At 46.7% G+C, this 144179-nt stretch overlaps 2 protein-coding genes across 7 annotated transcripts; one reads left to right on the plus strand and one right to left on the minus strand.

Annotated features, from left to right (window-relative positions):
• Positions 1 to 4156: 4156 nt before the first annotated feature.
• On the minus strand, positions 4157 to 57587 carry LOC146177814 (glutaminyl-peptide cyclotransferase-like). Of its 4 annotated transcripts, none has more exons than XM_084580592.1 (8): positions 57327 to 57586; positions 43777 to 43805; positions 21089 to 21397; positions 19784 to 19894; positions 15081 to 15266; positions 12285 to 12384; positions 7191 to 7313; positions 4157 to 4368 (listed from the first exon to the last, which is right to left on the minus strand). In XM_084580592.1, the coding sequence occupies exons 1-8, from the start codon at positions 57412 to 57414 to the stop codon at positions 4223 to 4225; spliced, it is 1092 nt and encodes a 363-aa protein (XP_084436718.1). In that variant the 5' UTR covers positions 57415 to 57586; the 3' UTR covers positions 4157 to 4222. The 4 variants fall into 4 exon arrangements, with proteins under 4 accessions (XP_084436718.1, XP_084436719.1, XP_084436721.1 ...); XM_084580593.1 differs by having other exon boundaries at positions 43777 to 43791; positions 57328 to 57585; XM_084580595.1 differs by lacking the exon at positions 15081 to 15266 and having other exon boundaries at positions 57327 to 57587.
• A 1743-nt stretch (positions 57588 to 59330) lies between these two features.
• Positions 59331 to 115723, plus strand: LOC146177815 (tubulin-specific chaperone C-like). Of its 3 annotated transcripts, none has more exons than XM_084580598.1 (4): positions 59331 to 59458; positions 90221 to 90467; positions 94710 to 94897; positions 115158 to 115723. In XM_084580598.1, exons 2-4 carry the CDS (start codon positions 90309 to 90311, stop codon positions 115696 to 115698), a joined length of 888 nt encoding a protein of 295 aa, XP_084436724.1. In that variant the 5' UTR covers positions 59331 to 59458; positions 90221 to 90308; the 3' UTR covers positions 115699 to 115723. The 3 variants fall into 3 exon arrangements, with proteins under 3 accessions (XP_084436724.1, XP_084436722.1, XP_084436725.1); XM_084580596.1 differs by lacking the exon at positions 59331 to 59458 and adding an exon at positions 83905 to 83952; XM_084580599.1 differs by lacking the exon at positions 59331 to 59458 and adding an exon at positions 83905 to 83952 and having other exon boundaries at positions 115176 to 115723.
• The last annotated feature ends 28456 nt before the right edge of the window (positions 115724 to 144179 follow it).

Consider the following 144179-nt stretch of genomic DNA (forward strand, 5'->3'; position numbering starts at 1 on the left):
GTTTATCTGTTCTTTCTCCTCTTATTCTGCATCTCGACTTTTCAAGGTGCCCATCAATTTGGCAGGTAACATGTAGAGACAGAGGACGATGAACTTGAAGCAACTGACAAAACAACTTTATAAACAGTAACGAGAAAACAGTAGAGAGACATATTTAAGACAGAGAGAGAGGTGAGTACATTTGTACAATAAAGACTTGCTCAACACTAAGCACAGCTCCACTAGCTGACACGCTACACAATGCTTAAGCTCACAGCTCTATTATCATGACTTCTGTAAGCCGGGCCTGCCTACATCCGCTGTTGGCACCTCATCCAGAATTGTCACTCATAGCGTGGCGTGCTCTCAAATAACCATGTCCAAACGGCTGCACTAGTGCATGAAGCTATGCTCCTATTCCTCGGTCTGCCAGTGGGTATTCGAACTTTCGAGAACTTGCACTCAGCGTGCACCAACTCGCTGTGTTCGCAACAAGAGAGGAGGCCATGGCGTGCTGACCGCAAGTTCTTGAAGGTTCGAGTACACACTGGCTGACCGAGGAATAGGAGCATAGCTTCACTAGTGCAGCCGTTTTTGCGCTCCCTCTCTGCACCCCTTTGCCCTTCAGCAAAATCGGACAAGGTTATTTTACAGCACAGCATGGTACGACAGGCGGTTCAAGATGAGGCTCCAACAGTAGATGCAGGCAGGCTTACAGAAGTCATGATAAAAGAGCTGTGAGCCCAAGCATTGTGTAGCATGCTTTGGTATTATGAAGTGGCAACTTTCCATCCTGCAGTCACTACACGGACGCAGTGTCCTTGCTCGCAACCCGTGGAAAGAACAAAAGGACAATGACTGCGGCGACAAGGTGTTAACAGCTAGATTATATTTACAGCACTAGCAAATGATAGTGTGTCGACTAGCTATACGCTATCAACAAGGTTTTCCTTGGAAGGAGAAGGCTAAGTAGGAAGGACTTCTCTTTCACGGGCTGGGGAATAAGGGTGTGACATTGGCGGTGGGAATGGAGGCTGGAATATGTGTGTGCTGCATTCTTCGGACAAAGCTATACCTCAATCTACCGTGGGAGGTGGCTAGAGTGTGCTGTAATTAATGGGTGCCTCGCAGCTTGGAACCAGAAGACGGGCGGCCATGCACAACGGGTCCTCTCATGTGCGCCGCATACTTAGGGCCAGCCTTCCCTCGGCCTGGAAGGTGGTGGCAAACAACTGCTTGCATTGCCGGCAGGATATAGAAAAGTCTTCATGTCTCCCCAGGAGAATTCACGTAGATGACTCGGTGGTGCGCCCATCTCTATTTCCGCTCCCGCCATTAACCCAATTACCTCCTCTTCCAGCCCGCACTATCTCTACGCTTAATGAAATGGTGGTTGTCGTCGGCCGCAGGGACAGAGGAGGAAACTGATTTTCCACAACGCCAGCTACTGGAGCTGCGCTAAAGTTAAGCCAGTCCTTTTTGTGCAAGTGCATTCGCCTCTCTCTCCTTTGTAAATGCGTCTCTGTACTGTTTTCTTGTAACTGTTTTCAAAGTTGTTTCTTCTGTTACTTCCAGTTTGTCACCCTTATTCTCACCGGGAGAACTATATGTTGCCCGCAATTTAGAAGAGCACCCCGAAAAGTCGAGGTGCAGAAGAAGAGAAGAAACAAGAAGAGATTGAACCTATTTTGCTGGCACAGCACAATTGGGCAACCACAGTAAGCTGCAAGCTAGCTTTTTACTCGAGCCGAACGTTATCGGCACTTGCACAGACCTGATCATTCAAGGTGGGAAAGGATCTATGAATATATGACCTTTTATTCTAAGAAAGGATCCATGCGTGCAAGGACCAAGGGACCACAAGGAGCGACAGTAAGAGGCAGTGAACAGCGGAAGTGTCCCACAACGAGGAGTGATGCGGTAAGAAAGGAGCAACTGTTGCTGAGCTGCCGAAATCTCCCAATGGTTCCAGGTGGAAGGAGACACACGCATGCAAAAACCTAGGGACCCTATAGAGGTGACGGTCAGAGGCAGTGATGAGCAGAAGTGCTCACAGCAAGGAGTGATGCGGTGAGGAAGGTGCAACCGATGTTCAGGTAAGCACAATTTCTTGTGGCCTTTGGTGTGCATGGCTCAGGCATTAGGCGTGGGAGGCATGTGGTGTTAACATATTAATTGAATATCAGCTTGAGCAGTAAGAAGACAGTAGGTGCTGGTTGGACCAGCATGCCTGTAGTTACAAGGAGACAGAAAGGGCATGAATCGAAAATGAAAAGCGAGGACAAAGTCAACTATCAAAAGATAGAGGCAAAAGGAGAGGCTCGAACTTGAGAAACGGAAGAGCAAAAGAGAGAAACCAAGTTAAAAATTAGGGAGATCAAGGTGAAGCTAGAAGCCGAAAGACTCGAGGCTAAAAAAAGTGATAGTCGAAGAAGCTATAGAGACAAATCAGAAGTGAAGAACGAAAAGGAAGACAATGAACTTGCTGAGTCTTCATTCTTGGTGGTTAGGGCTGGGGAAAATACCGAGAGAAAAGGTGAGCACGGCCAAAGTGCAATAATTTAAAAAGGCTTCTGAGCAGACTGCAGCTCACTGCATACCCACAAGTGAGCTCATGCATGATTAACACTAGCCATCATTTTTTCCACGCAGTTCGAGGAATGTAACTACTTCTAAATGCACTGGGAGCCGAGTGAATGCATTGGCCATGCTTGTTGGTTTTTGAATGTTGTGGAAGATGATTTGCTTACACTTCTGATATCATATTATGTTGCTCAAGGTCATTGCATTTAAGATGTCACAGATCAAAATTGCAAGTGATGAACACATCGCAAGAAACAATGAAGAAGTGTGCTAGCCGCTTCCTTCAAGCATTTGGACAAGAGGCCTCTGTCGGAGGAACTGCTGCTGGGCGCTTGGCAGGACAAGGGGAAGGGTTTCCAGGCAGTTCGTGCTCTCTGCCGTTTTTTGTGTGCCAGCAGACTTGATTTGCGCTTGTAAAGCAAGCGACTGTGCCTGTAGATATGCATTTCATATGCCTTCTCCCACATCGCCACCCATCATGATATTCTTTTTTCTCTCCTTCCCCTTCCCCAGTGCAGAGTAGCAGGCCAGATTTGAATTATTCCAGCCAACCTCTCTGCCTTTTCCTTTCAATAAATCCATCTATCTATCTATCTGCCAGCCATGACTGGATGACTTTTTTCTATTTTGGTAGCAGGCCATGTATGGGACGCTACTAATGATACATAGCACTCTTCCCAAAGAAGTGCAACCTATCACCCTTCCACTTACCTTCACCACCTATGAGGCCTCCACCCACTTGTAGAGAAGCAGCAGTATGATAAAATAGGTACGCCGAAGTCAAACTTAAAGACGAAGTGGGAAAGCCAGTCGCCCTCCACAAGCATCACCCTCCTTCACCCACCTGATAAATTCTGTCGTTCATGTTAAGCAATGGCTTAAACAAGGAAACAAGGTCATTCATTACAGTAAAAGCACCTAAGTATTCATTGAAGGCAAATCAAACTGAGTTTACACAATTGTATTATATCATCATCATCTTCAGCCTGACTTTACCCACTGCAGGGCGAAGGCCTCTCCAATATTCCTCCAATTAACCCAGTCCTGTGCGAGCTGCATCCACTTGACCCCTGCAAACTTCTTAATCTCATCCGCCCACCTAATTTTCTGCTGCCACCTGCTACGCTTTCTTTCCTTTGGAATCCAGCTTGTTGCCCTAAGCGACCATTAGTTATCCTTTCTTCGCGCAACATGTCCTGCCAATGCCCATTTCTTCTTGATTTCAATTAGAATGTCAGTGACTTCAGTTATTTCTCTGACCCACTCTGCACGATTCCTATCTCTTAACGTTATTCCTAGCATTTTTCTTTCCATAGCCCTCCGCATTGTCTTCAACTTAAGTCGAACCCTCTTTGTTCGCTTCCATGTTTCAGCCCCACAGGTAAGTACAGGTAAGATGCAACTATTGTATACTTTCCTCTTGAGCGATACATTGTATTATATGCTTCATCATAAATTTAAAATATTCAGACCACTTGAACATATCTGGTGTGGTGTGCGATCAAAAATGGCAACATCATACTCTGTGTGTAGCTGCTTCCGCTGCAGTAAGAGAAAAGTGGTATCATCTGCAGGACAGCAGCAGAAAACGTGATTAAAACATAAAACACTCTTTAATAATAATAATAATGTACAAAATGAGCAGGTATACGAAAGAGCCTCAGAGCCTCAGGTACTCTGTAAGAAAGGCCTTGAATATCTTGTTGAGGTTGTTGATGGTCGGGTGGTCCAGGTTTTCTGCATTGTCATCCCGGGTGTGCCAGACGCTTGGGAACGGGTTGGGGATAACGTGCACGATGGGCACATCTGCACCACAGAAAGGAAAGGAGGAGGATTCCTTTGAGAACTGACTGTTATTGGCATGCACCTTGCCCAAACACCCCACTTTGGAAGCAATGCGCCGGAAGCCCATCTGTGCCGCTGTCTGCTACAGTGCGCATTTCCCTTGACATGGCACCTGAGAACTGCTTCTCAAGTGCAATGGTGTACAGGTTGTATAGTTAAAATGACAGTACTACAGTCGAACCCAGATAATTTGAATTTTGGTTATATCGAACTCACGGAATATCCCCTTGACAATCCTATGTAAATGTATAGGAAAGCTGCGTCGTATATCTAACTCCAATTTCACTTGGTCATTCGATATATTGAACTCCGCACCACATACTGGAAGGTGCGCCTTCCCCAAAGACTATCGCATCCCCTTCGGCTGTTTGCTGCACGATGTTTTCAAGCCACGTGCAGAAGGAATGAGAGAGAACAGCTGGTCTAGAGCAGCGCCACACCCTTTCCCCAAAGACGCGCGCACCTGCGGTGATCGTTTGTCATGCTGAACATGCGGCATAGTGTAAGCTATGGCGGTTGAGAACGTTAAGAAGTGGAAGATTTGTTTTTTTTTTTTTTTTCTTTTTGCGAGAGTCATCCACCCTTGTCGTGTTGACCGTGCGGCGCAGCTTAAGCTATGGCGGCTGCAAACGTTATAGAGCATCAAATTTGTTTATTTTTCTTTTTTTTCAGAGAATAGTCCATCCTTGTCATGCTGAACGTGCCGTAGCGTAAGCTATGGCAGCTGCAAACGTTATAAGAAGCGGCAGATTTGTTTTGTTTTTTTGTGTGAGTCGTTCATTCTTGTCATCGTGCTGAACGTGCAGCGCATAGTGTAAGCTATGGTGGCTGTATTAAGAAATGGCAATTTGTTTTTTTTTTTTTTTGCGAGACACTTCCATCCTTGTCATCGTGTTGAAAGTGCAGCGTAGCGCTGTGGACGTTATGAAGCGGCAGATTTCTTTTTTTTTCTTTTTTGCGAAAGTCATTCATCCTTGCATCTATGAATTGATGAAAGCATGTGGTGAGCTGCGATCATGACACCGGCTTTTAGCATTGTTCGCTTCAAACGGCATTTGAAGCTATCACACTTTCCAATCATTTTGTGGCAGTGGACTCCCTCGCCCCAGGTGCGGTGTGATAAATCAAACCAAGCTTGTGCAATCAAGCCATAACGGGCATTCTGCCAAGTTTGCTCCCCGCCACCACAGGAGCTAACATCAAAAGTATAGGTGAAAGATAAACACGCCATGACGTTATCGCTGCGCAGCATCTTGGCACGCTGCCAAAACGTGCTGACAGCCAAAACGAAGGGACGCACCACCAGCTAACGCTTTTTTTTTCACATTCTTGGTGGCAAAAGTGGAGGATGGGTTCATTATGCGAGTGGGTTGATTACGCAACATAAACGGTATCATTTTTCACAATCGTAAGCAGCATCTTGAGCCGATTTCTGTATATCGAACTATTTCGCGACCATCTTCAACTATAATCATTATTGATTCTTTAAATTTCGTAAATACAGAAAATTGATGCAATGATTCCGGCTGATTTGACATCGATGGGAAAACTTTTCTCGCAGTAAATGAATACGCGGAATCGCGGTTTTAGAGCTCCAGCTTTCAAAGCGAAGATAACCTGCCAACGCCTAGTAGTCATGGTTAAAGTGAAGCGTGTGTGATCATGTGAACACCTCCTGCACATTCGCCGTATCCCTGATAAAACGAACGCACACTTTTTAACCCACGCGTGCGTCGAAGCATGGCAAGACACATTCAAGAATTGAAAAAAAAAAATGCCGTACGACCTAACTAGTGCAGATTACCCGCAATACCTCGGGTTTACTTGCCAAAGAGTTTTTCAGGGCCAGCATTCATTGCTCCTGAGTAACCGACACACACTACAAGCTGAAAAGACTAGCTCCTCTACAAGCCCCAATTTTGATTTTTAGTGAAGGAGGCCAGGGATCCTAGCATAATCGCGACAAATGCAATCGAGAGACTGTAATTTTCCAGTTATCTCTGATAGCAAAACGCAGATTATAGTGCCCTATTTCTGACTGTACAGAAGTCGACAGCGTGTTAAAGGATGGAGCCTTGGAGCCTCGCAGAATATTCAACATGCTGCAGAGGACAACCTTATTTTTATACAATGAACATGTTGCCGACACAAAAATATTGAGGAGCAAGCAGGAATAAAAAAAGCAGCGTCAGGTGACGCGTTATTACGGGGAGTGAGAAAGGCACCTTACGTCGCAAACAACTCTGTTCTTTCTAGGAATAAACTTCTTTCGACTAAACTTGTGGATCCATTGACTCGTGCGCAAGCCGTCACGCTTGCCTTGAGGTATCATGAGTACCGCATAACCATCTTCAGGCCGCTTGCTGCAGTTGTACGCGCAACAGCACGGCATAGAGATTGCACGCTGCGATAAAAGCACAGCGCGCAATATTCGCTCGCCGAGACTAGGAGAAAAATGGCGCGAAGGAAAAAGAAAACACAAGAAAAACGCCAGACGCGCGTTGGTTTCCAAGGGCAACGGCAGGGAGACTAATCGTCGCTCAGGAAATCGGGCGGAGAACCGGCCTTCAGCGAAGGGGCGCGCAAGGGGCGAGGAGAAGGCGAGGAGGTAGCGCGGCGGCGGCAAAGTTCAATCGTTGGCGTAACTTTCAAAGTATCAAGGGGCTTTAGTTCTACCTACAGAATGGCACTGTCGGCAACAAAGCAAGTGTTTAGCTGCATAATTAATGTAATCCGCTTTCCGATTGTCATTTTCTTCTTCTCATGGACAGAAGCATACTTACTTTTCCTCAGGAATGGAATGTGGTCATCCTCAATGAGGGCCAGCTGAGAGGAGTTGACAAAGTAGTTGGTGCGGCACCGGCTGCAGCTGGTCTCCATGGCGCCCATATCGTTCAGCCGGCTCTCTGGGAGTAGCAATAGGTTCATTTATTTGCTGACACTGCTGCTATACTACTACTACTACTGCCTTCACAGGATTAGACACACGTGCTTAACTGTGCAAAGAAAAGGCAGACTTATTATTCGAGGAGAAGACAAAAGTACACTTCTCGCACAAATCACAAGACAAAACGAACTCATTCCATGCACTCCACCAGTTACACGTACCAAGACATCTATGATGAGAGCCTCTAAAAAGGCTGCAAAAGCGGATAAATTCATGACCACATCAGGCAATGTATCCTGTTCTTCATCTATCATACTATTTAAATGCCCTGTTGTGTGTCTCCATGTGGAATTCTGTATGCAGAGGTAAATGACACATTGACAATTTTAGGCATCAATTCTTTTTCTGTGGGCTACATGTAAATGAAACACTTTGAGCATGTATGCACTGTAAGTAGTTCGAAATTAAATGTATTTATTGCACTTGTTTTACTAACTACTTAGTTATTTTGTCATTGTCACTTTGTTCCCGACTTGACAGAGCACTTAGTAACATTTTTTGTCCATGCAAGTTGTATTTACATATTCCTCCTAGTTCTTATCAGATACTGCTGGTTTGGTTTGGTTTATGGTGCTTAATGTCCCAAAGAGACTCAGGCTATTAGAGATGCCATAGTGGAGGGTTTCGGAAATTTCTTCCACCTGGGATTCTTTAGTGCACACTGACAAAGCACAGCACACGAGCACCTTGCTTTCTGCCTCCATTGAAAAGTGACTCTCACGGCTGGAATATCTTTTATATTGCTAATGTATAAGCTCATGCAATGTAATAATGTGTACCTTAATCACTGTTCTTTGTCACGTTATGTATGTCATTGTACTTTTTAAATTCCATTTCCATTACAGTCATTGGTGGGATTGGCAGTGTGAAATTAGATACTCTCTCCCTTGGTCCCCCCGTCAATAACAAATAAAGCCCCTCAGCCAGTGATGATGCAGGTAATGATGCATTGTTGCTCACTGGAACCTTTACTTCAACTTTTTTATCACTGGTCTTTGTCACGTTATGTATGTCAATGTACTTTTTAAATTCCTTTTCCATTACAGTCACTGGTGGGATTGGCAGTGTGAAATTAGATACTCTCCCCCTTGGTCCCCCCGTCAATACCAAATAAAGCCCGTCAGCCAGTGATGATGCAGGTAATGATGCATTGTTGCTCACTGGAACCTTTCAGTTCAGTTCAGTTCAGTCGTGTCCGACTCTTCGTGACCCTATGGACCATATCACACCACACTTTCCGGTCTCTCACTATCTTCCTAACATCACATAACTTCATCTGCAGCGCCTCGAGGATGCCACCTAACCATCGCATTCGTTGCCTACCCCTTCTCCGGTGACCCTCAACCTTTCCCAACATCAAATCTTTCTCCAGTGACTCCTCTCTTCTCATCAGATGACCAAAGTAGCTGAGCTTTAACTTAAGAATTTGACCCTCCAATGAGCAGTCAGGGTTTATGGTCGACAATATCGACTGATTTGATCTTCTGGCCGTCCAAGGAACTCTCAAGATTCTCCGCCAACACCACAATTCAAACGCGTCAATTTTTCGGCGGTCAGCCTTCTTCACAGTCCAACTCTCGCATCCATACATCATAAGTGGAAAGACCATAGCACGAGTTATACGGATCTTGGTTGGCAGACTAATGTCTCTGCTCTTTACTAGGCAGTCAAGGCTAACCATGGCTCTCTTTCCCAGAAGCAGGCGTCTCCTAATTTCATGGCTGCAGTCTCCTTCCGGGGTAATCTTGGAGCCCAAGAAGAGAAAATCTGTCATAGCTTCCACTTCTTGTCCCTTGATGCTCCAGGACTTGATGGGGCAAGACGCCATGATCTTTGTCTTTTTAATGTTCAGTTTAAGCCCAAACTTCTCACTCTCTTCTTGTACGCGCATCGGAAGTCTCTTGAGTTCCACTTCACTTTCTGCCATTAAAGTGGTATCATCCACATATCTAAGGTTGTTGATACGTTTCCCGGCAATCTTCACTCCAGCTGAAGACTCGTCCAGACCGGCCTTCCTCGTGATGCAAATAGAACCTTTACTTCAACATTTTAATCATTGGTCTTTGTCTCGTCATGTATGTCATTGTACTTTATAAATTTCTTTTCTATTACAGTCACTGGTGGGATTGGCAGTGTGAAATTAGATACTCTTCCCCCCTTGGTCCCCCCGTCAATACTAAATAAAGCCCCTCAGCCAGTGATGATGCAGGTAATGATGCACTGTTGCTCACTGGAACCTTTACTTCAACATTTTAAGCACTGTTCTTTGTAACATTATGTATGTCATTGTACTTTTTAAATTCCTTTTCTATTACAGTCACTGGTGGTATTTGCAGTGTCAAATTAGATACTCTCCCCCCTTGGTCCCCTCGTCAATACCAAATAAAGCCCCTCAGCCAGTGATGATGCAGGTAATGATGCACTGTTGCTCACTGGAACCTTTATTTCAACATTTTAATCACTGGTCTTTGTAACATTATGTATGTCATTGTACTTTCTAAATTCCTTTTCTATTACAGTCACTGGTGGTATTTGCAGTGTGAAATTAGATACTCTCGCCCCTTGGTCCCCTCGTCAATACCAAATAAAGCCCCTCAGCCAGTGATGATGCAGGTAATGATGCATTGTTGCTCACTGGAACCTTTATTTCAACATTTTAATCACTGGTCCTTGTCATGTTATATATGTCATTGCACTTTTTAAATTTCTTTTCTATTATAGTCACTGGTGGTATTTGCAGTGTCAAATTATACTCTCCCCCCTTGGTCCCCTCGTCAATACCGAATAAAGCCCCGCAGGCAGTGATGATGCAGATAATGAGGCATTGTTGCTCACTGGAACCTTTATTTCAACATTTTAATCACTGGTCTTTGTAACATTATGTATGTCATTGTACTTTCTAAATTCCTTTTCTATTACAGTCACTGGTGGTATTTGCAGTGTGAAATTAGATACTCTCGCCCCTTGGTCCCCTCGTCAATACCAAATAAAGCCCCTCAGCCAGTGATGATGCAGGCAATGATGCATTGTTGCTCACTGAAACCTTTACTTCAACATTTTAATCACTGGTCCTTGTCATGTTATATATGTCATTGCACTTTTTAAATTCCTTTTCTATTACAGTCACTGGTGGTATTTGCAGTGTGAAATTAGATACTCTCGCCCTTTGGTCCCCTCGTCAATACCAAATAAAGCCCCTCAGCCAGTGATGATGCTGGTAATGATGCATTGTTGCTCACTGGAACCTTTACTTCAACATTTTAATCACTGGTCCTTGTCATGTTATATATGTCATTGCACTTTTTAAATTTCTTTTCTATTATAGTCACTGGTGGTATTTGCAGTGTCAAATTAGATACTCTCCCCCCTTGGTCCCCTCGTCAATACCAAATAAAGCCCCTCAGCCAGTGATGATGCAGGTAATGATGCATTGTTGCTCACTGGAACCTTTATTTCAACATTTTAATCACTGGTCTTTGTAACATTATGTATGTCATTGTACTTTCTAAATTCCTTTTCTATTACAGTCACTGGTGGTATTTGCAGTGTGAAATTAGATACTCTCCCCCCTTGGTTCCCTCGTCAATACCAAATAAAGCCCCTCAGCCAGTGATGATGCAGGTAATGATGCATTGTTGCTCACTGGAACCTTTATTTCAACATTTTAATCACTGGTCTTTGTAACATTATGTATGTCATTGTACTTTCTAAATTCCTTTTCTATTACAGTCACTGGTGGTATTTGCAGTGTGAAATTAGATACTCTCGCCCCTTGGTCCCCTCGTCAATACCAAATAAAGCCCCTCAGCCAGTGATGATGCAGGTAATGATGATGCATTGTTGCTCACTGGAACCTTTATTTCAACATTTTAATCACTGGTCCTTGTCATGTTATATATGTCATTGCACTTTTTAAATTCCTTTTCTATTATAGTCACTGCTGGTATTTGCAGTGTCAAATTAGATACTCTCCCCCCTTGGTCCCCTCGTCAATACCAAATAAACCCGCAGCCAGTGATGATGCAGGTAATGATGCATTGTTGCTCACTGGAACCTTTATTTCAACATTTTAATCACTGGTCTTTGTAACATTATGTATGTCATTGTACTTTCTAAATTCCTTTTCTATTACAGTCACTGGTGGTATTTGCAGTGTGAAATTAGATACTCTCGCCCCTTGGTCCCCTCGTCAATACCAAATAAAGCCCCTCAGCCAGTGATGATGCAGGTAATGATGCATTGTTGCTCACTGAAACCTTTACTTCAACATTTTAATCACTGGTCCTTGTCATGTTATATATGTCATTGCACTTTTTAAATTGCTTTTCTATTACAGTCACTGGTGGTATTTGCAGTGTGAAATTAGATACTCTCGCCCCTTGGTCCCCTCGTCAATACCAAATAAAGCCCCTCAGCCAGTGATGATGCTGGTAATGATGCATTGTTGCTCACTGGAACCTTTACTTCAACATTTTAATCACTGGTCCTTGTCATGTTATATATGTCATTGCACTTTTTAAATTTCTTTTCTATTATAGTCACTGGTGGTATTTGCAGTGTCAAATTAGATACTCTCCCCCCTTGGTCCCCTCGTCAATACCAAATAAAGCCCCTCAGCCAGTGATGATGCAGGTAATGATGCATTGTTGCTCACTGGAACCTTTATTTCAACATTTTAATCACTGGTCTTTGTAACATTATGTATGTCATTGTACTTTCTAAATTCCTTTTCTATTGCAGTCACTGGTGTTATTTGCAGTGTGAAATTAGATGCTCTCGCCCCTTGGTCCCCTCGTCAATACCAAATAAAGCCCCTCAGCCAGTGATGATGCAGGTAATGATGCATTGTTGCTCACTGAAACCTTTACTTCAACTTTCGAAGCAACAAACCGCATGGGGAATGAAATGTGCGGACGTACACAGCACTCACCAATCTCCACAAATCGATCGTAGACGAGCCTCGTGTCAACAAAGTAGCTGTAAAAGCGCGGGTTGGCCGCCCCCAGCAGATCCAGGAGCACCAGTACCTCCTGCACACACACAATCAGTCACCGCTGCGCTGCCATTTGTGCACCATTGCAGATGCAACAGCATTACTGTGATCCTCATCAGCCTCACAAAACTTCTTTCCCCATTTTATTTCTGCCACCACCTGCTGCTGCACTTGTCTTCCTGTGGAACCATTGGCGACCACCTTGCCTTCACATTACATGCCCTGCATGTGTCCGCTTCTTCCCGATTTCAGCCAGCACATCATTGAGTGAGGGAGCGAATCAACTTTATCAACTTTATTGTCCGACAGAAAAAGGCTCTTACCTACCCCAGGCCCTCCTCTCTAGAGGAGAGGCACCTTAGGGCAGATGGGAATCTGCTTCAGATGCTGGCCAAAATCCCTTGCATCTTGGCGGTCTCTTCAGCCAGTCAAACCGCTAGCAGCTGGTGTTCCGGGGCTGGGCTTTCCAGCAAAGCCTCCCAGGCTTCTCTACTATCAATGTTGTTTGCCCTACCTGGGGAATGCAAACACTCTCATATGTGGTTTAGGATACCCCTCTGGGAGTATATACAGAAGAATCTCGATAAATGGAAATCGGTTAAACGGAACTACCGCTTAAACGGAACAAACGCCTCGCGATTGGTTGGTTTTGTATTAAGCCAAGGTAAAAAAAATCTCGTTAATCGGAACTCAAATTTTGCGACCACCGCGTTAACGGAACCGAAAAACTCGAAACCGCAACTAGTTGGACAAGCGCAGTGCCATCGCGGTACGCATCAATGCTCCCCTCCTTCTCCTCCCCGCGTCACCACTCCGGTTTCCGTCTCCGGCGGTTTCCGGTTTGCTCGTTCACTGCCCTCCGCATCGCTTGCTCGCGTTCACGGCGGTTGTGTTCAGTTAGGCCTAAGCCCTAGAGCCCTAGAGCTTTTGTTCGGTCCGATGGCAGCGCAAAAACGACCGCACAATGCACTTGCGTTGGAAAGGAAGATGGAGATCATCAACGACTTCGAGAGTGGTGGCTTCACGAAAATGGCGCTAGTGACGAAGTACGCCGTCCCCAAAAGCAGCCTAACAAGAATTCTTCTGGACAAGGACAAGCTGCGGGAGGCGTTTCTTCCAACGAGAAGAAGGTTCGGAAGTGTTTCTGTACAGCCTGTCAAGTATGGGTGATGCCATTAACAAAAAACAGCTGCGAGAGCTCAAACAAGCAAATATAAAATCCTTTTTCACTAGCCAATAAGTGGTAATTCCCACTCTTTTGACATTTTTTTTTTAATTGCAGTACTAGTACTACTGGAACAAAAATTCACTGCTTATTTTTCTCTAATAAAGTTTGTTCTCATAGTGTACCGTTCTCCTTATTACCTAGATTTCGCAAATTGAGATCCGCTGAGACTGCCAACTGCGCGCGCGCGCGCCAGCCGCGTAGGGTTCACGCGGAAGCGGATTGCGCAATGCTGAACCTATTCTCTCTTTAAACGAAACTCCCGATAAACGGAACATATTTTCCCGGTCCCGTGAGGTTCCGTTTATCGAGATTCTACTGTATTTGTTTAAGACTGGATTTGGATAAACATCTGCTTGCAGACGCCTCCATGTCGTCATCTGTTTTCCATCTAGTCTTGTCTGGAGGGGCTAGTTCCAGACGCTGCCTTCTATAATATTGCGTCAAATCATAATGCAACAGCAGATGCCCTTTTCTGTTGTAGCCTTTCTCAGCTTGCTCATTCCAAACTGCTCGGCAGTAGAGATCTCAAGCCAGGTTGTGAGCAGCCTCGTTGCAATTAACAGATTCGTGCACCGGGGTCCAAATCAGATTAATTGTCCTATCCAATTCTTTTCGTCTTAAAATTCTGAGTGCCATGGGAGATATCCTCCCACTACCAAAATTTTGAATTGCAGTTTTATTGTCGCTCAATACATGCGTGGCCTTTGTGGTGACGCAAGCAAGAGCTATTGCAACCTCCTTTGCCGCATCAATATCATCGCTCTTAACCGACAGTGCCGAGATCGAGCCCCCTCCCCTATCCACCACTACTGCTAAGGTGCCTTCCCTCCTTATTTCGTCCGCCACATCTACAAATGCAACCTGCTCCCTCAGCTTCTTTGAATATATGCGTTCCAGAGCCTCAGCTCTTTACCGTCTTCTCTCTTTATTGCATTCTGGATGCATGTTTCTCGGCAATGGGGACACCATTCACTCACATTCTGCTATTTTCCTGTCATCACAGTGGGTGGGGAAGGACACTGCAAGTGACGCTCTGCGTGCATTTACAACAGGTCTCAGAGCAAGGTCATTCCCCCAATAAAAGATTTAACATACAACTTGGCAACCAACTGCAAAGAAAAAATGCTGAAAATAGGTAGGAAAGGGCAAGCAATAAAGCATTCGCCCTTCTCGCTATAAAATAACATTCTTCAAAAGCAGAAAGCAAAAACATCACTTTCATGTGGGTCAATAGAACTGCTCATATATATATATATATATATATATATATATATTGCAGCAACACTAAAAAAAGTTGCCATTTGCACTAGTGTTGGCAATATCTTGCAGAGACTGGCCTCATTCTTAATTTCCCCAGAGGAAAACCCCATTTCTCTCTGTTCTACAACTACTAATTTTTCTCACTGACATGCTCTCATTGTGAAGAAAAACATAATTAGGGGGAAGAAAACAGCAGCCACACAGCTGCTCGGGAATGAAAATTATGGGTAAACGAGGTGGCTGACCATGCGGTCAATCTGGGTGGCGATGTCCGAGCGGGGCAGGCATCCCTCGAGGAGCAGGCTTTGGGTGCTGTTGCGGTGCCACATGGAGGCCAGGTGGCGTGACCCGTACAGGGAGTCACTCGAGCTCCACCGTACAAATGCCTCCTCCCCGTCAAAAAAGATGAGCTGCAGGGTGATGCCATCGCCCTGCACGCCACAGGAGCAGTGCACAGCTGTCATGATGATGGCGATGTTAATGACAATACATGTGCTATAATGCATGGGTGTCTCCCTACAAGTGGTCTTTCTGTTAAAGGGACACTCAAATATGCTATCAAAATCTAATAAACAGCATTTGGTGACATTGTCGCGGCATATCCGGTAGCAAAAGATCAAATTATTGCCGAGATATTGTGATAAGAAGTTGAGGTTTTCTTTTTGTTCCCGCCGGTCAAATTCAAACTGGTTTTCTCCTACTACGTAATAGGGCAGATAGACGCACACTATGACGCAAGAGGGGACTCCGTGATTGCTGGCCCGCGGGGAGCGGAGAATACTTCGCAGGTGCGTGCCGAGCTAGCCGAGCATGGAGGAAGAAGGGAGCGCCGCGGCAAGCGGTAGACGGTAGATGGTTTCGATTGGGGTTTCGCACTCTCTACTCTGGAGGAATGCCTTCGCTACGCGACGCCTGAGCTAGAAATCTGAGGCGCGCGCTGAGCGCAAAAGATAGATGGAACTTCGGACCTTTAGACGGGCTGATGGCCTAGGAGCTGCCGCTGCCGCTGTACACACGTGCATTTCGTGAAGTGCGGGGCTCAGTGCACAAGGTCAAGAACAAGAAGGATCAGAACCACTTTGTCCAGTTATCCTGCGTGTTCTTGTGCTTCGCCTTTGCGCACTGAGTCTCGCAAGCATGAAATCAAACCAATTAGCCCAGCAACAAAAGCTGTCATATGAAATGCTGCGTGCCAGGATGCTAGACAGATATACCCCCCCGGGGGCTGTCGCTCCAACGGTGAGTATCCTGTTATGCGCACTCCTCGAGAAATGAGACGTTTGCTTGTTAGGGTATGTTTACGTATTGCTCGATACAAAAATCGTCTGCTTCACTTATGAAATGCAGACCTCAACTACGTGTACTGCTGCAGCCAGCATGCGAGTACAATTCAACATTTGTAAACAAAGTAACTTATGTGTTACAACGAGACGTGAAACTTTCGGTAGTACACTCCGGTAGGCTTTCCGCTGGGGCATCCACAGTCACTACAGAATACCATGTACCCAGCTGCTTTTGAGTCTGCCAACTATGTTGGCTAAATTCCCAAGAATCATTGTGGGCAGAAGAGAGAAGGGAGTGGCGTCAGAGGAGGTTGGCTTGAGGAGGCTGCATGCGCTCCCTCCTAGTTTTTTCTTCCTCCATGGTGCCGAGTCATGATCTTCTCTCGATAAGCACTTATGGTAGGCGCATCTGCTGCTTCGAGCTCGTATTTCAGGTGCCGCAGGTCCAAAACGAAACTATCCGAGCACGCACGAAGTGCCTGAGCCGGAAAATAACCGAAACTGAAGTGGGCGCCTGTGGCGCCGCCACGTATATTTTTATATTTGCCTTGAAGCATTTATGTTGTCATTTCGCCGTCGTTTACGTGTGATAAAAGCATATTATCATGTTCGAGACAAAACCTACTATACCGCATTCAAACGGGCAACGTAATTCGCATTTGTCAGCCTCCGGGATCCATTGTGCGTCACGTGATTTCTAGCTGTGAGTCTCGGCCGTTTCGGCTGTGGCGGCGATACCTGTATTTCTGTTCTTCCTCTTTACTACCTTATACAGCTCTGTTTTCAGTAAGAGTGGTTTTTTTGTAATTAGGAACTGGCACTCTATCGATGCAAGTCCTCTTCATTTTTCTCTTTAGTATCCCTGTAAGTTGGAATTTTTTGAAAAATGACACCAGCTTCGACTATCTCTCTGTGTGAAGAACATGTGTCAGAGAAACTGAGGAAAGACGAAGAAGAAGAACAAAACCACGTTTGGAGAAAAGAAGAAAGAAGAGGAGAACGTGGAGGGTGGCTCGAGGAGCGCGAGGCACGAGGGGTGGAGAACGGGCAAGCCGTGGAGCTGGTCAGTTGTCCACGGAGCTCGGGAGGTGCGTGTTCTACCAGGCCTGACCTGGGTATCCAGACCTGGGGCCTGCCTATCGCATCCCGTCCTGGTCCTCCTGCTGTCCCAGGTGATCGGACCAGGGAGTAATACAGCTTCAGCTCATCGCCGCTGCTGTAACGGCAGCTCTTCACTTGCACGAGCGTTCGGCGCCGTACTGAACCCAGAAACGTCGGGAAGACCTGACTCATTGGCTGTGGAATGGCAACCCGAGGCCTCGTGCCTCTATTGGGCCTACCGAGGCCTCTGTGACTACCCGGACTGTGACTTCCCGGAGCGTCTGCATCGGCTTCCCCTACCCAACGAACTGGTGACTCTTTGACAATTTTGTGTGTAGTCTGCGTCTTACTTGCTCGTCATACTCTCGTCCCGTCCATGTGTGCAGATAAAATTATTCGTCGCTAACTTGGTCGGTCTGGTCACATATTTCGATTAGTGTCCTTGAATAAGCCACGGAACAAGGTGGCCAGTAGATTTGAAGAGAACCTCACACTCTAACTGACTCCTTAACATACTTGTGAAGTTCTTCCCAGAAAGGACCATGTTTTTTACACTGTTTGCAGTCACGATAGTGTGTGCCGAGATGACGAGAGGCCCTGAGGATGTTGTGTTCCATGAGTCCCTCGTTTGGACACCTACCTGTTTACCCCAAGTGGGTTCTGTCACAGGGCCAAGGTATCGAGTAGACATTTTTTGTGCGCGCTACAAATGGTTGCTGGCGGTCTACTAAATGCCCATTGCAGGTGGTAAATTGTGAGACACCAGCACATGCACGTACACATGCAAAGGAAAGTGTGCAGTGCACGCGGCAAAAGGAGCGAGCAGAGCGGTCAGCACCCCAGTTCATACTTTTCTGTCAAAGACGTACAACAGGAGCTGCAGTGCCTTTCAGCGAAGCTTTGGGAACTCAGGTGGCACATAGCTCAATATTGGCTCAGCTCAGCCATTGGCTCAATATTGGTGCTGTGTTGGCAATGCACTGGTCTTATATTGGGCTCAACAATGCCACGACAGTACCTCATTGCCTGTGTTTATTAGTTGTGCAATCTTTCTGCTAGTTTGATTCTGATCTTTGTAGCCTAAATGTCAATTTGCTTACTATTTTCATTGCTTACACTCTTGTTGTAAATGTTTGCCCCTCCCCTCTGAAATTTATATCTATATAGGTATACCCCAAGGGTAAAATAAACAAATATTGGGCCAGTAGTCCGTGCTGTCTGGGAAAGTATAGAAAAGATCAAGCTGTTTCCATCACTAAGCGAGAAGCCAATCAGCGGTATAGCAAGGCTGAGGTACAGAGGGCGACAATGCGCAGAGGGTAGACCTTCAATTTTTGGAACTCTCTTGAACAAAATCCATGCCATCCGGAGGGCCAAGCTGGAGTGGGAGGGTAGGAAGCGTCAGCGCAAAGCAACCGTCAGCTCACATCTACTGTTTAATTAGGCCATTATATAATTTAGCTCTTTTTTTCCATTGCTCAATTTTATAAACAGCCAAGCAGGTTACTTAGGAAAGTGTACTGTTCAGTACAACACTCACTGAATGCTGGAGCATAACTTAAAATCCAAAGGGTGTTATATGACATCATATTCAGTTTGGTTTGGTTTGGTTTGTGGGGTTTAACGTCCCAAAGCGACTGAGGCTATGAGAGACGCAGTAGTAGAGGACTCCGGAAATTTCGACCTCCTGGGGATCTTTAACGTGTGCTGACATCGCACAGCACACGGACACCTCTTCGTTTCACCTCCATCAAAACGCAGCCGCCGAGGTCGGGTTCGAACCCGAGTATTCCGGACAGTAGTTGGGCGTCTTACCACTGCACCACCCCGGCTGGGCGACCTCATATTCATGTGCATCCATCAAGTGAAAGAGGAGGAGGTGGTGGAGGTTCCGCCTAAAGATATGATAGTAGTTTAACATAATGCATAAAGGAGTGCATTAATTTCTTGAGCACCCACCAAGCAATGTCCTCAGCTGGAATGTTCCTGCTAGCTTTTTGAAAATATTAAAATAAACCCAACAAACCAGATTTTCTGAAAACCGTACCAAAATTATAATTTTCTTTTTAATTTCAGGGAATAATATGCTGCACCTAAACCATGGAAAAGGAATATTTGTTTATGGTATTTATAGCAATTTTGCACAGAAAAATTCCTTCCCCAAAATTAAGAAGTAGCATTGGATCTGCCCTACTTGATTTAAACTGTACTCAATATAAAATGAGAATGACCACCAGCTTGTGATAAGTCTGGCTTGTTGAACTTGGTTAATAGTTTAAATGCCTCAGCACAGGCACAGTTCTGACTGGTGTTCTGAGGACTCTACACTGTCAGCAAAGGCCATGCAGGGACTCAGGTTAGGTTGGGTTAGTGCACACTGCCTGTTGGAACAAGGAAAGCGCGGCCCTTGAAAGAAATGGCATAAATGCTTCACCTCTTTCTTTTCGACAACTGACACAACGTGTAATTCGGTCCACTCTGCTGTCATTCCCACCGTGCCAAGTGTAGACAAGTGAGAAACCTCATCAGTAAAGATCTGTCAGCAGCAGGTGAGATGCACGCACCCGTCTCTTCTGCTCCTTGAGCTTGTCATTGAGCACTGATGCCAGGTAAATCAGCTGGGCACAGGGCACGGCCGAGTCGGTGGCACCCAGAAACTCCCCATACTTGGGGACCTGCAGCAGGAGAACAGGAGCATTTTCACATGCAAGTGCCTTACAGCTCAATGGGCTCCTCTTGTAAGAAACAAATTCAATGAATACCGATCATGCACATGACACCTTCAACAATATTCAGCTGTGTCACTGCATAGTGTGCCATGCATAAAAACAAGAAAAGATAAGAATGAAGAACCGGTGATAATAATAATGTGCAACCACATTCGTCACAGCCTCGTGGAAGGTAGGCTTTGGGGACTCATTTAGACAATGTACACTGACATCTTGAAGACAAGTGCAAAGCACAAGCAATCAGATAGACACAAAAATTTTCAAGGCAAACTGCATCACTAAGAACTGGGACACATTTCTGGCAAAACCGCCTGTTACTTTACCAGAGAATGAGACACCGTTGCCAGACATAATCGTTGTGATTCTGTATTTTGCTTTGTTTTTAAACAGTTTCGTGTGCTTTCACCTTGTATATTCACGTTTTTTCCAATAAACCTTCAGTTGTTAGTCAGCACTTGTGTTTGAACTTCTTTCCTGTCGTTTCCTGTCTATTCTCGATCTCAAGGTAAGTGCTAAAGGGCAATGGATGATTAAATGTCAAGCTTTGCCTCACAGCATCGATAAACTGTGGAGAAGCTTAGTAATCAAATCAAATCAAATCAAAATTTATTTTCCTTTACACAAAGTACAAAGTAAAGTTGTGGACGGTAATATTTCTTATTTCCGTCAATTTCGCCCACATCATACGGACCTTTTTTGATGCCGCCAAGCAACATCGTCAGCGCATTGATTTCAGTAGAATTGTTTTCACGTCCTCAAATAAACCATTTCTATGTAGAAAACGCACCGGCACTGTGAATGACGTCGTCACCCAACCCTTCCAAACCAGGCACTGTGCGGTGCAGAGAAGCCAGACAGCCGTCCCTGCTTTGATCCCCAATTGCGCCATTGTTTGAGATACTAGCACCAAAATATTTCACATGCCTAAACTACAAGCTTTTATCACTCGACCTTTGAAACCTCACAGGAAAAAAAAACAACAACTGGTGCAGCTTCCCTTTAACCAACCTGCCTAATGCAGCATACACTGACACGAGTATTTTCGCTCCTCCCCTGTGGTAATGTGGCTGGGATTCGTAGCTGAACTCTGAACCAGCCTGCTGTGAAGAGATCCCCCACCAAAGAGGGAGGAGGTAGTACCATGGAGTCATAGTGGCAGGCCAGCACGAGCCGATGGCAGGCCGATGTGTCCAGAGTGGCCACGACGTTGCTGAACCCCTTGGTGCCCAGGGGCGTGGAGGCCTGGAAGGCATCCTCTTCCACATGCCAACCCAGGTCCTCAAGGGAAGTGCGTATGAACTGACGCACCTGGGCGTGTCCTTCGCTCCCCACAGTGCGGGGCACCAGGATGTGGCGCAACACATCGTGGAAGGTCTCCTGCTCCTGCACGGGGAGCTCGGCAGCGTACAGGAGCTCATCTTGCACCAGGGGCCGCAAGTCACGCACCCACTGCACATCACCACCCCCCACCACTGCATCATCATTATCCAATGTAAAAAAATTGTTTCACCTAACACACCTCTCCCACCCCCATTCCACAAGAGAAATCCCAAAGCAAAGTGAGGGAAAGGGGGAGGGAGATTATCACTCTTCATGAGACTTTACCAACCAAGCCACAGTGCAGCTTAGCATGGAAAAGTATCCAAGAAATGGAAGTTATGTCAGAAGCAACTAAGACTGGAAAACTTGGTAGCTCTCCAAAACAGCGGCAGACGAATGATACACGTTCAAAGTGCGCATCGAAGCCTTCCTCAGAAGCCATGGTTCAAAAAGTTGCTGACTTGACTCCCCCTTGATGTAACTGGACATTCAGCAATACAATAAGTTTTCCACCTGACACCTTGATGCCTTTTTTAAGAAAAAGTGGGATGAAGCATGACGACAGTGCCAAACTGCAGCAATTAATATTGTATTTACTCGATTCTGACCTTCCTTCTGGAAAATCATCTGCAAATGAGATGCTTATTAGAACGCCTAAAGTTGGGCGAGTTGGTTAACATTCATGATGGAAAATAGCGCGAAAGTACACGAAGGACGGAAGGAAGTAAGACACGGACAAGCGCTTGTCCGTGTCTTACTTCCTTCCGTCCTTCGTGTACTTTCGTGCTATTTTCCATCATGCTTATTAGAACCAAGGACAAAAGTGAAATATCACTGACATAAAAATTGTAGATTGCCTACTGTAGTTCACCAAGCCTAGCAAGTCTTTGTGAACATCTGAAGTGCTCCATTAACACGGTTTCAACCTGAACTGAAACCATGTTGCTTGTTTCACTTAGATGTTGGCTTGAAAAAAAAAAAAAATGCACGGGACAATCAAGTAATGCACATTTCCTGTTCCAAAATGTGTGTGCAAGTGATTGGCAGAAGTAAGCACTTAGGTCTTTCCCCAGCAAGTCAACTCGGAAGGGATTCATTGGGCCAAAAGAGGCCGAGTTTTTTGAAATTCCGGCTCTATGCCACTACAGTCAGCAGACCATGGTATGCGACTATGAAAGTCTTAAAAGAGAGGTGTAGATCAGATCACTTCTATTGTCTATAAAGTAAATGAAAATGTGCAAACATCCATTCGGAAGGCAAAAAGGCTTTGTGAAAGGAAGGCTTAATTTAGGTGATGCTTACATTAAGTTCATCATGACATTAGAACACCTGCAATTAACAGGTGATTGTTCCAACTAAGAAGATTCATTTCTTAGCAAAGCAAGAGAGTCCGGTGCGCATTAAAGTTGGAGGCAGTGCCCTTTTTTCTGACAAAGAAAAATAAGTACTGTTACAATTTACAGTGCCGATATCATAATTAATACAGTACACTGTGATTCCCAGCCCTTTGAAACTCTCCACAAGAGATAGGACAGGCAAAAAAGTAATCTTTTAGGTGCAATGGTAGTGAAATTGCAATTATCTAAAGAAAGTTCGAAATTAAGAAAACACAGGCCAGTATTCTGTGGGTATGCAAAGAACACACAAAAGGCTTTTACGCATGAGCCTCCTGGGCGTAGATTGTTGCAAGCCGACAAATGTGTTCTGTGGTGGCCCTTTGCTCAGCATGCAAAAATGGCAGCTCACATTCGACGCTGGTGACAAGGGGGATTGCTTCTGCCTTGAAATGGCACTCAGAAAGGCACACCCTCACAAAATGCAGAACAGACTAGGCAATACCGACAGCAGCCGATTCCAGTTCCTTTGCCGTCCTTGCCTTCCTTTTGCACTATATTTTTCCACCATGAGATTGCCTCAGCTCGTGACAGCAGTGGCCGCAACAGAGAATGGCACCCTCAACGAGAGGTGCGACCTGTGCTGGTGGACCACATGGCTGTCAGTTACCACGATGCACTATCTGTTTTCCTCTGCGGCAAAAAAGAAAGAAAAGACACGGAAGAAAGAATCTAGGCCCGAAAAGTGCTCAAGAAGTGCTCTACGGAGCACATCTGGGATGCAGGCTCTTTTAAGTGCAAAATGAATGGTGTGTTAATCAGGGAACAAAGGAACACAAATTAAATGTACAACAAAATAAGGAAGGTGTAAATCTGCCAAAGTGCATGAAAAAATACCTCCCCCTACTCTCAAGTCCTGCTTCACTGATGTAGGCAAGGACCTGACAACCCTGGAGCTGATACAAGGGTATCTCTTTTCTCAAAAAGAAAAGTAGTCTGCGCACTGGTGAAAGCTCCATCATTTCCTTGTGTGCGGCCAAAAAAAAAAAATTCTCTGAGCGTGTTTTGCCTTGCAGTTCTTGAACTACATGACAATTAAAAGTATATATGTGTGTCGTGATAACAGCAGTATTCTGTGGACAAGGAATTCAGATCCCTTTCGCATGCACTTTTTTGGCTTTCTCATATGAAAGTGGTGCTTTGTCCTGCAACATTCTTTTGTGTTTCACTGTTTACCGGCTACTTTATAACCAAACATGAACCAAAACAGCACGAATTTCTCTTCATTACGATTAACTGCACCAAAATAGTCAACCTTCACATTCCAATTAAGAGAAGCACTGTGATCGTTTGGACCAACCTACAACATTGTGACAACTGAATTTTTGCATAATTGGGCAGAGTGGATGCGTTCCAGCATGTCATCAGTCAGAGTTGAGAACTGGCAGCACCTCTCAAGCTGTAATGCAGTGTCACTTGCATCACTGTCACAACATCCACAATGCACCCTGCAGCTCGCATCATGTTAAGAAGGAACAACAACTTTAATGGGTGTAACTATCCACGTACAATAAACCATGCTGAACAGCAGCCTAGGCATACTGCAAATATCTAGGAGGTGCAATACAGAGCTCAACAAGGAGGAAATGACTAATATTGCTGTACCAAAAAGAATTTTGAATCCCTTGCCAAGACATCTAAACCCTCATTTTTCACATCAATTTTGCCTAACATGTTGAATGCTAACCCTGGGCAGTTCTGGAAGACTGTTAGCCTGCAACCCTCCCAATACCACGGCCGGTCTCGAGGGAGAGCGCGCGCTCTTTCTTACGGCCTTCTCAATCACCGCGGGAGCAATGGGAATTTCTCTCCTTGAGTTATGCTCTCCGCCGCCGCAAGGGGCGCGACCTGCTCACTGTTCGCTCCGCATCTGCTTCAGCGGCAGCGGGTGGCTTTTGCATGGTTTCGCGCTGTTGCTCGCTTGTTTCATGGTGAGTGCACTCGAAATGAAAGAACACGGAAGGTAGATACTGCAGCGGCACGTCGTCAGCGTACTACACACGTGAATAGAGTCTTTATATAAAAACACTGTCGCTCAGCAAACGTTCGACAAGGATCTGATATGCATTGCGGCATGGTAGCTACTTTTGTCCATTTTAATCCGAAATTTTTCAAGCCTGCACAAGAATGGCAAAAAAAAAAAAAAAAAAAAAAAAACTGAATGAGCAGTGATCACATCAAAGCTTCTTCAAGGCTAACATTACAGCAACTCGTCCGCAACAGCAAAACTGCCTTTAAAAGCTATATGGTTGGTTTCGTTAGATGCGAAACCATCCATATATAGCACCGAAGATGAAAATAATTTCATAAAAATGTAATGTAAGTTGCATAATGCTTGCATGATATACAGTATTAGTATAACAGTCAAAGTAAAGACTGTAAGGTTGAGTTTTCAGTGTTATTATAATATATATATTAGCAAATGTGTTGTATTTAAACATTATTTTATTTTGTAAATAAATGCTGTCTTAATGAAATTTTACATGATATTATGCTTATTATGAAAACAATAAAGAAATGGTTTGATATTCATGACACCAATAAAGCTGAAAGCGGTAAAAAGAGGCTAATAAATGACGCAGCTGGTGATACTAGATTGCAGTGGCTGACAAACGAGTTCACTTGCTATATCGAAAGCATCCAAGAAACTTCTAAAGTGTTAAAGAAGGAAACCTTCACTTCAGCAAACGCTGTTCATCAGGAGTCTACTGTACAAGTGGTAGAATACCTCCTGGGGAAAGGTGTCGGCTCTGTCCTCACCAGGAAACTCAATATTGGCCCCATTGAGGCTCTCTTAGGGAAAGTAAGGCTAATGTGTGGAGAGAATGACATGCTAGAGCGAGGGCCGTAACAGCGGCACTTGATCACATTGTCAAGATGGACGTTTCGTCTTGGAGAAAAATCAAGGCAGTTTTGGTCGATGCCGAAGAAATCATTTCTGCTCGGTCGCAATCAGTAACCGAGGAAATGAAGGAATTGTGGTGGCATCTCCTGTCATCCCATTACTGTCACATTCCGGTTTAGCTTACGTCGATGGACACATTGATAAGTTAATCAGTGACCTCGGGTGTGACGCTGCGCTATCTTTCTTGAAACTAGCGAAAGAAGTAGCCCCACGTACACTCTTCTGTGAGGACAAGAATTCTAGTGGACTCCGAAACCAGAGTTTATTGTCCTATTGGACAAGGTTTTTTTTTTTAAAAAAAAAAAGAAAAAACTCGTGCATCTACCACACACAAATGCTCTCGAGTACTTCAAATCCTGATTCAAGCAGCGCAATTGAGAATTCGCGATTGCTGAGTTGCCCTGAAGGAATTAACAACAGCCTATAATGTCCGCTTCTTTGATATCTGAAAAACTGATCAGAATCCTTCTTGTCAGTTATGCCAAGATAGTGACAGACAGGAATTACAGGCCAGCTCCCTATATGAACAAATCGGCCACGGAGATACCGAGACTGAATTTTCTAGCCGCTGGTCACGTTTTGATGAATTTATCAATATGTACTACAATGTATAATTTGAAGGACAATTTGTTTTTATTGTTTCCCACTCTTTTTAATTAAGCATAACTGTTCATGCCCATTTTCTTTATTAAAAGTTGCTTATCTATGTATTCAACCGACTACGTCTGTTATACATGTATGTGCGTCAGTCGCGAGACTACATATACATATTCTGTCTCTCAACAGACTGATTTGTTTTGAATGAAGCTAGAGCAGCTCACTCCACTAGAGAACTGCAATTTTAACTACATGCATAAATTTTGCTCCTTACTCTGAATCTGAGATGCGAAATAAATTTTTGCCAGTGCCTCTTTTGCTCTAAACGAAAACAAGCGGTTGACAAAATCTCCAGCCAACAGTTTTCCATGCACTCACATCAAGTCGCACAGAACCTGCTTACAGCTTTCGAAAGAACACTGCATAGCCTGATAAATTTATTTCTGTACAAAATTTCGGGGCAAAAAAATGTTGAAGTAAGTGTACCAGCTTCATTCGACCGTGCTCAACAGCACTGACGAAGGCGCGCACGTGTATGAGCGATGTTGTGTATATTTTATTCCTCGTACACAATAAATCTTAGATGCTGATTACGGCGTCTTTGTATAAACCATAAGGGGTGAAATGTCAGGACCTGCTGGTTGCAACTCACGCGGGCGGAGCGAAGAGCGAGTGCGCGTTTCCCTTACGCGTGAACGGCGGTAGCAGAGGCAAAGCAGTGGTGCGGTGGTGACCCCACCGAGGCGCGGCGGGTGGTGGAAACAGACCCCATAGGTGAGGCAGTAAGAGATGAGAAGCGCGCTCTCCCTCGAGACCGGCCGTGCCGAAACTTATCATTACATGACGACCAAGTCATTCGCATCTCTGAAAAAAAGAAAAAAACCGCTGCTTTCTGTTCAGTATTTACATCACAACCCGGAACTGAGCTACCCCCTTGTTTTCTTCCTGCAATCATTCACCCATGCCTGAAATAACATTTAACGCTAGCGACATTGCTACACTAACCGATTCACCCAGAACTGCGGCGCAACGTACACAAACATGTGGATAGAAACACAACACAGATGCACATTACCAACTGTAATATGAAACGGAACACAAACTTCCTCTTTCACACCCAGCCACAACTTTCTCTTCTACTCCCAAGGACTTCACACTCTCCCACCTCTTCTTTCCCAGACAGATGTCTAGCCAACAATATATGTTAGCAGCACAAGCATCCCAGTCCATCACTCACATCGTCCAAGCATGACAGCCACAACTTTCACCACATAGACCCAAACTAGAAAAACCACCACAAGTCTACAGCTACCACGAATAATGTTCATGTTCACACCTACAACATCTGAACGAGTCCAGTTCGTGAGATTTCAACGGACAAACACATCAAGGCAATCCTTCATTCAAACACTCGAATCCTTGCCCAATCCGGCCAGCAGCAGATCATTACATACCACGATGGCTTTCTTCTTCACAGGCATAAAATCTTTCTTAAATGCCTTGGTAGACTTATCTTCGTATAGGCCAATCTTCCGAAATGTCCCCAGTAAGAAGTCCATACAAAAAGCACCCCTAATGAACACAAATCCCTCACATCACCTCAGGAGCATTCCTCAAGAAAGGAAATTTTCTTTTTGTGTAATGACAGAGAGGCTTCACTAACACATTTACTGTCTTTCTTTTGTATCCAAAACGCCTCTAAAGATTGCCGGGCAATCTTGTCCCGAATCTTACCTATAATCCTGAGCCTACTCAGCAATGGCTTACACTTGCACTTTTGACAATGAAGAGGCAACTTTGACCCCTCCCCATTCTTTAGAAATTTATCATGCTCTCTTGTTCTATCATTAATACACCTCCCAGTCTGGCCTATATATATTTTTCCAGACGTCCGTGGAATCTTATAAACCACTCCCACCACAGAGCCTACAAAACGCTTAACATTCCTCTTATCACATTGTGCTTTCTTACTCTTCCCTATTCTTGCACACAAACCACCCAGTTTCTATAGCGCAGAAAACACAACCGGAACATCATACCTGCTTGCCACCTTCTTCAGGCAATGCGTCACTCTATGAATGTAAAGAACTACTTGTGGGTGTTCATTTCCCAACTTAGCTGCCACCCTTCTTTTGCCTTTAATTTTTTGAAAGAAAGAGTCTCTGCCACCCCAAAAATAACCGTGTCTGGGATACGACCACCTGAAGCCTTTGTATTTGATTAATAAAGCTAGCCTCAGCCATATGACCACAGGATTTTAACAGTGCTCACTCCAGACAAAGAAAAGCAATTGCTCGTTTAACAGTTTTTTAATGGGCTGACCCATGTGGAAGTAGCTCTTTTTAGCCCAGTGAAAATACTTCCAACACACTTTGCCATCACAATTTTCGATGTTTAAATCTAGGAACTGCAGCCTGTTATCTACAAGTAGCTCATGGGTAAAAGCAAGCCCTTTTCCTTGTATCCTAAATATAGAAAGGACACTTTCCGCTCTTGCGTCATTGCAGAGCCCTTATCCATAATCACTAAGAAGTCATTAGCATACCTAAAAATTTTAATACCTGGACCATTAAGGGATTCAGAAATCACTCTGTCAATTGATGACAAAAATATGTTGCAAAGGACTGGGGCAACACACGAACCAATACAAATACCTCTTCTCTGCACATACATATCTGTCCCTAACGACACGACTGTAGACTTAAGGTAAAACTCAGGAAGGGAAAGAAAATTGTCAACATTAACTCTGGCAGAGTTTTGAAAAGCTACAATACCATTACAATCAAAACATCCCCGCACCGATTCAAACAATTCTAAATGTGACACGGAACAGAACAAATCCTCTACTTGTACAGGAAAAAAGTAAGGTACCCAAAATTAGCTTGACCTTTTAAAAAGGGATCATCAAGCTTCAAACCTTTCGAATGTTTAAGAACAAACTGGCTCATCTGCTGTTGCCACGAATCACGTTCACTCAATACATCTGAAAGGCGAAGTCTGGTTTATGAGTCTTAACTGTAAAAATTACATCAAGGTAACCCTTCTTGCATTTGCTGATCACCTTGGCCAAACTGGTAAGCTGCAGATCATTACATAATGATCAAGCTTTTGATCTGCTAGCTTTCTTCTTCACAATCACAAAATTCTTAATTGCCGGTGTCGCCTTCTCTTCGCATAGGCCAGCCGGAACCATTGCAAAGCCCTTTCCTTGTCCTGCATCCCTTAATGGTCCAGGTATTAAAATTTTTAGGTATGCTAATGACTTCTTAGTGATCATGGATAAGGGCTCTGCATGGATGCAAGAGTGGAAAGTGTCCTTTCTATATTTAGGATACAAGGAAAAGGGCTTGCTTTTACCCATGAGCTACTTGTAGATCACAGGCTGCAGTTGCTAGATTTAAACATAGAAATTTGTGATGGCAAAGCGTGTTGGAAGTATTTTCCCCGGGCTAAAAAAGAGCTACTTCTATATGGGTCAGCCCTTTAAAAAAACTGTTAAACGAGCGAAGATGAGAAGAGAGGAGTCTCTGGAGAAAGATTTGATGTTGGGAAAGGTTGAGGGTCGCCAGAGAAGGGGTAGGCAGCGAACGCGGTGGTTAGATGGCCTCCTCGAGGCACTGCAGATGAAGTTATGTGATGTTAGGAAGATAGTGAGAGACCGGAAAGCGTGGTGTGACATGGTCCATAGGGTCACGAAGAATCGGACACGACTGAACAAAACTAAACGAGCGAAAGGCTTCAGGTGGCTGGATTCCCAGATACGGTTATTTGTGGGGTGGCAGAGACTCTTCTTCAAAAAATGAAAGGCAAAAGAAGGGTGGCAGCTAAGTTGGGAAATAAACGCCCACAAGTAGTTCCTTACATTCATAGAGTGGCAATTTGCCTGAAAAAGGTGGCAGGCAGGTATGATGTTCCGGTTGTGTTTTCTGCGCTAAAGAAACCGGGTGGTCTGTGTGCAAGAATAGGGAAGAGTAAAAAAGCACAATGTGATAAGAGGCATGTTAAGCGTTTTGTAGGCTATGTGGTGGGAGTGCTTTATGAGATTCTACTGATGTGTGGAAAAATATGTATAGTTAGACTGGGAGGTGTATTAATGATAGAACAAGTGAGCATGAGAAATCTCTAGAGTATGGGAAGAAAACACAACCAGAACATCATACCTGCCTGTCACCTTCTTCACAAGATTGCCCAAGAAACTTTAGAGGTGTTTTGGATACAAAAGAAAGATAGCAAATGTGTTAGTGAAGATTTCGTGCTTGTGAAGAAGAAAGCCATCATGGTAAGTAATTATCTGCTGCTGGCCAGATTGGGCAAGGTTTCCAGTGTTTGAATGAAGGACTGCCTTGATCTGCTTTTAGTTAAAATCTCATGAACTGGACTAGTTGTTTAGATGTTCTAGGAGTGAATGTGAACATTATTTGTGGTAGATGTGACATGTGGTGGTTTTCCTAGTTTGGGTCTATGTGGTGGAAGTTGTGGCTGCCATGCTTGGAAGATGTGAGTGATGAACTGGGATGTTTGTGCTGCTAACATATAATGTTGGTTAGATATCTGTCTGGGAAAGAAGAGGTGTGAGAGTGTGAAGTCCTTGGGAGTAGAAGAGGAAGTTGTGGCTGAGTGTTGAAGAGGGAGTTCGTGCTCCGTTTCATATTACAGTTGGTAGAGTGCCTGCGTTGTGTTTCTTCTATCCACGTGTTTGTAATTTACACCGCAGTTCTGGGTACTATGCACCAACTCGCCCCTCAAGATGTTATTCTGTAATTATCTGGAGCTAACTTCATCAGCCGGCATCGATGGCATTAATTCCAATATATTAAAGAGTACTAAACATGCAAGTAGTGTCATCTTATAGCACATTTTTCAGCAGTCACTCTCATCTGGTGTGGTTCCACAAGACTGGAAAGTGGGGAAGGTCATTCGAGTTCCAAAGAAAGATAATCCATTTTCTCCCAACAACTACCATACCATATCTCTCACAAGTGTCTGTTTGAAATTAATGGAACACATAATTTACTGTCACATTGTAAAATTTCTTATAGATGCTAACTTTTTTCATCCTAAACAGCATGGTTTCTGCAGGGGGCTCTCTTGTGACACTCAGCTAGCCCTCTTTATAAATGATATAAGCTCTAACCTTTACACTAACACCCTGGTCATTGGCTTGTTTCTAGACCTTGAAAAAGCATTCTATAAAGTATCCCACAAACGTCTGTTTCTAAAGCTTTCATCTCTGTCCCTCAACGATATAGTTTTCAATTGGATACGAGACTTTTTAACCAAGCGCCATAAGTTCATGCTCATTAATAATGGCTCCTCACCTTTGTCCCCTGTTGTTTCCAGCACTGTTCTAGGTCCACTTCTATTCTTAATCTATATAAATGAACTTCCTAATAATATTTCCTCAAATATCCATTTATTTTCAGATGACTGCGTGATCTGTTGGGCTATTAACAATGTAACCAATTTTAATGCACTTCAGTCTGATCTTGATAACATTGTAACCTGGCGTGACAAATGGTTCATGTCCTTAAACACTTAAAAAATTATCTCCTCTTACCTTCCATTGAAGGCAGACTCCCACTATCTGAAAATACACTCTTCTTGGCTCTGACCTTCGCTCCGTAACTATCTACGATATTTAGGACTTAACTTATCCGCCGACCTTTTATGAATCGATCATATAGCTACACTAATAAATGAAGCTTACCACATCCTCGTCTACTTACGCCGCAACCTTCGATTAGCCTCTCCCTCTGTAAAATTATCAACATACTGCATCTTCGTTCAACCTAAGCTCGAATATGTATGTGCTATCTGGGACTCCTACCAAGATAACTACATTAACTTACTGGAATCTGTTCAGAACCGTGCGAATTATCTCTGACTACTTATACATGTCTAGTGCCACTCAACTCAAAAGAAAAGCTAACCTTCCCAACCTTATTCACCGTTGCGAAGTCGCCTCCCTCTTCCATAACTTCTATCATGAATCCCCTTGTAACCCTGCTATTCTGTCAGCACACTGTTGGTCCTCTCGCCTCAGTCATGACAAGACGGTATACCCAAATGCAGCCCGATAGTCAGCCCATCTTTTCTCATTTTTTGTATGTGCGCCCAAGGACTACAATGACCTTTCTGCTGCTGTTGTTAGCCATTGCAATCATGTCCACTTCAAGCACTTCATCGAAGGACTCATCTGTATTACCAAAGGTCCACCCTACATATAAAACCCCTTCACAGAAGCATTTGATGTATTGAAAAATAAATAAATAGGAATTTTGAACAATAGACACCCCTAGAGAGATCACAGATTAATATTCAGAGTCTAGGAATAGGATATTACCCAACATCAGAAAGCATGGGGGGAGCTTTAATACAGATTATGTTTTGGCGTCTCTAATAGCCTGAGTTGCTTTGAGATGTTAAACACCATAAACCAACTCTAAAGATTATTACAAAAGGCATTAAGTAAATGACAGGCCTACAAGCAAACTAGCCAAAGAAGCTGAAAAGTGTACTGTGAATGTGTATATATAGCTAGTGGGCAGAAGGGAATAAAATAGTGATCAGATGTACGAGAAACAGCGGCATTCATAAAAGAACAGAAGTGAAAAAAAAAAAGGACAGAGACATTCAATAGCTTCACGCAGGACATGCAGCACAATATGCTGCAATACGGGTTCTGTTCTGTACATCACATTTTGGAATGCAGAAAATTCTTGCAAATCATGGTAGCAATGAGTAGTCTAAATTCACACTGTCATAGATGGGTGATCAATTGAGGTGGCTGGCTCAATCAGTTGTGTCTCCAAACGGGAGCCATGATTGCCTTAATAGCGCACCTTTTCCACTTGCAATGAAATGAAACGATCACAAACAGAAATCAGAAGAAAACAGCCCTGGTGAGTGTCGCATCTAACACAAAACTTCACATTCAGTGGCAAGAAGACGCGCCTCTTTCAAGTGTCCTTCCTTTGCTTCCACTCGAGCTTCGAGTTTTTGAATTTTCAAATCACTTCAGCAGCATATTAAATATGGATGCTGCCCACGTGTGTCCAGTACTTAGCGCTTCACTACCTAACGTAAACCACTGTTCCTTCCCGAGGCTGCTGAACATTATCTTTGTGTTCTGCATATCGATTTTCAAGCCTACCTTTCTGCTTTTCCTGTCTAGGTCATCAATCATTCTTTGCAGTTCAGCCCCCAAGTTACTTAGCAAGAAAATGACATCAGCAAATCGCAGATTACTGACATATTCTCCATCAACCCTTATCTCTAACTGTTCCCATCCCAAGTCTCTGAATACTTCCTCTAAGCAAGCTGTGAATAGTACTGAGGAGATCATGTCTCCTTGCCTAGCACCTTTCTTTATGGGAATTTTGTCACTGTCCTTATGCAGAACTGTGGTTGTTGTGCAGCCACTACAGATATCTTCCAGTACTTCCACATATGGCTCGTCAACTCCCTGATGTTGCAATGCCTGTATAACTGCCGGGATTTCTACTGAGTCAAATGCTTTTTTGTAATCAATGAATGCTGTAAATAAGGGCTGCTTATATTCCGAGCATTTTTCTATCACCTGGTTGATGGTGTGGGCATGATCGATAGTGGAGTGCCCTTTCCAAAAACCTGCTTGATCTTTTGCTTGATTGAAGTCTAAGGTTGTCATGATTATATTAGCGATTACCTTAGTAAATACCTTATACGTAACAGACAGTAAGCTGATTTGTCTGTAATTTTCCAAGTCCTTAGCGTCCCCTTTCTTATGAATTAGGATAATGTTTGAATTCCTCTATGGTTCCGGGACCGTCGATGACACCAGGCATGGCATATACAGAGTGGCCAGTTTTCCTACCACGATATCCCCCCCCCCCCCCCCCCCCCCCTGTTTTTCAACAAATCTGCCGTTACCTGATCGTCTCCAGCTGCTTTCCCCATATTCATAGTTTCTAAAGCCTTCTTAACCTCGTCCTTCGTCACTGGTGCAACGTCTGACTGCTTTTCCCTAATGCTAATCTCATTACTGTCCTGACTAGATCAGTATACAACTCCTCGGCTATTTTGACTATCCTGTCCATATTTGTGATGATGTTGCTCGCCTTTGTCCCTTAGCGCATACATCTGATTTTTGCCTATGCCCAATTTCTGCTTCACCGCTTTAAGGCTTCCCCCGTTCTTTACAGCATGCTCAATTTTCTCTATGTTATACTTCCTGATATTGGCCACTTTACGCCTATTGATTAGCTTTGAGATCTCTACGAATTCTATCTGGCCTGTTGGGTTGGAAGCTTTCATACTTTGGCATTTCTTAATCAAATGTTTCATCTCCTTAGACAGCTTACCGGTATCTTAACTATCCCACCACCTACTTCTACAGCGTACTGAGTAATGATATCTCTGAAATTATTGTTTATTGTTTCTAGGCTAATGTCACCATCCTCGGTTAGTGGTGAATATCTATTCCGCAGAGAGATATTGAACTTTTCTGCCCTCCCCATCACCGCTAAATCGTTGATAGAGTTCTTTCTTACTGTTTCATTCCTTCTTCAGATTTTGACTAATTCGAGGCCTTACCATCCTGTGGTCACTGCATCGCACTATCCCGATTACTTCTACATCTTGCATATTGGTGGGGTTAAAACAGATTAAGAAGTCAATTTCACTTTTAGTTTCCTCGTTAAGACTTTTTCATATCCACCTCCGGTTCTTCCGTTTGCTGAAGAAAGTATTCTTAATCATTAAGTTATTGCGCTCTGCAAACTCAACTAAAGTATTCTTAATCATTATTAAGTTATTGCGCTCTGCAAACTCAACTAGTAAACTCCCCCCTGCTATTCCTAGAACCAATGCCACTGTCACCCACCGCCTGGTCTCCTGCCTGCTTTTTCCTTACCTTGGCATTGCAGTTGCCCATTAGTGCAGTATACTGCGTTTATCTTTTCTGCATTGCCAATTCTATATCTTCGTAAAAGCTTTCAACTGCCTGGTCATCATGACTACATGTAGGTGCGTAAGCTTGCACAACCTTCAGTTTATACCACTATATTAAGCTTAATTACGATGCCTGCCACCATCTCATTAATGCTATATAATTCCTTTATATTGACAGCTACATCCTTATTGACAAGGAAACCTACTCCTAGCTCTCGCCTCTCCGGTAAACCTCGATAACACAGAAAATGCCCGTCCTTCAGTATAGTATATGCGATCATTTGGCTTCGTAACCTTACTAAGCCCCAGGATATCTTATTTCACAACCTCTAGTTCCTCTAACAGCACTGCTAAACTTGCCTCACTAGCTAGGGTTCTAGCATTAAACGTTGCCAGGGTTAGTTTACAATGGCAGCCTGTCCGGAGCCAGAAATTCCTAGCACCTCTCGCTGCATCACAGGTCTGACCGCCGCCTGTATTCTTTGTTCACGCTCATTGTCGTGAGAGGCTACTTTATCAGTTTCTCTGTAGCACAAGATGCACCGAGTTGTATCTCGAAGGTTCCAGTCACTTGCGTGACTTTCTACAATGTTCCAGGCTATGCTAGTCACTGTTTGCGGCTCTATCTGGATGATTCCTCGCCGCCTGCCTTTAAATTGAGCGTTTGTCGGTGTGACAGAGTTAAAATTCGATGACGGAGTTAATAATTCGATGACCAGTGAGCACGTTTGCTGCTATCACCGTCACCGAATTGTTATGTTATTTTGAGCGTGCAAGTCAGCCCAATAAAGAGTTAATTTCAGTGCTGCTACGCCTCTGTGTTCTTTTGCGATCACGGCATTGTCACCACCACTTGACAGTATTGAAAACACGTACAGTCAAACCTCACTATGACGAACATGAATATAGCGAATTATTGGATAAAACAAACTAAAATCAAACTTTGGTTTGTCTATGGTTTATTTCTATGAGTTCTTTTTGTATAATGAAAGAAAAATTTCAAAATTTGACGCTAGATCGGTTATAACGAAGCAGTTTCTTTGCATTAAAATGGCAAAAAATGAGTAAAAGAACGGAAAAAAAGAACGCAATTTTTCAATCAATCGAATCACCCACCGCAGAAGTGTGTTTAAATCACCTGCGCATGCACGTGCTGCATCATTTAGCAGCGGCAATAAAAACTAGCACCGATGACCAATGGCCTCGAGACCACACGTGCGCGTGGTGATCTCGGAGGTCCTGAACGGCCATTGCCAGACTCGAGCGTCACCGCCGCCGCCGCTGCTCCAGTCCGGCAATGCAATGGCTGACATGCATGTGACTGGCATGCATGTGACTGGCATGCCATCCCCATTGCCTCGTCATGGCGTGAGCCCCTGCAGCGCCTCTGCCACTGGGACCGACCCGCGTGCGCGCGCTACACTCCCAGAGTCCTATAGGGGAGAAAACCTGGGCCAGGGGGCGCTGCGCCGCTCTGTGCGTCAGCGCCCTCCATGGAGATCCCGTCAAAATCTACGCGCAGCCCGGCCGCGTCGTCTGCTAGCCGCCGCATAGAAAAGCATGTTGTCGTCTGCTCCGCGCTGCTTTCTAGCACGTGTTTGCGCGCGCGCGCTCGGTTGTTTCTCTCCTCCTCCGACCGCATTGTGGCCACCGTCGCGCTCTAACAATGAGGGGGGAAGATGAAAGAAAAGAACTAGAATGAAAAAAATGACGGCGCACTTTTTTCGCGAAGCTTGTGTGGAAACGGTAACGGGATGTTTGTGGGCCTTTCTTTCTTTCTTTTTTTTTTTGGGGGGGGGGGGGAAGTGCCGAAGCAGCCATCGTGGAACCGAGTCGGCCTCAAGAAACAGATATTCGTCATTAATGCGATCACTTTACGTCAATCATCCTATCCTCATACGCGATCCTGCTTCGGGAGCTCAAAACTGCGCGTTCGCTATAGGAGATAACTGAACTAGGAATTGCGCAGGGTAACAGTGGAATTAAGAAGACAAAGGTTTCCGTGGAGAGATGTCCCGGTCTGCATGGAAAGTCGTCAGACATTTCCTCGCTGTTCGTCTCGTGGAGAGGAAACTACCGCAAAAATGGCATGCCTCGGCTTCTGGGGAATGACCCAAGTCGTTAGGAACCCCTCATCGTTAAATGTAGATAGGTCATTGATTTCGAACGGCAGCGCCGCAGCAGCGAACTTCCCCTGACCGGTGTCGGCAGGAACCAAAGGGTAAGGCGGCATGCTTTGTGCCTTTGTAGGGAACGCATCCTAAACGCGCCGAAAACAGGCCCCACGGCGCCGGCAGCACTGCCTAAAACGTTTGTCCCCAAAGAGCTGAATAGGCCCCTTTCAAGTGACCAGTTCCAAAGGGAAAGGAAGGAGCACTTGTCGCTGTGCACAAGCCTATCGGTTATTCTCAACCAGATGGCTGGACCCTTTATTCTGTGAACATGGTCAGAGGCATCAAGAGGTGCCGCCTCAAGTCCTTCAAAATACCTGTCGTTTGCCTCCCGCCTTCAAGAAGCAAATTCGCGTTCATTTTTTTTTTTATGTCTGAGCCTGCCAACAAGCGCTCTTTGAAAACTATGTCCGGCGATCAATTAATCATAATTTCTTGCTTTCGAAAGCACCGATAAAAAACATGCCTCCAGCCAGCCTCTATGTCAGCCGGGGCACAGAAAAAAGCAAAATTAAGAAATCCCACTGGCAAAGAGCGCCGGTTTTGCGCGCGAAGACGCGCCACCAACCCCGCTCGTCCTCACTCTCCTTCTCCCGCTCCGCGTGCACGCGCGGCTGAACGTAGCACGCGCTCCCGAGCGAGCAGGCTGCGCAGACTCCGCAGACAGCCACGCGCAGCGCGGGCGCGAATGCGCGTAGGTTTTGTAGTTCCTCTCCGCTCCGCTGGAAACCGAGCGCTGGCGTCGCGGAGCAAACTCCAGCTTTGGTTCCCTATGGCTCCATCGCACAAATTGTGCGTGGAGGCAACATTCCTTCTTAGTATTCATTTTTGCTCTCCAATACAGAACGAAAAGCGAGATTTCATGCTTTTACCTAATTTTTATAGAAAACGAATTGTGGGTTTCCGCACCTTAAGTTGTCGATATTAGTGAGCATTTTGTTTCGTTTTATTAGTAAATTTATTTACAGGAATTTAGGCGCGCACTTTTAAAACGAATATCAGATATACAGTTGAATCCCGCTATAACGAAATTCACGGTGCACGAAAAAAAATTCGTTCTCGCGGAACTTCGTTATCGCAAAAATTTGACGTGAAACGCAGAAAGAATTGCCCAAGCAGCAGCAAAGGCGTTTAATGCCAAAAATCTGTAAGCTTGGTTTGCTTACGCTTCACGGCGAGCAACGCCGTCACGCGATTTTCGCACTCGGTCAGCAAACCCATTGCAACATCGTCGTCTCGGACAGCAACGAAATTCCTGATGACATCAAAAGCGTCCATCACCTGTACGGCGGTTGCCGCAGCCGGCGCTTCCTGTACGTCGTCTTCTTCATCGGAAGAGTCCTTATCATTCCGGGCAGCTTTTATGATCTGCTCATCACTCACATCTTCGTGAACAACAACACAAGCGTCAGCGCCGATGTATTCGTCGAGCTCGAGATTAGGCGGCACGGTGCCTATTTCTCCCAGCGTTTTCCAGGCGGCCGCGATCCCCGGAGCCGGTGACGCCTCTTCGTCGTCGTCTGTAACGCCTGGTGTTAGGCCAGCAGAGTGTACGGGTCGACCTTCGGCAAATCCGGCGTGCCTGAAACAGTTCACAATTACTGAGCGCCCCAGTGTGCTCCAGGCAGCAGATATAATCTGCAGTGCCACGTACAAGTCCACCTTCGTGTCTCGGCCGGTTTCAGTGTTAAAAAGCAGCCGCTGAATTAACCTCCCGCGGTAAGCGCGCTTCAGGCTAAGAATCACGCCCTGATTGAGAGGCTGTAAGACAGACGTGCAATTGGGAGGGAAAAACCTCAGCTCCGTGTTATTGAGCTTGACTTCGTCGGAGTGATGCGCTGAACAATTGTCCAAAAGCAAGCAAACTTTACGGCCCTGCCGCTTCATGTCGCGGTCGAATGCCATCATCCACTCGGTGAAAATAGCGCGGGTCATCCATGACTTGTTGTTCGCCTTGTACTGCACAGGTAGGCTACGAGTTCCCTTAAAACAGCGCGGCTTGGCACTTTTGCCTATGACTAACGGCGGACGCTTGTCCGAGCCATCCATGTTTGTGCAAAGCAGCACTGTGATGCGTTTTTTGCTGTGTTTGCCGCCGTGACAGCGCTGCCCCTTGAAGTCGAGCGTCCTAGCCGGCAACATCTCGTAGAATAGCCCGGTCTCGTCGGCGTTGTAAATGTCTGCAGGCGCGAAGTTGCTTAAAATTCCGGCCATGTTACTCGCCTTCCAAGCAGCTGCTCCGTCCACGTCTGCTGACATTGACTCGCCGCACAACACTTTTCCAACGATGTTATGGCGGGCCTTGAAACGGTTTAGCCAGCCAATGCTGGCTTTAAAATCATCAATGCCAAGTAGGCATGCATAGTTCAAGGCTTTCTGCTGGACGATGCTTCCGGACAGGGGGACGTTGCTGGCTCGTGCTTCCACAAACCACGCATGCACTGCTTTGTCCAACTCTTCATGGAGGGGCCGCGTCACCTTTTTGTGCTTCGAGGATGTGCCTGAAGCAAGTGCCATTCTCACGCTGTCCTTATTGCCTAGAATCGTTGACAGCGAACTTGCAGGAATTCCGAAGTCTTCAGCAATTGCCGCTTTCTTCCTTCCGCTTTCTGCTTGGGCGATTATTTGAGCTTTTTGCTCAAGGGAAAGAGTTTTGCGTTTTTTCACTTGCGTTGCCATCGTGTCCTGCGGATGAAAACTCGTCGTTGTCGAAGAGAAAGCAGAGAAAGGCAGCGAGTGAACAACGCGACCACGACACAAAGCCAAAATGGCGGAACTGCAATCACGTGATTTCATGCTTAATGTGGCTTTGGATTTGACTTGGACTTCTCGCCAATAAAACTAGTTTCGGTTTCGATTTTGAACGCGAAAATTTCGTTGAAGCGGAAACGCTCTGCAAAAATGGTTCGTTGTGCAGAGAAATTTAGGCCATTAATTCTTATAGGATACTCGCGGGGAATAAAAAATTATTCGTTGTCGCGGAAATTTCGTTGTGGCGGTATTCGTTGTGGCGGGATTCAACTGTATAACAAACTATTTTCGCGCCACCATACTACTTCTTTATAACGAGGTTCGACTATACAATTATCTCCTTAGCCTTTGGATAATCAGGGAAAATAAGGCTGAATGCAATATTTTAACAATGTTAGCCAAATTAACCACGAAAGATCCATCACGTTACTCCACATGCAATCCCAAATTTTGGAAAGTGCATTCCTTGTGGACTAATTATGAATTCCAGACATTAAAATATTGAATTCCTGATATACTTAACACATACATAAAAGGTAATGCTGATATCCTTGATTTCAATCCGAATGAATTGAACATTTGTTCCTGTAGTTTACTGTTTTTCGCTAGCTTTTTGCGTCCTGAGCGCTGATAGTTGAAAGCTGCCTAATTTACTTTTTCTTTCGTACATACCTCTGTGAGATCTCTGTTACATCTGCTTTATCTAGCAATGTCACCTTCACTCACTGTAATACCCTTGTGTGCTCCTTTTTTCTTCACATTTGTTCATTGTAGTGCATTTACAGTCCTCAGTGTTTGCTTGTCTAATACTGCACAACCATTTTACCTTCAACTTGGAGACATGTATTCACTTTTTCTTTTTCACATGCAAGGAAATGAGTTCATTGTACATACCTTTATTATCATGAATCCACATAGGTGTATAATATTTTTGTACAAGGTGTACATTCTACTTTTTCTTTTTTTTTTCGAAGTAATGTCTGTCAGGTTGTGTGACGTGTACAGCTGCTGCTTTGTAGGGGACGAGGACTTGTCAAGCTGCTGCAGCTTTTTGCCTCGCCTTCCCTCTCGTTGATGGAAATAAATAACAACAACATACCTAGGCTTGGAAATTCAACATTAGCATTGGAGTTATTGGCCTCGAGATCGAGCAGAGTCCCCACCTTGCGGCTCAGCGGCGAAACCTACTCAGTGTGGATGCGTTTTCGCGTCGCGTGCCAGCCCGCAGTGATTTACGCGCGCGCATGCGGCGTGTACAGGAGTGTTTTTGTTTGTTTCGCAGTTCCTGTGAGCTTTTGCTTACCTATATGCCTCTTGCATAATAAAAAGTCTATAACCCCACGCTTCATTAAAAAATATATATACTTGCCCGTATCGACCATGTCATGCTTGGATTACGACATCATCCATCGCGGTCTTCGGCGCTTGAGGTCCTTTGACATGCAATGTCTCAAACGAAGTGGTACTGTCGTTACCGCCGTGTCAAAGCAAAACAGGTCGTTGCCGTCCATAAAAGTTAATGCAAACGCTCAGAAATCGCATATTCCCGTTTCTGTTTGGAATACCGCAGCTACTAAAATATATGCCACCCACCGCAGACTGCTTCATATAGCAGAATGCAGTTTGAACAGACCACTCTATGCCTGCTATGCCGTCTGTATGCACGATAGAGTTGTGTGAGTACTTTTTCTTTTTTTTTTTCTTTTTGCTTTTAAACCTCTGTCGCGGTGTCTCAATGGTAAGGGCGCTCGACTGCTGATTTCGAGAACGGGGGATTCAATTACAACCGTTTCAAAAGGCGTTCCTCTGCTGTGGGATTTGACTGCACAATAAACAATCCCACGTGGTAAATGTGGTGTTAATAATGAAAAATAGAAACGACACCAAAACCAGCCTCTGCAATCATCCGTCATAGCCGATGCCGCTTTCATGTGTAAAACCCGGGCCAATATGCATTTCTTTTCTTTTTTTTTGTTGTTGAAGGCTTCTGTGCATCCGTAAAAATTTTAGTGTGCACATTTTGCTTTAGAGAAATGCTCGAATGTTTGGGAAACATATTCCCTGCACCTAATTGTTACCCTAAATATTACATAATACACCTAGATCAATTTACTTTACTGGTAGCCTATTATAATCATTATAATCCCTTTTCGTCCAAGTGCTGTCTTCCAACAAAACTCGTCATTTCTAACAAGGGGAGTAAAACAGCTTCATGCGGGCTTAAAAATCAGTGTTTAGTTCGGGAATAAATACATTTTTATAGCCGCATGATAAGGTGACCTCCATTTCTCTCGGAATAGTTTTATATCCGGCATCTGTTTTGGAAGCAACCATAATATTTTACTTTGCATAAGATTTAGTCACTGCTAAAAAATTAGTGATAAATAAATTTTCAGCCTGTAAAATTGCTTCCCAGAACTTGACAGTGCCCATGCACAGTTTATAACGATGTCTTCGCAGCGAGTAATTCGTAGCTTGCACTTTAACGTTACTGAAAATTAATCGCTGATTATTGTAAATTCTGTCAAGTGTGTAAAAGTTCTCTCAAAGGGTAAAATTTATTCGCATTGCAAAACAAAATAATTACACTACTAATTTACCATTATATATTAACATCACACACATCAGAAATCCCTTGTACTTTCCTCGGTTTCAAGAAATCATTTACAGTTAGTGGCGCATGCATTAATACACTATCACATTCTATGACAGTGGCCGCAAAAAGCATCTCGGCAAATTCAATCCACTCAGCGCTGTACACATGAACAATCAGCTTTCCTGTGCGGCGAGGTTTCCTGTATAGTGTCAGCGTGATCTCATTTTTGGGGAATACTTGTGCGTGCTTGTCTGGGCCAGAGTTGTGCACTCAGTCTAAAGCAACTCACCATGCAGTGCGCTGCCAATGCTACATTTAACCTGCTTAATACTCGAGTCAAGTACGATATAGTGAACCAGGCTGCCTCGATTCAATCTAAATTACTGCAGATCAGAGCACGAACGTTGTATCTGCGTGGGTTTGATACTAAATTCGCCGGTCTCACTCGCATGAGACATGTGCAAACTGTTTAAAAGTCGATAAGAAAAACAAAGCTGTCATTAGGCAGGCCCAAGCATTAGGCACGTGAGCGCGGTACAGCGCAAGAAACATGCAAAGTAAATCTAGAAGACTGGTGGTTGCGTGCTTTGTTTTCCTAAAATCCGCTCTTCTTCTGCTGCATTGGTGAAATCCTTGGATGTTTTTCTGCAATATTGCAGAAATACTGCAGAAGACACGTTTTCATCGCCAACAAACCCACCGTAAACTCGGAAGCAGACCTACACAGCGTGCGTTTCTGCGAGCGCCGCCGGTTGCCGATCCACACTACCAGAGCGACGGTGGCGCCACCTCTAGGTCGATCTCGCGGCGAATAGGGGCACACGCTCGGAATTTTATGGTAAAGTTCGTGCAAACTAAACATGAAAAAGTGAAAAGCATGCAACGTTTTCTGCAAGAAGCTGACTCTGGTGGCACCCAAGATTGTCCCAAAGATCCCTCGGGGCTCAGCAATCAACAAGAAGACTACAGTGATGTCTCGATGCCACCACCACGAATGCGAATCAACAAGAAGCAAAGGTATGCTCCATATTTATAAACATTTCTCCCAGCATTTTTTGACCGAACATCAACCCACACAGTTCTTTTTTGCATATTTAGAACACAAAGTTGTATGCAGTTGCCCTCCTCCCCCTTAAGGAGAGGCTCACAATCTGGTGCTTTACCTGCAGGTGTGTCCGCTTGCCCAGGGCAGCCAGTTCGGGGAAGAACGCAGGGAGAGACAGAGACACACAGATCACACACATGGACAACAACAGACACCCACCAACAGATGAAGCCAGGTGATAGCTGCAGACAGCTATATTCTCAGCTTAGGCGAGTACAACCAGCCCATGCACTCAGCAAGCTATCCTCACAGCTTGGTGAGTGCACGTTCACTGCCTGAGCAGCATGTCTGCACCATTACCATGGGCGGCTCACATGTAAGAGGAAAAACTTAGGGAGGAGACTGGGCAGGTGTGTAAAGCGGTATTCACATGGGCAATGGAATCCCTCTCTATGTGAGGGCGACTGTGCTCACGTCATGTCACACCTTTGAGAGGCTGCATGACTTCCCAGGCTCCGGTTTTGCGCCGCCAGCTGCCATCTCTAGGCAGGGGGACATCTTGGCTGGCCAGCCCAAACAATCCCCAAGAGAGAAAAAACAAATGCGTGGCAAGGTTCGAGCAGATAACATCTACTCTACTCCGGTCTTTTGCACTCTATCTTTCTTCTGCAGATCCCTTCTTTTTTGATGAGTTTGTTTATTCCATTTTGCATGCTTTATTTTTGCTGAACGACTGCCCCATGTACTTCATCATTCCTATCATGCTGCATGTGGCTGGAAACAGCGACGTTCTCAGCAACTCTTCATTCGTCGCTCACGTGAATGTGGGAGTTGGGAAGCATGGGATGAATTTTCCCAGCAGATAATGCCATGCACCTCCTTTCCACACTTATCCTCAGCAGAATCCCCCGTGTGAATACCGCTTAAGCAGCTCCGGCAGAATATCCTTCCCCGAGGCTCACAAGACTGCACACAGCACACAAATATATATATATATATATATATATATTTTGGTCACAGCTCAAATATTCTTTTTTTGGAATAATGTGAGAGGCAGGTGAAGTTTGCATGCATGAGGTGAATAGTTTGTAGTTGCATACTTTTCTCTCAAACTTCAGTTTCAACAGTTAACAAGTGAACCGAGGTCATGGGGAGCTTCCTGCAGTATGGGGGTTGCTTCTTTCTATGATCCAACCCTCAACGAGGCTACCCCACCTGGAGTGACAAGGTGCGAACAAACGGCAGATTTAGAGCAATAGCTCCACTACTCAAGGTACAAACTCTGAAAATATTTATTCCGTCGGATGACGTTCATGTTCAGCCAAGGTCAAACTAGAACTTAACTTGCCTAACAACAAGTCTCGCCCAGTACAGTGCTCTATGATGAACTGGTGCATGACCACATAACTTATTGACCATTTGGCCATTTTGCCATTGGGCAGTTCAATGACCTTGATGGCTATCTGTCGAAAAGAAAAACTAAGGTTCAACTGCGTTCAATGAGTGCTAATGTTCTACGCCTCACATTACCTCGACCTATGTTGGATGCTGCAGCCACCATATGGCCATGAAAATCAAAATGCAAGAGAAAACAATGCAATCATAGGAGACTCAGCGAGCAAGGAAAAATTATATACTAACATCTGTGCACTATCTTAAAGGGCCCCTGAAATTCTATTTCTGGTAATATTCTAATGCAAGAAATCCATATAGGCAGTCCTCATGAGTATCCAAGTAAATCTGAAAGCACACATAATTTACAAATAATTTTTAAAAAGTGCACCAGGTGACCACAGCTCGGGGCAGCACATCCTGGTGCACACCGTGCGAGCCTCCCATGTGACATCACATGGGCTTGCCTATCCACTGGACCCTGTCGCGACTTTTTTTCTTGCATGCTGGTGTGGGCAGAGGAGCATCAATTTTGATCGCCCATATCTTCAGCGCTAGTAAAGGTAGCTTAATAAAATTTGCACTGCAGTGATGATTGATGGGATACCTACTCTTGCGTGCATTTTCTGGTTTTCATAAATAGCTTTTTATGGGCCCTTCAAGGAATAAACAAAAAGAAAAAAAAATTGCGATGTTCAGCACTGATCATTTCAAGTCTTTTCTGTCTCCCATACCACTGCCCCCACTGCTGATTTTCAGTCTATCCGACCATTATGTGCCAGCCAAAGCCAGGTTACTGTTGGAACTGGAAAGACTACCACCCGGGTGGGCAACATGATTGATCCTTACATTACAAAAAGTCTAGCACCCTCGAGAGGTTGTGCCGTCATAAGACTGCGCCTGCAAGGACATTGGGAAACAGCGTCTCAGGAAGAGGCCTGGGCTGATGGGGGTGCTCTGCCATAGCTGGCATAACCTTACATGCACCAGCAGATGTAACCTCAGCAAAGGGGTTGTCACTTGATTCACACTTTCTACAGTAAGCGTACAAGAACCCTTCACACTTTTCTTTTACATTTCTACAATGTTCCTGGAGATGGTCGTTGACACCCCTCCCATTTTGTCTTATGTATGTCTTGTCACTTGAAATTGGTAGATTATACATGACTGACTCCGCACATTAGATGAGCGCTTGTCCCTGTGCCGCTTCTTGCACCCAAGCTTGTGAGAGTTGCCTGGGTTAGTCATTTTGCACAGTTTTTGAAGCTTCTCCGGAGCAGAAAACGCCGCTCGGACATTCACCTTTTCCCCAATCTTTTTTAGTCGATGGGACAGGCCGTGTATGTACGGAATCACCGCAGCCTTGTGTTTCCCAGCAGAACCTTGCAAAGCATTAGGCTGTGTTGAACACTTCCGTTTAAGAATGCCTTCCCCGACGCTGAAAAGTATGAGTAGGATAACCAGAAGCAGACAGCCGGAGTATTTCTTCCTCGAAGCTGGCGGCCGTAAGCTTCAGGTAGGACTTTTGCAAGGCATTAGAAAGGCATAATTTTGCAAAGCCCCTTTTAACAAATTTTGAATTAGCCGAATCGTACGGGAGCAGTGGCTTATTGGCACGAGGTTCGTACTTTCAATACACCTGTTCGTCATGAAATAAAAGTATAATATCGGCGCCAGTACGATAACATTGCGATAACATCATGTTTGGGTGTGGACACCTGTTCGCCAGCGGGGTCGCTCCGAGAAGCTTCTGCGCCGCTACTTCGGCCCGTACGAAGTACAACGCAAACTCAGCGACGTCACCTACAAGGTGACCCCGTGACCCCGCAAGGAACTGTTCGCTCATCCCGACGGCAAGCACAATCGGAAGTCGTACATGTCGCCAGGATGAAGCCCTTCTACTCCCGCTAGGTCAAGCTACATGTGTTTTTCTTTTCTTTGCTTCCTTTAACTACTTGATGTGAACGCGCATCCTCGCCAACTACGGTTATCCTCGACCTCGCCACTCGGCATCGGGACGATGCCTTTTCCACCGGGAGGGGCAATGCCGCAATGTTATCGTACTGGCGCCACCATGTGGCGAGCTCGGGAGACTGGCACGCGCTCGTCTTCTTCGCTCTCGGTGCTCGCCCGGCAGTCGGTTCCGTGCCTGATCTTGCCGGTGCTTTTACTTAGTCCTAAGTAAACCTGCTGAACCAGTTTCACTGGCTTCTGTGACAATATCAAGGAATCTGATGCTATTATCCGAAGGCATCTCGTGAGTTATTTCTAGCGGCGCAAAGCCCACGCGTACGAAGGCTAGTCAGTTATTAGCTAGTGATTCAAATGAATCCGAACTGCAGTCAATAAATAGTAAGAAGTCAACTATGTATCTAAATACTTTCGTCACATTAAAATCAGCGAGTCAGCACCTGTCAAGTTGTGCTAAAAACAAATCACTAATAATGAGGGTGATGCAAGATCCTATACATATTCCTTCTTTTTGCAGATATGGCCATCCATCCCACTGTATGAAAGTAGATCTAAGTAAAGACTAAGAAGTTCCAAAAAGCCACTGCTCGACGTACCGGACGCGTTCTGGAAAGCAACATTACCAAACCTATCAATACAGTCTTCAACACAGTAAAGCAATTTAGATTGCGGCAAAGAGTAGAACAAATCCTTGATATCTACAGAAAAGGCTCTGAGGCTCTTCTGGGTTGACAACTTGATATAATCTAGAACGGCGTCGGAATTCACCTGGTAAGTGTCATCAATATGTAGAAGGCTGAGCTTGTCCTGAAGAAATAGGGAAACTGATTTTTGCCAGGTGCCATTTTCAGAGACAGTTGCCCTGAAAAGGAGCATCAACCTTGTGTGTTTTACACTAAAAAGACATCTAGGCCATTCCGATTACTCGTTTAAATGCACTTGACAACACTGCCTGTCATATATAATATACCGATTTTATATGGACATATGTAGGACATGGTGGGAGTTGTGTCAACGACCACCTCCGTGAACATCATAGAAATGTAAGGAAAAAGTGCGGAGGGTTCTTGGACGCGTACTGTAGAAAGTGAGAGTCAAGTGATGATCCCAGTGAAGTACCCAGTTCCAGCTAGAGTGCAGCACCTGGTGCGAAATCTAGCTGCATGCCTTTCTACGAAGAATGCACCATTGTCACCAGAAGTCCATGCCAAATAATGCGTGAAACGATCGAGGCAGAGATAATGATAGTTTATGGGCAAAATGCGTGTCCAAGCCATCCATTTGCTTTATCCCGCAAGGAATTACAATACTTGCGTCGTCATTGAATGGTTGAGGATTGCGCATGTGTGATGACCGGCCACGATTTGCCTTTATAGGCTGCTTCGTGGTTCACAATAAACTGTTAAAAGTTAGCGCTCGTTTGTCTCTTTCCCCATCCTCGTCTGGTTGTGCGCTTAAACTTTATATCATTTCTCACCAACACACCCCAACAACCATTTTGCTAGTCACAATCTGCGAGTACTTGTCAAAAGTGCTCGATGCTAATTTTATGATGTCAGTGCACGTTAAAGAACCTCAGGTGGTCGAAATATCCAGAGTCCTCCACTACAGCGTTTCTCATAGCCTGAGTTGCTTTGGGACGTTAAACGCCACAAACCAAACCATCCTAATTTTATTCTCCTAGTTATTTCTCTTTTATGGTCTGAATCTGTGGTTACTACCTGTCCTTAATATAACATTTTCCTACCACTTTCAGTAGGCAAATATGTATGTTATAATTACTATTAATTTTTAATTTAATACCACCACTTACTCGCCTGAACTACATGTTCCGAGAAGCCACATTTTAAACAGAACATGGGTACATGATTAAAAATTTGATATTTGCTCACTGTTTCATTAGGCAAATATTCTAATTAATGCACAACATATATTTATAGAGGCTCGGCACAAAAAACATTTGCGATTTAGCTTAGTTGACCAAATGCAAAGTATGTGTGCACATTGCAATTCACTTTGCTTTCGGGTCAAGGCTAGGGTTTAATGTTTAAGCGCCAGGCAGATTGGTGAAATCGGGGGACCACAGCTGTAGAACTTTTTAAAATGTTGGGAAAGTTGATGAAGGCGATGACATGCAACGCAAACAGCTAGACAGCGGCAGTTATAAATATGTGGGGTGATTGGTTGTGACAATGGCACGGTGATCTCATGCATTTGCCGTGGGTTCGAAACCCAGGCTCAACACAATATGGCCCTTTGCTTTCCTGTAGGTCCTAATAGTCTCAGAAAACCACACAAATAATGGCTTAGCTTTGGACTAATACACTAAGAGTCCTTGAACAGCAGTAGTTTCCTGTTCAACCTCACAGTAAAACCCTTACGGTGGCACCAAAGCCCACAATGGTCCTACAAAGCAACTGAAGATTGATATCATTCTACACAGATTTAAGGGGACAGCAGTAGCACCCCCACACTCCCAACGAAGCCGAAAGGTAAAGCAAACTAAGCAGCCTCAATGCTTCTGGCCAAAGCCATGCACAGAAAATCAGTATGAAGCAAGAAAGGTAATGTGGCAGCATCACAGGTGCTTGTAAAGTGCTGATTTCAAAGAACAAAAAAAGGATAAAATTCAGCAGCAACTTCTTTCTTTTTCATATAAATGGAGCATTAAGTGCGTGTCCCCAGAATGGACAAGCAGCAGAAGCAACCAGGCACAAGTGCCGAAGGCAGTGCACAACACACACAACACACATGCACACAGCACACACACAAGCCTCTCTCATGGCAAAACAAGTAAACTTCGGCCCCAATCCATGGAGCAAGGAAAAAAGCGGGGAGACACTTTGGCAGACAAGAGCAATCTCCATTCCTTATTCCTATAGTGCCTTCGTTTACAAGAGGGTGGACTGACAAATGCAGCACTTAAGTTTCACCATCAATTGTGGCTTTTTCTTCTTTTTACAGTTTGTTCCTCAAGCGTGTTTTCATGTTGCTAACCTCATCAAAAGCGACTTCTTGTTTCATCTTAATCCCTCTTGATATCAAACTCACAGTGGTGTCCCAGGCATGACAGTAACTCAAAGTATTTAATTACTTTCCAGCTCTAGCAATTCAGTAATAAGCGGAATATTCCAAGGAGGTAATTTTGCAGCAAAAGTGATGATCTGTCTTGTAAGCCAGCCTTACTAACAAAGCACCATTGTTATTTTGCAGGCAAGCTCAACAAAACTGGGCTGAGAAACCGAAAATGCTTGCAGCCCCCCTAGTGTACTTCTCTAAAAATTAAAGCTAAAAAAAGGTAATTTAAATGTGCCGGCATTATTTTGGGGAGTAACTGTAATGTAATGCCATTACTTTTGGTTTGCAGTGATTAAAAAATGTGGCAAATATGCCTTGGTGTTCCCAGCTTCACAGATGGGCCAACTAGAAGTGGACGTGAAAAGAAGCACACCAAGAAGGCCTTTGTCGTATGTGAAATTACAGGCAATAGTGAGTACCTTTGCCCCTCTTTGTTTTCAAGGTATATTCAAAAATATGTATTTTAGAATAAAGACTATTCCTATTACTATGGTGGTCAACAGCAGGCTCACTTGACAAAGGGAACGTAGGTTATAGAAAAAGAGATAGTCACAAGAGAGGACAGGATTTCCTCTCTTGTGATTGACAGCATGGGACGAGCACTCATCCCATGCTGTTTTCTTTTGTGATTCTTTTCTCTTTTTCGCACAAAATACCTTCCTATCATCATGAAATAACTTGCACAACAGCAGAAATGCTAGTCACTTACACATACACCATCCTGCAGTTTGAAGGCACATGTTATAATTGGTTGCACAGCTAGTATTCTCTTCTGAGCACATTTCAATGAAAAAAGAAGTCACTTCCCTCATGCCATCAACACTGACCTTGCCAACACCTTAAGTAAGCCAAGCATATACATAGAATCGGCAATGCGAAAAGTAAAGACGCAGTATACTGTACTAATGGGCGACTTCAATGCCAAGGTAGGGAAAAAACAGGCAGGAGACAAGGCAGTAGGTGACTATGGCGTTGGTTCTAGGAATAGCAGGGGGGAGTTACTAGTTGAGTTTGCAGAGCGCAGTAACTTACGAATCATGAATACCTTCTTCAGCAAACGGAAGAACCGGAAATGGACATGGAAAAGTCCTAACGGAGAGACTAAAAATGAAATTGACTTCATAATGTGTTCAACCCCCGCCATTGTGCAGGATGTAGAGGTAATCGGGAAAGTGCGATGCAGTGACCACAGGATGGCGAGGTCCCGAATTAGCCTAAATCTGAAGAAGGAACGCAACAGATTAGTAAGAAAGAAACCCATCAACGAATTAGCGGTGAGGGGGAGGGCAGAAGAGTTCAGGATCTCGCTACAGAATAGGTACTCAGCTCTAACTGAGGATGGCGACATTACCCTAGAGGCAAGGAACAATAATTTCAGAGATATCATTACTGAGTGCGCGGTAGAAGTAGGCGGTAGGATAGTTAGAGAGGATACCGGTAAGCTGTCTAAGGAGACGAAAGATTTGATTAAGAAACGCCAGAGTATGAAAGCTTCCAATCCAACAGACCAGATCGAATTGGCCGAGATATCAAAGCTAATCAATAAGCGCAAGGTGGCCGATATAAGGAAGTATAACATGGAGAAAATTGAGCATGCTGTAAAGAACGGGGGAAGCCTTAAAGCGGTAAAGAAGAAATTGGGCATAGGCAAAAACCAGATGTATGCGATAAGGGACAAGGCGGGCAACGTCATCACTAATATGGACAAGATAGTCAAAGTAGCCGAGGAGTTCTATACAGATCTCTACAGCAGCCAAAGTAGTCAGGACCGTAATGAGTTTGACGGTAGGGAAAAACAGTCAGACGTTCCACCAGTGACGAAAGACGAGGTCAAGAAAGCATTAGAAACTATGAAAAGGGGGAAATCAGCTGGAGAGGATCAGATAACTACAGATTTGCTGAAGGACGGGGGGGATATCGTGCTAGAAAAACTGGCCACCCTGTATACGCAGTGCCTGTTGTCATCGACGGTACCGGAACCATGGAAGAATGCAAACATTATCCTCATTCACAAGAAAGGGGACACTAAGGACCTTAAAAATTACAGACCAATCAGCTTACTGTCTGTTACATATAAGGTATTTACTAAGGTAATCGCTAATAGAATCAGGACAACCTTAGACTGCAATCAATCAAAGGATCAAGCAGGGTTTCGGAAACGGTACTCTACTATCGATCATATCCATACCATCAACCAGGTGATAGAAAAATGCTCGGAATATAACCAGCCCTTATACATAGCATTCATTGATTACGAAAAAGCATTTGACTCAGTTGAAACCTCGGCGGTGATGCAGGCATTGCGAAATCAGGGGGTAGACGAGCCGTACGTGAAAGTGCTGGAAGATATATATAGTGGCTGCACAGCAACCATAGTTCTGCATAAAGAAAGTAACAAAATTCCCATAAAGAAAGGTGTTAGGCAAGGAGACACAATCTCCCCAGTACTATTCACAGCTTGTTTAGAGGAAGTATTCAGAGACTTGGAATGGGAGCAGTTAGGGATAAGGGTAGATGGAGAATACCTCAGTAATCTGCGATTTGCTGATGACATTGCCTTGCTAAGCAACTCGGGGGATGAACTGCAAATAATGATTGATGACCTAGATAGAAAAAGTAGAAAGGTAGGCTTGAAAATCAATATGCAGAAGACTAAGGTAATGTTCAACAGCCTCGGGAAGGAACAGCAGTTTACATTAGGTAGCGAAATACTGGAAGTAGTAGGCGAATATGTCTACTTAGGACAGGTAGTAACCGCAGATCCGGACCATGAAAAGGAAATAACAAGAAGAATAAGATTGGGATGGTGCGCATTTGGCAAGCACTCGCAGATTATGACTAGCAGCTTACCGGTATCGCTCAAGAGGAAAGTATACAACAGTTGCATCTTGCCTGTACTCACCTATGGGGCTGAAACGTGGAGGCTAACCAAGAGAGTTCTACTTAAGTTGAGGACAACCCAGAGGGCTATGGAACGAAAAATGGTAGGGGTAACATTAAGAGATAGAAAGCGTGCAGAGTGGGTCAGAGAAATAACTCAAGTTACCGACATTCTAGTGGAAATTAAGAAGAAGAAATGGACATGGGCAGGACATGTAGGGCGAAGAGAGGATAACCGATGGTCGCTGAGGGTAACAAACTGGATTCCAAGGGAAGGAAAGCGTAGCAGGGGGCGGCAGAAAGTTAGGTGGGCGGATGAGATTAAGAAGTTCGCAGGGGTCAAGTGGATGCAGCTAGCACAGAACCGGGTTAAGTGGAGAAATATGGGAGAGGCCTTCGCCCTGCAGTGGGTATAATCAGGCTGATGATGATGATGATGATACATCCCATAAAGATTGTGCCAGTAATAAAAGTTCTTTGAATTGATGCATTTTAAAAATACCACAGTATGGACATGCCAGAGTTATTCCCGAGTAACAGATGTGAACAAAAATTTTAAAAATTATTTCCGCTTTCACAATGCACCTAGGGCAACTCTGCAGGTATTTTGACCATTTTCAGCTCTTAACCACATCACATTCCTTAAGGTAAAAAAATAGTACAAAAAAAAATATTGATCAAATTACCAACAAGAAATATATTAAAGGAGCAAAATCTGAGAAATTGAAACCAAAAGAATAGAAAGCTGGGCAAGTTGGTTTTTATTATCCATAATAAAACAGCATGAAAAAAACAAAAACGGAACAAGCACAACAACACGAGCACTGACTTTCATCTGACGATTGATTACGCACACATGAATTTATACATTTCCTTCTGAAATGAAACGCAGAAACGCACAGAACTGTACGACTAAAACTGTGACGACACAATGTTGCTTTGGTTTTTTTTCTGTGCGTTTCATTTCGGGGGGAAATGTGTAAATTCATGTATGTGTAATAAATCATCAGATGAAAGTCAGTGCTCGTGTTGTTGTGCTTGTTCCGTCTTTGTCTTTTTCACAATGTTTTAATATTTCCTTTCATTTCTTTATTTGGCGAGAAAACATCCTGGACGGGTCTTATGGCTAAAAGCTGTTATAACCGCTTGACGAGGCCATGGAATCCTATCACTTGGCAGATGGCGGTACAACTAATAGACAACAGCAAGGCAGAAACAAAAAACGTGGCATTTGAGAACAATAATGAAACCAAAAGCTAGGTATTGGCCAACCCATGACACGATGACCTCACAGATACAGCACAAAACCTGTTACAAGAAAAATATTGATTAGCTAAACTGGGCAATGTAAGTGACAGCTGAGGTCGCTGTCTAAAGTGACCACACTGTCCTGCAGCAAATGTTGAGTGAATGAAAATGACTGTGCATCCAATGACGTCACACACCCAAAGCTGCCCATAAAAATCTCCCCGAATTGGGGCCTAAAGCACTGGAAACTAAAATACACTTGCAGTGCAACAAGACGTTGAACTGGGGTGAAATTTGGTACAAATGAGTAGAGAGCTGCGCAGAGCACTGCGAAAGTTTCAGTAAAATCTGAGGAGCTTGAAAAAAATGCCTGAGTTGCCCTTAAACTACCTGTAGGACAACACGAAAAAGTCTAGAACCCCATTTTTAAGCTGGTATTTTTTAAAACTCTCACAATATGTGTGATGAGCTGGGTGTTCCTTCCAATTGTTCCGGCTTTCCGTGTGCAGTCTGACAAGCACAAGCGTATGCTACATTTGCTCAAGAGTACAATCATTCACACCAGTACGCATGGAAGAAAGCAGATGACACAAAAAGCAAAGCGCAAACCACAACAGAAGATGCACCTAGCTGGTTCCACTAGAGAGCCTGCATGCATTGAATTGTTTCCACCATTTGCGGGTGACCTGCAAGTTTGTGAACACAACAAGCCTTTTGGCTTGCTATCTTTTTCCACATGTTACCAAATCAATACTTCAGTCTTTCCTCAGAGAGCTATGAAGAAATGTGAACTGGATTTGAGTGCGCACACTGGCCCCCTGGTGGCACCAGGTGGCTTTATTCGTGTGTTGCATTTCCCAAAAGGGGACATTGTTTCCCACATTGCAGCTCGTCTGAACGGACTTGTGGGATTAGTGCACGATATCCAGGAACAGTGGTCATAGCACCACTGTTCCTTGATCCTTCCTTTCAAGTCTAGAAAGGAGTAAGCAGCAGGTCAAGTTTGAAATATGGAAACTTTTACTCCCATCACCACTGCTCTGGCCAATGGTGTGGTATGGTGAGTGGTTTTAATCTCACAAGGAAGCTCAGGGAATCCATAAAACAAAAGGCTCCAGATTAATTCATACCGACAGTACAGCGGGGCACATAAAAGAGCAGCACACAGCCGTTCTTTGTGTTTTGTCTTGATCAAAATGCAGCCACTGTGTTCGAAAGGTTCACAACCACTGGCAGATAGGAGAAACAAGCATGGTGGTAGCAGCAAAGCCGGAAAAGCGTGCACCCCCCAGCCACGCCTTGGTAACACAGCTCCTTTTCATTGGTTAGCTGATATGGCAGCTTTCTAAGCCCCAGTCAGCTGGTGCACATGAATCATATTGACGGCTACCTCAAAACATGAAACAACCTTGAGATGATCAAGAGATGAGCTGGATTTGGATTTAGTGAACTGAGAACAAGATGAGATGCCATGGCTGGAAAAATTTACAGAAATAAATGCCTGCATAAACCAAGTGCTGCAAATGCACTACAGGGTTGGATAAATAAGAAGAAAAAAAAACAGAACCTCCAGACAGTGATGGTACAGGAATATGCAGTCAAATAAAAAATTTTTTGTATACGCCACACATGCAAACCCATTTAGCTGCAGTATATAATACTGAAAACTGCGCTATGTCTTCAAGAAAATTCATTCTGGTGAATGCATTCACCACAGAAAACAGCACTGTGGGCAAACACAGATTATGGAACAAGAACTGGTGAGATGAGCATGCTCATCCACCGTGCTGTTTTCTGCAAAAAGCTTCTGCCGGTTAATTTCTGCTTGATTATTGTCGTTGAAATTTAGCACACAGATAGCATACAGCTGTCTATCATATTTAATACCAGTTTGGATGATGTATTTGCTTTATTATATCAGAATTAATTTGAAGCCTACATCGTCTTCAGCATCGCTGACGCAAATGAAGCCTTCTTTTGGGTCACCGATGCTGCAGACGACGTGGATTTTGAATTAGTTCTAATCTAATCAAGCAAATACATAATCCAAACTGGTATCAAATGTGATATATGGTTGTATGTTATCTGTGTGTAAAAATTTCAGGGCGAATAAGCAAGCAGTTTAGCCAGTAGAAGAATTTGCTCAGCTTCCTTCTTGTACTCTCGGGCCATCTAACCTGAATAAAATTTTTCAGGGGTACTGTGTGCGAGTGCTTCGCTTCTAACTGGCCGCAGGCTAACACCTCCCCACTATGTACTGCCTCCACGCACGGCTCGCAGCTGGACCACGCTCGTGACGGATGCCTTTCAAGCGGCCCATCAAAGGTTCCCCGACTGCAGGTGTCCCCCAAGCAACTTTCCGCGAGGGGAGAATGCATTCACCGCATGTATGGCACGCCATGTGGTATAAGCGCCCATGCGTGCGCGCTTGTACAGACGTTGTGCAAGTGCGCCCACAAGCGTGCTGCTTGGCATATGCCAGCTCATCCTTCACACAGCGGAGCTAATCAGAAATGCAGCAGCAGCAGATCGCTGCCAGAGTGACCTTTCGGGATGCGACTTGCAAATGATTGCGCCGCCTGCATCTTTTGCATTTGCAGCTTTTATTTTTACGTGTACCATAACGTGGCAATCGTTGCGTTGAAATAAAACGGATCTCCACAATTCGAACAGTTTGGAAAACCAAAAATACGGCTGAGGTATTCAGCACTAAATGATATATATAACAAAAACAGTCGATTACGTAAATCGAATCTAATAATAGAAAGACGGCTGATTACGTAAATCGAATCCAATAATAGGACACGGAGACTTTAGGTCGACGCATGTGCGCTAGCCTTTATCCATGGTAAACCAATAGCTGTGTTTACGTGCGTCAAAGCACATGTGGAAACAGCATCCGTCGTGGACAAAACCGAAAGCGGGCCCTCATGCAAGCTGTCGCGCATTGACTCACAGCGCAGCCTTCTTTACGTGAGTGCGTGCACCAAGCAAGTTCAAAATTTGATCAAGATGGGAGCAGCTCTGACCTGGATCAAACTAAATCCCCTTCGAAGGACGTGCGCAAGATCAGTACGTTCGCTGTATATGTAGTACTCACCTTCAGTTCGTGCCAGGTGACAGCTTCGGCAAGTGCGATTAGAAACGCCAAGAAATACTCGACCAACAGGCTCGTGGCGATGATCATTACAAAAGCAGCGCTGACGCTTACGCTGACGCTTACGCTGAAAGAGCCAGATCTTCCCGCCGCCGCCGCACACGCAACTACGCGGCCCCGAACGAAAAAGACGTGCCCGCTGCCGCTCTTCTCTTCTGCACCGTTTCGATCTCGACCAGCTGAAACCTCGGCTTGGCTTGGCTACACCAGCGCCAGGAGGAGAATATGGGCTTTGCTGCCCACGCAAGCGTTGCTATGGTGACGAGTTGGAAAAAAATGACTCGACTCTACGCTCTTATTGGTGTTTACGGGTTTTAGCGACATCTAGAAATGGCCACTACAAGCTCTAGCCACCAAACCGTCGTCACGTCGTTAACTATCTAAAAAAATTATTTTTGTTTTCGATTACGTGTTAGCCTGCTATAATTATGAGCTTTGTGTCTACGTTTTTTAAACTGATTTTTTTTTGGTTGATCTTGAAGTTTGCATTTTGGGCATAGTCTACTTTAACAACCGCGGGCGTCGCTATAATCCGCAAACGTCGAATTTTGGTGAACTCGGGCGATGGTTTGATAAATGGTTCCCATGGAAGCTGTTTTTCTTTCTTTTTTAGCGGAAATAAAGTTTTCACCACCACCACCACTACCGGAAGCTTTTCGGATTGAAGAGGAAGAGTTCTGCTTGGCTGGCTTGGTGATATGATAACTTTATTTTTAGGAGGCCCCCAATCTGCCCAATTCCCAGCCCCGACACGCGGGGACGCGGGAGCCTTGCGGGAGCCGAGACCTCCGCCACTTCTGGAGGTGACGTAAAAAGACGCGACAGTTGTCACTTCCTTAGCAACCCACGAGTTACGCCCACGGGCTCAATAAGACGCGGTCCGGCATGGTCGGCAGTCTGCAGCGCCTGCGCGTGTTGTTTCACCTAGTTTTTGTTTCGCCCACGCCAAGTCAATCTATTTACCTTACCTTGCCCACGCTGTCACAGCCAAGTCACAGTTACGCTGCCTACGCGCAGCATGTAATAAGTGAGCACCAGGAGGTCCGTGTTTCGTCCACGACTGGCAATTCTTTTCTCTCCGGTGGCGCTAAATTTAGGCGAAGCGCGAGGGGCAGTGAGCGTGGTTGTAGCGTTGTAGGCCAGCTGGTGGGACATCGTAAAAATAAAACCGCAGAAATGACGGGGCGGAGATGTTGGGGTGTTGTCTCTTGTTTTCGTTTGTGCGGTTTAATTTTACGATACGATGAGGGTTGGACCTTATGAATTAAACAGAAAACAAAAGCGATAAAAAATAAATACTAAAATTGCGCCGGATTGAATTTTTCAAATCTGGCGATTCAGTAGGAGTCAACGTTCTAAGAACGTTGGTAGGAGTAACACAACTACACTTAAAGGCAAAACCGTGGGCAATACTATGGCATAAATATCGGCGACTTCACTTTCGGCTTTTCCCGTACCAGTTTTTCGCACCGCTGGCACCGCTAGCCTAGTTTTATCCTTGGTTTTATTTGCTACGATGACGAGTTGTAACCTATGTTATAACTAAGTATTTGCGAGCGATCCAGCGTTGTAAGTGTTTGCTTTTTAGACATCTGTGCTTGCCAGTACGAACTAGGCAGAGAAGTTGCTGTTGTGAATTGTCTGGGTATAGATATCATTGCTTAGGTCAGGGCAGAATCGATGCTCTAGGCTGCCGCTGCCAACCCATGTTTCTCTATGGCCAACCTTCCATGTGACCGGCGCGTGGGACGGTCGTGCGTTGTTTGCCGCCGGACCCGCAACGAGCCACCCCACCTTGTCGGTTTTGTGCGATGGTTTTGAGGCTACGATGTCCTTACAACAGAGAACACATGCCCACACAGAGAGATCGGCTAAGAATTGAGGCAGAGAGCTTTTGGGGGCTGCGGTGACTTGGAGACGATTGTGTTCGTCTTTCATCTTCGCAGTCAAATGCTGCGAAAGACCCGGGCCCGCCGGACGTTCATAGGGACATCATTGGCGGCCGTAGCGGTCGCTGAGCTCGCCGCTGCTGGTGTGTGCTACTACTATTATCGGCGTCTCAATCGCTCCCAAGGTACGTGCTGTTCCGGAAACATCATAGGCTCGTTCGACTTCATCCCTTCCATTGTTTCTTTAATTTCCTTCTTCTTCTTCTTTGTGTGTGTGTGTGTGTGTGTGTGTGTGTGTGTGTGTGTGTGTGTGTGTGTGTGTGTGTGTGTGTGTGTGTGTGTGTGTGTGTGTGTGTGTGTGTGTGTGTGTGTGTGTGTGTGTGTGTGTGTGTGTGTGTGTGTGTGTGTGTGTGTGTGTGTGTGTGTGCGGTTTTGTAGTGTGCTCAACTTTAAATTCACCCTGCAGCTGCGTTGGAAGTATAGTGCCTGGAATATAATGGCACTATAGTCGGAAGCATGCCTGAGAGAGGTTTTTAGTAAGCCAAATGGATTTCACTCATAATTAAGTAGCTGTCTAAGTTTTTGGTTTTCCTTGTTTTTCTTAGTTTTTTTTTTTTTTTATTGAAACATATCCTTTTTAGGTCAGGAGTTGTGGGTATGGTTTTCGGGAGCATGTCCTTTCCTTCGTCTGCACTGAACTGTTTCAAGAAGGACTTGTAGGTAGGGACAAGAAAATACGAGGACATAACGGGTGCTACACTATGAAATGGAATGGGTATCGCAAATGGCAGAGCAGTGAATAATTGTGAAAGCTGTTTCCCCATTTTGAATTGCTTTAAGCTTCTAGGGCATGGTGAATAATTATTTGGCCAGAGAAATCTTGAAAGTCCATCAAACTGGGAGGTGCAGTTCTGCTTCGGACAAAGAAACATTGAAATGTGCATGAGCTCAACTAAAAACTGTGCTGATTTTTCATTCTTTTTCTTCTTTATCTTTCACTGGTTGACCTTTCAGTTTTGTGTCTTTTTGCCAGCTTTCAAGCTTTGTACTTGCCGGGGCTCATTCTACCTTTATTTCATTCAGTTGCTAGTGAGGTCCTCGCTACGTTCATGGTTGAAACATTCTCTGACCAACCAGGCCCCTTATTGGTGTTGCAGTTAGGTGCTGGTGAAAGTAAAGGCACCAGCCAGTCTTTACCTCTGAGTCATCATCATCATCAGCAGCAGCAGCCGACTATACCCACTGCAGGGCGAAGGCCTCTCCCATATTTCTCCACTTAACCCGGTTCTGTGCTAGCTGCATCCACTTGACCCCTGCGAACTTCTTAATCTCATCCTTCCACCTAACTTTCTGCCGCCCCCTGCTACGCTTTCCTTCCCTTGGAATCCAGTTTGTTACCCTAAGCGACCATCGGTTATCCTCTCTTCGCACTACATGTCCTGCCCATGTCCATTTCTTCTTCTTAATTTCCACTAGAATGTCGGTAACTTGAGTTATTTCTCTGACCCACTCTGCACGCTTCCTATCTCTTAGTGTTACAGAATAACGGCCTGGGGGGCGAGTTGGTGCATGATGGAATTGAACATGATGGAATTAGTGTTACCCCTACCATTTTTCGTTCCATAGCCCTCTGGGTTGTCCTCAACTTAAGTAGAACTCTCTTGGTTAGCCTCCACGTTTCAGCGCCATAGGTGAGTACAGATAAGATGCAACTGTTATATACTTTCCTCTTTACCTTTGAGTAGTACAGTGAAAATGGCAGGTGTAGCATTAAGAGATAGGTAGTGTGCAGAGTGGGTCAGAGAAATAACTCAAGTTAGTGACATTCTAGTGGATTTCAAGAAGAAAAATGGGCATGAGTAGGACATGTAGTGCAAAGTGAGTACCATATTTACTCGCATAATGCTCGCACTTTTTTTTTCGCGGAAAATTATTTATTTATTTGAAATACCTTACAGGTCCATTAGGCATTGTGTAAGGGGGACGAAAAATATATATTAATATATATATATATATTAATTGTAAGGAAACATTCAAAAATACAAAGCATGGTAATTAATTTATATCAACAAACAAAATAGTACAGAAGAGCACGCAAAACGACATGGAAATAATTGTATCACTAAGAAAAAGATATACGCAACGCAGATTATCCACAATAAAAAGCAAACGGCACACAGTTCCCAGTATAGCGCCTAAAAAAATGGTAAGGGGAGAGAAATATAAACGGAAAGAGTAATGGGCAAACACAAGTAAATAAAACCCATCAAAGGCATTTAACAGCTGCAACAAATTTAATAAAAATGTATATACAGTCGAACCCGGATATATCGAACTCGAAGGGGATCGCGAAATAGTTCGATATATCGATAATTCGATATTCAGAAATCGGCTCGTGACGGTACTTACGATGCGAAAGAACGATACCGTATTTGTCGCGTAATCAACCCACCCGCATAATGAACCCACCCTCCACGTTTGCACCCAAGAATTTGAAAAAAAAAAAAAAAATACGTTAAGGCCAGTTCGCTCACATGCAAGCGATTGAGCGATCTCAGCGACGAGCGGCAGCGACAAAGCAAAAAATTTCAAACTTGATGGGACTGCGTCCCTCTCGCCGCTCGAGTCACCGCGGCAGCTCAAAACAAGGTTTCTGTGTCGCGGCGGCAGAAATCGCCAGCGTTTTTCGCTTGCATGTCGACGGCGCGCGTCAGTCCGTTTCGGTCGTCTCATCCACAGCTCATTTCTTGGCTGCGTGCCAAGATGCTGCGCAGCGATAACGTCAGGGCGCGTTTATCTTTTGATCGCTCCTGCGGCGGCGGGGAGCGAACTTGGCAGAGTGCCCGTGATGGCTTGATTGCACAAGCCTGGTTCGATTTATCACGCCGCGCTTGGGGCGGGCGTCATGATCGCAGCAGCTGACCGCGCGCTTTCGTTGATTCATGCATGCAAGGAAAAACTACCTCCAAAAAAGAAAAAAAAATTCTGCCGCTTCTTAACGTCCGCAGCCGTCATATCTTACGCTACGCCGCGTGTACAGCACAGCGATAAGAAAAAATGACTCGCAAAAAAAAAAAAAAAGAAAATCGAAGAGAGAGCTGCCGCTTCTTAACGTCCGCAGGCGCCATAGCCACGTCAGCCGCCGCGCGCAGAGGGTTCGCAACACACGCTGGAGAAAGCGTCCGACGTCTGTCTGAAAACGGGCTGAGCTGGCTTGGCGCATGCGTAGCGCGTGCTGAAGAGAGATAGCTCGGCAAAAGAATGTGCACAACCACGCACATGGCTTGCAAACGTCATGTGTTGGCACGCGGGAAACGATAACTGCAGATGCGAGCGCCTTTGGGGAATGGGCAGCGGCGCTGCCCAGACCCAGCCGAAAGCCAAACTGTCCCCTCTCATTACTTCCGCGCGTGGTTAGAAAACGTCGCGCGGCAAACGGCCAAGGGTGATGCGATCGTCTTTGGGGAAGGCACACTTTCCAGTGCGTGGTGCGGAGTTCGATATATCGAACGACCGGTGAAATTGAATTCGATATATGACGCGGCTTTCCTATAATTTTACATGGGATTTTCAAGGGGATATTCCGTGAGTTCGATATAACCAAAATTCGATATATCCGGGTTCGGTATAACCGGGTTCGACTGTATAAGACAAATAAGGCTAAGTGAAGGCTTCAATGATGTAATGTGATGAGTTGGCGATGGAACGCTTCTAGATTAGGAAGAGAAGCGATGTTTGTAATTGATGCTAAGTTGGGGGGTGTGATAATTATGCGGGAAAAATTTTCGAGCAAATGTTTTGGAGCGCTAAAAGAAAATCTAAAATGGTTCGAATCGGGATTCTTAGAGCAGCTATTGTAAATATAACCAAGACATTACTTTCAAGCAGAACTTACTCTTGTTATAAAAGTACAGGGTCGCCAAAAGCACAAATTGCTAAAGCACTTTATTTACCGCATGCAGCCTCATCATCACTCCCCGCTTTCCGTGGTATAAGGCTGACAGCAGACCCTACAGTTCTACTCTTGATCAGAGACTTGATCCGAGTCCGTATTGGCACTGCAATCGCTGTCTTCAGTAGCGCACTACGCAGAACTCGTTGACGTCGAAGTGCCTGCTGGCAGCGCGGTTGCTATGCTGTAGCTCGTATTTGAAAGCTTTCAGCTTAAAAGCAGCTGCATAACTTGCGTACCGGTACGTCCCACCGCGATGCGGCACCAAGACGGTGGAACGAAGTAAGTAACACGGACGGAACGAAGGAACAATGACGAGACACGGAGACACCTCACAAAATAGCGACTGCGAGCATCATGGGAAAAAAAAAAGACGAGCATAACCGATGATGATGATGCTGATGATCTACCCGGGCACGCTATCGCCGCCTTGTAGCGTGTGCACACGAGGCTAGGCCGGTTTCGAGGGAGAGCGCGCTTCTCTTCTCTTATGGCCTCACCGTTGGGGTCTGTTTCCACCGCCCGCCGCACCTCGGTGGGGACGCCACAGCTCCACTGTTGCTCCTCGGCTACAGCCGTTCACGCGCAAGGGAAATGCGCACTTGCTTTTAGCTCCGCCCGCGTCAGTTGCAACCGGCAGGTTCTGACGTTTCGCCCCTTATGGTCTATACAAAGGCCGTAATCAGCATGGAACGTTTACAGTGTATAAGAAATAAAATACAGTCAACAATCCGCTCGCGCGCTTTCATCAGTGCGGCCGTGCATGGCCGAATGAAGCTTCGGGTACACTTCAACATTTTTTGCCCCTAAGTTTTGTACAAAAATAAATTTACCAGGCTATGCAATGTGCCTTTGAATGTTGTAAGCAGGTGTAGCGTGACCTGACGTGAGTGCATGGTGAATTGTTGAGGAGATTCTGTCAATCGCTACCATTTTTGTTTAGATCAGAAGAGGCACCGGCGAAAATTCATGGCGCGTCTCAGATTCAGAGTAAAGAACAAAAATTTACTCGTATAGTAAAATTTCACTTGTCTAGTGGAGTGGGCTGTTCTACCTTCGTTCAGAACATGTCAGTCGGTTGAAAGACCGAAGATGTATATGTATGATAGAAAAACAGCGCAAAAGACGTGCACGGAGGAGAAGAACAGACAGGACAAGCGCTGACTCACAACTAACATTGTACTGTACATTGTAACTGTACATTGTAAGGGATGTGACGGCTGCCAACCTTATCTAACACATACAGTTATTTTGGATTCCCATCCGGCACAGATTAACCGGGAAATCATAGAGGCCAGGCATATCATTCGATTGGGTGCAAATTGCATTAGTGAACCGTCAATCGCTTTAACAGATAATGAGGTTGAGTTTCTTGAACGTGGTGTGTGTGGGGGGTTATCATGATTCTCTTGTTTAATGTGCGGTTTGGTGCTGCTTGGCTGGGTTATATATCTGTGTTTTTTTCAATAAACTTTAGTTGTGAGTCAGCGCTTGTCCTGTCTGTTGTTCTCCTCCGTGCACGTCTTTTGCGCTGTTTTTCTATCATGTCACCATACCAACTCGCCCAGATGTCTCTTCTTTTACATGTATATGTAGTTTTGCGACTACTTTTAATCAAGGAAATGGGCATAAACAGTTAAGCAGAATTGAAAAGAGTGGCAAACAATAACAAAAATTGTCCTTCAAAGTTACACATTGCACTACATATTCATCAATTCATCAAAATGCGACCTGCGTCTAGAAAATTCAGTTTTAAAATCTTCCTGCATGGCTTGTGCACACATTGGCTAAATTGTAATAACATTTAAAACTCAACCCTAGAACATTTACTTTGACTGTTATACTAATACTTTATATCATGCAATCATTTTGCAATTCACATTACATTTTTATGAAATTATTTTCATCTTCGGTGCTACATGGATGGTTTCGGATCTAGCGCTGGAAGACTGTTTTGCTGTTGCAGACGAGTTGCTGTCATGTTAGCCTTGAAGAAGCTTCGATGTGATCACTGCTCATTCAGTTTTTTTTGTTACTATTCTTGTACAGGCTTGGGAAAAATTCGGATTAAAATGGACAAAAGTATCTACCATGCCGCAATGTTTGTCATGCTTGTCGAACATAACCTGAACGACAGTGTTCTTTATGTCCGTTCACGTGTGTAGTACGTTGACGACATGCCGCTGCAGCATTTACCTTCTGTGTTTTTTCATTTTTGGGCTGCACTCACCATGAAACTCGCGAGCGACAGCGCGAAACCAGGCAAAAGCCACTCGCCGCTGGAGCAGATGCGGAGCGAACAGTGAGCAGGTTGTGTCCCTTGCGGCAACGGAGAGTGTAACTCAAGGAGAAACGTTCCCGTTGCTCCCGCGATGATTGAGAAGGCCGTAAGAAAGAGCGCGCGCTCTCCCTCGAGACCGGCCATTAACGAGGCCAGTTAGGCTCAGTAGCGCTCCGAAGATGGCGCTTGTTACTACTAGCAGACGACTCTCGCGGTGGTAATATTGGTAAGTACGATGATTATGCAAGAAAAAAAATTTCCAATTTTTGACGCCCAGTGTTGGGGGTGCAAGCATTATGCGAGTAAATACGGTATAACCGACGACCGCTAAGGGTGACACAGCGTAGCAGGGCGGCAGAAAGTTAGGTGGGCGGATGAGGCTAGCTTGCAGGCGTCAAGTGGATGCAGCTGGCACAGGATCGGGTTAATCGGAGGAATATGGGAGAGGCCTTCACCTCACAGTGGGTTTGGCTGATGATGATGAGTGCAGGGCAACCGAAAGATGTGGAGAACAAGTGTAGCGTTGACAATGATTTCTGGTAGCCAGATTGTTCTTATTATCTTGTTTGCATGCAATATTATAGTAATGGGTCATGGGCATTGTAGGTGTAGCAGTTGCATGTCTAGTTAATTGATGACGTGATGTGTGGGAGGAGCATTGTTTGCCCCTGAAAGAAATTAGCCTGTGACATCAGGGAGGGGGGGGGAGGTCGCAATCGCAGCGATAGAAGTCATGAAAGAACAGACTGAGCTGTGTCACCATTTGGTCATGCAGAATCTAGTGACATCCATTCACCGTGTCCAGAGCGGTTCTGCCTTGAACCAGGTCTTGGGGAAAATGAGGCTACATTTGCAATTGTCTGTTGCTGCAAACGAAAAGATCCATGCATGAAAACTGGGCAGAGCGGTGTCCCTCCAAGTGCATTGCACATGCACATGTGCTCCTGAGTGGGCCAATGCTTGGGTGCACGGCAAAGATCACACCTGTTGCAAACACTCAGTTTGGGTATTCATCCATTTTCCAAGATTAGAAGAGTATAGAGAGAAAAAAAATAGTAGACAAGAAAAGTAACAAAAATGTAAAAAATCTGCCACTTAAATTCAGAGCAGTACATCTCTACTAAAATAAGCTATTCCTTCTTCACTTGCTGGTGCAATTTCTAATTGTGTTAGGAACCTTACAACTGAGGGAATATATGGTGTCTAGCATATGGAAAATCATGAAATGGCAAGGAAATTTTGTGTGCCTGTAAATATCGGCTGATTGTCAGGATACTGTCCAAAAAGTGGGCTGGTCAGGAACAAAATTAGAAGGGTTCAACGCTGCTGCACCCAAGGTGGAGCGAAAGCATTAGTTGCGGGTGACCGAGCGTTCTTCTTTTCCTTTTTTTGTCTTCTTCGTTTTCCACGGTGCCACGCTGACGGCTTGAAAACCCAGCGCAGTGTAGCTTTCGCTACAAAATGATTGACTGTAAGTAACAGAATGGTCTGCTATGAACTTCGACGATACCGCGAGTGCCAGGCACATGTTCTGTTCACACTGACATGACATCCTTTCACTTCTAACATGTAAAAGCCCTTTCAGCTGCTTTTTTTTTTTTTTATTCATGAATAAGCATTGGATATGCTGGTTGATTGTGCGCTGGTTACTCTGCTCTTCATTAGGTTTTGGCTGCTGCAAATCGGTAAATGTAGCTATGTCCAACAAATATTCTTTGTGTCATAAGCCGTAAGCAGTAAGTGTGAAATTTTGCTCTTTTGTTGTTTTATGTGAGGCACTGTGTCTTCCTACCGTGGCATCAGAGTGGCTTGGAAAGCTTGATAGTGTTGATCTCATTCGATTGGATTTTGCTTGTCCTGTGGTGGTACCTGCTGTCGAAAGCGGCATCAGAGTGAACAAAGGACACGCTCGGTGGAAAGGCAGAAAGAACAGCACTTTTCATAATGATCCCAGCAGCTAGTGTAAGCTCTATTGTTGAAGGGTCCCCTATGGAATGCCTGAAAGAATCTGGTAGAACACTGGTCCTTGTAAAAATGCACAGTGTCATTTATATTATGTCCCCTAAGTTTTTCAAAATGGAATTATCTGTTCCTCTTGGTACATCACTCATAACATCGCTTATTCAGCGATCTTGTGAACCACAAAAAGACGTCATGAAAACCTATGAGCATAATTTTAGTGCACTCCCAAATCTTGGTGGGTTAATGCACTCCCAAAAACCTTTGGTGGGTTGAGAAGGAAGATTGCAAATGAAAAAAAAACGTAGCACAAGAAAGACACGAACAGAGAAAGAAGACTCACATAGCACTGTATTTGTCTGACACGCTGCACTGTGAGCCGAAACCATGCAAGGGCGTTGCCGCAGACCAGGCGACAAGCTGCAGCAGCTAGGAATAAGTTCAGGAAAGCGCTCATAAAGATAGAAATCAAGTTTCGCGCCTCCGTTGCGATCACGTGGCAAAACCGAAACCTTGAAAGGGCGGCTTTGCCTCAGACCGGGCGGCACGCTGCAGCTAGGAATTACTTCTGATTATCTTCGCAAGAAGGCAGCGCCATAAATTTCAAGTGCTTCTTGTAAGTCCTAGGAGGTGGCAGCACCTCCCAGTGAGCATGTATCATCATTAGGGCGCGAAATTTCAAACGGAGGATTGAAACCGCACAGATACAGCAAAGACCTTGCTGGACGGAAAACTGCCACCATACATTTACGACAAACTCTCAAAGGGTAAGAAAGGGCTCTGCTCTGCTTAGACGATTTTTTTTGTAGGTTAGCTCATTTTTAATATGCAAGAGCACTGAAAACATCATAATTATAGCTAGTTAAATATTTGGGAGGGTGTACCTTTAGTTGTCCCACTGGAGATCGTAGGGATGTCTTGCTGTAGGCCTAAGCCCAAGCTCCTGCTCTTTGATTTTGGTCGTCATCTTTCAGCAGTGTGGTGTGCACGTCTCTCGCCAGTTGGCCTCACTCCTCAGGGAGTATTTAGCCCCATCAGCCACTTGCAGAAAATATGAGACAGCTTATAGTGTTTGATGAGAGCACTTTCATATGGACGTGCAGCCAAGCTGTCGTGACTTTTTTTCCCCCTCTACACAGCTATTATTTTATAAATTGTATCTTTTCTACTTAGGGTAGAATTAATAAGCAGAAATAAAATGCTTGCAGTTTCTTTTAATTTCTGCATTTTATTGCAAGATTAATACTCCGACAGCCAAATTGAAACCTCGGGTGGCCATAGCTACGTCATAAAGAGGCATAGCTACAGTCTTCTCATAAAAAAACTCTGCCTGCCATGACATTTGAATTCACATTACCCCTATGCCACGGACAGGAGCTTGCAATTTGGGTCCCTCCTTTCATATTGGAGGGTGACATCAGAATCAGCCCGCCAGAACCATTTGCATTTTCGTTACCCCTACGACACGCAGGCACATCCATACAACTTGGTTGAAGCGTGACTTTATATGTGGGCTGGTAGCTTACGCTCTCGCGTCATACCCTTGAAGGCCGAGCTTAAGTGTCCCCGATGATGTAGCACCTTACACTGATAGGGCGTGATAGGGGAATGATGTACAGGCAAAAGAAGCTTTTTACTGTTGCTTTCGCAATTCAACAAGGGTTAACCAGAGCTAAACCACAACTAATTGTTTTGTAAACAAACTTTTGTTTTAATTTAAACTGTTTATTATATGAACTACTCAAAAATATTCAATTGCATTTGCAGTCAGTATATATTAGTGCTTCGAACTAAAAGAAATTTGCCATTCACGCACAGTGACTGGAAACATTGCACGTTCAAAAGGGCGGAGAAAAGGTTAGCAGCCCATACTGAACACCTCAATGTGAAGATGCATTAGGCGCTTTTAGAGCGCAGCTCTTTGGCGCCCGTTCCTGCGTTTCGCGTTGTCGTTGCCGCCGGCCTCGTAACCTGGTGACACCATCGGCTGGGACGTCATGACCGGATGTGATGTCATCATGATGTCACATCCGGCCATGTCTAATAACCGGAAGTGATAATGATGTCACATCCGGTCATGACGTCATGAATGGTGATGACGTCACCAGGAGATTCACACATATACGAAGCTGAATCGCCGGGCACTCGATCCAGGCGTTCGTGTGGCGCCTTTCATTTGGTGCTTCGTCGAACGCCGCACCACAGAGCATATAAAAATAGATGCAGTACAACAGGCATCAGTGGCGTTTAAAATTGGTTGACATCAAAGAAAAGGCGCATTATCTGTCGCAGTTCTGCACGGACACTTTAACCGAGCTGTAAAGAAAAGGAGAAAGGTGGCCGCGAAAAAAAAGAGAGAAAGAGGTGCCGGTAGTGAAAGGCTTCGGACGACCACCAAGCTTCCTTCATGACGGTCAAGAACTGTTAGTGGAGTGTTTCTTGAAGGAATATATGAGAAAAATTAAAAAGAGTTGTCTGTATTTCTACATACATGTCTTGCTCGAAATCTTTGCATCAATCTATCGAAAAGGTGAAACAGCTGATGAGAGCTATGGTGAAATTTCGCATTAGGAAGTAACGTAATCGTCGGCAAATGCTTTTCAGTCACAGCTGCAGGAAGCGCACTCAGCAGGCCGAAGAGTCGTTCACCAGTTATATAGAAGACATCGTTGACCACCTGTGCAAACGTGTCGACCCCTTAATGTCCGAAGCAGGTAAGATCGAAAACATTCTGAAAGGCATCTCTGAGGATGCGTGCCAGATGCTCTGGGGGAAAATTCCTGCCACAGTCAGTGACGTAATCAAACTTTGCCAGAGCTATAACGAGCTTCGTAAAAAGCGCGCTTCTACCCGGCTGTCCGGTGTTAGAGACGACGCCATACAACAAATCAAAGCCTTCGTTCGAGAAGAGGTCGCCAAACAGCTATCACTGGCCCCTCAGTTACAGGATACTGGCCGCCTTGTTACTGACATGGCTCCATCTTTGGCTCCTACAATACGGCGTGCCGTGCAAGATCACATCGCTGATGTCCTTCCACCCAGCTCCATGCTCCCTCCCAGCCCCGTGCCGGCGCAAGTAACGGCACCACTGACTTACGCCCAAGTTGCGGCCAGGCCGCTACTGCCATCAGCATCTCTTTCCTACCAGGCCGCTCCTTCCAACCTTCCTTCCCCTTTGCCTGAGTCTACATTCCATGTCCCTATTCCAAGGGTACGCCAATGCCCTACGAACCCTAGGCGTACCGCGGACAACCGGCCAATCTGCTACTCTTGCGGGCTGCCGGGCCATGTCGCACACCTTTGCCGCCAATGCCTTCCACTTTTTCGACCCGACCTCTGGAACTACTCCTACGATACGGACCAGCCCTCGCCGAGAACTCCGCCCGGTTTCGACTTAGTAGCTCGCGACAATCAAACGTATACCACTCGCCGATCATCTTCCCCTCGTCGCCATTCCCCGTCCCCGCTTCTCCGACGTTCTACCGGCGCTGTTGAGGGAAACTAACAGTTGCAGTTCCCGGGGCAAGAACTGCGCTTGGTTCGAACTCTTCAAGTCCTCCGTGCTCTCCCGCTAATTTAATACAAGTGTTTGTTGACGGCGTTGCAGTACTCGCTCTTGTCGACATACACTGCCGTATCCGTCATCAGTGAAGCTCTTTGCCGTCGTCTTCGTAAGGTGACTACCGCACTTTCCGACTTTTCGCTTCGCACCGCCTCATCAAAGTGCATTCATCCCTCAATGGCGTGCACGGACCGTGTTCTCATCGAAGACATCTTATACACTATCGAGTTTATTGTACTGTCTCACTGCTCACACGACATCATCCTGGGCTACGATTTCCTTTCCACTCATCGTGCCGTTATTGACTGCGCCCGCGCGGAAGTTTCCTTTTTACCTCTTTGTGATACCATCTTGTGTGACGTCCCTACCCAGTCTGCAAAACTCCTTGTCGCCAATGACACAGACATTCCTCCATTTTCTGCTGCCCTCGTTCCACTGTCTTGTGAAAGCGTTACTACTTGACTGTCTTCTTCACACCTTCCGACGCCACTTCACGCCATCCCTACCTCCTGCTTCCATTTGCTGTAATCAAGTTCGAAAATGGCCTTAGTGCAATGTACGTCACAAATTCATTTTCGTGCCCGTCCGTCCTGCTATGCGGCGAGTGTCTCGGTCATATTGAAGAACTTGATCCCGCGCTTGTAAATACTCTTCCTGCCACGCCTACTTCATTAGACGTTAATGTTCTCAGCTCTTGCGATATAGCGACTGCTTTGACACCATCCGATGTTCTTCAACAAGCTATTGACGCAGATCTTCCACCCGCACAGCGCGATCAACTCGTTGCTCTTCTACAGAACTTCACTTCTGCCTTCGACCTTCCTCACACTGCTCTGGTTCTCACGTCTTTGATTACACACACAATCGACACTGTTACAGACGCACCTTTATGACAGCGTCCTTATCGCGTGCCGGCCTCTGAGCGCCAAGTCATTGCTGATAACATGGACGACATGCTTCGCCGGGGCGTCATACAGCCATCTAACAGTCCATGGGCTTCGGTTGTTTTGGTCACCAAGAAAGATAGTTCCATCCGGCTTTGCGTCGATTACCGTAGGCTAAACAAGATCATGCGCAAAGATGTCTATCCTCTGCTGCGAATCGACGACGCCTTGGACTGTTTCAAGGGAGCCGAGTATTTCTCCTCTTTGGATTTGCGCTCTGTCTACTGGCAGGTACCGATGGCTGATGATGACCGCTCGAAAACTGCCTTTATAACACCGGACGGCTTATACGAGTTCAACATTATGCCCTTTGGCCTCTGCAATGCCCCAGCTACTTTCGAGCGTCTGATGGACACTGTTCTTCGTGGACTCAAGTGGCAGACCTGTCTTTGTTATCTTGATGACATTGTAGTTTTTTCTACCGACTTTTCTTCTCACCTTCTCCGTCTAAAGCATGTCCTCACGTGTCTCGCCGACGCTGGGCTTCAGTTGAATTTGAAGAAGTGCCACTTTGCCAGTCGAAAACTCAAAATTTTAAGCCACATAGTCTCTTAGGACGGCATTCTTCCCGACCCCGGCAAACTTCGCGCAGTTGCAGAATTTCTGAAGCCAACCTCCCTGAAGCAGCTCCGGAGCTTTATCGGCCTCTGCTCTTACTTTCGACGCTTCATCTTGAACTTCGCCTCTATCATCGCTCCTCTGACCCAGCTTCTTGCCGTCAGCTCCGAACTTTCCGCCTGGACTCCAGCCTGCGATAAAGCCTTCGACACTTTACGCCGCCTTTTGGTTTCGCCTCCCATTCTATGCCAATTTGATCCGACTGTGCCTACGGAGATCCACACTGACGCCAGCAGTATTGGGCTTGGTGCCATCCTTACCCAAAGTAAGCCTGGTTTCAGCGAGTATGTTGTGGCATACGCCAGCCGAACATTGACGAAAGCACAGTAATTATTCAGTCACAGAAAAGGAATGTTTGGCCATTATTTGGGCGATCGGAAAATTTCATCCCCATGTGTATGGCCGACCGTTTTATGTCGTGACCGATCACCGCGCTTCGTGCTGGCTGGCTTCTCTGAAAGACCCATCCGGTCGCCTTGCTTGCTGGGCTCTCCGTCTCCAGGAGTATGACATTCATGTCATTTATCGATTAGGTCTGAAGCATACGGACGCGGATGCTCTTTCCAGCTCGCCATTGCCTAGTGATACCTCGTCTGACCACGTCTGCTTACGATTTGTCGACTCTTGCCACTATTCTCGTGGCTACCGAACAGCTGAATGACCCATGGATCAGTGAACTTTTGGATTTTCTCTCAAGTCCTACTCCCGGTCATTCATCCAAAGCGCTTGCCCGGCAAGCCCACCACTTCTCCATTCGTGACGGTCTTCTCTATCGCCGCAATTATTTGCTTGATGGACGGAAGTGGCTTCTAGTCATCCCGCGTCATCTCCGCGCCAACATTTGTGCTGCGTACCATGGTGACCCACAGTGTGCTCACAGTGGCGTATTGAAAACCTACACGCGCCTACGTCTGCGATTTTACTGGCATGGAATGTACCGCTTTTTACGACATTTTGTGCGCTCTTGCGAATCTTGTCAACGCCGAAAAACTCCTCAGAAGTCCCCTGCTTCGTTGCAGCTGTTGCCCTGTCCTGCTCGTACGTTTGACCGCGTTGGCATAGATTTCTATGGCCCTCTTCCGACTACTGCCGCTGGAAACCGGTGGATTATCGTGGCAGTAGACCATCTTACTCGCTACACTGAACGTCACCGTTACGCTCTGCCTCTGCAAGAGACGTTGCTTTGTTTCTTCTCAACGACTTGATTCTTCGCCACGGGACTCCGAAGGAACTACTCTGTGACTGCGGACGCGTTTTCTTGTTCGACGCTCTTGAGGCCCTACTGAAAGAACGCCGCATCATTCATCGCACCGCAACTTCTTACCACCCTCAGACGAATGTCAAGTCAAGTCATCTTTATTTCAACATCACAAGGATGCTAGGGGCGCAGCCAAAAAGCCTATTAACGGCTTGACGAGGGGCTGCGCCCCTTACAAAAACTTGGTAACTTCGGCGTATGAGTTGACTATGCAATGAAATATAATTTTAACAGAAACAACAGGGCGAAATGGCACTTTCATATAATGTTTAACTAAATACTGTAGAAAAGGTGACATACGATTGCGGCAAGGAAGAAAAAACATACACGCAGTGTGGAAAACATATTTACAGAAATGCACACTTTCAGTGAGGTAATAAAAATAATAGCGTTATCTGCACACTGTAACTATTGAATTGTGTTTAGAAGAAGAGGCAAGGTGTAACTAATGCTCTGCCGTCCGTAATTTGTTCGGGTTTCTGGAATGACGAAATGATTTTTTGTACGAGTGCTGTAATTGTGAGACTTGCGTTCAAGTTTGTAGAGTTCCTTGAAGAAGATAGCTGTGTTTATGGCTGTAGTCCTGTAGCGCCTTAATAAAGTTTGTTCATATTGCTGCGGGATAGGAATTATATTCAATTTACAAAAAATCGCTTCTGTTGGTGCGTCTCGGGAAACGTTGACGATGATTCTAAGGGCTCGTTTTTGTAATCTATGAAGCTTGCTAACATTCGAAAAGGTGGTGGTCCCCCAAACCAAAAAGCAGTATCCTATAACAGAAGAAAATAGGGACTGAAAGATAATTTTTTTTACAGATTGCGGTAAGCAATACCGAAGCCTGGAAAGAATACCCACTACCTTAGCTATTTTGATAATCGTAGTATCTACATGTTTATTCCATGATAAATGTTCATTAAAATATACTCCAAGGCTTTTAAATTCCGGGACGAGCTCAATTTTTACCGAACCTAGCCACAGCGATAATCCCAGGAAATCAATGATCCTATTTTTGGGACAAAAAAGCATTGCTTTGGTTTTTTTGGTATTAATTTCCAAGGAGTTAATGGCTGTCCATTCATGGAGGGAAAGCAAACACTGATTCGCCTGCCCAAAGAGATCATATACATTAGTTGATTTAAAAAATAGGCTGGTGTCATCAGCATACATTAAAAATGTGCGTTTGTTATCTAGACTAGTAACATCATTTATGTAAAGATTAAATAGCAGTGGACCCAATATGCTGCCTTGAGGAACACCAGCTCGTAGAGCCTGTATATCGGAAAGCTGATTGTCAATCTTGACCTGCTGACAACGGAAGGTTAAGTAAGATCGGATTAACTGAAGAAAGACGCCCCGAAAACCGTATATGTCTAGCTTGGCTATTAAAGTCTCATAGTTGATCCGGTCGAACGCTTTTGAAAAATCAACGAATATGCCCAGAACAAGCTCCCTCTTTTCAAATGATTCCAGTATTAATTCTTTCTGCACAAGAAGGGCGCTCTCTGTTGACCTGCCTTCTCTGAAACCATGCTGACATGTAGTTATTACATTGTGTTTTTTACTAAAGCTAGCAATACGTTTAAACATCACCTTTTCTAGACATTTTGAGAAGACGGGAAGTATCGATATTGGACGATAGTTAGAGAGGTCGTTTCTGTCACCGCTTTTATAGATAACAGAAACCCTAGCCATTTGCATCCGCTTTGGGAATACTCCGTTTTCTAGGCAGATATTGAATATGTACTCTAAAACTTGGCTGATAATATCAATGACATATTTAAAGGGTTGCACCTGGAAGCCATCTATATCACGAGACCTGCTATTACGGAGGGTTGCGAAGTGACTTTGAATCTCATGCTTATCTGTCGGCAACAGAAACGCAGTTTCAGTGGTACGAAATTTTAGATATTCTGCAGAGCGTTGATCATGAGCACTCCTCACAACTGAAATAAAGTGATCGTTGAAGCGATTGGCCAGCTGCCTTCCGGATAACGCGCAGTCGCCTATTTTGATCGATGTACAAGTTTGGGGGTCTCTTTGAGGGTTTAAGATATTGTTAATTTCCTTCCAAACAAGATCGCTTCGTCTTACTGTATTGGAGTTGAATAGCTTATTCATGTAATCTTTCTTTGCTTGGCGAAGAAATGATGTTACCTTAAGGTCATCGGGAGCTCTTTAAGAAAGGAAACGGCTGTAGAGTTTGTTTTTCTTTGTTATCATTTCGAGGCAGTCTCTGTTGATCCACGGTTTACGAGCTTTCCTTGACTTTTTGCAAGTTCTTTCAGGAAAGCACTCTAAATATATGCTTGTAATTATCTTTATGAAAGTATCATACGCTAGATCTGGATCATTAATTTCGTACACGCACTTCCAGGACACTTCCTTAAGTTTGGCTCTGAATAGTTCTAAGGTATCTGGGTTTATCGTTTGGTATGTTTGAACTATTTGCTTCTTTCGTTGACGCTTGTTTGCACGATCAGCAAAGAGAAAAATTGGTAAGTGATCACTCAGTTGAGGACAGATTACACCAGATTGTGTGAATGTACACTGAACATTGGATAAAAACATCGATAGATGAGCCTGTATGCATTTTTGTTGGCTCCAAGATGACGTTTCGAAAACCGTTACAATCCAAAACCATATTTAATTCACGCTGTTCATGAGATGAAGTTAAAGAATCTATATTGATGTCGCCACCTAATATCAGGTTCAGCCCATTGTCAGTTATCCAGGACAAAAAATCGTCAAGAAACAAAAGAAAAGAAGACACATTTCCACCGGGAGGACGATAAACCACTGAAAACACATCTGAGCCACAGCGATAAGAAAGTATTTCATAGTCGTCGACTACCATGGAGAAACGAGGAATAACACAGCCATTAAAAGATTTGTTTAACATTAACTTCACGCCACCTCCTTTCTTATTAACTCGATGCTGGGAAAATGTATTGTGATCTTCGAGGGTTAGAACTTCTTCATCGTCTCGATACCAAGTTTCTGTTATCATAATTACATCAAATGAGAATTTTAGCGACTTGAGAAAAGTAAAGACCTCATCTTCTTTGTTGCGTAACGACTGAGAATTCAAATGAAAGAAAGAAGTGACATTTTTGTTTTTCGAATGTAAATTAGAAACATCAGCGGGCAAGAAGAGCTGCTTGGCCATGGTGAAGTGGAACAAAATCAACGGGAAACGAGCTCTCCTTAAACTATTTTATCTAGGTCACCTACACAGGCAATGTGGATCGCATCGGACGATTCATCCTTTCTCGCGAAAATGCGTCCATTTCTCGTCCAGACGAATTTCCATTTTTTCTCCTTTTTTCGAGTGACAGTCATTCCCAGCAGTTTTTTCAATGTGGGGCAAAGGTGCTCGTTAACATAAATTGCTGCATGAGTCCGGGACGGGCTGCCGTTTGAATCACCTTCGGAGTTAGAATTGCCATCGGCAGCGCTTGCCTGTGCAACTGTTTCAAGGTGAAGACTGTCAGCGGTAATCTTTGATTGTTGGGCTTTATCAAGTACAGCATCACGCTTTGACCGATTTCGGAATTGTAGGATAATGTTTGGGCATGGGTTATTCTTTGTCGGGACTCGATGACAAATTTCTATATCCTGCATTGTTATCGGCTCCTTGATAGCTTCGCCAACTTTCAGAAGTATCTCTGGCAGATGTTCGTTCTGATCAAAAGGAAGACCCTTGATTTCCACATTTTTTTGCCTTGAATATTGTTCAAGCTCAGTTAGGCGCTGCTCATAGCTAGTTAGCAGTTTTTTTCAAAGAAACCTGCTCAGTGGACAGTGCTGCATTTTCAGCTTTCAACGCCTTGTTTTCCTCTTTTAGAGCAGAGTATTCAGCCTTCAGATCATCAAACTGGGAGCTACAATATTCGACGCTTGTAGTCAGTTCTCGATGGTCTTTGCGGAAATCTCTTTCGATTGCGCTTCGCAATGCAGCAATGCCCTTCTGAAATTCATCTCTCAGTTCATCCCGCAACTTTTCAAGTTCCCGCGGCATATTATCAAACACACTTGACTCAAATGCACTTGCCGTTGTCAGATAGGAAGGGGACTTGGCACCCGAGGGTGCCGCGTCCCAGGATCGCACATAATCCATCAGCCCATCATCATTCATCCGACGCCCCCGGCAAGGCCCCCTCCCCCTCCAAGAATGGGGGGGAGAGTTTTTTGTTTTGGGGCGAAGGTCCTACCCGGACAAGGGCCGCAACGCGCCAGGAAGGCGGTTACGGTCACGGGGCATCTGCCCCCTCCTCTGACGAGGAGCTCAGTTCCACACAGTCGCATTGGCCTGGAAAGGCCCCACCACATAATACACATGGCGCAACAATCACGCCTTCGGTCGCGCACAGCGGCGATGGTGAGCGCTCATTGCGCCGCTTCGCCTGAGTGGCAGCTCCCGATGTAGCCGAGCTGCCTGCTGAAGGGGTTCGGTGACGAATGCGCGGCAGCGGTCTGCCTCGTTTCCTCCGGGTGACGGGAGTAAACTCTTCGTCATCGGACTGGACGAGGCTGCCGCTTGTCTGGCTCTCCAGTTGGTCGGCTGCCTGCTGCGTAACGGCCACGTGCTCCAAACTCTCGGCCAATGGTGGCGCTTGCTGCTCGATGGAATCAGCAGGGCCGCTGTGAGCGTGGTCGCTCCGAGGAACGAGGCGGTTCTGCGCGGCCTGCGAGGACAGTTCGGACGCGGTAAGAGAAACGTCACTCACCGCGACTGGGGTGTCAGTTGTCTCCTCGTAGTCCTCGGTGCCTTCCGGCGGTTGTTCAGAAGACAACGCGTCGGTCGGCTCTCTGGCAGCAGGCTGGGTGGGTTGTGGCACAGCTGCGGCTGCAGCGGCCACTACCATGGCGTGTTTGGCCACGGACGCGAACGTCCTAGCACCACACTTGATCAGCGCGTGATCCGCGCCGCACTGGGGGCAGGGGAGGATGCACGAAGCGTGGCCGAAGGCCCCGCAGCGCGCGCACAAGGGGACATCGCACGCAGCGCGCACGTGGCCGCTAGCGCCGCAGCGCCGGCAAACACGTGCGACCCCCTCGTACTCGCACTGCAGGGTGAATTCGGCCACCTGCAGGAAGTTCGGCAGCGGTCGTCGCAAGTCCATCCTCACGCGGCGGTTGCCGCTCGGTATTCCCTCGAACTCCGGCACGAACTCGGTGGTGATAGACTCCACGGGTCCGTACCGCTCCAAGGCCTCTCGTAGCTCTCTCACGTCGAGGTCGTTGGGAAAGCCAAACACGCGCACGGTTGTGCTCAGCTTACCGCGGTACGCGAAGCGTACGGCGGTTCCCTTCACAGTGATGACTGGGTCCGCAAGAAAGGCTTGGACCACCTTCTTGTTCTTGAGGCAGATCTCGAATCGTCCAGCTTGAAAGTCCTGGACGCCTCCAATTTCAGCTCTGGTAAATCGCTTTACCAACTCTTTGCAGATGTCGGTGCTGTTTACCCCCTTCGGCACGCAGCGGCAACAGCAACAAGCAAGATTATTGGGGCTAATAAACAGCAATAAATCAGACCTGTGAATAGCAGAAGATGCGTATGAGCCAACAGCCTCTGTCGCCGCCGCCGCTACCAAGTGCTGGCTGGGGCTTGTTGCGGGGCTTTTATATCTTTTCTGGGGCCTGGCGGTGAAGCTTGGAAGCGTCAGTCTTGCGCATGGCAGTTTCTTCAGCGATGCCAAAGCAGTCGGTCGGTCGGTGGGACAGGTGATAAGGCGCACAGCATGCAGTGATCGACGATTCCTGTGAATAGCAGAAGATGCGTATGAGCCAACAGCCTCTGTCGCCGCCGCCGCTACCAAGTGCTGGCTGGGGCTTGTTGCGGGGCTTTTATATCTTTTCTGGGGCCTGGCGGTGAAGCTTGGAAGCGTCAGTCTTGCGCATGGCAGTTTCTTCAGCGATGCCAAAGCAGTCGGTCGGTCGGTGGGACAGGTGATAAGGCGCACAGCATGCAGTGATCGACGATTCCTGTGAATAGCAGCAGATGCGTATGAGCCAACAGCCTCTGTCGCCGCCGCCGCTACCAAGTGAATGGCCTGACAAAACGCTTCAACTGTACTCTGAGTGACATGCTGGCCATGTACGTCAGAGAAGCTCATTCCAACTGGGACCAGGTTCTTCCCTTCGTAACCTACGCGTACAACACTGCGATACAGATCACCTCTAGATTCTCTCCCCTTTTTCTTCTTTACGGGCGCGAGCCAACCTGCACAATGGACGCGCTTTTTCCCTGCTGCCCTGATGTTCCTGAATCGATGCCACTCTCGCACGCCGCCCAGTGCACAGAAGAATGCCGTCAGCTCGCTTTTTCGCTTACAAAGGAACACCATCGTGACATTGGCGAGGTGCCTTCATATGCACTCAACTCCCTGGTGTGGCTCTGAGTTCCTGCCACAACCGCCGGCCCTTCAAAGAAGCTTCTTACTCTGTATCACGGTCCATTCCGAGTGCTTCACAAAACATCTCCCGTCAACTACGTAGTTCAGCCCGTTACGCCCTCTGCGGACTTGCGTCACCGTGGACGCGAAATAGTTCATGTGCACCGAATCAAGCCCTACTATGATCTGTCTGTCCTTTCGACTCCATGAGTCACCAGGGTGGCTCCTTCTCTACCCGAGGGGAAACCGTAGTCCGGTAATCATCGTTATAGCCACTGACATGCGTCGCGTGCTGCCGCTCTCGAGAACGAAGAAGTGGGTCATTGTCTTTGTGATTCGGTATGCCTGACGCTCCGCTGCGAATTCATCGTGAGCAGCTGAATCCATCTGCGTCGACTGAATAAACACACCCCTACAATATATATATATATATATATACCGGGTGTCCCAGCTAACTTGAACCAAGGGGTACAAAATAATATATTTCAGGTAGGTCAGTGAAACCAATTGCATTAAACTGCCAGCCTCCTTGCGCACTACAGGCAATTTTTTGTTTTGTAATTACTTAATTAGCTAATTATGTTAATTTCTCTAATTTATTAAATATCGACTTTAGACCAAGAATGTGAATTGGAAAGTTGTAGAGCACCTTCAGAAACCCCATTTCATTAATTGCGATAAAGAAAGTCTCACGTGTATCTTTTTTTCCGGGCTCAGAAGAAAGCCCGCGAAATACAAATAATACCACGTGACTAGTGCATTTGTGCGCCGCGATTGTGGTGCTCTCAGTCGTGGTTTGAGCGAACAAAACTGGCTGCGGCCGTGTCTTCCTGGCCCCGTTAAAGCGGCAGGCCGATATGCCTGCGATGGCTTTTTCGCCCGCGTCAGACAGCCGGCCCACGTGACGGTGCAGTAGCAGCGAGAGCGGCGAGCCGACACCACCGAGATTCTAACAAGGCCTCCTTCTCTCCCATCAGCGAACGTCACGACAAACGGATGAGCGATAAGGTATCAGCCACTGAATCCGCGCATACATACTTGGGTAAAGGGCCGAGATGACATCATGTGACTCGACTAAAATTAGCGCTGCACCTTCATTTGCCGGTTCTTTATCGTCATCCGCCTGTCGTGATGTAGGCTGCTGCGGTGCGCAGGTCTGACCAAAATCGCGGTGGCGACGGGCGAGCTCGAGCTCGCTCGAACCATCGCCAACATTTCTGCCTGCCGCTGCAACGGGACAATCGGGTCACGGCTGCAGCTGATTTCGTTCGCTCAAACCACGACTGAGAGCACCACAATCGCGGCGCACAAATGCGCTAGTCACGTGGTATTATTTGTATTTCGCGGGCTTTCTTCTGAGCCCGGAAAAAAAGATACACGTGAGGCTTTCTTTATCGCAATTAATGGAATGGGGGTTTCTGAAGGTGCTCTACAACTTTCCAATTCACATTTTTGGTCTAAAGTCGATATTTAATAAATTAGAAAAATTAACATAATTAGCTAATTAAGTAATTGCAAAACAAAAAATTGCCTGTAGTGCGCAAACAGGCTGGCAGTTGTATGCAATTGGTTTCACTGACCTACCTCAAATATATTATTTTGTAACCCTTGGTTCATGTTAGCTGGGACACCCGGTATAACGTAGAACAAGCAGAAACACGGCCGTTCTTTCGAACGCCCTGCTTTATTCTGTCTTCATCATCTTCTTCCCCTTCGCCTCTGCACTGTTCACTTCGTCGTCACCTAGTACATCACAATATATATATATATATATATATATATATATATATATATATATATATATATATATATATATATCGGCGTGCTATGTTTCCTTCCGCTTTTCATTTAATATTCTTTATCCCGATAATTCCCATAAGGCTAGCTCTTGTCAAATACCAACACATAATAATAAAAAAAAAACAGCGTTTGCTTTAGACTCGTAGACTGTCAGCTCCTTTAAACTATATATATATATAATCTATCTCGGAGCAAGGAAAATGGCATCGCTGTGTCGTCTGGTGGTGGTTTGCCTGATTGAAGGTTGGGAGGAATGCATGTGCATTTTAGTTTGCGTTCAACTGTGCCCCGGCTGGTGCCTTCGTGCAAGCTGCCACCATGTGGCTAGCTGCTAACAGTGTCTGCTTCTTGTGCGGCGGCACTGACACTTGTTGTGGTCCAGTATTGGCTGGTGGCCTTTTTGTTTTCCTATTGTTAGTAAAGGGCCCCTGAAAGGCTACTTGCGGTAATATTCTAATTCAAGAAATCTATAGAGGTGGCCCTTATGAGTATTAGAGTCAAATTGGAAAGCTTTGCATGGGATATATAATTTACAAATAGTTTTTCAAAGGTGCTCCTGGTGACCTCTTGCAACCGATTGAGGCGACACATTCCCACGTGCACTGCGTTCAAATCTCCCATGTGAAATCTTGTGGTTTTGCCGAACGCGCCCGCTTATTGGACACTCCCAAGTTACTTGGTCGGGATGGGCATGATGGGGTGCGGTAACCACTTGTTTACTTCCCTTTTTCCTGCTCGCTGACGTGGGCCGAGTTGAGGATGTAGAGGAGGAGCATCTTTTCAGATTGCCTTTATCTTTGGTGCTAATAACGATTGCCTGAAAAGTTTTGTGTTGCGGTAACGGTTGATGGGATGCCTGTTGTGCTTTCCAGTTTTTGTAAATAACTTTTCATGGGCCCTTTAACAGCGCCTCCCACTTTCCATTTCTGTTCCCAGACAATGAAACTTTGTGTTTGCGGCATGGGAGACGCCTCTCCTTGGGAAGCACGATATTCTGCATTTGGTAGCGGATCATTCAGTAATGTAGTTGGCAGAAGCCAGCCGCAGTGATTCCTGTTTCATGAGCACGGCAATTAATATACGCATCATGCAATGATTTCTGCCAAAGAGCAACTCTCGTGAAGAGGCCAGTCAGTTTATGCAAGCTGAGGCGCGCATGCCTTCCTCTTTGAGCCTTCACTATGTGACACAGCGTTGCTGTTCCGCCTACTGCAGCGAGTGGAGCCGCATCCCATGCTTGTTTGTTGTCACCAACAGCACATTTTCATTGGCTACCTTGTTTTCTTGCCTTTTCAGGGGTCAGGGAATTTCGAAACGGTCAGGGAAAAAAGGGAAAGTCTAGGAACAGGAACAGAGTATCTTCGCTAGACACCGTGGTTGGTGTTCTTGGAACTGTTTTAAAATACCTTGCAGAGCTCATTCGACCGCACTATTTGTGGAGGATGTTCTGCAGAAATCCTGGCAATAGCATCAAAGGCCCCATTCTCCACGCAACCTGGCATTGGCATTGTGAGTGAAAAATACTGGCACACCTGCCAGGGTGCCAGACGGAGATGGAACTCACTGGGACCTGCCTTGGATCCCGAGTCAAGCATACTCTTAGTGCTTGGTTAAGAGCGGGGCTTCATGTCTGTGGTGCGTGTCTTGTTTCACATAATCTGACATCTGACAGCTTACGACTGTATGCTGATCAGTATGTGCGGGATGACAGAGGCACATTTTTTTTTTTTTTTTTTCTGCTCAGTTTCATTTACCATGCCCCCTTGTTGCCTTAAGTGGTCAAGTTAAGCATTAGTGGTGTGTACAACCCATGGTGTTATTCCTGGTCAAAGTCATGATGGTTGGGACCAATGCTTTCTTTTCAGAGTACCGGTACTGGATGTACCAGAATTTCAAGCCAGGCCTGGAAGGTAAGGACACGCGTGCGCTGTTTAATCATGTGGTGCTCAGACAGCAGTGCTTTCCATTTATGCCCTCAGTGGGATGCATTTTCAGAGCAGGTCCGTATTGAGCTTCAAAACCACTTTACTGTTCGGCAAATTTGAGAAAGAACGCATGGACAGAATGAAAGAGAGATAACTAGGAGAATAACCCTTCCACTGTCGGGCGTTTCTGGCCGTGACACACCCCCTAGTGTCGGCTTAGTTTCAGGGAACGAGCATATCGGGGAAGGAGCATAGTGATTTATATTTTATTATGATTGCTATACAAATAACATAGTCAATGGAATCTACACATTTCAGTGTTCTGCAGGTGTTGTTAATTAACATCATCATCATTATTACCCTGATTATGAATTAGATAAAGGAGGATAATTAAGAAAAAAACTTCTCGATACTTCTTGAGAGCCGAATCTAAGCTCGGCTCGTATTTATAGCCAAAAGAGCCATCACTCTAGTTCGCAGTCGAAGGTCCCACGCGGTCAGCCATCCGAAAGTAACCGTGCGCATGGAGAGCGCACTTTCGGTGGCCCGAACAACGGAGAGAATTGGCATGTTGTGAAATAAAGATGACAGAGGGAGATGAAAAGAGGCTAAAACAACCTCTTTTGCTGCTGCTAGCCGCAAGCAAGGGCGCGGCAAGAGAGAGCGAAAGCAGTGATCGAGTCATGCATCGACCTGTTGGAGAGGCAACGGCGCGAGCCCCTGAACATGACGCTTCGTAGCAGACACTCCAAGATAATAAAAATAAAAACCTGCAAACCCGCGGCAGATGGCAGAACAACCCTTGGGCCCGTAACCACATACATGCGGTGCTAAACGCGTACGCCGCATGATCACTTAGTGAGATAGAGTAGTGCGCGCTGAGCGACCGCACCCCCAGCAAAGAAGGGGGCGGGGTTTGGCGCGGTCACTCCATACTCTTAAGTATATACGTATCAACACAATGCAGGGCGAAAATACGAACTTGTAGAAAGATATTACAAATGGCGCAGCCTGTCCAAGCGTGCTAGCTTTGCGCTTACGCACAAAGTTTTGAACGCACGAGAGAGAACATACCGATACGTCAGTAACACTATGGGGGAGGAAGCACAAAAATGTACCAGTACGTTCGTGACAGCGAAAGGGATAAGATGGGGATGGATTGCATTTGGAAGGTGCTGGCTAGCAGCTTACCAGTATAGCTGTAGAGGAAAGTACATATGCAATAGTTGCATCTTGCCTGTACTCACCTATGGGGCTGAAACGTGGAGGCTAAAGAAAAGGGCTCTACTTAAGTTGAGGACAATGCAGAGCTATGGAATGGAAATTGGTAGGTGTAACATTAAAAGATAGGAAGCTGCAGAGTGGGTCAAAGAAAAAAACTCGTGTTAATGGTATTCTAGTGGAAATCAAAAAGAAATGGGCATTGACAGGGCACGTAGCGCGAAGAGAAGATAACCGATGGCCGCTTAGGGTAACAAACTGGATTCCAAGGGAAGGAAAGCGTAGCAGGGGGCGGCAGAAAGTTAGGTGTGCGGATGAGGTTAAGAAGTTTGCAGGGGTCAAGTGGACGCAGATAGCACAGGACCGGGTAAATGGGAGAGGCCTTTGCCCTGCAGTGGATATAATCTGGCTGATGATGATGAAATGGACAGTTCAGAGAGGAGCTCTGCATTTTAGTGTATTTCACTTCACAGTTATCATACCTGCCAACTCTCGAATTTTTCGTAAAATGTACGAATTTTGACCAGTCTTACGATTTTACGAATCTTGTGTGAAATTTTACGAAAAATGTTTTATTTTCAAAAAGAGAAAGTGCGGACATCTATTAACACTATTATGGTACCTTTCGCAGTCACGAGAGGGCAACACTTATTCGCTTTATTATCATAAGCAGCTGCAAACGTAGCGGCTTCTGTCGTCTAGTCGGGGTGATACGAATCCGTAATCCAAAACTCGATACCGCCTCCGCCAGGCTTGTGGATAGTGTCTGTAGTCAAGCTGGTCAGGCCTCCATGCAGCCCCTGCAAACCTTTGTTCACGTGTTTGGACAACTTGAGTGTTGGCCTCTGTTTTTGTTTGATCTGCGGCCGCATCCGACGCAGTGAGACTGGTGTAGCGGTTTCGCGGTGCAATGGCGGTCTCAAAGCCGTGACAGTACTTCCAAGTATTTTTCAAGTCGTACACGTCAGAATTTCTCTGCTTCGAGTTGTCTAAGAAAGGAGAGAAGTTCGGATTTTGCACCACGTGTGCCTGTGATGTTAACATTTCACATGGTGGCAAGTCCGACATCAAGCTCTACATCGCTTCGAAAAAGCACCAAGGATACGTGTGAGCCGCGGACAGCCAGCCAAGCCTGACAAGTTTTGTACACAGTGATAGCGACCTCGGTATGATTCGTGCAGAATGCCATTTCACGGCATTTTTAGTTGAACACAACATTCACTAACTGTCAGTGATCACGCTGGACCACTTTTAGCAGGCAAAGTCAGCAACCGTAAAAGCACTGCAAAAATAAATCGTGACACAATGGAGTTTTCGCTTATTACTCTACAGGACACAGATTTTGATTTTGCTTGTGAAAGCGAGCAAGCTTGCTGCTAAAGGTAAATTCTTGAAAACTACAAAAAAAAATGCCCCCCCCCCCCCCCCTTTGTCTCGAAGGTTTTACGAATTTTGAAGTTTGCAGGTTGTCAGGTATGCCGTTATCGTGTTAAAAGAAAAAAGGAAGGAAACCAGTTGTGAAAATTGCGCAAGTGGTCAAAAACCGCGTCTGCCGGGGTGAGGGCCCCCAACGCCTGGAGCGCTAAAACTAAAAATCCGCGAGGCCATACAATGCGGCAGACATTTGTTGGGTTAGAGTCATGATGCAATGTCAGCGATGTGCATCAAAGGAGGGGCCCTCCTGCACTGGTGTAGCTTTGGAACTTATGTGGTGCAATCCGCCTTTTATGCAAGTTTTCTGCGCATGCACGGTCGTAGCGGTGACCGATGGAAGCACATTGGACAGCGTCGACGGCATTTCTCGGCGCCACCAGTGCACAGGGGCTGGCGGCACCCGGCGCACGGTGACAGCCACAGGCTTGGCAAAGCGATGCCAACCACATCTGCTGCGTAGGGTTGTCACTCATTAGGTGTGCCGGGATGCAAGACGCGGTTTTTCAGGTTTCCTTCGGCGAGCCGCGACCAACAATGACGTGAAGCTTGAATTAGGGCCAATGCGCCAAGATGTGAATGGCCGACCTTAGCAACCGACTGCATACACTTCGTTACAGGTATGTATGCATCTAAAGGAAATGTGCATGATGAAAAGTATCTACTGGAGCTTGCACCAAGCCTGTAACCCACCAGTGATAGCCGCAATGAGCATTTGTTCGGTGCGTGTCTCCTTTATGTGCGACGGAGCCTGATGACGATGTATTTTGTCGTTTGTTTTCTTTATGTGCGAAGGGGCCGGGTAGCGCAGGTATCAAAGGTGGCTGTGTGCGCTAGATCGTAATATTTAGCATGTTTTATCGTGACTGCCGCCTGACTAAAGAGAAAAAAAAATTGGGCGTTTGTTGTGATGCACCGTCGTTCGCGAGCCGAGTGGTTGAGCTGGTTATGAGGCTCGCGAACGGCAGTGCATTGCAACAAACACTGTATTTTTTTCTTGTTAGTCAGGTGGCAGTCATGATAAAACATGCTAAATATTACGGCCTAGCGCACGCAGCCGCCTGTGATATCAAAGCTGCCTAGCCCTTTCGCACATAAAGAAAAGAAACGACCAAATACATCGCCATCAGGCCCCGGCGCAACTAAAGCAAACACGCAACGAACAAATCCTCAGTGCAGCTATCACTGGTGCGTTACAGGCTGGATGCAAACTGCAGTAGGTACTTTTCATCATGCATATTTCCTTTAGATGCATACATACCTGTAGTATCTGCGTTTTTGCCGCTTGGTGCATATGACGCACTTGACACTCTTGCACGACGCACAGTATTTTTTTTTTGCCTTACAGGCTCACCTTCGTGCTCGCCAAAGCATTCGGATTTTGTTCCTTCGGCATACGCAATCAGATGCACTTCGTTACGGAGCTTGATAATCATCGTCTTCGTCCAACCGTTTGCAACGGCAAGCAAACCGCCCGGCACAAATGAGTCTCCTGGAGGGTTCATGCTCGTTCACTAGCAGAGTGGATCGCTCTGGACGTAGAACAGCGTTGGTTCCTGACCGAGATGCGCATCCGATATGTAGGAGATGCGCACGTGTCACCAAGTCGTTGATTCTGCAGAAATCGCGGCGGAGGCAGAAAGGTTGTGGATCCTTTCACAACAGAATGACCATTCTCTGTGCACCGAGAACCTTTTCACCACTGCGACCACATTCGTTCTGAGGGCAGAAATTGGCTACAACGCTGAATCATCCGTTGCCAGAAAAATGCCGCGCGTTTCCTGCAGGTGTGCATTCTGGCTGTGACAATGCCCTTTGCAGGGGGTGTGTATAAGTGCCTCTCTGCCAAGCTTCATAGATGAAATCCTATAGCTGCACGCTTGTAGTTGACGCGAGGAGGAAGCGACGCCCATTGCACCATGCCGGCACCGCGGTGACCGCATTGTGCTCGGTAAGCGACGCCCATTGCACCATGCCGGCACCGCGGTGACCGCATTGTGCTCGGTAACTCAAGACACTCCTCGCATATGCGCCGCTCGTAAGTCACAGCAGACAATTCCACTTAGCTCTGCTGCATCAACAAATCACTGGCTGCTTTGCCCTTTGAGATCCCTCTCTCTCTGCCTCCGCACTCTCCTGTCTGCCGAGAACCTGCACGCTGAGAGTGTCTTATTCTGTCACGTCGAACACGGCCCGCGCTACACGCTCTTACAATACGAAGGTAGTATATGCGTACGTGCGTTATGAGTGGATTGTGAAAACGCTGTAACATTCCCCTATACTGCGTGAACATGAATACTGCAATCACTGTCACTACTTTCCGCCCCGAGGCTTTCTACCTGCGTTGGCTTGGCCATTTCGTATGGCGCGTTTTCGCATTGTCTGCTACGCTGCCGTTCAATGTGTTTCTCGCCCGCTTCCGCATGATGGCACCACATTCTCCTGCAAAAGGCGGATAACTCTTAGATTATATTCCGTTTTCAGCTTATCATTGGCTGCAGCATACAGTGAATTTTCATGTTACTTAAGTACATTAAAGTCGGAGGTTAAGTTTGTAGCAACAATTTTCAGATCACAGTAAGGATGCAAATGTCTTGTAAAGGTTAAAGGAATCCTGCAAAGCTATTTAATTTTTAATCTGGCTCCACTAACACGGAATAAGGCTGCAAACCATTGTAATCTTTGTTTCTTTCAACAGCCGTCAGCACAGGGCCTTATCACTTTGGTCACTTTGCTTCTACCACGCAGAACAATTTTGTGCTCATTGTTAATGTTCAGTGTTGCAGAAAGCAGGCTTTATCATTTTCTTTGCCGCACAAGATGCGCCGAGATATATCTGGAAGGATTACTACCATGCGCGTCTGTTTCCACATTGTTCCAGATTATTCTCGTCACTTTTGGCCAGGCTAACTAAATGTTTATTCACCGAGTTTAAATTAAGAGCTGCCGAGCACCAACAACTGATGAGGATGCGTGCTGTTATCGCCGCCACCGAGTTGCTTAGTTGGTTTGAGGGCGCAAGTAGCCCCAATAAAGTTAATTTAAGGGCAACATCAGTCTCTCTGTTTGCTGTCCTTGGCATTGTCACGACTACGTCACTATATATCGGTGACTGAAAATGACGCTTCTCCGTTCCCCCCTCAAGTTGGCACACTCTGGCATGGAAGAAAAAAATATAGAGACGGCACCCCACTGTGCCCCTTCCCACTCGCACCACTTGGGGTGCATCCTGTGAGTGGGCACACCCAGAAAGCCCGTTTGACGTCAGTGTGAAGGGGGATGAAAGCAGGTCTCACTCTAATCAGTGGCAAGTGGTTGCCAAGAGCACTTTGTAAAAATTTTCTGTATGTTATAGGCTCCATGCAGTGCTTTTAAATTTGCCTTTTATATCCACAGAGACCACCTCTGTGGACTTGTTCCATTAGAATGTTACAGGAATTATCATTTCAGGGGTCTACCAAAAAGGGTCTATCAAGTTAGCAAAAAAAGAAAAGATAGCACCATATGGTGTCCTCTGGGACATGTTGATTGGCAGGGGTTTGCAAGTTGGCTCAAAAGCCATTATGTGGCTGTACGTGAGTAAGGCTTTTTGCTTGTGCAGCGTATTACAAGGTCGGGGCGATGTTTGGTGACCATGCGGTGCGCACCTATGACCTGAAAACCTGGGGCATTGAAGACTGAGTGTCAACATGGACGCTGCGGAGCAGGAGGAAGAGGGGCGTCACGGGCAGCACCGCAACCTCCTCGACCGGTTCAATGCCACCAGGCAGCAGCTGGAGCAGCTGCTCAGCTCTGAGCAGGGCACCGCCACCGTTCCTCAGTTGGATGCGAAGCTGCAGCAGCTCCAGGTGGGTGTTCTCTTCACTAGCCCGTGTCAGTGGCTTATGAACTGTCTGCAGTTCTAATCTGCTACAGATCGTCAACCTAATACAACATCTTTCCCATATGGGAAGAGCACTTTTGAGCCCTCCCCTGCCAAAATTAGCCCAATGACGAGCTGCCCTAAGTGTGTATGGATGGGACCATTGGTCATGTCTGGTATTTGCACATTGACCATCTCTATCAACCGCTCTCCTGCCAGAAAGAAACTCTTGTCCTGACAGTACAGTTCTTAGCACGTACCTTTCGCAGAGTTTGGTGTGACATTCTACAAACAGAGCCCCAAAGGTCAGACAAAGAAGGATACACATAGCTGCACACATTGTACAGTCCCCCAAATTGGGAAAGATCAATAGCCTCTTCTGCATTTCTTCCCACATTGCGCCGTTAACAATATCATATCATTTCTGTACACTTTTGCAGTTATACACCAGATTGCTCTAGCCTAAGACACAGTGATGAAGCCTGCATTGGTCTGCCAACCAGTTGCTGCCAAGATCTGTAGTACAGTAAAATCTCGGTGATATGAATCCGGTTGATACGAATTTCAGGGTGATATGAATTCGCGAAATTCTCCGGCCAGAGTGCATTGTGTACGATGTGCAAAATTCCGGATGGTCCAAACACTCTCCTGCGCCACTATGAATGATACGAACGCGCGAACTGCGACCGCAACATTGAGCACTATGTACTGCCCGCACATCGTTGACTCCGCGATCACCAGCCACACTGTACGTACGCATTACGAGCAGTTTGCAGTGGCGCGTGGTCCGTACTCCGCCGATGTCGTGATTTTTTGTCGGGCTCACGGCACGAAAAGCTTTCAGCAGCACGTGGCCCCCGTAGCTGGCGGCGGCGTACGCGGCGGTTGTGCACGGATCGGACATCACTGGCTTTGCGATCGTGATTCGCGAGCAGTTTGTGGCCCGCATGTCGCCATCCCCATTCATTCTGTACACGCCCGAGAAATATGCAGAGGCGGGCGGACCGCACATCGCCAACATCACGATCATTTCCAGGCCGCGAAGGTTTAAGCGGCGCGCAGCCGTGAGTAGTAGTTGACAGCGCACGCAGCTGGACTGCACATCATAGACTTCACGACCGCTAGTCGTGCTGTACACATCGCGAGCAGTCTGCGGCGCCACGCGGCTGGCACGTCGCAGTTTCTTGTCATGCTGTACGCGCCGTGAGAAGTCCGCGGAGGCATGCAGCCCGCGCATCACCGACGTCGCGATCGACTGTCGCACTGTGTGCTCTGCGAGTGGCGAGCTGTGACTGCGCGACCATAATAAACCTTCTCTGACATAAACAGATATGTGCGACTGTCTTTCCTGTGCTTCTGCATACTTATTTTTGTTCGTTTCGATGATACGAATCTTTGGATGGTATGAATTTTTCGCGACCCTGTGAGATTCGTATCACCGAGGTTCTACTGTACATTCTTCAACCTCCTTGCATGGATTTGAGCTTTCATGGTTAGCATCACCATGATCATCGTCATCAGCCTGACTATCCACTGCAAGGCAAAGGCCTCTCCCACATATTTCCAACTAACCTGGTCCTGTGCCAGCTGTGTCCACCTGACCCCTGCTAACTTCTTAACCTCATCCTCTCACCTAATTTTATGCCGTCCTCTGCTGTGCTTTCTTTTCCTTAAATTCAATTTGTTACCCTAAGTGACCATTGATTATCCTCTCTTCGCACTCACTACATGTCCGGCCCATGCCCATTTCTTCCTGATATAGACTAGAATGCCATTAACTCGAGTTATTTCTCTGACCCATTTTACACGTTTCCTACCTCTTAACGTTACACCTACCACTTTCCGTTCCATAGCTCTCTGCATTGTCCTCAACTTTTCGTTAGCCTCCACGTTCCTGCTCCATAGGTGAGTATAGATAAGGTGCAGCTGTCATATACTTTCCTCTTGAGGAATACTGGTAAGCTGCTAGTCATGTCTGCGAGTAGCTGCCAAATGTGCTCCATCCCGATCTTATTCTCTTAGTGATTTTACTCTCGTGGTTTGAAACTGCGGTCACTACCTGTCACAAGTAGACTCATCCAGTGCCTTGCTACCTCTCCCAAACTCCTGATCCATTCTGAGGCTGTCGAATATTATTTTAGTTGTCTGCATATTAATTTTAGACCTACTGTCCTGCTTTTCCTGTCTAGGTAATTAAGCATACTTCAAAATTCATCCCCTGAGTTACTTAGCAAGGCAACGTCATCAGTGAATCGCAGATTACTGATACACTTACCCTAACTTTCCAATAGAGGTCTCTGAATACTTCCTCTAAGCAAGCAAGTTATTTTTCTGACCCACTCTCCACGCCTCCTCTCTCTTAGCGTTACATTTACCATTTTTCATTCCATACCTCTCTGTGCTGTCCTCAACTTAAGCAGAACCCTTTTCGTTAGCCTCCACGTTTCAGCCTCATAGGGGAGTACAGGTAAGTTGAAACTGTTGAATACTTTGCTCATGAGCAAAACCGGTAAGCTGCTAGTCATAATCTGCGAGTGCTTGCCAAATGCGCTCCATCCAAATCTTATTCTCTTGGTTATTTCCTTTTCATGGTCCGGATCTACGGTGACCACCTGACCTAAGTAGACATATTTGCCTACTACTTCCAGCACTTCACTACCTACCGCTGTTCCTTCCCGAGGCTGCTGAACATTACCTTTGTGTTCTGCATATTGATCTTCGAGCCTACCTTTCTGCTTTTCCTGTCTAGGTCATCAATAATTCTTTGCATTTCAGCCCCCGAGTTACTTAGCAAGAAAATGACATCAGCAAATCGCAGATTACTGAGGTATTCATCAACCCTTATCCCTAACTGTCCCCATTCCATGTCTCTGAATACTTTTTCTAAGCAAGCTGGGATTAGCACTGGAGAGATTGTGTTTCCTTGCCTAACACCTTTCGTTATGGGAATTTCATTATTTTCTTTATAGAGTTGCTGTACAGCCACTGTAGATATCTTCCAGTACTTTCACATATGGCTCACCTACACACTAATCTCGCAGTTCCTGCATGACTTGAGTTTTCAACTGAGTCAAAGGCTGTAATCTGTGAAGACTATGTAGGGTTGATTGTACAATCGGTGATAAATCTTTAGGACGCTGCAGGACTCGGGAAATTGTCCTAATATTCGAACAGTCTGAATAATCCGTGAATATCTTCGTTAAATTGCGAGCTTTTTTAAATGAGTTTTGACTTTACTGCTGAATGCAGTAAGCAGCCCAAGACACCAGAAAAAATGCCCATCAAATGGGCCTAAAGAGACTGCTGAAAGATATTTGCTTTACAGTCATTTTATCTGATGAACATCTGCTTGAAACCGAAGTGATTCGGTTCGGATTGGTTCGGTTCGGTTCGGTTCGGATTGATTTTTTCCTTGTTTCGTCAAGTGATTCGGTTTGCGTACGCTGTTGGGAAGAGACCTTGCCTTTTTGTGACATCCCGGCACCTCAAGTCAATGAGGCCAAGCATTGCAGTTAAGTGCAGAGAAACTGTGGTGAATTCTAACATTTTCAGTGTATATTCAGTTATTTTTGAATATTCGAAAGTTCCTAATATATTGGCTTTTCGAATTCGAATTGAATAACAAACACGATAAATTCGTTTACGAAATTTCAAAAGTTCGCACACTTAGAAAAGAGGCATTCTACCACATTTTATATATTCCGAAAACTTTTTATTCTATTTTGCATTTTTATATCAATGCTTCAACTCTGTCAACTTTTTTCTGAAGGTTTGTCTTAAATGATTTTTTTTGTGTGATGTATAATGCTTGAGATAAATATTATTCAGGTGTATAAAAGGGCTCTTAATTAGCTACCGCTTAGTGTAGGATACACCAATAATAAAAAAAAAATAATTTCCAAGGCCCCCCGGAATTGCGCTGGCTTTTTGATCATCCTGGAAGAGCTAAAGCACGCGAGAGATAGTTATAGCAAATTCAAACTTGTGCATAGAAGATGAGCTGAAAAGAGATTGGAATATGCATCTTTAGAGCACAAATCGCATTTTTTTTAATATTCTTAGTCTTGCTGTTTGCAGTTATGCTCTGTACCAGTGGGTCTGTGGCACCTAGCTATTCAGACAGAGGACCTAGACTCAATCCTGCAAAAGGGCTCGTGTGCTGTGCGATGTCAGCGCATGTTAAAGGAACCCTGTGTTGGAATTCCACAAAATATTGCCTGTATTGCAGGTCATTATGACAGAGGGGGCCGGTCACTTGCCTTCGGCCAGCCTGCGCTGGATCCAGCAACAGTTTGCACAGCTGCAGGCGAAGGTGTGTGAGGCACGGGAACGGCTCCAGCCACGGAGGCGTTTTGCATTCCAGGCAGCACGCGAGGCACCCTCCACGAAGGCACCACGTCCACCTGCAGCTAAGGGGTGAGTGGCTCTGAGGGGAATTGTGAACAGTCATCCGCCTAGGTGTATGGCCGCTTAACTTTCCTGCTCCCTCGTGCCAGCTCCCACCATCTTATCTCTTTGTGAAGCCTTCTTCAAACCACTACCTTAATTCACCATCAGTTACCTTGACTTGTTGACCTGCTCTGTCCTTTTACTGCCTCTTAACATCAGCCTGGCGTGACATGGTCCGTAGGGTCACAAAGAGTCTGACTCGTCTGAACTGAACTGAACATCAGCCTTATCTCTTTCTCTCCCATAGCTTGCTTTGTTGTCATTTACATTTAACTTCCACACATTTTGTTGCTACAGTCAAACCTCGTTATAACGAAGTCTCATTTTGCGCGGAAATTCATTCGTTATATCCGATATTCGTTGTAAAAGTACACACAAATTCCTGCAAAAAAAAATTCTGTTCATAAACCGAAGTAAAGGCTACCCTAAAATGGAAAGCACAGAGCTGAAAAAAAAGCATTTATTTTTCTTTAAAGCGTGGTATAAGCACGCGAAACCTTACCTTTCATTTTGCACTGCCAAGCAAAAATGAGCACACAAATCGGGATTTAGGCCACGCAGAACTGATTTATTTAAAAAACGACGTAATCTTCATTTGGCGGCACTTCACACTATTCGATAGAATAAATTTCTCAACGAAATCGACACTGTGCAGCGCTTTCCCAATGTCAGCTGATTTGGCCACAGGTAGGTTCTCAAGGTACCTTCTCAATTTCCTCGCCATATCGGCGGCCTCGGTGCTGCTGAGAGCTCGCTCTTCGCCTTCTTCTTCACTCTCATCGCTGCTCGTAGCATCATCTGTAGGAAGCAGCTGATCGACAATTTCTTGGTCGGTCAATTCGGGCGCCACAGCCAAGTTGTCATCGGCAGCAATAAAGTCCTCGAACGTAACATTCGGAACCGCCAGTTGACGCCATGTCGTCTCGTCGAAATTATCCGCTTTTCTCTTTCTCTTTCTCTTTCTTCTTGCGCCCGCTGTCGACCGCTCTGAATATTTTTATCTTTGTTTCAAGAGAAACTGCTTTGCGTTTCGGCGCCGCCATGCTGCAAGACAACGGCACGACCTCGAGGAAAGTGAGCACACGCACGGGTCGGCAAAAAGTAGGGGCAGGGGCACGCGGGCGGTGGTTCGATTACGTGCAGGTCACATGCCAGGCAACCGTTGATGCTAGATTCACTCGCGGTCCCTAGATGGCGTGGCGTGCGAAAGCGCGGGTGATTCAAACACATTTTAGGTGGAGGCGACGCGGGCGGTGATTCGATCACGTGCCGGTCACATGTCAGGCAGCCGTTGATGCTAGATTCATTCCCGGTCCCTAGATGGCGTGGCGTGCTGATTCAAACACGATTTAGGTGGAGGCAATTGATAAAACCGAAATTTAGTGTTTTGAAAAAATTATTTTTTTTTTTTGCTTCTTTGCGGATTTTGAGTCGTGTGAATACGAAATATGCTTCGTTATAACCGATTTAGTGTCAAATTTTCAGTTTTTCATTTCGTTATACAGATAGAACTCCCATAGAAATAAAGCACAGCCAACCAAACTTTGCTTTTACTTCGTTATATCCGATAATTCGCTGTATCCGTGTTCGTTATAACGAGGTTCGACTGTATTCCCTGTATTTCTGCCCCATATGTGAGTACTTAATATGCAGCTGTTATACACTTTCCTTTTGACAGATACTAGTGAACTGCCATTTATCACACGTGGGTGCCTGCCAAATGCACCCCACCTCATTCTTGTTCTCCTTAATACAGTAGAATCTTAATAAAGGGAGAACGGTTACAGTAAAACCTCATTGATACAGTCTTTAAAGGCTGCTGGAAAAAAAATGTATTATCCGAGAAAACGCATGATCCGAACTGCCCGATTCTGAAAAATTTAACTGAGACTTTCATTATATAAAAGTGTAGATTAGCATTTATCGACATCCAATGTGCACAGCTCTTTCTTTAGCTCTCGCAGAATTCATTTCATTTCATTTCATTTCATTTATTAATACTGTCAGCCACCATAAGGGGCTGTAACAGGAGTGGAAAATACAAAACAAAAAATGAGCAATATAGAAGACGATGAAAATCAATAGTCAATCAAAAATTGTCTCTGAATACACACACAAACAAAACAAAAATGAATTACACAAGAATCAGAACAACAGCCATCCTACACAACAGCAATAGAACCTCATCACCCTGTGGTAGAGCCATAGATGAAATTTTCTAAATGGCGTGCAAATTCAGTCGGCATTTGCGCTATCTCAAGTGCGGAAGAAATTTAGTAACAAATCTGGTTCGTAGTAGGCAATGATGCAACGGGATCGCTTCATTGGCTGTTTCTGGATGTTTTGCCCCCTTACACTAGTGGCATGTGGAGAAACCACCGCGATGGCTTATAGCTGCCGCGCTTCTGCTCATGCTGCATCCCCTAGACCCGGCCCACTCATATGCAGGCAAATAGTTGTACCATATTTTCTGATGTATAAGTTGCACTCTCTATCAAACAGCAATTTTTGTGACAGAAAAACACAGATAAGTCTCACCAGTGTATAAGATGCACTTGTTCTCCCAGTAGAAAACTCGTTCAGTATCAAGCTGTGAGAAATTTCAACGAAACTACCTGCTTGCTGCGGCCGCCATGTATGCGCATATCCCCTGATACGCAGTGCTCACACAGGTGCATGTAGCGTCGGGGTGTCTAGCAACAGGAAAACGGGAATTGTCAGGGAAATTTTATGCACCGGGAAAAATCAGTGAAATGTCAGGGAAACCATCAAAAATTTTGCCAAGTCAGGGAAGACTGCTTGATATATTCTGCAGTGCATTTTCATTTTAAGCTAATGCAGAGCAAGTATCTTATTCAGTATCTTATTCATGCATTTTTTTTTTTTCTGTCTCACTAGCGCACGGCCACCATCTGCTGACAATATGTGCTGCCAAGCGCGTGCGCACAGCCATATTGGATTGGATTGGCTCAGCTGTTTATACGGGGTAGGCGACCGCGTGCTCTGATGCTGGCATCAAAGCGCTTTTAATTTTCAGTAAACTTTTGACCTTCGTAACTTAAAACCATTAACACTATAATGACAGCCTATTATAAATTCAATTGCAGAATGTGATTAAAAATAGCCTTTTGTTGTGAATTATTTGTCCATGCTCGTTATCATCATCAGCTACATTTTTTAGCCTCTTCACTCGTCAGGGAATTGGAACTGAAATAATCAGGGAAAACATGAAAAAGTCAGGGATTTTGAAAATAGTGGTTTTCTAGACACCCTGAGCATCCAAAAACTGAATAGTACTTTTCGAAAATATTTTATTTTGATAGATACAGATGGTACATGCACTTACAGATGGTGTTTAACTGATTTATTTATAGGAAGGGAAAGGCGCGGTAACTGTCTCACTTGTTTTCTGTGGACACCGCAACCGCGCCGTAAGGGAAGGGAGGAAGATGGAAGTGAAAGTGGAAAGAGAGAAAGAGGAGCCATAGTGGAGGGCTATGGAGTAATTTCGACCACCTGGGGATCTTTAACGTGCGCTGACATTGCACAGCACACGGACGCCTCTTCGTTTCGCCTCCATCGAAACGCAGCCGCCGAGGTCGGGTTCGAACCCGGGTACTCCGGCACAGTAGTCGGGCGTCTTACCACTGCACCACCCCGGTGGGGCTGATGGTGTTTAGGCAAACCATCGTAGAAAAAAAAAAAGGGGGGGAGAAGGAAAGGAGGAGGGGCCGGAGCAGTGAGAGGAAATATGCAACGCCAACTAGGCAATTGCCAGGCCTTCATGGTCGACTTCATTCTCCGGAACACACTGGTGGCTTTGCTCCAGTCATGGATAATTTTTTCGCTAACTGGAAACTCTTCCTGTAGCCCAGTGCCAGTGCTCCTCGGCAAATTCAACTGCACGCAGCTTGAATTTTGAGTTGTATCTTTTTCGGCTCACGGGCGATGCCATGGTTAGAGAGATATGAAATGGTGTGACAGATTGGGGGGGGGGGGGGGGGGGGGGAGCAGCACAGGTGGTGATGGTGGTGAAAAACTTTTATTTGTATGAGGGTGAAAAAGTAAAGAACATTACATAGAAGCGTTGTGTGCACCCTTCAAGGTGACGGTTGCGGCGTCCAGATCGTGAAGCCGCTACAGCGATCATTGCAATGAAGACATGAAGATGCTGTGGCGGACGAAAATAACTGAAATGGGAGCTACTCGAAAATTAAAACTCCTTACTGGCAAGTTACCATTTTTAAATGAACAACACATTTTTGTCCCTCAGAATTAAACTGTCTATAAAAACGTATGAGCTGCATTTTGTTTTTGCAAGACAATTTGACGTTACTTTTCACTTCTTTCAAAATACAGCATAGTGCATGTCACAAGATGTGCAGTTGTGGCACGTAATTTCAGACGCATTCTTGTGTTGTCCACCCTATATTTTGCCATCTAAAAATTGTAAATTGTTGGGTTTAACATACCAAAATGACATGAGCGATGTCATAGTTATGGGCTCTGGTTTAATTTCGACAACCAGGGTCTCTTAACGTGCGCTGACATTGCGCAGCGCACAGACACCTTTTCGGGTGCAGACCAGGCGTGGCCACCGCGGCCCGGATTTTTCTATACATATGGCCACAACTGTTGATAAGATGCATTGACTATATTTTTAGAAAAACACCGTGACTTATACTTCGGAAAATATGGTAGTTATCAAAAGGTCTCCAGAGACGGATCCGCCTCGAGACCATGTCACGCAACCACATATGGAGGCTTCTTCCAGCTTGGGGTGACTGCCATCTCATGAATGTTTTCTCTCCAACTTTAAGGAAGACTTGGTTGTTTGCTGAGAATCATCGTCTTGTTTTTCGTATAGTCAGAGAGCGTTTGCTTTGTGATACAGTGGCCGACGGGTAATTCGGACTTGTAGGATATTTCGGACTTCAGTGAGGCACCGTCAGTCACCCCATAGAAGCGCATACATATTCGCGACGGATATTTCGGACTTTAGAAGTCCGAAAGTTCGATTTTTCGGACTAATTTCAGTCCCCTGCAGGCCAAAATCTGCCATCTTATCGGCTTTTCGCCGGCGCAACAAGCGCCATCTTGGATTGAGGTGGATTGGCTCTGCAGTTGGATTGGCTTGACATGGTTTCGGTGCCCCATTTTTGCCAGGAGAGGCCCCTGCAATCTCTGCCACTTCGAGGTGGCAGTCGGATTGTCATTGCCGTCAACCTGCTTTTGTCGCCAACGCTGACGCGGGCAGCTATCTCTTTGTGCTTTGTCTCATACGTCCGCCGTGTTGTCACACGAGTTTCTCCGACCGCGTCAACCGAGTGGCGCGCCGTCAATCCTTTGGCCGTTTTGTGATTGCGTCCGGCGGTTCCACCGCTCTGAACGAAAAGTGCCTCATTTTTGCGTGTTTGACGAGCGGTGTGGTGCGCACTCGGGCTGTGGACATGGCCCCGCCGGTGCTGCCGGGTCCGTCAAAGAAGCGTGGGAGCTATTCTACCATGACCCTTGAGAAAAAGGCAGAGATCATAAAGCTAGTGCTGAGTGGGCGAACGCAAGCTGACGTGGCCAAGGAGTTTGCACTGTCGAAGCAAACTATTTCGGATTACGTGAAAAATAAGGAGAAGATTTTTTTCGCCTTTGAGGCGTCCCACAGCAGCAGCCAGAAGAACGACAGGAAAGGCGACCACCCCGAATTGGAGAAGGCCTTGCTACTCTGGCTTAAAGCTGCTTTAGCAAAAAACCTTCCAGTGTCGGGCGACACGTTGAAGGAAAAGGCAGAGACCCTGGCCGTGAAAATGAGAATTGAAAAATTCAAGTTCACGGACGGATGGCTCCGCGGTTTCAAGAAGAGACACGGTGTGTCTTTTAAGAAGATGTGCGGGGAGAGCGGAGCCGCCAACCCAGCCACGGTAGCAGACTACCGTCAGACGAAGTTGAAGCCCTTGTTGAGCCAGTACAGCCCGGAGGACACCTTCAACTGTGACGAGACTGGCCTCTTCTTCAAGATGTTGCCTGACCGCACCCTCTCTTTTTCGGGTGACTCCTGTTCAGGGGGCCGCCACAGCAAGGAAAGGATAACAGTAATGGTAGGTGCCACTTCTTGTGATAGGCAAATCCAAAAATCCTAGGTGTTTTAAGGGCGCGAAGAACCTTCCCGTGTGGTACTGCAGCAACTCCAAGGCATGGATCACTCATGCTTTGTTTGAAGATTGCGTGCGTCGACTCGACCGAAGTTTCGAGCGGCAGGGGCGACAAGTTATTATTTTTGTTGATAACTGCGCGGCTCACGGCACCTTCGACAACCTGAAAGCCATTCGGCTCGAATACCTGCCACCAAACACCACCAGCGTGCTCCAACCAATGGACCAGGGGGTGATCAAAAACCTTAAGGTGCATCATCGGACCCGTCTTCAGCGGCGCACAGTCCTTTGTTTTGACAACGGGAAAAAGTACGCCACGGATCTTTTTGCGGCGGTTAGCATGCTGGCTGACGCGTGGAAGGCAGTGAGAGCGGAAACAATTGCTAATTGCTTCAGGCACGCTGGATTCTCCGCCGATGAAGTCGATGACGTAGAAGACTGCAACGATTCTGAGGATTTGACTGCAGACAGTGGCGAAGACCTCATCGTTGACCTTCGCGGGAACGGAATGGACATTCCAACGGGCTCCACGTTCCGCGAGTTTGTTGAAGTGGACGACGGCCTCGATATGTGTGCGGACCTCACGGACGACGAACTTGTACGCCAGGTTCTTCAACCTGAAGACGAGTCGGACTCCGACGACGACTCGGGCGGCCTACCACAGCCATCGCTTGCACAAATTACGAACGCTGTGAACTTGCTGTCTAGCATGTACAGCGAAACGACAACTTTGGTGCAAATACAAGCGCAAATCGTCGCCAGCAAAAGAAATTTGCCGCAAGGTAAAATCGGCGACTTTTTTAAGCCGATTTCCTCTGAATAAAGTGATTTTTTGTGCTTCATGGATTTTTCGGACTGTTCGATTATTCGGACCATTTTTCGGGTCCCTTCAAGTCCGAAAAAACGGTCGGCGACTGTATTAAATTGCCAGGCAACTGCGCTCTGAGGCCGGCCGCTCTGAACTTCCTTAACAATGGCGATCCTTCGCGCCATTGCCGTTGTGGTGTATTTACTACGCTTGCCAGCTTTGCCAGGCGCAGGCTGCATGCGCTGGCACTGTCGGTGCCATTACACACCTAAAACGTTTTTCATCATGCTTGTGTTGCCCACCCTATAATTTGCATCTAAAAATTGTAAATTGTTGGGTTTAACATACCAAAGTGACATATGAGCAATGTCGTAGTTATGGACTCGGGATTAATTTAGATAACCAGGGTCTGTTAACATGCGCTGACATTGCACAGCGCACAGACACCTTTTCGGGTGCGGACCAGGCGTGGCCACCACGGCCCGGATTTTTCTATACAGTCGACAACCGATTTTTCGGATACCCAATTTTTGGACATGCTTGATTATTCGGACTTTTTTCCGGCCCCAGGATGTACCTTATAAAGTCAGTGTATTACGCTGCTTAAAATTTTGAACACTCTAAGGAGGGCTATTCGATTTTTCGGACATTCCAAGCGTCAGCCGGGCCAACTGCCACACATTTTGAGCAGTGTCGCCGCCATCTTGTTTGTTTACTTTTCCTTCGATAGCCTCGAAACCGGTGCCGGCCTTGTGTGCCGCTCCTCAGCTAAACTGACGCTGGATCGAGGCTATATTATTTGCCTAGCAGCTTCCGTTTCCGAGACATTGTCGCTGCCGTTGCTGCTCGCCGCCAGAGTGCCTTTTTTTTTTCTTTTAGCATGATCACTTCGACTGCCTGTTCCTCTGTGTGTTTGCCGTGCGTTTCAAGTGCGTTGCCGAGCGTAGCGAATAGGCCTAGCCGTGGTCGTGCTGATGCGAGAACTACGTTCTGTCGCTACTGTGGCTCGCAATTATATGAATCGGCTTCAGTTCTTCAAGAAGCTGTTTACGAATATTGAGTTTTTTTGTTTTTTTTGCGTGCAATGAGGCAGCGAGAAGGCACTCAATGGAGTCGGTGTTGTGATCCAGTGGTTGGTAGTTGGTGGTTGTAGTTCTTCAAGAAGCTGTTTCCGAATTTTATAAGAATTTTTTTTTTTTGCATGCAACACCGCAGCGAGAAGGCACTCAATGGAGTCGGTGTTGTGATCCAGTGGTTGGTGGTTGTGGTGTGGTTCGACAGGGGGAAAACCTACTCTGTCGATTTGCTTGGAGCACTTAGCACGCTCGCCGATGCGTGGAAGTCTGTAGCATCCACAACGCTGCGCAATTGCTAACGCCACGCGGGATTTGTGTTGAATGACGAGTCGGCTGCCTTGGACGAGGAGAGCGTCGTCGAGCAGCTGTCAGGCAGTGAGCAGCTCATTCACGACCTTCGCACTGTCGGTGTCGAAATTCTATCATTCCATCGGCCGTCTCGTTTTCAGAGTTCACAGACGTGGACCACAAGTTGGAACTGTACGCTGGGCTTGACAGATGTAGAAATTATTTGCCAAGTGCTTGTGGAGTCTGAGAGCGATGACGATGATGACCCACCTGCAGCAGCGCAGCCGACGCAAGCTGAGCTGATGCAAGCGAAATTCAGGCTGACCTGTTAGCACGGAAGCGGAGCGTGGTGCAGAAAAGCATTCATGACTTGTTCCGGCCTCCAAATGAATAATAGGCAATAAATTGAGCTTTTTTTGGTGCACATTTGTTTATTCGGACTGCCCGATTTTTCGGACATTTTCGTGGTCCGTTGAGAGTTCGCAAAAATCAGTCGACTGTGCACACGGTCGCACCTGTCGATAAGACGCATTGACGATATTTTTAGAAAAATACCGTGACTTTTGCTTTGGAAAATATGGTAGTTATCAAAAGGTCTCCAGAGACTGGGATCCGCTTTGCGAACATGTCATGCAACCACATACAGTCAAACCTCGTTATAACAAAATCTCATTTCGCGCGGAAATTCGTTCGTTATATCCGATATTCGTTGTAAAAGTACTCACAAATTCCTACAAAAAAAAATTCTGTTCATAAACCCAAGTATAGGCTACCCTAAAATGGAAAGCACAAAGCTGAAAAAAAAGCATTTTTTTTTCTTTAAAGCGTGGTATAAGCACGCGAAACCTTACCTTTCATTTTGCACTGCCAAGCAAAAATGAGCGCACAAATCGGGATTTAGGCCACGCAGAACTGATTTATTTAAAAAAACAACGTAATCTTCATTTGGCGGCACTTCACACTATTCGATAGAATAAATTTCTCAACGAAATCGACACTGTGCAGCGCTTTCCCAATGTCATCTGATTTGGCCACAGGTAGGTTCTCAAGGTACCTTCTCAATTTCCTCGCCATATCGGCGGCCTCGGTGCTGCTGAGAGCTCGCTCTTCGCCTTCTTCTTCACTCTCATCGCTGCTCGTAGCATCATCTGTAGGAAGCAGCTGATCGACAATTTCTTGGTCGGTCAATTCGGGCGCCACAGCCAAGTTGTCATTGGCAGCAATAAAGTCCTCGAACGTAACATTCGGAACCGCCAGTTGACGCCATGTCGTCTCGTCGAAATTGTCCGCTTCACCTGCAGAATCGTGGGCGTCGTTGGGCTCAGTCTCGCTGGTGGATGGGGCTAGGCCAGCATCAACAAAGCAATTTCTTATTGTCGACTGTGCCACTTCGTTCCATGCACCGTACAGCATGTCCAGCGTAGTTTTGAGGTTTATGGCCGTTGATATGCCCCTGTCTATGTCAAATACGAGCTGCGTAACCAATCGCTTTCGGTAGCAGCATTTTAGTGAGCGAATGATGCCCCTGTCTAATGGCTGCAGCACTGAGGTCGAATTTGGCGACAAAAAAACTAGGCGGACCGCTTCAAGTGGTACAGACACCTTATGGGCAGAGCAGTTGTCCAATATAAGGCACTTTCCTGCGCTGCTCTGCCATGTCTTTGTCGAAGGCCTTCAGCCATGCTTCAAAGAGTGACGACGTCATCCACGCCTTTTTGTTCGAGCGATAGTCCGCTTGGACATTCCGGGCGTTGTGCAGGCACCTTGGGCGAGCAGATTTACCAATAACAGTTAGCCGCCTTTTATCTGACCCATCCATGTTAGCACAAACAACAACGGTGACGCGGTCTTTGCTTTTCTTGCCTCCTCGGCACAGTTCGTTCTTTGCAACAAGTGACCTTTCCGGGAGCAGCTTTAAAAAAAGCGCAGTCTCGTCCACGTTGTAGACATCGCGCATCTCGTAGCCATCCAGTTGCATGCGGAAGCTTTCTGCCCACTTCTCGCAGTTCTCTTCATCGACGGCTGCTTCTTCGCCCGACAAGATGTGGCAAACAATCTGGTGGCGGTCTTTGAATCGCTGCAGCCAGCCACTGCTTGCATAGAAGTCATCGTGGCCTAAGACGCAAGCGAGACTTCTTGCCTTCATTTGAAGCACGGCACCAGACACAGGCAGGTTGCGCGCTCTAACGTCCTTGAACCACGCGAACAAGGCATCCTCAACATCCTGGTGGTGACAATGCCTGACGCGCTTCCTGTCGTTTTTCACGGCGCCTGCAGAGTGCACGTTTTCTATCTTCTGCCTTGCGCTCAGTATGGTTGACAGAGTGCTAGGCGCAACGCCAAAGTCTGCGGCAATCTCTTTCTTCTTGCGCCCGCTGTCGACCGCCCTGAATATTTTTATCTTTGTTTCAAGAGAAACTGCTTTGCGTTTCGGCGCCGTGCTGCAAGACGACGGCACGACCTCGAGGAAAGTGAGCACACGCGCGGGTCGGCAAAAAGTAGGGGCAGGGGCACGCAGGCGGTGGTTCGATCACGTGCAGGTCACATGCCAGGCAGCCGTTGATGCTAGATTCACTCGCGGTCCCTAGATGGCGTGGCGTGCGAAAGCGTGGGTGATTCAAACACATTTTAGGTGGAGGCAACGCGGGCGGTGGTTCGATCACGTGCCGGTCACATGCCAGGCAGCCGTTGATACTAGATTCATTCGCGGTCCCTAGATGGCGTGGCGTGGCGTGCGAAAGCGCGGGTGATTCAAACACATTTTAGGTGGAGGCGATTGATAAAACCGAAATTTAGCGTTTTGAAAAAATTTTTTTTTGCTTCTTTGCGGATTTTGAGTCGTGTGAATACGAAATATGCTTCGTTATAACCGATTTAGTGTCAAATTTTCAGTTTTTCATTTCGTTATACAGATAGAACTCCCATAGAAATAATGCACAGCCAACCAAACTTTGCTTTTACTTCGTTATATCCGATAATTCGCTGTATCCGTGTTCGTTATAACAAGGTTTGACTGTATAAAGGCTTCTTCCAGCTTGGGGTGACTGCCATCTCTGAAATTTTTTCTCTCCAACTTGGAGGAAGGCTTGGTTGATTCGCCGAGAATTTTCGTCTTGTTTTTCACATAGTCGGAGAGCGTTTGCTTTGTGATATTAAATTGCCATGCAACTGCGCTCTGAGGTCGGCCGCTCTGAACTTCCTTAACAATAGCGATCCTTCGCGCCATTGCCGTTGTGGTGTATTTAACACGCTTGCCAGCTTTGCCAGGTGCAGGCTACGCTGGTACTGTTGGTGCCATTACACACTTAAAACGTTTTTCATATGCCGCTTCGGATTGCCTGCAACCTCAGTGCCTCAGCACAACACAGCACCGTCACGTTGACGCCAGTCGCGTACGTAGCCTGATAGTGCCTAGCACTGCAGCACACACATGGAGGAAATGAGGCACAAAACAAGCATCGGCTACTGGATTGTCTAGACATGGCTTAAGCCCGACCATTGACCGAAACTGCTGTAGCCAGTCTCCCTACACGAACACACAGAAGCAATGATGATGAGCGTGCATTTGCGGTACCACCACCTCATGGAACAGCAAGGAGACTCAGTGCAAAACAAAAATAGTGTTCAGCGGATTGGGCCATGCATTGGCTAGCATTGGTTGAGGCAAGTCTAGTCGTTGAGTTCGAAAAAATGAACTCAAGGTTGAAAGGTGTCCGAAATTTCAATAGTTATACATTGCAGTCTATGGGAACGGTGGCAGTGTCATGAAGCAGTCCAAATAATCAACAAGCATGTCAGAATTTTTGGAGTCTGAAAAATCAGTCGGTGACTGTTATTGATAGCAGCGCAGACAAGTGTCACTTGTTTCCAGCTTAAACTTGCATGCTTTCAGCGAATCATAGAGCACAATGCTGGCCTAAATGCTTTGCAAAAAAAGCGCACTTCAGTCGGTGTGGTCAGTAATCTCATAGCCAGTTTACAACTGTATTATGTGCGCTATGGAAACTCCCTTTGATATGGCAAAAAAACATTTTGTACCCCAAGAAGCATTCAGAAAATTAATAGAACACACCACCCCATTTCATAAATAAGCTCCCACCAAAGCTTTCTGACTGCGAGATGATTTTATTGTGGTATTTTCAAACCTAGATTCGCGCAAGCAAAACTAATGCGATGAGCCAGCGCTAGCCATAGGCGCAAGCTTTGTGCCCTCGCAAGATAGCCGCCACTAGCTTCACCCGTTCCCATTGGTATATATGGGGCATCACCACGACAGAAGTTTTATATACCGTAAAAACCAGAATATAGGTCGAATTGTTTTTCAAAAAATTGTGGCGAAAAGTTGACCCTCGTCTTATATACCTGTCATTGGCGGAAAAACTATGGAGGTCTTGCAACAATGGGCCGCTGAAGTCAACAGCCTCCATCACATCTCCATCATCATCGCCATCAGCAGCAGCGCAGCGTGGCATCGCCATTTTGCGTTTCCGTTGTCTGGAGCTAGCCACCATAGTTTAGAGTTATTCTGCTAAAAGCCAGCTTTTGACTTTTTTGCTTCAAAATGAGCGGAAGCCAACGACAATTCACTGTCGCCTTCAAGAAAAAGGCGATTGAGTACGCGGAGCTTCACGGTAACCTGGCAGCGCAGCGTGAATTTGGAGTATCCGAAAAGAGCGTTTGGTACTGTCGGAGTCAGAAGCTGCGTATTGCTACTTGCAGCAACCAGAAGAAAACATCATTTCGTGGGCGGACTGCACCGTATCCAGAACTAGAAGCCAAGGTTGCGGATTTCGTCCGGGAGCTGCGTGCAAGGTCGCTGCCTGTGACTGCCGAATGCATCCACGTGAAAGCAGTAGAGATTACGCGTGCCTCGGGACTCGCAAGGATGCAGTTCAAGGGCTTGCTATCCTGGGTGCGGCGCTTCTTGAAGAGGAAGAGCTTTGCACTACGGCGCCATACTTCTATGTGCAAGAAACTGCCCGAAGAGTTTGAACACAAACTCGAGTTTCAGCGCTATGTGATTGCGCTCCGGCACCAACGCGAGGACTTGCTGGGACAGATCAAAAACGCCGACGAAACACCCATGTGGTTCTATATGCCCTCAAGCCGAACTGTTTCTGAGAAAGGGGCGAAGCAGATCAAGCTTCTAACTACGGGAAACGAGCACTCGTGATTCACTGTGATGCTCGCGTGTACAGCCGATAGGAAGAAGCTGCCCCCTTTCATCACTTTTAAGAGAAAAAAAATTGCCGAAGGAGGAGTTCCCACGCGATGTCATCGTCCGGGCCAATGAAAAGGGCTTTATGTATGAAGCGTTAATGCTGGAGTGGATCCGGCTTGTCTGGAAGCGGTGACCTGGTGCTCTCTTTGAGCGAGCGAACATGCTCGTTCTCGACTCGTTTCGAGGCCACCTCACAGCCGACGTAAAACGGGCCTTGTGCGATGGCAAGACTGATCTCGGGGTCATAACTGGTGGACTGACGTCTGTGCTGCAGCCACTAGACGTGCTAAACAAGCCTTTTAAAGATAGAGTGCGCAAGCTCTATAATGAATGGATGCTGGGCGACAACCCGACCACCCCCACCAGCCGCCTGCGATGTCTACCACTTGCGACTGTCTGTGGTTGGGTGTCGTCAGTGTGGAAATCTTTGCCCGAAGAGATGGTGCTAAAGGCATTTAGAAAATGCAGCATCAGCAACGCGCTAGACGGCACAGAGGATGATGCTCTGTGGGACTTGGGCCGTGACAAGCACTCGTCATCCGACTCGAGTTTGGACGACTCTGATGACTCTGAGTAGACTAATGCTTGCACACTTCGTGTCTTTTCTGTCTACCGTACACCTGACCAATTTTTCAACAGTATCACGCGACCATCGACCCGCGTGCTTGTCAGCACCTTATTAACGGTGCTGAGTGGCGAAACAAAGTACGTGCATGTGTACAGTACTCACGGATTGAAATAGGACACTCGGAGCGCAAGCCTTGCAGCGCCACGCAGGCAGTGTGGTAAACAACAGGCCTGCTTATTGGCGACCGGAAGGAGCAGTCCTGCTTTTTAGATGTTCTCCCCTTCGCGCTATACCGCAATGCAGCACCTTGGTTCCATGAGCATCCACGGGCGGCGCTGCATGCAGCGACGGCCACGCGCTCCGAGTGTCCTATTTCAATCTGTGAGTGCTGTACACTTGCGCTTACTCTCGCTTCTTTCGCTGCTCCGTGCCATGATGATAAGGTGCTGACAAACACACTGGTCAATGGTCGCGTGGTACTTTTGAAAAATTGGCCGGGTGTACATACGAGCAGCATTTAAGTGAAAATAAATATTGTCACCACTGTGGAACCGGTTGAGGTGCATTTGTTTCAAGGTAAGTGTGTCTTTCGGTACTTTTTCCATTGAAAAAGATTTTTTTCATTTTTAGAATTGGTCAGTTAGGGGGTCGACCTATATTCCGGTCAGACCTATAGTCCGGTTTTTACGGTAACCTCCTTTTCTCAGGACTGACTCACCATCATCATCATCATCAGCCTGATTATACCCACTGCAGGGCGAAGGCCACTCCCATACTTCTCCAATTAACCCGGTTCTGTGCTAGCTGCATCCACTTGACCCTTGCGAACTTCTTAACCTCATCCGCCCCAGGACTGACTAAATGGCTGTTATTTTTGGCAAAGGACTTGCTAAAAGTCACTGTCATCCAGGCAGCACATTGAAACTTTCCACTTAAGCTCACGCAAAAGCAGATCCATAAATATTTTAAAGGTAGCAGGGGCATTGCAAGAGTGGAATGGCAGCATAATAAATTCATACAGCTCATCAGAGGTTATGAATGTTGTCTTCTTTTTCCAGCTTTTTTTTTTTCTTCGCGTTGATTGCAATCTGGCCTGCAAATCAATGGAAGAAAAATAGGCGGCATTTTGGAGGCAGTCAATGGCATCATCAATGTAAGGAAGACATGTTGAAGTGGTGGTAGTGGCACAAAATCACCATGTGCCAGCTTTCTTTTTCACGATGATCACTGGGGAACCCGTGGACTTTTAAGTTTTTTTAATACCTGCTTGCAATATGTAACGAACTCGGTTCATTAGTTATCTGACATTGTGATGGCAAGATGTAGTATCGGGTCTGCAGAACAGTCCACTTATAATGGTATTGAGAAAACCGGAAAATTCGATCGTTATAACCGATTATCGTTATACAGTGAATCTCGTTACTATGAACACCACATTAACGAATTTTTCAAATTCACAAATTGTTCAATAATCCCCGGCAGATTTGCTATGTTTTCGATGTAAAAATATTTCAGAATTACGAATTTTAAAATAGCGTATATATCAGAATAACGTACATATTTTATTTCTTCTATAATTTTGGAGCATCAGTGCTACGAATTCAGCTAAAATTAACTGCGCCGCAGCTTGCAATTTCGCGTGAAACAGAAACCGCCGTTTCTGTGTGTATGGTCCGTGGGCTGTAGCTATCATCATCAGCACATCTAGTACCAGCTCCTAGCGCCACCACGAAGCTATGGTTTATTATGCAGTAGCCTAGCTGCCTGCATTTTTTTCTTGTGTGTCGTACGTGGGTTGGTAGATTGTGCGTTTGAGCGTGCTGAAGTTTTTTTTTTTTTTATGCCGCAGAATAACTTATTGCGAAGTTTGTGCGAGAGCGATGATATTAGCCAGCGAAGTGCCAAGAAGATATGAACGCAGCCGCTTTCACTGCAAGAAAATGGCGCAGAGAAAAAGCGATTCGCCCTCTACAGACAGGTAGCATTACCCCATCGACTGCCGCAATCATTTTGAGAGACCAAGACAAGATTTTCAAACCTCAGGGAGCATTGAAGATGACGTCATATCGAACTAATGTTTTTATTGCTTATATTTTGCGCATGGACAAAGTCCGTACTTTCATCACTCGGTGCAATCATGCATGCGACGAGGTGTTCCGCAAAGTGGAAGGTGTATGTGTTGTAGTGGTGTCATGTTTGCTGCACGCGGGAGAAGAAAATAATTAATTTCTTCAAATAAGTCAGCTTTGGAGTTAGTGCAACATTTTCATTTGAGGTTTTGCTTGTCTACACACGTGCCCACTGCCAAGGTACGTCATTTGCATACGTAGGTTTGATCACTGGCTTATAATCGCAGATTTTTCATTACAACGATATTTCAAAATAACGAATGATTTTTTGCGGTCCCACGGAATTCATTATATCGAGATTCGGCTGTATCTGGACTGGCGCAAAAAAAAACAAAAAAAAAAAACATACACCCACATATTTTCGTATGCATGTAGGCATGCCTACTTACCAGCAGTGAGTAAACCGGATTGAACAATGCTGATCATTGTAAAGAGCACTAAACACTATTACAGAATACACCAAGAGCCATTAAGCATAATTAAAAGTCGGGAATTCGCGCTCTCTTGACAATCGCTGAGCATTGCTTCCAGTACCGCGTACGGTGGCGGCAATCCTTTTTGTGCGCACGATACCAAACCGACTGGATGAACTACAGGACATTTCTTACCTTGATGATCGTTAAAATCGTAGAGTGTAAATGCCCCTGTTTTTTCGCGAGGCTTCTAACTTTGAAACGCTGCTGTTTCATCTCGAGAGCTGTTGCACCGTCATCTTGGTCGGCGCCATCTTCCACGGCGGCACAATCGGCAGTGGCGATGATAGCGTTTCTCACGCAATAGCCCTCGCAGAATTCTCCACGCCGGTCTGTTTTCACCGCATATGTCAGGTTTTCATGTCTTTTCTTGGTATTTTTTTTTTTTTATCAGACATTCAAAGTTTTGAGGAAAACATCTACCGGGCAGCGATAAAGTTATCCTTGTATCCGATATACCGCCAATAATTGATCGTTATACAGTAGAACCCCGTTGTTACATTCCTCACTGCTGCGTTTTTCCGGCTGTTACGTCGCTTTCATCCAGTCCCGGCATTGATCCCGTAGGATCCAATGTATTGGGATCCTCGTTGTTACGTTGTAGCTGTGAAAACGTTCCCGCATGATACGTCCCAACTGGTCACCGCGAACCCGCCTGAGGCAAGGCGCGCCGACCACCATTTTGGCTTTTGAAGAGTCTTGGTTAGGCTTGGCTATGGAACTAACTTCAAGAAGCCGCACGCGAGTTGGAGAGGCCGCCACTAGATGGCCATCTGCCTCGTGAACGTCGGCTAGGTGGCATGCACCGCCACCGCCCGATTCAAAGGGTTCAGCTTCATTCATCCATTCATCCGTCGAACCAGTCCACGACAAAGCTGGTCGTGAACCAGTCGAACTAACTCTTGTCCTTTGTACCCGACGATCGTGATCTGACGTTTTTCGATGGCGTCACGCAAGCGGAAGGCACTCAACGTTGTCGACAGGCAGCCAGCGCGGAAAAGAATTGATATTGCCAAAGACCTTCGTCTGCCACCATCGACGCTTAACAGCATCGTCTCAAAGCGTGCCGAGATTGAAGGCAATGCAGCGCTTTTGGGCCCGAAAGCTAAGCAGGCTCGTGGGGCCAAGTATGGAAACCTCGACGAGGCTCTTCTGACCTGGCTCAAGCAAGCTCGCGCTGCCGGCGTCAACTTTGATGGCAGCATTTTGCGCGAGAAGGCAGTGGACATCGCCGACAGACTGGGCATCAGGGACTTTGCGGCGTCGAATGGCTGGATCGACTGTTTCCGGAAGAGGCACGGCATCGCGTACAAGACAGTAAGCGGTGAATCAGCAAGTGTGAACTTGGTAACAGTCGACGATTGGAAGGCCACACTATCTCCTATATTAATTGAGGGCTATGCGCCTCGTGACATCTACAACGCCGGTGAAACGGGCCTTTTTTTTTTTCGGGTGCAGCCGTCGAAGTCCTTAAGCCTGAAAGGAGAAGCGTGTCACGGAGGCAAAAACAGCAAAGAGCGATTGACGGTGCTCATTTGCTGCAACATAGATGATTCCGATAAGTTGAAGTCTAAGTAATGGCAAATATCGGAACCCGCGGTGCTTGAAGAACACTCGCCTGCTGCCATGTCACTACAGAAGTAACAGTCGTGCGTGGATGACGTGTTCGTTGTTCAAAGAATTTCTTCGCTACTTCGACAACAGGATGGGATCCCAGTGCAGGAGTGTTCTCCTTTTTCTAGACAATTGTGCTGCCCACTCAAGAGACCCGTAGTTTCTTCGGAACGTCAAGCTTGTGTTCTTCCCACCGAACACTACAAGCCATCTGCAGCCGCTAGATGCCGGCGTCATAAAGAACCTGAAGCATTCCTACCGGAAGTGTGTTGTGAAGCGCTGTCTTGCGCGTATTGATCGTGGACAGCAGCCTACGACCATTTCGGTGCTTGACGCTATGCACTATGTCACTTCAGCGTGGGCTGCAGTGGCCGCATCAACTGCACAGCACTGCTTCACGCAGTGTGGCTTTCGCATGGACGGCGAAGGGGAATTTCCTGGCACAGACGCTGGGGAGTCGGAAGCAGCCTCTTGTGATCAAGAGCTCACTGAGGCGATGGATGCGCTGGGTGCCACGGGACTCACGACGACTACGTCGCAGTGGATGCTGCCGTCGTGACATCGGAGTGCCAGAGTATTGGTGATATTGTTGCGAGCTCGGTTGTGAGTGAAGCCGCAGATTGTGATGACGAGCTCGAGCCACACGATTCCGAGGATTTGTCAGATCCGAGCTTTGGAGAAGCGGTTGCGGCTCTAGACCTCCTCCGTAGGTATGTCGCACCTAAAAGCGACGCGGACAGCAATGCGGCTTTCCAGGCTATTGAGAAGCGCCTGGTGTTTTCTAGCGAGCGAAAGAAACGGCAGTTCACTATTCTTGATTTTTTTTAAGTCCTAACGTCACTTTGCGGAAATAAATTGTTTGAAGGGAAAGCTGCACCGTTCTCGTTCCTTTTCGGAGCCTTCCTCACTGTTGCGTTTTCCCGGCTGTTAGGTTTTTTTTTTCTCGGACCGGTGAAAGAAGTATGAACGGGGTTCTACTGTATTTGGTTTATTTTTACATATGGGGCAATGGGAAGGCTCATTGATCCCAAGAATCTGACTTATAGTACGTGGACTGCACTATATCATCTAGGTTGAGCAGGTCTCTCAATGGTTCAGGCAGGTTTGACAATGTGATGGGTTTGGGAAAGTGGAATCTGCGATTATTGGTCTAGAATGAAACCAAACATGCCCGCATGCTGCAAAAGAGCTTTCATGAATAGATGCTCATAAGTTGTGTTGTTTAATTAAAGGGGAAATGCTGTCACTGGGTGCACTGCTGGAACAACTGTTTGTTCGTTTGGAGACTGGAAACACAGTTTACATTATATATTCATGCATGACAGTATCCTTTGTTGCCGTTTTCTTTTTCTGTGATATTTTCTACTTCACCTAGAGGCAGACATACAGTGCATGCAGTGTTTTTTAAACCAAGAAATAGAGATGAATGTCACGAAGTTGCACAGTCCGCCTATGAAGCGCTGTCTGGTGTTTTCACTGCTTTCCACGTGTTTGAATGTTTTCCTAAAGGGCCCTGCAGCTGATTTTTCATTGCAGAACCAGTTTTGTATTGATAAAGAGCGTAAATAATTGGATGTAAGTGCAAATTTTTTTGGAACTCAGATTGCAGGTCTGTGTGCATGAATTTGTTTTAAAGCCATTCATGTTATTTTTCTCAGATGGGGGCTGTAAGCTTGCAAACTCAAATTTTCAGACTTTTCTCGGTGGTAGAACATATGTCTTCTCTCTGAAGGGGCCATTTGATTGAATGATACTAGAATGGGGATACCAGAAAAATATAATTCACCCTTGAACTCAGTTTGAAGGTTATCCGGAGTTATTCTTTTAGGATTAAGCCTGCCTTCAACAATGACATGTGACAAGCTGCAGTGGGAATCTCCTTTTGCTGGGCAATGGCTGCCCAGTGTACCTTCCCTGTGCAGGGACAGTGTTGACAAGCTGCCCTCCTCATGTGCCCCAGCGAGTTCCACCACAATGGGCTTCCAGGGCAGGTCTGGGGAAAAGCTGCTGCTGTCAGACATCGGGGGCAAGGATATGGAGCTGGACAGTCTGATAGACTGCGAGGTGACCGTGCACGGCAGTCCTGCAGTCCTTTTTGCTCGGAGGCTGATCAACTGCCGACTCCAGTGTGGGCCCGTGGCCAGTGCAGTGTTTGTGGAGAGCTGCGAGGGCTGCACCTTCCAGGTCGCTTGCCAGCAGCTGCGGGTGCACGACAGCCACCGGTGCCAGTTCCAGGTGCACATCCAGGCACGCTCCATCATCGAGGACTCTGATGAACTCCTCTTTAGGCAGTACAGCTTCTCATATGACGGTGATGAGCGCGACTGGGCTGCCGCAGGTCTGGACCGGGCCGTCAACCACTGGGACCAGGTGGATGACTTCAACTGGCTTACACCGGACAAACCCTCGCCAAACTGGCAACCCATAGACGATGTTCATAAATAAAAATAAATAGCAAATGTCAATGAAACAGCTCAAAATAAGCAATAGTAACAAACAGCAGAGCGAAGGCATGGTTCAGCGAGCCATATTGTGTTTTGCCTTCAGTTAAAGGAGCTCATGGCAGGAGCTTGTCGTAGAAGGTGTCACATAGGCACTGCAGTTGGTGTTATTACCATGTTTGTACTGTATTGCTACATGCTTTGTTAGGCTTGCATTGGTTACAGGGAAACAAGCTGTGTCTGTGAAGGTTAATGGCTCACAAATGGTGTGCAGGACTACCAGGTAACACTTGATAGAAATTCGAAAGATTTTGCCTGCTTCGTAACTGGGTAAAGCACTAGGGGCATGGGGTAGCAGAGGTCCGACATGACGCAAGTGCATCAGAGTTATTAATTTCATTCTTGTAAAGTAGAAAGTAGGTGACGCTTCAATGCTCTAGGTCTGTATCAAGCATGCCAGCTGTTAGTTGGAATTGAGAAACGTCTCATGACCTACCAAATCGGATCCTCAGCAGTAGAATGACCGAAAGCAGCACTTGGCAGCTGCTTTTTTGCTGGGTTGATGAAACTGGGTGTGTGGCTAGTTTGTTCTATTGATGCCCATTAACATACTGGGAGTGTGGCTAGTTTGTTCTATTGATGCCCATTAACATACAACACAGGAGGCCAATGTGAAAGCAGCTTGAAAAGCCCCTGCGGCAGGTTTCGAGCTGTCGCGTAGTCCCGGCAGAGGCCACGCTTGACCTTGAACAGCTGAGGAGGAGCCACTTTACAGGTAGCAGCGAAGGGAAGCATCACTATAATAACAGTTTCTAGACAGTTTCAAAAAGAGCTAAGCATGCAAATAATAAGAATACAGTACACACAGGTTGCTCTTCTAAAAAATAAAAGAGCCAACTTTGGAAAGACAAGGTGTTCCTTAAAATATGAAGGTATAAAGCCGTAGAAAGCATTTAGGTTGTGAGGTGGACATCAATGTCTATTTAAGAAAGCCACGCCGTGGCGGTGCAGTGGTTAAGGAGCTTGACTGTTGTGCCTAAGGATGCAGGATTGAATTGCGGCCACTTTTTCGATGGAAGCAACAAGCAAGGTGTCCGTGTACTGTGTGATGTCAGTGTGTGTTAAAGGATCCCAGGTGGTAGAAATTTCCAGAGCCCTTCACTACGGCATTTCTATAGCTAGAGTCACTTTGGGGCGTTAAACCCCCATAAACCAACCAACCTTATTTAGAAAAACATTCTGCCATTCTCTGTTGGTACATGTCATTAATAAGTGCTCTGTGTTGAGAAAGCAATCACAGAAAAAAGAGGATAGGACAAAAGCGTGTCCTATTCTCTCTGTTTCCTGTGATCGCTTTCTTAGTTCACAGCACTTCTTCAAGATACTTCATAACATTGCGAATTTGCATGTATCATGTACTGATATCAAATTGACAAAGACAGCACAAAAGAAGGTGGACAAAGGAGCACGCACAACCAACTAGCCCAGACAAAATATCCTGACGGCTTATACGGATAACCGAGGCTTAAGTAAACTTGGTCAGGTAGCAACATGCTTTCAAGCTCTGCAAACATTACCGGTAAATTTGGTGGCGGCGGTAGCACGTGCACATATGCACGGCCTTCAGTCCGAGTGGAAACTGGATACGCTCTTTGTCAGCGGGTGCCTTTGCCTGAATGGCGAAGGTTTGATTCAGTAGGTTTTGTTATGTTTTGTTTCGGGGATGCTGGTGTCCTTGCTTGTTACGAAGGATGAGACGAGAGGCAAACAGGTTTATGACCTCTTCCAGGCATGGCGTGTTGGATACTCTAAATAGTCTATAGTCAGATACAGGTCAAGAAAAAAAGCGACAAACAGCCCTAAAAGGACCCCTCTCCAGCCAGTGGCATTGTGGCACACATGGGAAAAAAACAAAACAAAAACGTGTTCTTCCGCGCTCATAGGCTCGCGGACTCTTACCAAAACGGCCACCACCAGTTGTCATGTCCGTCCGTCGGTGTGGTGGTGGTGGTGGTAAAACTTTTATTTGAAGTAGAGGTGTGAACCCCCTCTCCAACCATGTACTATAGATGGTGTCTCTAGTCCGGGACCCCATTGGTCGAAGCAGCCGTCCTGGCTCTCTGGACCAAGGCCTTTTGGGCTTGAAGGTCTGAGCAGCCAGGCAGGGCTGCCTCCCTGTCCTCTCGTGTAGGGTTAGGGTTGGGGGTTAAAGCTGAATTTTGCTGGCAGGCCCACACCATGTGGTAGGTATCTGCTACCTCACCACAGTTTTGGAATGTGCCGGTCGCCATGGGGTCAAAGTGTTTCATAATAGCCGGGCATAACATTGTGTTGGTAAAAGGTCGCAGGAGCACGCGTTTGTTCGCCTTTCCGAGCCCTTTAGCGGGTGTAGGGTATCAGCGATGATTATCTTTGTAATAATCTAGGCGCTGGTCGATGTGGTGAGCAGTGTCGCCTCGTAGGACTCCATGGCGGAAAAGATGCAGTGAAGCGCAGAACAACGAAGTGGTTTTGTGAAAACGACACTGCTGAAAGTCACCATCATAATTTGTCAGTTTACCTGTCGTACTGTGATGAGCAAACGACTATCGATCGAATTGAGTAAAGGTATGTATTTTTGGCTGGAACTCTCAAAACATTTATCGATCGAAGAAACCATGTTCCAAGCACTACTCGCAAGTCAAGCCGGTCGGCTGTGACGTCATGATATAGCTCGGCAGCTATTGGTTGGAGGGGGGTCCTTTTTTCTTGAATGTAAATTGGTGCTCACCAGAACGCATTTCTCGAGGGGCCAAGGTCCAAAAGAATGTCAATGCACACCTTGGGCTTCCACACTGGTGAATGAATTTACTTTGTGCTACCTCACATAGGCCACTGGAGCTTCGTGCTTGCAGTGAGAACTGCACAACAGGTTGCGCTCCTGTCATTGGCACCCAAATTTGGCCGCCATGTTGAATTTCAAAAATTTGGGTGCCATCTTTGATTATGATGTCATGATCACGTGGCTTCAATCATATCCAACATTGGATTATGACGTCACAGTCACGTGCAACATAAGTCGGCCGCCATCTTGCATTAAATAATGACATCAATTATTTACCATTATAGGTCATCTTCAATTTGAATGACGTCGCCGATCAATTACCAATTGGGCTCATGAAGGGTGTTTGACATGCTACCAGACGTTAGGAACAATGATCATTGCAAACACTGTGGGGCGAGAGGGATCCTCCACCACATAATTTGGGAGTTGGAGTACCCACAATCCCCAGGGGTAGGACAAAATATAAGAAGCCTGCTGTAAAATCTCAGGGTTTGCGTTCTTTGCTTCTGCATCTCTTCAAGGTGCTCGTCGATTCGGCAGGCGACGTGTAGTTAACACACGCACACACAATGAGACGAAAGACGACGAACTAGCAGTAAAAGACGAAACTTAACTTTATATAACAATAATAAAGTACAGAAACATTTGCAAAGGAGAGGCGACTGAATGAAAACTACGTGCAGCTCTACGAGCTGACGCGCTAACAGCAACATGAGCTCATTGCCTGCTACCGCTAGCTTCGTCGACGACTAGAATCAGAACCGCCGATGGCCGCGCGGCGCGCTTGCGCTTTTGAATAACCGGCGCAAAAACTTCCAGGCGCGGAGGAGGAGCGGAAACAGCTTAGTGCTGCCAAAGCTATGTCCCCCTCCGCTCTCTAGAACGACCTGGAAGTTAGTAGAAGCCATCGTCAGCGCGCGCAGCTTAATGACTCGAAGTGGGGCGGAGGGATGCATGCGTGAATTAGCCCATGTCGACGAGGGCGAAAAGGCGCAGCGCGGTGGCCGAGATTGCGCAATCGATCGCGTCGCCGTCTGAAAGCTGCTCGAACTTTCCATCGCCGCTTTCTGCAGCGCGCGCACCAAAACAGAGAATAGGCTATCATGGCCTTACACGCCTCATCATAAGAGGATTGCTAGGCTTTTCTGCCCAGCTAAGCCAAACACATACAAAAGGCCGCGACTTTCCGTCCGCTAGAACAATCTACATGCAGTTTCTGTTCACGGACACTTCGTGGCATGCATGATATTCACAGCAAGTCACTGTTCTTGTCACACAAAGTTCACAAACAACTTCAATGCTTGTTAAGTTCACAAACAACTTTGTTGTGCCCAGTCGCAGCACTTCATGCAAAACTTTCACGATAGGTCCTAGATCCTGGAGTTCTGCAGAAAGTGTCCTTGACGCACTTCGCTCATCAGTCTGCGCACAAGCACTCGCGCTGTCATTCACAGGCGAGCGGGACCGCTCAGCCTAGAGGAGCGAAATTATTCCATCTCTATAATCGCGCTAGAGCTAGGCAAGTGCGTCGTATCGGGCGGCTCGTGTAGGTTTGAGAGCATGCAGTATGCTAAAAACTCGTCTTTGAATGAGGCGCTCCTTGCCTCTGGAGTGATTCGGGTTCCTGCTTAAAAGGGACCAACTAGTTTTTACTGTACAAATGCATGACATATATATATATATATATATATATATATATATATATATATATATATATATATATATATATATATATATATATATAATCTTTCCCCTAAACAGATTACATTACTAATTTCTGTAATTATCCAAGTAAACATTAAAAAAAAAAGACAAAGTACCATCCCCAACGCTTTCCTTGGCCTCGCCGACTGTTGGCTTCTTTCCTTCATGTATTATAACGAGCACCCTCATTTCCCCTTAATTGATCTGCTTGTAGCTTACGGGGGTCTCGGTTCTGGCAGTCTTGAAGCCATAGGTAGGTAAGAGGGTTCTAGCACAGCTTTCGCCCTCGCTCTTGATCATGTTCTACGTGACGCTGGCGGTAACAAAGGACGTTCGCCGCTATGGTTGAGGGTGGCGCTGGTGAACACTCTCAAGGTTCGTATACAGACAACAGAAATACCCAAGCAAGTAGCAGGGGGGACAGCGGCCTATGTAGCTCAGTTGGAAGAGCACCGGACGCGATATTCGGAGGTCGTGGGTTCGGTTCCCACCATCGGCACGTTGTTTTTTCTTCTACTTTGTGTTTAATTATCTTTCCCCTAAACAGATTACATTACTAATTTCTGTAATTATCCAAGTAAACATTAAAAAAAAGGCAAAGTACCATCCCCAACGTTTTCCTTGGCCTCGCTGACTGTTGGCTTCTTTCCTTCATGTATTATAACGAGCACCCTCATTTCCCCTTAATTGATCTGCTTGTAGCTTACGGGGGTCTCGGTTCTGGCAGTCTTGAAGCCATAGGTAGCGTAACAGGGTTCTAGCACAGCTTTCGCCCTCGCTCTTGATCACGTTCTACGTGACGCTGGCGGTAACAAAGAACGTTCGCCGCTATGGTTGAGGGTGGCGCTGGTGAACACTCTCAAGGTTCGTATACAGACAACAGAAATACCCAAGCAAGTAGCAGGGGGGACAGCGGCCGATGTAGCTCAGTTGGAAGAGCACCGGACGCGATATTTGGAGGTCGTGGGTTCGGTTCCCACCATCGGCACGTTGTTTTTTCTTCTACTTTGTGTTTAATTATCTTTCCCCTAAACAGATTACATTACTAATTTCTGTAATTATCCAAGTAAACATTAAAAAAAAAGACAAAGTACCATCCCCAACGCTTTCCTTGGCCTCGCCGACTGTTGGCTTCTTTCCTTCATGTATTATAACGAGCACCCTCATTTCCCCTTAATTGATCTGCTTGTAGCTTACGGGGGTCTCGGTTCTGGCAGTCTTGAAGCCATAGGTAGCGTAAGAGGGTTCTAGCACAGCTTTCGCCCACGCTCTTGATCACGTTCTACGTGACGCTGGCGGTAACAAAGGACGTTCGCCGCTATGGTTGAGGGTGGCGCTGGTGAACACTCTCAAGGTTCGTATACAGACAACAGAAATACCCAAGCAAGTAGCAGGGGGGACAGCGGCCGATGTAGCTCAGTTGGAAGAGCACCGGACGCGATATTTGGAGGTCGTGGGTTCGGTTCCCACCATCGGCACGTTGTTTTTTCTTCTACTTTGTGTTTAATTATCTTTCCCCTAAACAGATTACATTACTAATTTCTGTAATTATCCAAGTAAACATTAAAAAAAAAGACAAAGTACCATCCCCAACGCTTTCCTTGGCCTCGCCGACTGTTGGCTTCTTTCCTTCATATATATATATATATTGTCACGTGCTTCGGGGCGTCAGGAAAGGAAGAAGAGGCTGAAGAGAAGAAGAAAAAACGGAAGTCACGGCGGTGTGTGCTGGTGTTCCTTGCGTGACTCGCAGCGCTTTAGACTACCAATAAACACCCCCGTTACGTAACTGAGTACGTAACAGTTGGGGTGGAGTTTGCGGTGTAGAACAACACGGATCCCCGTTATCTTCGACGAAGCCGCCGGCTCGCTGGTCTGCCACCCCTATCATCTGACATGGCTCAAGACGGCGACGCTGACCGAACAACACCTGTGGTGAGCAACTGGCAGCACTACCGCGAGCCGCGCACATTTGGTGGAAAATCTGACGAGGACGTCGACGAGTGGCTAACCAACTACGAGCGGGTGAGCCGCTACAATCGTTGGGACGCGACCGTGAAACTAGCGAACGTAGTGTTCTTCTTGGAAGGCACTGCCCTAGTTTGGTTTGATAATCATGAAGACTCGCTTACAAGCTGGGATTGTTCACAGAAGAGATAAAGGACTGTTTTGGCGACGGATCCGCGAAGAAGAAACGCGCAGAACAAACGTTGATGCAACGGGCCTAGGTACCTGGCGAGACATGCACCGCATATATCGAGGATATTGTGAAATTGTGCAAGGTGGTAAACCCTCGGATGTCCGAGGAAGTTAAAGTGGGGCACTTGCTTAAAGGTATCGCTGTAGATGTCTATAATTTCCTTATCAGCAAAGACAATTTGAACTCTACAGCTGACTTCATCAGGCACTGCCGCACTTTCGAAACCTTGAAGTTGCGCCGCATTACTCCTAAATTTGGGCGACTGGCCAACGTCACATCTGTTGCGAGCGTTGATGTCAGTGCTCCGGAGTCCATGGCTGATCTGATACGCCGGATTGTGCGGGAAGAATTGTTGCGTGACAAAGACTCTGCGTGCCGGGACGAACACCAGTATGACGGTTGCGTGCTGCAAGCAGAACCCGCAACCACATCAACTTCCTGGACTCCGGCTTTAAATGCATCACGCTTTGGCGAGGGCAGACAGTATAACGATTTTAGCACTTCTCAGCCACGGATGGGCCGAAGAACCACCTACACACGCCAGGTGGTTCATCAGCAACGCCGTCCCGATTACGCAAAGCGCACCCGAGCAATTCTTGCCCTAGATCTCACAAAGGCCTTTGATAATGTCCGTCACGCAGCCATTTTAGATGTGATAGAAAAACAGCGCAAAAGACGTGCACGGAGGAGAAGAACGGACAGGACGAGCGCTGAACTCACAACTGAAGTTTATTGAAAAAAACACAGATATATAGCCCAGCCAAGCAGCACCAAACCGCACATTAAACAAGAGAATCATGATAACCCCCCACACACACCATGTTCAAGAAATTCAACCTCATTATCTGTCAAAGCGATTGACGGTTCACTAACGCAAATTGCACCCAATCGTATGATATGCCTGGCCTCAATGATTTCCCGGTTAATCTGTGCCGGATGGGAATCCAAAATAACTGTTTGTGTTAGATACGGTTGGCAGCCGTCACATCTCTTACAATGTTCAACCAGATTAGATCCTCTACCAATCTCTAATGATCTCTCGTGCTCTCGTAACCGGACATTGATATATGTCACCATACCAACTCGCCCAGATGTCTCTTCTTTTACATTTTAGATGCTCTCTCATCGCTTCAAGTCGGCTCGCGTGTCCACCAGTACATATCCGCCTTTCTTAGTCATCGCACAGCAGAAATCACCATCGGCTCGCTCTCATCTCCATCTTTCAAACTCGGTAGCATTGGCACCCCACAGGGTTCTGTACTCTCTCCACTGCTTTTTAATATTACCCTTATCCCCATGGCACACGCCCTCAACCAAATCCCTGCCCTGTCCCATTCCTTATACGTCGATGATATTACACTGTGGACCACCACAGGTAACATTGGCGCCATGGAAGATACATTACAGGCCGGAGCAGACATTGTAGTATCTTTTGCCGCAAATGTCGGCTTGGCTTGTTCCCCTACCAAATCAGAGCTTCTCATACTCCGACCTCCTAGGTGTCGTACAGACAAAGGCCCTCCTCCCCCCATCTTCTTGAAAATTGACAACACCCAGATACCAGAAGTGGACAACATCAGGATTCTTGGTATTCTGACACAAAACAATGGCAAGAATACCGCAACCATCACTAAGCTAACGGTGATGGTTCATCAAACAATCCGCCTCATTCGCCGCATAGCCAATCGCCATCGTGGCATGCGCGAGCATGACCTCAGACGCCTGGTACAGGCATTTGTCCTGAGCCGTGTTGTGTACTCGCTCCCCTACCTTTTCCTCACGCGGGTGGAGGAAGACAAGGTTAACGCCCTTATCCGACAGGCGTACAAGGCCGCCCTCAACTTACCCCGCTACACTTCCAATAAACGCCTTCTTCACATGGGCATCCATAACTGCCTAACTGAGCTCACGGAAGCCCACCGTTCAGCCAAGTTGGAGCGATTATCATCTACCCTAACCGGCCGGAACATCCTTGATCGCATCCATCTCTCACCTCCCGGTCACTGCTCTACACAACATACACTTCCCCCTGCGATACACCGCGTTCTTAAGGTGCATCCCCTGCCAAAGAATATGCACCCAGAGCACCATGTCACTCGCCGCAAGGCACGCGCAGAAGCTCTTCACAAACACTATGGCTTCCAGCCAGAGACCATTTACGTAGACGCTGCCTCATACTCCTCTCGCCCAGCGTTCGCCCTCAGCGCTGTTTCCAACTCTTTGCAACTGGTCGCGGCCGGTACAACTTTTGCCTCCACTTCCCTGGAGGCGGAGGAGGCGGCGGTTGCCCTCGCCATAGCTACCACCCGAGCCACAGCCATCTTTAGCGATTCTAAATCCGCCGTACGGAACTTCGCCCGCGGTCGGATCTCTACCCCAGCCTTCCGGTTCCTCGCCTTCCTCCCCCCACCCGAACACCCTATTCAACTAATATGGGTGCCTACTCACACGGGTCACCCAGGCAACGAAGCAGCTCACTCTTTTGCTCGAGGATACGTCAGCCGAGCAGGGACTGCGACTGCCTGGGGAGATGCTCGCGAGTGCATGGTATCCTATCACGAAATTTCTCTCCATTACCGTGATCAACGAACCATCTACCCTCCTCCTCATAAATCTATGACTTAGCTACAACAGGTGACGTGGCGCCAACTTCAGTCCCGTACATTCCCATCCCCTGCTTTCTTATCTTTGATCCATCCAGGACTGTTCTCGCCGCAGTGCACCCTGTGTGGGGCACCTAAAGTTGATTTTGAGCATATTATGATCAAATTACCACTCCACTCGGAATTCCACCCTCCAGCCATTTGACAACTCCGACCTCGAGCGATGGGAGGCTGCGGTGTCCAGCTCTGACCCGGCCGTTCAAAAGCGGCTGACGGACTGGGCTTTGGGTGTCGCTGGGAAGCACCAGCTTCCGGCCACAACACGCAGCCAAGAGCCGACCCGTCGTTAGCATGTAATCCCTTAAGGCTCCCAAACAAAGTTTTTCACCACCACCACCACCGATTACTACCATTACTACCGCCAACCAGAACCAGTTTCCGCCCGCATTTACTCGGACCGGTGGCGCCAGCAACCCGTGTGTTATAGCTGTGGCATGACCGGACACATCTCCCGGTATTGCCGTCGGCGGGGCCTGCTACCACAAGATCATCGACCGCTGCCCAACGTTTCTAATCATTTCGACACTGAATCTTATCCGACACCGACTCTGGCTACATTCCGCCCGGCACAGATGCGAAACGGATCGCCTGCTTCGAACCGCAGCTTGACGCCGCCAACCCAAAGACAGCGACAATCACCGTCTCCTCGGCGCCGTTCTTCCCCTTCGGGAAACTAGAAGACGCGGCCGATGGGGGTGAGGTCGCCGGAAAATCAACGTTCCCAATACCTCTGCCTGTGTTTATGTTAAAGAACAAACTCGAAGTATCCATTGACGGCATCCCCACGATGGCACTAATTGACACTGGCGCATCAGTCTCTGTTATGAGTTTAGCACTCAAGAATCAATTAGGACATAAAGTGATGTTTAGCGTGAATCAAGCTGTGGTATTCCGTGGTGTTGGCGGTGAATCATTGGTGCCTCTGGGTGTGTGCTATGCGAAAGTTGTGATTGGGGGCCAAGCGTTTCGAACCGAATTCACAGTGTTGCCTCGTTCCACGCATGAAGTAATTCTAGGTATAGACTTTTTGAAATAGTGTGGTGCAACGTCAGACTGCCGTAGTGGACAGATCTCGCTTAATGCTGCGTTGATGTCGGCCCTAGTAGAAACCTCGTCGCTCGATTTAGGAGCGTTTTCTGTGTCTGAGGATACAGTTGTACCTGCGATGTCCGGAGACTTCATTCAAAGTATTTCATCTACGAATTTGTGCGAGGATTTCGACGCCGTAGTGGAACCTACAACGCTGGCCTGTGCAAAGAAGAGTGTCTTGGTGCCTCGTTGCATAGTTTCAGTCACCAGAGGCCACACCTTGCTGTGGACTGTAAACTATTCAGACGAGCCAGTCGTGTTGCCTTGTGGCATGAGGCTCGCTCATTACGAGGAAGGTGTGTCGAATTACGTGGCGGCACTAAGTAACCATGCTCCTGAAGAGAAAACATCTCATTTTGCAGAGTCTCGAATCCAGGCAATGATAAACACAGCGTTGGGAGCACAGGAGCGCCGAATTTTGACAGACCTGCTCTCCAAGCATGTTTCGGTTTTTGACTTCGCCAGAGATCATCAGCCACCGATTCCAAATTCTCGCATCCATCATTCGATTGATACTGGAATTTCTCGCCCGGTCAGACAGAAGCCCTATCGTGTGCCTCCGGCCGAACGTCAGCTTATTGACGAACAAGTTCATGACATGCTCCAACCTGGCATTATCCAGGAATCTTCAAGTCCTTGGGCGGCTCCAGTTATTCTTGTTAAAAAGAAAGACAACACATGGCGTTTCTGTGTGGACTATCGCCGCCTTAACGCCGTCACCAAAAAATGGGTATATCCACTTCCACGTATTGACGATGCAATCGACTGTCTTCATTCGGGTAGGCTTGAGATCGGAGTACTGGCAGATACCGATGAACCCAAGCGACAAAGAAAAGACGGCAATTGTGACCCCCGATGGTCTCTATGAGTTCAACGTAATGCCCTTTTGATTGTGCAATGCGCCTGCCACGTTCGAACGATTCATGGACACCATTCTGCGCGGACTCAAGTGGAAAATTTGTTTGTGCTATTTGGATGACGTTGTGATCTTTGGCAAGACCTTTCAGGAACACAATAGCCGCCTCGCCATCGTTCTTGATTGCATTGAGAGAGCAGGCCTCGTCTTCAACTCTAAGAAGTGCCACTTTGGCGAACGCCAAACAATTGTTCTTGGTTACTTGGTCGATAAGGATGGTGTTCGGCCGGATCCTCAGAAGATTGCGGCTGTAACCAGCTTTACAGCACCGAAATCAGTGAAGCAGCTTCGGAGCTTTTTAGGACTGTGTTCCTATTTTCGTCGTTTTGTGCCTAGATTGGCTGACATCGCCTACCCGCTCACGTGCCTTTTGTACAAAGATGCACCGTTCATTTGGACTACTGACTGCGACTCTGCCTTCCGCCACCTCAAATTCCTTCTGACATCAGGACCTATCCTACGTCACTTCTGTCCTTCGGCCCCCATCGAAGTTCACACCGACGCTAGTGGCGTGGGCGTTGGTGCTGTGCTCATCCAGCGTCATGGCACCGATCAGCACGTGATAGTTTATGCTAGTCGTTCGTTGAGCAAGGCGGAGCGCAACTACACCGTTACTGAATAAGAGTGCCTCGCAGTGGTTTTTGCGGTGAAACGATTCCGTTCCTACATTCTTACACCGTGGTTCCTACCTATATGGCAATGTTTTTACCATCGTCACTGACCACCATTCGCTCTGTTGGCTCGTAAATCTTAGTGACCCTTGCGGCCGGTTCGCTCGATGGGCATTGCGGTTGCAAGAGTTTAACTTCACTGTGGCATACAAAAGCGGCCGCGAACATGCTGACGCTGACTGTCTGTCACGCTTGCCGCTTCAGTCAACTGGTAGTGATGATGACAACTTTGATGACTACCTGGCGTCTATATCGGCAACGTTTCCTGACCCTCAACTGTTCCAGACAGAACAACGCAACAATCCGACTTTGGCACCGCTCTTCTCTGCCGCTCATGATTCAAGAGATGCGCGTTTCTGCGTTCGTGCCGGCCTACTTTACAAGAAGAATTTCAACCCCGGAGGTGCACACTTTCTCCTCGTCGTGCCGGAAAACCTCCGCATTCCCGTTCTTGAAATGATGCACGACGATACCACGTCGGGCCACTTGGGTGTCGCCCGGACCCTTCATCGCACACAGGAACGTTTTTACTGGCCGAAAATGCGTCAAGTCATTCAGCGCTATGTAGCCAGTTGCGTCAAGTGCCAGCAGTACAAGCTCCCTACTTCCCGTCCACCTGGGCCGCTGCGCCCTATTGCGCCTCCGACCACACCCTTTGAGCAGGTGGGCATAGACCTCTTGGGCCCATTTCCGCGATCTTCTAACGGTAACCGGTGTATAGTGGTATGTGTTGACCATCTCACTCGATATTCAGAAACAGCCGCAATACCCTCAGCCACTGCTTACGAAGTATCCCTATTTCTTCTGCGATTTCTCGTCCTGCGCCATGGCCCTCCTCGAGTTCTGATCAGTGACCGTGGGCGCCAATTTACTGCTGAAGTTATCGAAGAACTCCTTCGTCTATGCACCTGCGATTACCGTCATACAACGCCGTATCACCCGCAATCGAATGGACTTGTTGAACGTACCAACCGCACTCTGACCACTATGTTGGCGATGTACGTGGACTCTGATCACAAGAACTGGGATGAAATCCTCCCTTTTATTACATTCGCATATAACACTGCACAGCATGAGACGAGTGGCTATAGTCCGTTTTACCTCTTGCATGCTCGAGTTCCCCGCAGTTGTCTTGATACCATCCTTCCTTTCTCCCTCCACAACGAGCCTTCTATCGCCACTACTTTATGTCGAGCCGAAGAAGCTCGCCGCGTTGCCCGCCTCCGCATCCTAGACTCACAGGAATGTTCGAAGAAGCGTTATGACAACCGACGCCCACATGTCTCTTATGTGCCTGGTGATTTAGTGTTGCTGTGGACGCCGCTGCGCAAGCGTGGTTTAGCCCAGAAGCTGCTGTTTCGTTATAGCGGCCCTTTTGTCGTTTTGGAGCGCCTGAGTGACGTGAACTATGTAATTTCACGTCGCACCGAAAGTGGCCGATGCTCACGCCGGACCCATGTGGTGCATGTGGCTCGGCTAAAAAGTTTCCATCCCCGGCACCTTCCTTAAACTGCTTGTCCTGGGGCTTCGTCTGCGAGGGGGGAAGTGTCACGTGCTTCGGGGCGTCAGGAAAGGAAGAAGAGGCTGAAGAGAAGAAAAAACGGAAGTCACAGTGGTGTGTGCTGGTGTTCCTTGCGTGACTCGCAGCGCTTTAGACTACCAATAAACACCCCCGTTACGTACTGAGTACGTAACAATATATATATATATATATATATATATATATATATATATATATATATATATATATATATATATATATATATATATATATATATATATATATATATATATATATATATATACTTGACAATCAGTGAGCACACGCAGGTGCCTCGTCATTCACACGTGGTCTCACCCCACCCCCACCCTCATTATTTTGTGGCATGCGATTACGAAGATAATTTCTTTTCTTGCCAACGCAAGGGAAGGGGTACTAACACACATGTCGCCCGCCTTATGAATTTGATAGGCTTCAATAATTTCCCTTTCTTTTTTATGTGCCCCCACATACATCACCCCCTTCATGGATCACTGCCTTGTCGTGGCGGAGGGGCTTGCGTAACTCGAGGAAGTCGTGAGCTCTGCTGTGTAGGGCCACCCAAGATAGACAGGTCACGGCAGAGAGTTCTGACAAAATGTGATTCACTGGAGAAGGTAATGGCAACCCACTCCAGTATTTCTTGCCAAGAAAACCCTATGGCCAGTCACAATACCATTAATGATATGGTGCCGGAAGATGAGCCCCCCAGGTTGGAAGGCGTCCCACATGTTACTGGGGATGAACAAAGGGCGATTCCTAGTAGCTCCAGGACGAATGAAGTGGCTGGGCTAAAGCCAAAAGGACGCTCAGTTGTGGATGTGTCGGGAAGCGACCGGAAAGTCCGATGTTGCAAGGAGATATATCACATAGCAACACGGAATGTAAGATCTATAACGCAAAGTAAACTGGATGTCGTCAAGCGAGAAATGAACAGATTGAACATTGATATCTTGGGTATCAGCGAGCTCAAGTAGACCGGAATGGGAGAATTTAACTCCGGCGACCATTATGTCTTATTGTGGGCACGAATCCAAGAGAAGGAATGGGGTCGCTCTCATAGTAAACAGAAGAATGGGCAAAACAGTGCTAGGGTACAACCCCATAAACGACCGAATGATTTCACTTCGGATCCAAGGTCACCCTTTCAACATAACAGTTATTCAAGTCTATGCACCGACCACTACTGCTGAAGAAGCTGACGTTGAGAGATTTTATGCGGACCTACAATGCCTTTTAGACCGCACCCCATCATCAGACGTCGTTTTTCTCATAGGAGACTGGAATACTAAGGTCGGGAGTGAAGAAATATCCAGAATTACAGGCAAGTTCGGTCTTGGTGAGCCCAATGAAGCTGGGCAGAGGCTAGTAGAGTTTTGTCAAGAGAACAACCTGACCATAGCGAATACTCATTTTCAACAGCACAAGAGGCGCCTGTACACATGGACTTCACCGGACGGTCTGTACAGGAATCAGATCGATTATATTCTTTGCCGGCAGAGATGGAGAAGCGCTATACAAGCAGTAAAAACAAGGCCTGGGGCCGATTGTGGCCCCGATCACCAGCTTCTTGTTGCCAAAATTAAGCTTCGATTGAGGAAAACACAGAAAACTAGAAGGCCTTTCAGGTATGATCTGGATCAAATTCCATTAGAATATGCTGTGGAAGTGAGGAATCGATTTCAAGAATTAGATCTAGAAGACAAAGAGCCCGAAGAGATGTGGACTGATGTTCGTGCTATAATACAAGTTGCTACTAAGGTAGTTCCAAAGCAAAAGAAATGCAAGAAAGCAAACTGGTTATCTGAAGAGGCTTTGCAAATAGCTGAGGAAAGGAGAATGGCAAAAGTTATGGGGGAAAGAGAGATACAAGGTTCTCAATTCTCAATGCGGATTTTCTGAAAATAGCAAGGAGAGATAAGAATGCCTTCCTGAACATACAGTGCCAAGCAGTTGAGGACAACCGCCAATTAAGGAATACAAGAGCTCTGTATAAGACAATCAAAGATATCAAAGGAAGCTTCTGTGCTAAGCTGGCGTGATAAAGGACAAACGAGGCAAGGACCTCCTGAAGCCTCAGAGATAAAGAAGAGGTGGCAGGAATACACAGAACTGTACAAGAAGGACCCGAATGTGCAAAGCCAACATAAGACGGTTGTGATTACTGATCTCGAGCCGGGCATCCTGAAGAGGGAAGTTGAATGGGCTTTAGCCAGCCTTGCTAAGAACAAAGCTAGCGGAATTGATGGCATTCCAGCTGAGTTGCTTCAAAACCTCAACCATGACGCTGTTGATATTTTGCATACATTATGTAAGAAGATTTGGACAACCCTGCAGTGGCCGCAGGATTGGAGGAGTTCAGTTTACATCCCCATTCCAAAGAAAGGCAGTGCCAAAGATCGTTTCAACTACCGCACGATCGCGCTTATTTCGCATGCTAGCAAGGTGATGTTGAAAATCCTCCAAGATAGGCTGCAGCAGTATGTGGATCGGGAGCTTCCGGACGTACAAGCTGGGTTTCGCAGGGGCAGAGGAACTAGAGACGAAATTGCCAACCTTCGCTGGATCATGGAAAAAGCAAGAGTTCCAGAAACCCATCTACGTCTGCTTTATTGATTATGCGAAAGCGTTTGACTGCGTAGATCGCAGCAGATTGTGGCAAGCTCTCCAAGAGATGGGAGTTCCAATTCACCTCATCTGTCTCCTCAGGAAACTGTATGAAGGGCAAGAGGCCACAGTTAGAACTGGGCATGGTCTTACTGGTTGGTTTCCGATTGAGAAAGGAGTGAGGCAAGGCTGCATACTGTCGCCCTGCCTATTTAACCTATATGCAGAGTGCATCATGAGGAAGGCCGGTCTGGACGAGTCTTCAGCTGGAGTGAAGATTGCTGGAAAACATATCAACAACCTTAGATATGCAGATGATACCACTTTAATGACAGAAAGTGAAGTGGAACTCAAGAGACTTCTGGTGCGCGTACAAGAAGAGAGTGAGAAGTTTGGGCTTAAACTGAACATTAAAAAGACAAAGATCATGGTGTCTTGCTCTATCAAGTCCTGGAGCATCAAGGGACAAGAAGTGGAAGCTGTGACAGATTTTCTCTTCTTGGGCTCCAAGATTACCTCGGAAGGAGACGGCAGCCATGAAATTAGGAGACGCCTGCTGCTGGGAAAGAGAGCAATGGTTAGCCTTGACCGCCTAGTAAAGAGCAGAGACATTAGTCTGCCAACCAAGATCCGTATAACTCGTGCTATGGTCTTTCCAGTTGTGATGTATGGATGCGAGAGTTGGACTGTGAAAAATGCTGACCGTTGAAGAATTGACGCGTTTGAATTGTGGTGCTGGCGAAGACTCTTGAGAGTTCCTTGGACTGCCAGAAGATCAAATCAGTCGATATTGTCGACCATAAACCCTGACTGCTCATTGGAGGGTCAAATTCTGAAGTTAAAGCTCAGCTACTTTGGTCATCTGATGCGAAGAGAGGAGTCGCTGGAGAAAGATTTGATGTTGGGAAAGGTTGAGGGTCGCCGGAGAAGGGGTAGGCAGCGAACGCGATGGTTAGATGGCATCCTCGAGGCACTGCAGATGAAGTTATGTGATGTTAGGAAGATAGTGAGAGACCGGAAAGCGTGGCGTGACATGGTCCATAGGGTCACGAAGAGTCGGACACGACTGAAAGACTGAACTGGACATACATCACGGACGTAGCATCACATGCTGGAAAACAACTTTTGCAACTCTTTCTTGCAATGCTTCACCAATTCCGACCCTCCGGCCAGTGATTGAACAGCCCTACGGTGCTCTCTTATGAGGTCATTCACACACCTTCTAGTTTGGCCAATATACATTTTGCCACAGGCAAGCGGGATGGAATACACGACTCCCGTTCTACATGTCCGAAATTTAGGGGCTTTTTGCTGCAGCATGGCTTCTTCGTTTTCGTGACTGCGGAACATAGCCGACCAGCTTATCAGGAGCCGTGAACTGAACCCCCAGACCACCCTTCCGTCCCATTTTTTTGAGGCGGTGGATATAAGAGATTGCATTTTCGTTTCTGCCTTTCAGCTGATGCCTTCGCTTTTGGCACCACCAAGAGCGAGAGTAAGTTGGCGAAACGGTTTGGCCAAGGCGGACTACCCCCATGAGACGGTGGCTGCTGTGGTGGAAGTATTGGTAAGGGAACTTACTCTGCCATCTACGCGGACGATGTGACCATTTGGACTGCCCATGGTAATGAAGGCGAAATTCAAGACAACCTCCAAGCGGTGACAGACCTGGTCAGTGCCTATGCAGCTTCTCGTGGCCTTGCCTGTGCCCCTGGGAAATCAGAAATTCTTATTATTGATCGCCGGCGACATCCCCATCACAGTGCCACCTCGCCAATTGAGGTCATCCTGGACGGCCAAATGACAGATGTGAAGCCGGAGATCAAGATCCTCAGCCTCGTTATCTCTAACGGCCACTCCCATTCCTCTACTCTCAATCATTTAGTCAACACTACGGATCAAATTATACGAATGCTTCAACGAGTTAAACATCGAAACTACGGCATTAGGGAGGGAGAGAGAGAGATAAACTTTAATTGTTTAACGGAATAGCGTGGGTGGTTTCTTCAGTTCAGGATACCATTGGCCTGGGCTGTCTCCCGGGCCCTGGTGAGCAGGCTGCGCTGCTCAGAGACCCGTGTGGGCCAGCTCTGCCTCCCACTCCGCTTGGCTGAGCGCTCGAGCTTTATATTTCTCTAATTGCTCTTTGCAGTTCCATATCATGTGAAGGATGTCCGAGACTTCACCGCATGCAGTGCATGTGTTATTTTTGAATTTTTCGGGCCAGATTTTGTGGTACTTTGCTTGGTTTGGGAATGTCCTAGCCTGTATGTTCCTCCAGGTTACTGCCTCCTGTCTGCTGAGGTCTTTGTGCGGTTCTGCGTATCGTTTTCTTTCTACTTTGAAGTATTGTACTAGTTCCCTGTATGTTAGAGGGGTTGAAGGCTCTGGGGCAGCTGACGCAGGTGCCCGGAAAGTATGCCCTCGGGGTATCCTGTAGGCAGCCTCGTTGCCGTCGATTCCTTCGTGTGCCGGTATCCACATGATTTTGTGCTTCATGTTGGCCGTCTTTTTTTCCTGCTCCATTATACGGTGTGCCTGTTTGCATACGCGCCCCAGGAGGAAGGCACGACAGGCCTTTTGGGAATCGCTCAGTATTATGTGTTTTCTACCTTGGCTGCTGGCGTGTTTAACTGCAAGGGTGATTGCAACTTCCTCTGCATCTTCTATGTAGTTATTGGTCTTGATCGATGAGCTGGTCACCTCTTCTCCGGTATGGTCAACTGTGGTGGCTACCGCCGCTTTTCTCCCCAGATATGGACTGGCGTCTACATAGAGTATGTCGCTATTGTTTCTGACGACGTTTTGTATGTGGCGACTTCTCGCTTTTCGTCTTTCGCTGTTGCGTAGGGGGTCCATGTTTTTCGGAATTGGAAGGACCTGGTATTCAGCTCTGCTTTCGGGAATGAGTGTTTCTCTTCAGTTCAGTTCATTCGTTCAGTCATGTCTGACTCTTCGTGACCCTATGCACCATATCACGTCACGCTTTCCGGTCTCTCACTATCTTCCTAACATCACATAACTAGTGTTTCTCTTAGGGGGTTAGTTTTCTCGTCGATGGGTCGTCCCATGATGTTCAGTAGGTGTCCACCAGTCCGTCTTTTTTCTAGTCTGCGTTCTTGGCAGACCAGGATTGCTTCTCTGTGTTCTTCGTAGGTGGCCGAGATGGGGGGGGCATTGCCATAACAGCCTCATTGGATGCATGACTTGGTAATCCGAGTGCTAGTGTGTAAGCTTTCCGAAACTGCGCATCAATTTTCTGTGATTCCGTTCTGGTGACGTTGTGGTATGGGAGGCTATAGGTCCAGCGCGGCACTATCATCGCCGTTACTATTCTGATCACGTCCTTCTCCTTTAACCCTCCGTTCCTGTCTGCTATTCTTCGAATCATGCCGCAGACCTGACTGGATGTCCGAGTTAGTAGCTTGATCGTGTGCGTTCTTTCCCCGTGGCTCTGTAGCCACATACCCAGTATCCTCAAGGTTTTTACTTCTCTGATTTCTTGGTTTTGAAGGCGGATTTGAATCGGCTCTGCCTTGAAGTTTTTCTTGTGGATTCTAATGAACTCGGTTTTTTCAGGGGCGCATTGCATGCCGCTTCTTCTTGCAATTTCTTCAATGCCATCCAGGGCTTTTTGCAATTTGTCTTCCTTTTCTCCCGCTGATCCTGTCATCGTCCACACCATAATGTCGTCGCCGTAGAGTTGCTTTCCAATTTCCTCGCTATAGGCACCATGGCCAGATTAAAGAGAAGGGGCGAGATGATAGATCCCTGCGGGGTTCCTTTCCCGGCAGTTTCTCTTTCGTTGGTCCTGATACCGCCGACACTTATCGTTGCTGTCCGTATGCTGAGAAAGTCCCGGACGTAATTGTACGTTCTCTCTCCACACCGGGTTTCCGATATGCTATCGAGAATTGCTTTGTGGCTGACGTGGTCAAAGGCACCTCTTAGGTCCACCGCGAGGAGGATACCTTCATTTTTGGCTGATATTCTGTCCAAGATGTCGTGCTTGATTTGCAGCATTACGTCCTGTGTTGACATATTCTTACTGAAGCCGAACATCGAGTTTGGCAGTAGTTTTTCGTCTTCCAGGTAGTCTGTGAGTCGGCTATTGATGATTCTTTCGAGCCATTTTCCTATGCAAGATGTAAGCGAGATAGGGCGTAAGTTGTCCAGGCCTAGCTTCTTCCCAGGTTTGGGAATAGTTATAATTTCCGCATGTTTCCACTCTTTCGGTAGATTTCCGCTAGACCAGATTTCATTGAAGAACTTCGTTATTTCCTCCATTTTCTGCGCGCTAAGGTTTCTAATGACTGCGTTGCTAACTTGAGACGCACTGCAGCTGATCAACGCATTAATCATCGCCCGCATTATCTACGGCACGCCATACCTTCCGCTTCGTAAGCAGGAGCTCAATCGATTGAACACTCTTGTCAGAAAAGCGGTCAAGACAGCCCTGGGGCTTCCCCCAATGCACGTCTACTGACCGCTTACTCCAACTTTGCGTTCATAACACCACTGAGGAGTTGCATGAAGCACATCGCCTGGCGTAACTTGTTCGCTTAGCGGCCTCGTCCACTGGAAGACATGTCCTTCAAACGCTCAATATTGCCCCGCACTATACCACCCAAAACCGCGAAGATCTGCCACAGAGTATCTGCCGAGCCATTACCGCCAAACCTCTTCCCAAGCGCATGCATGCAGAATATCACCAAGACCGCCGACAGGCAAGAGTCACTCACCTTTCTCGAATATGGGACAGCCAACCGAATACTCTGTATGTAGACGCTGCTGGCCCTGCTAACGGACACATGGCCATTACCGTGACATCTTCAGCGGGCGCTCTCCTCAACTATGCCTCTCTTCGCACCACCGCACCGAGTATTGCCGAAGAAGCAGCCATCGCTCTGGCCGCCGCCACTAATGCACAAGCTACCATCATGTCAGATTCCCGCACTGCCTGCCGTAACTATCTTCGCAGACGCATCGGTGCCGCCAGCCGCCGAATCCTTGTCGCTAACCCTCCGAAAAGGATCAGTGTGATCTGGATTCCGGACCACCAGTCGATGCCCGGCAATGAAGCTGCCCGTCGACACGCTCGCGCGCTCCTTCCCCCGAGCCTCCCCTCTCCCGGATCACACGTACGCCTCCCCGATCCTTACACACACAGAACTGCTTGAACACTACAGGCTATCTCGCTGTACATTACCTCCCCATTCTCCCACCCTGTCTACTCAAGAATCAGCAACTTACCGCCGCCTGCAAACTAATCCCTTTATTACACCATTTCTCTTAAACCTGTGGTACCCCTCCCTTTATTCCCCTGTCTGCCCACATTGCGGTGAGCGGGCAACGCTCTACCACATGGTTTGGGCGTGCCAAGTGACCCCTTCTTTAAGCCCTCTCCCCCACCCCTGCATGGAAGATTGGGAGGCCGCCCTGCAGGACCCCTGCCCGGAGCGCCAGCAACGGCTGTCTCGCCGCGCTGTTACTGCAGCCACGGCCAACGGCACCCTGGACAAAGGGCCCCCCCCCCCTTGCTGACTAAACAAGTAATGCTGTTTTGTTCTCCTCCTCGCTGTGGGGCACTTCCTATCGTCGCTGCCTCTGACCGTCACCGCTGGGGGTCCCTGGGTCCTTGCACGCGTCGATATCTCCTACCCGAACGACCGGGAGATCTCGGCTCCTCAGCAGCGGTTGCTCCTTCCTTGCCGCGTCGCTCCTCGCTGGTGGACACTCTCACTTGCTTCTGCCTCTGACCGTCACCTCTAGGGGTCCCTAGGTACATGCACGCAGCGATGCTCTTCCACCTTGAACAGCCGGCAGACTTCGGTGAGCGCCGGTAACTTTGCGACGACTCGATTAACGGGCTTGGCTTACGGAGTGCTACGGTTGCCAAATCGTACTGTCGACTGCGCCAGTAAAGGTCAGATTCTTTGTCTTCAATTTTTCTGCACTTCAAGGTGCTCGTCGATTCGGCCGGCGCCGTGTTATTCAAGTTCGTCTTCCTTAGTCTCACTGTGTGTGTGAACTACACGTCACCTGCCGAGTCGACGAGCATCTTGAAGAGGTGCAGAAGAATTGAAGACAAAGAATCTGACCTTTACTCCTGGGATACCCTGCTGCGAAGCGCGGACCCTGCGATTCAGCACGCACCGTCCATCTGGAGGAAGAGGCTGCAACAAGCCAAGGGCTACCTGCCAGCCTCTAATCTGGGGGCGCACGACTCCCCGTCTTCCCCGGCACGCGTGCCGGGATCGGGGAAGCCGACGCCCACTTCCGGTAGAAATAAGTTATCCAACCAACCAATTAGGCTGTATTAATTTACTATGGGGGCCACCACCTTGGATTTATCGGGGATGTCATCACTTGGCGGCCATCTTGGGTATAGGGAGCGTGCATGAAGCGATGCATGCTTGGTAATCGGCCATGATTTTGTCGTTGGTTGGTTGGTTTGTGGGGTTTAACGTCCCAAAGCAACTCGGGCTGTGAGAGACGCCGTAGTGGAGGACTCCGGAAATTTCGACCACCGGGGGTTCTTTAACGTGCACTGACATCGCACAGCACACGGGCGCCTTGCTTTTCGCCTCCATCGAAAAGCGGCCGCCGAGGCCGGGATTCGATCCCGCGTCCTTGGGAACAGTAGTCGAGCGCCGTAATCACTGCACCACCCCGGCGGGGTGATGATTTTGTCGTTGACAGCAGACGACGCAGCACGGCACTGCCACACTAGTCTCGTCTACATGGTCGCGTAGTGCGCGCAGACGATGCTGGCGCGACCGGGCAGGCCTACTGCGGCTTCCTCACGATTCCAAAAATACGTCTGCACGAATGCGAGAAGGCAAAGGATCCCTTAAGCGATGCCGATGTGAATGGCTCGCATGGGCCAACACACGTGAGATCGACGCCAATCCGGGCAAGTATCAAACACTACTCACGGCGATGTCGACGGGCGGCCGGATCCAGACGCTTACTGCGGTCATTTGTGCGTAGCATGAACAGGTCCGCGTCGCACTGCTTTGCATTTCTTCATAGTGCGCCCGATTTTTCGGACACAGGTCGACGCATACGTTCCTCAGGAATCTGCCGACAATTGCGCGCACATAAGGGCAGCGCACGAAAAGCCGTGTGTTTGCTTGGTGGACAGTAGAAAACGACACGGCACTTGCTCAATTCTAGCATTTCTAATTCAGCCTGGCTGCGCTGCCCGCCATCTTTTGCTGCTAGCGACAACTTCATGCCAGATTAGCCAGCATGCATTGCTTCATGCAAGCTCCCTACATCAGTGGCGGCACCAATAATCACCAATTGGGCTGCTATATTGATACTATGGCTGCCATCTCGAGTTCCTCAGACTTTGAAAATTTCATACCGAGTGGAGGTGGTAGCAGACCCCAAGGAACACGTGACAGCTCGGAATGCGTGCGAACGTACCTCGCATGGGATCCGTATTTTTCAGCGCCTGGCTTTCACATTTCGCCTCAGATATTTACCCATTTATGTAAGCAAGCCTGTGAAGGTGTAAGGATTCACCTGACACCTTATTTGCCTTCATCCGACCGACCGCAGCTCGACTAGGACCTCATCTTTGATCCGCCACGAAGCAACCGAGCCAAGCCTAAAGTTTAGCATGGCACCACTTCGCAGCGTAGAGCTGCGTCTCACGCCGCCCCTGCGGCCGCTGAGCCATCGCCGCAGCTGCTGTAGCCTCGAAGACGTCGACATAGAGAACCAAGTCGATGGTACGCCCATCACCCCAGAAGAATTTGATGATGACCCTCGCTGGACCCGAATTGTTAAGGCCCAGCATTCAGCCTATCCTATAAGAGACGCTACTCCTCAAAGCGACCCCCTCAAGTCCGCCATGGCGCCCCCGTCATCACTGAAGACTCCCAGATTACGCCACCACGTCCCCCTACCTCGACTTCCACAAGACTACAAGATCGTGTTCCGCCCCGGCGGCGACCTCGACCTCCGCACCACTACCAATGGAGCCCTCCTGACCTCACTTTGTGCCACCGCCAAAGTTGACTATGCTACCGCCCGTGCCAAGGATCGCGTGCGTATAAACCCATACAACTCATTCACTGTCATTTCACCCTCAGACCAACGCACCCGGTTATATGTCCGAACCTTTGAGTTGCATCTCGCAACCAATTCGTACCCCCTGCGCGCTTATGTTGCCACTCCTGACAACGCTCTCCGCGGCGTAATCTACAACGCCGTAGATAAACAGAGCTGAGGTCAGATCATAGCAGACCTTCAAGCCATGAACCTCAGCAACACCCACGCCATTGCCGATGCAAGACAGATGGGGCGTACGCGGTCCATCCTGAGCACCTTTGTCGGCACGAAGGAACTACCCCGCGCCGTGGTATTCAACTGCGGCCTTTTTATCCGCCACCATTTCCGCCGCAAGGACTGCACCAATTGGAGCCACGGCCATCGCTTCGACGTATGCACTCAGCCCAGATCCGGATGCTGCACTCGCTGCGGAGCCGTGCACGAGATTCGGGAGCCCCCCGACTGCACACCTAAATGCATCTTGTGCTAAGGCACACATGTAATGGGATCCGTGTGGACTTCGCTACGAGCGGACCGGTCCCTCTCCAACCAACTCCAGCCTTAAGTCAACATCATCTACCCCACCGCAATTAAAAGCCTGCACCGAAGACTCCCGCCCATCTAGACGCCGTTAGCGGTCCAACTCCCGGACCCGGCAAGAACGCAGCCCCCGCCGCCGCTCCGTCTCTTTTCCCCCACTGCCGAGACAAGACACCTTATCGACTCTTCCCAGGTGACCCGGCCTTTGCAGCCTCCCACCCCCGACCCCGCAAAAGAAGAGCTCAAAGCTCTGGTCGCTGCCGAAAACAGGGAGATTGCCCTGCTAAAACAACGCCTGCAGGCATTGTTAGGGTACCCCCAACTCCCCACCCCTCCCCCAAAATGCCCCTCACCACCTGTCACTCAAACGCCCCCGCTGCCCCTTCCCGCCTTCATGTCCATCTCCTCGGATGCTTCCTCCCACGCCACCTCCCCTTCCCGCAGCCCACCACAAAAGAGGCGATCCACCAACGAGCCCACATCCACCCCGGAGGTGAGGCCGTCATCGGCCACACAGCCTCGTTTCTTGATGTCCATGAGCAACGCCTCACGGCTGCAATTTCTGCCCTGCGTACCGACACGCAGAAATGGATGGAACATATTAACGAACGCGTAGCCAGAATTGAGGCCCGCCAAAGTGCCCACGAAGCCGAACTTGCACAGACGACCCTAATGGTGTCATCCCTTCTCCTCATCTCCCAATCCCCCTGCACCGGCAGGGGCACCCAGGCCTCGGGATGGCCAGACACCCCTCACGCCTTAATTTCTGGCAGTGGAACTGCCGTGAATTCCGCGGAAAGCGGAACGCGCAGCAGCTCTACCTCCAGAACATCCCTCCCTCCGACCTCTCTGCACTCCTCATTCTTGGGGATTTCAATGCACATCACGTCAGCTGGGGTTACCCCAGGAACTTTAGGAGAGGTCTCGCGCTGTGAACATTCTTCTAGAACGAACAGTTATCCGTCCTTATTGATTTTTCTGACCAAACCCTCATCGGCTCCAGCGTCCAAGGCAACACTAATCCGGACCTTTCCATCTGCAAAAACGTCTCGGACGCAGCGTGGACGAACACCAGGGTCTTTCTCGGCAGCGACCACTATATCCTGTCCATCTCTTTCTCTCTTGCTACCCTATCCTCCTGCCAGCGTCTGAGCCAGGTAGTCGACTGGGATCGGTTCCGCTACTCATGGCAACATGCCCCCACCTCCATCTCAGACCTTTCTCAATGGATTGCCACCCTGCTCAAAGATGTTTCATCCGCCACCTCTACCGTCCCTACCCCTCTTCACTCCTCCATGGCTGACAGCCGCCTCCTTCACCTATGGGAGGCGTTGAGGGACATTATCAAGCTGGCGGAGGGTATAAATCCGAAAGAGGAAGGAGACAAGGACGTTGTCTCGCCAAACCTGAACCAACAGACGATTCTTATAGCAACGACAATCGAAAGCCGAAGATTGAAATATCTGAGCCTGAAGAAACTGAAGGTCAACGGGGAGGACACGAAGGTTACGGCGTATCCCGCAACACCGGAGAAATGTGGCAAGGGAGTCATATACGACGTCCCGTTATTCTACACGGAAGAAGATATGATGATAAGACTGAAGAGAGAAGATAATCCGGAAATCTACGGAGTAAGAAGACTAGGGAAAGAATCTGAGGTTGTGATGATAATGTTCGCCCCGGAAGAGGTTCCAAGATGGATCATTTTCGGGGGAGTTCCAGTAAAATGCTGGCTGTACAAGAAAAAGTACGAGGTATGTTATGCATGCGGAAGAATGGGACACAGAGCGGACGTATGCCCGGATCCGAAGAGCATCAATTGTAGGGGATGCTGAAAGGAAAACCCACCGGATGACCACAGGTGCGAACCAGTATGCCAGATGTGCGGCAAGGGACACATCCTAGGAGACAGCAAATGCAATTCCATCTACCGTACGCCATACATCATCATGAAGCGGCGCTGAGAGAAAATCATGGAGATGGAAGAACGAAGGAGGCAAGAATAAGAATGGAGCCAAGAGCCAATCCACAAAAACGAATCCGAGTACAGATTCAGAGAGGATTCTTTCCCAAGACTCGAGGAGGGAAGTGGAGGCCACAACTCGAGAGGAACCGCAAGGGGAGGAGATTAAGCCAGAGGGAGAAGTCAAGAGACAAGAGTCAACCGAGGGGAGAAGCAGCTCCAGTTGCCGACAACAAACCAAAGAAAAGACCGAGGACGGAGCCAACCCCAAGCAAACCAGCAACCCATGGGGAAGATGCAAGACGCCGGGAGAGAAAAGCATCAGTTTCGCAGAAGGGTCGCAACCAGGTAAGGGGAATAGTCAGGATGAGAAAATAGATAGGTTAATGAGGCAAATCGAGGAAATGCAAAAGATAATAGAAAAACAAAACGAAACCATACGTAGACTTGAAAAACAGCAGAATCCAACGCAGGCACAAGCACAGACGCAACAACCCACAGCTGTAGCAGGAACAGTAGGAAGAAATGAGGCGGGAGCTAATAGTGACAAAGACATGAGACCTATACAACCGCCGCCGGCAAAACGCAAAAACAACGACACGGGGTCTTCGCAAGTCCTGGAAACTAGGGTCACAAAATTGGAAAAAGGCTTCACGAAGCTAGAGAGTGTGATCACAAACTTCACAGATTTTATGAAACAAATGAATGCACAAATAAATGCACAGACTCAGAAGGTAAATGAAGGGATGCAAAAACAGGCAGAGAATTAGCCTAATACAGGTGGAGTTGGCAGCCAACAAAGGGTGGCAGCAAAAAGCAGAGGAAGCAATACTTCAGCTTCAAGATGGACAGAACGAAGAATATTAACAATCAAATCTGGCAGTGGAATTGCAGATATTTTAGGAGAAAGAGGCCAGTGTTACAGCAGCATCTTAAACAATTAAAAAACCAACTTCTCGCAATAGCGCTGCAGGAAACAGGGGGTCGTGCGAAATTGGCAGGATACCAAGCTTTCCATAGTAACAAATGAGATAGAACGAGGGTGACGTTAGTAAAAAGAAATGTGGCAGCTCTGGAGCACGAGATAGGATCCAGGGACATAGGACACGCGTTTGTGGAGGTAGCAGCCAGGAGCATCACAGAGCCTAATATTTTCATACTCAGTCTACAGCTCACCAAAGCAGAAAAAGATCAGATTCCGCTCATTAATAAAAAGGCTAAAAATATATGCAGAGGGCAACAGCTACTCATAGCAGGTGACTTCAATGCACAGCATCAAGCATGAGGTTACAGTAGACAATGCTCCAAACCCACGAAACACAAGAGCTAATTGACATCTAGAATATGTCTAGGTCAAGAATGGGCACTTCTAAAAGAAGTCTCATTTGAGACGTTCTGTAGACCCAAGAGCTACAAGCCTTCTTGCAGCTCCGGTTTAGCACTGCTAACGCTACGCTAGTAGAAGTCTTGAAAACTTCTCGCCTAGAAAATTTGTATACTTGTTCTAGACATTGCTTCAAGCTGTAGCTCTGCTAGTAGACTTCTTTAAACCCTCTTGGCTATTCTTGTTTTAGATGTGTAGCGATTTGCAGTTTCTGCTCATTGTCCTTAATTCTGCATGTGAGGCCACACAGTGCTTTGCTTTGAGAGCATTTTTTCTAAATTTAACGAAATTACACATTTAACTAGGGAGAAGGCGAATTG

Source organism: Amblyomma maculatum, chromosome 10 (genome assembly GCF_055883805.1).
Source record: "Amblyomma maculatum isolate TAMU_Amacu chromosome 10, ASM5588380v1, whole genome shotgun sequence".
Lineage (NCBI taxonomy): Eukaryota > Metazoa > Arthropoda > Arachnida > Ixodida > Ixodidae > Amblyomma > Amblyomma maculatum.

What these genes read in the sequence shown, in the direction of transcription:
- LOC146177815 (XM_084580598.1), top strand. Translation starts at nt 90,309, where the DNA reads ATGGACGCTGCGGAGCAGGAGGAAGAGGGGCGTCACGGGCAGCACCGC. An exon ending in CGAAGCTGCAGCAGCTCCAG is followed by an intron (nt 90,468 to 94,709) that starts GTGGGTGTTCTC and finishes CCTGTATTGCAG; the next exon opens with GTCATTATGACAGAGGGGGC. An exon ending in CGTCCACCTGCAGCTAAGGG is followed by an intron (nt 94,898 to 115,157) that starts GTGAGTGGCTCT and finishes ATGGCTGCCCAG; the next exon opens with TGTACCTTCCCTGTGCAGGG.
- LOC146177814 (XM_084580592.1), bottom strand. Translation starts at nt 57,414, where the DNA reads ATGATCATCGCCACGAGCCTGTTGGTCGAGTATTTCTTGGCGTTTCTA. An exon ending in CCTGCCACTATGACTCCATG is followed by an intron (nt 19,895 to 21,088) that starts GTACTACCTCCT and finishes CTCCTGCTGCAG; the next exon opens with GTCCCCAAGTATGGGGAGTT. An exon ending in CCACCCAGATTGACCGCATG is followed by an intron (nt 12,385 to 15,080) that starts GTCAGCCACCTC and finishes GTGTGTGTGCAG; the next exon opens with GAGGTACTGGTGCTCCTGGA.